A 144,179-nucleotide genomic window follows, 5' to 3' on the forward strand; every position below is an offset into this window, starting at 1 on the left:
GAGAGAAGGAAATGGGGAACAGGCCATTTGCTCACCACTCAAGACTGTTTCATACTTAAGGTATTTAATAATTAGCTTGGTTCAGACCACTTTTCCCAAGACAACCAGCTAAGTTGGGTCATCTACTCTGCCTGCAAGTCAGAAGGGATCCATTCAATAAAATGTCAGGGCTGAGAAGGTCCTTAAGAGGTCATCTGGTGGTGAAAGTCAAATAAAATACTAATTGAAAAGCACTTACACAGTGCCTAGCACATCACAAGTGCTATATAAATGTTATTTATTTATTATTATTATTAATTATTACTATCTAGTCCAAACACTTGGACTTGGGGTAGCTTGGGGAGGGGAAGGATCTTGGCCAAGATTACAAAATTAAGTCAATAGTAGAACTGGGACTAGAACCCAAGTTTCTCAATTCTCATTCTTTGCACTACGCCAAAGTGGGCCAACTTGGACCGTAAGGAATGACTCCAAAAATGCTCTAGATTTTTGCTTTATGAGTAGGTGGATAATTATAAAAGTTTATAGAGTTAATAGAGATGGAGACTGGAAAAGAGTGAGAGGGCTGAAAGACAGGGTGTTCAAGTGAGATGGGAGACCAGGGCCAGTAACTAAGTGATCCTGGACAATTCCCTTGCCTCCCCCTCCCCAGTCCTCAGTATCCCTTTCTGTAAAATGAGGGGGGTTGGACTAGATGAATTCTAGAGGCCCTTCCATCTCTCAGAAGTTAAGGAGGGGGTTGGGGAAGATGGAGGAGAATTGAATTAGACATTCCAGTATGTGTGGGTAAAGGGAACTTGAGGCTGCTGTCTGTGTGGGAAGGGTATGCAAGCTAGAAGGGAGATGCCTGAATCAGTTTGCTGCCTTAACTACCCCAGAGGCCACAGAAACAAGGATGGAAAAGCTTTTTTTTTCTGGGAAGACCTCTCAGGGATTTGATTTTTTCTAAGACACACAGATAAACAGGCTCACTTGATTGTCAGAGACCTCCAAAAGCCAGTCCCTTTGGGACCAAAGGCTTTGCTTTCAAAGGAGTATTCTTTTTCTCTTCTCTGACTCCATGGCCTTTGAGTCCCAAGAAAGACAAGAGCTGGCTTGGGACATTTAGAAGTGGCACCCTCCCCCAAACAGAAATCAAGGGTGGTTGCGTAACCTGAGCTCTGTTTACTTAGCAAGTAAAGGATTGAGGGGAGAGAAAAAGGCAGCAGAGGAATGGTTATGGCCTGTAGTTTAGACCTAGAATGAAACCCCTTGAGCTGAGTTGGACTGGGGCTGAACTGGACTGTTTCCACCCTTGCCTCATTCATCAGGAACTTCCATTCATTAGAGACTTATAAGGAGACCGCAAAGACTGATATATATATTTCTTGTTCATTAAATAAATAAAAAGTTGGGGGGCATTTACACCCCTATTTCTGGAGAGGTAAATTCTATCCATAAAATTCTATTTATATGCAAACTTGGGTCAACTCTTCCCTCTTTCAGGCTTTTGTCCAGGAGTCTTGGCAGCTATCTGGTTAACGGGGGAAGGAAGAAACCTCAAGCAAACCATTTCCCCTCTTTAAGCCTCAATTTTTTCTTTGTAAAATGAGGAGATTGGGCTAAATCAGGAATTTTTGATCAGGATGGATGAATTTTAAGGGGACTGTCTATGACAGTCCGTCAATGCGAAAAGCTTATATCTTTACTTTTACTAGCCTCTAAGTGAAATTTATCATTTCCTTTAATTATTTAAAAGATTGGTTCTGAAATGTAGAGGTGTAAAAAGATTTCCAAAAAGGTCCACACACACAGACACACAGACACACACATACTGGATTAAGTACCTCTGGAGATAGTACCTGATACTTCTAGTTCTGCCATTTTAGGATTCAAAGTTGGAAGTGTGAAAGGAACTCATGTTCTGGAGGAGATGTAGTGTTTGATCACCTTTATCCAACCCTGAGAGTCTGTTTCATTTGGGGGGGAAAAAAAAGACCCAAACATTTACTAAATTCTAGCATTGTGTGCAGAACAGCAGATTGAACTCAAATTCTGATACACAATGTAGGGAAGCTATCTTCTCTACCATTGTGGAGCTTAAAAATAACAGTTTAAAACACACAGAGAGATAATTATGAGCTAAAATTATGTTGTATGATTAATTAAAAATGAAATTATTTCAATACTGCAGAATGTCCTTTGGGCACATATCCATTGTTTAAAAAGAATTAGGTACAGATATTGAAGTAATACAATATGTTTCTCATAACAATCCTGTGAAGGAAACAAGACAAATACAATTTTTTAAATGAACAAAACTTTATTTTTCTTCCTTTTTCCTTCCCCCACTGGGAGGAAGAAAAGAAAAACAAAACTTTTATGACTAATAGTCACAGTTAAGCAAAATAAATTTCTTCATTGGCCATGACATTTATTAAATGTCTCATTCAAAATCTTGAATCCATCACTCGTCTATTAGGAGGTGGGTATCAGAAAGTGAGACCCACCATTGGGTCCCTTGGAATCATGGTCAATCATTGCATTGAGTAGAATTCTGAAGTCATTCATAGCTGTTGGTTTTTACACCACTCTGGTTATTGAAAAGTTACTTTGCTTTCCTGATTCTGTCCACTTCACTCTGCATCAGTTTGTCCGAGTCTTCCCAGGTTTCTCCAGAACAATTTCTTTTGTTATTTATTACAGTATAATGATGTTCCATTACATTCCCAGGCCATAATTTGTTCAGCCATTCTCTAATAGATTGGACACCCTCTTGATTTCCAGTTCTTTGTCACTATTCAAAAAGTTACTGTAAACAATTTTGTACAGAGGGTCCTTTTCCTCAGACAGGACCATTTTACAGATCAGAACACCAGAGTCTAGAGATATTAGGTGACCCAACTTCACAAAGGCAGGTTTAGATCCAAATCTACTGCTTTTTTTTTTTTTTTTTAATATAGCTTTTTATTTACAAGTTGCATGCTTGGGTAATTTTTCAGCATTGACAGTTGCCAAACCTTTTGTTCCAATTTTTCCCTTCTTTCCCCCCACCCCCTCCCCCAGATGGCAGGTTGACCAATACATGTTAAATATGTTAAAGTATATGTTAAATACAATATATGTATACATGTTCATAGTTATTTTGCTGTACAAAAAGAATCTACTGCCTTGTTAAACCCTCATTACAGTGCCTTCCATATTATACTTTTAGGTGCAAAAGATTTCATATTTACTTTTTTTCATTACTGTGACTGTCGGCTACTTTTATGAACTTCAAAGACAGAAAAACTTAAATCTTTTATAGCAAAACTCTGTATTTCCTGCAGTGCCTTGCCTGGGCTTTGTATATAGCAAGCTTTTAATAAATGTCTATTGAATTAACTACTGAACTAACTTGGTGGAGACCCTCATCTGTCAGTAGCATACCTGGCCTAGCACCAAACTACCTTGCTTTTAGGATTGATGTGCTTGCCATTCTGCTCCTTGGGAGCTGGGAGGCTGGGGAAATGGGTAGGAACACAGATCCATCTTGGATTCCCAGGTTCTGCTGTTAAAGGACAAGGCTGAGGGATATTTGGGAGGAAGACAAAATATCTATAAACCTTCAAAAGTCCTTTCAGGTCACTTTGATAATCATTTGACCATTTGGAGATTCAGGTTGAATGAGAGAAGGCAGATGGTCCGATGAGAAGGCAGGTTGATAAGGCCAGAGGGGAAATGATAACTTCATTTTTCCTGGTCTCCCATCAGCCATCCACCCTCCTCTTTGACCCTGTCAACACCCTGGGGAGAGTCTTGTAGCATTAAGCAAAAGATCCACAATTTCTGCTAAACCGTTTTCAGTCTGCCCTGGAAGGACTGAAGCATGGAGAAACCAAGAGGACTAACAGAAGAGGCGTGATAAAAGGAGTCAGAGCTCTCCACCTACACAGAAGCCTCCTGTTTTGTCCCCAGGAAACTTTTCTGCCATTACCATTTATACCCTGGAGCCTGTTTCTATTTAGGTCAGAAAGTTTTAACTTTTCAGGGTTGGATTTAGAGCCCTGGGGGAGCTAAGTAATGCAGTAGGTACTGTGTAAATAAGTGCCAAACTTAGAGTCAGGAATATTCCCTTTTCTGAGTTCAAATTTGGCCTCAGACACTTACTATCTATATGAGCCTGGGTGAGTCACTTAACCCTGTTTACCTCAGTTTCCTCATCTGTAAAATGAACCAGAGAGGGAAATGGCAAATGGCTCCAATATCTTTACCAAGAAAACCTCAAATGGGATCCCAAAGAGTCGGACAGGACTGAAAATGAATGAACACAATTTAGAATCCTAGCTTTGCTACTTGTATGTTCTAGGGCATGTTCACAATCTCTCTGGGCTCAGGAAAGAAGGAAAGGAAATATGAACTTATTGAGAGTCTACTGCAGTGGTTCTCAAAGTATGGTCTAGAGAAACCTGGGGATCTCTGAAACCCTTTTTGAGGGTCCACAAATTAAAAAATAGTTTTTATTTCCAATATAGTAAATGTCTATAAATATAATCCAGATAAACAAAAACACTTTGGAGAGATCCTCATTAATTTTTAATAGGATAAAGATACTGAAAACAAAAGTTTGAGAACCACTGGTACTACATGCCATGCACTCTGCTAAGCCCTTTATAATTGTTAAATAATTCCACACCCCTGGGAGGTAGATGCTAGTATTATTATTCTGATTTTACCATTGAGGAACCTAAAACAGACAGAAGTTAAGTGATCTATTCAGAATCACCGTTGTTCAGGATATCTAGTCCTGTCTGACTCTTCTGCAGCCTCATTGGGGATTTCTTGGCAGGGATACTGGAAAAATCTACCATTTTCTTCTCCTGCTCATTTTACAGATGAGAAAATTGAGGCAAATAGGATGAAGTGACTTGCCCAGAGTTTACAACTAGTGTCTGAGGGCAGATTCGGATTCTGGTCTTGATTCTAAGTCCAGCACTGTATCTACAGAGCAGTTAGGAAGAAACCTTTGATTCCCTATCTGTTAAATGCATGGACTAGATGAAATCTCAGAGTCATTTCCATCCTTGACTTTGTGTGGTTATTTCAGGATAATGATGATGATGCTGGCTAACATTTCTATAGTACCTGCTGTGTACCCGGCACTGTGCTGAGAGCTTTATAGACATTTTCTCATTTGATCCTACCTCCTATGGTAGACGTTATTATTCCCTTTTATAGACGAGAATATTGAGGCTGAGAGCTTGATTTGCTGAGAGTAAGTCTCTGCCACTGGAATTGAACTCAGGTCTTCTTACTCCAAGCTTGGAGCTCGAGCCACTTAGTGCCTCCCTATTACATTGTTCGTGGTGCATTTCAGAAGGGTTTGTTTTAAAAGCCCCGGCAGAGATGACCAGATTTGTCCCCGATGAGGACGATGCCTTTTTTCTAGGGAAGGGAAAGGAAGGACTGTGGGAGTAGAATGCTGCTTAAACCGATGCAGAGTTGTTGGGTTTGGTTTTTTTTTTTTTTTAACTTTTTCTTTGTTGTAAGAGAAATTTAATAGGGTGGGAGTAGGAGTAAACGTATTTTAGGGGAAATTATTATGGTGTGAAGAATAAAGGGCATCTATCTGTAAAGGTTTAAATAAAAATAAACACACATGTCACATCATTGGTGGCTAAGAGAATATAAGGAACCGACAGATCTTCTTGTATCTCAGTGGATGGAGCTGGACCTGCAGTAAGGAAGATCCTGCCTCAGATATTTATTAGCTGTGTGATCCTCTAATTGCCTCGGTTGCCTCATCTCTAATATGGGAATAGCAATAGTATTTCCCTCTCTGGGTTGTTGAGGTTCAAATGAGATAACATTTATTAAGTAGGTGCCTTAATAAACATTTGTTTATTAAATGTCTTTTCTTCCTGAAGACAGCAAGATGAAGTGACCTTAAGCCAAAATTTCAGTTAAGTATCAGAGAGAAGATTCTGAGTTGGATTCTAGAACCTGTAACCTAATTCTACTGTATCACACTGTCCCTCTGTCTCTAGAGGTATATAGACAGTTTCCTATTTGTCAAATTTTAAGTTCAAGTTCAAGCCCTCTACCTGAGCCAACTTCTCCCCTACTTCATTTTATATTGAGCCCAAGAGGGCAAAAAATAAAAAGAAAAGGTTAACGTGGATGCAGAAGAGATCCAGGTTTTCTGTTGCTGAGAAGCTCCTCTCATTACTTTCTGTCTTTCTCCGATGCAATTCAGGTACCTTAAAATGGATCCAAAATTTAGAAAGATCCCTATAATGTCCAAATCTGGATAGAGAAAATACATCTTCTTCCCCACCTTGCAGAGATGGGGACTGTGGAGATGAAATATTAAATCTGCAGTCTGATGCAGTTAATGTGTTAAGTGGACTATTTTTCTTTTTTTGTTTATATTTTTTGGTTACAAGAGATGGCCTGGAATGGGAGGGAGAGCGGAGGAAGGTGACATAAAGTATAAGATCTCACTAAACATTTTTTAAAAAGACATCTAGCAATGATTGTTTTAGATCCACCTGTTGTTGGACAGGAATTCGCAGACAACCTCATGACTGGAGACCTGATTGACACACTTAAGGACCAGGGTCTCCCCTTGTGGAGATCCTGCCTTAGAAACCCTGCTCCTGGACCAATGCGTCTCTTCCCTGTGCTGCAGTTCTGCTTGGGAAGCTGAAGAAATAGGAACCCCAAATTTCTCCTGCTGAATCCGCATCAGGCTCCTCCCTTCTCCCCCAGCTCCTGACAGGCCTTCAGCTCTAGAGACTCATTGAAAGCCACCAAATTGCTGAAAGCTAATTCCGGTTGCAGAGGGTGGCGGCTCCCACCCCCAAATGCTTCAGGACTAAGGCATCTCCTCATTTCTTCCCTTTTGTCTTGATGGCAGTTAGTCAGCAAAGCATTATTCTTCGCCTGCCTCTCTTTTCTGCCTCTAGCCTGCTTAGGCTACTGCATCCCAATCGGATCCAGCTGGAGTTAGAATCACAATGATTTCTGTGGGAGGGCAGTTGCCTCCACACAAGAGTTTGACTCAGGAGGCAACCCTTCTTTCTTTCCCAGGCTATCACCCCAAGACTAGCTATCCACTTCTCCCTTATCTTCACCCTTTGGTGAACCTTCAACTCCATATTGGCCTGGGCTTTCCAATCCCTTATCTCCTTACCTTATCACTGGTCCTGCCAAACCACAGCATTGGATCACTCCCATTTTGCTGCCTTTTCTCCTATTCATGTGCTGCTAAACGCAATTGGAGAAAACCATAAAACCATAAAGTGCTGAATGTGCACTACAATTTGTGATATGATCTCAACTGGGCTCTCTCTGATGCAAAGCAATCCTTGTATCCCTCCCTAATTGACCTAATATTCCATTTGCCATCTCTTAGCTTCTCTGATTTCCCCACCACCACTTCCTCTGCTGAGAAACATGCTCATTTTTTTAAATTTTGATTTTTTTTAATTTTGTTGCTTTCTCCTTCCTTTTGCTCTTTCCCTCTCCCACCAAATAAGAAGACAATAATAAATATGATACTCATTATATGTCTGAAATCATCTTACCTCGTGTTGCAACAAAAAATTAGAGGCCATTCACATAGGCCTCCCTCTTCTTCCTTTCCACATGTTCTCTGACTCCAAATCTAACTAACTACTGTGCTGTTATATATTGGATTTTTGTTAAGCAGTGGATCTCTACAGAGTCCTATGATAACCCATTTCAATATAAACTTGTAAGTACTTCATTTCCAATCTTTTTTTCCTTCAATAATATTTTATTTTTCCAATTACATTTAAAAATACTTTTCACCATTCATTTTTGAGTTCCAAATTTTTTCCCTCTCTCTTTTACCTTCCCCTTCCCCAAGAAAGGAAGCAGTCCTACATAGGTTATATATGTACAATCATTTAAAACATATATCCATATTAATCATGTTGGAAAAGAAAAATCAGAACAAAAGGGGAACCCTACAAGAAAGAAAAAGCAAAGAAACAAAAAAAAGGGTAAAAAATAGTTTCATTACCAATCTTTACTCACACCTAAAACAAATGTCTGACAAGCTACAGTTAATTCATAACACAGGAGTTAGTTAGTCTGATCTCCAGTATAAAGATTATAAAAAGGTCTCACAGGCTTAGAACTCAGCCTAAGTGGCAGGAACTATAAGACTTGAAATGACTTTGTCAGCTACAAGGTGAAATCCAAATGCTGCCCTATTGGCAGCCCTCGGGTCCATGCAGAAACTATACTGAGCTGCACGCTGACATCTGGATGCCTTTTTGGGTTTTTTTCCCCCATTTCAGGACAAAATGTTCAGCCCAAATCTGGTGTCTGTCCAACTGAAATAGGCATACCCATATGGAAGCCTGGGTTGGTGCCCACAAACCCTACATACATGCAAGAACTGGGCAATAACTTCTGCATCAGGGCCAAATACCCAACCATAGATAGCCCTGGTGTGGGAGTTGGTAAGTGCAGATCCATGTGCCCAGATGCCAGCGTGGTGGGGGTTTGGAGGAACAACCTTAGTTGTTGGAATGACTTTATAATGATACCTTCCCAGGGTCCAAGGAGACTGTATGGCCAGTGGCAGTTTGGGGGAGAATTTCCAGTTTCTGAAAATGAGAGAGGGGTTTGAGAGAGATGGAGCTCAGTGACTAGCAAACCTTCTCATTCCTTTTCTTTGCTCTTGAATATTCCCACATCTTGGTCTCTTGGTTTTGCTTGGAATTTATTTGTAAATTGATTATCTGGAGTCTTTGCTAGTTGGAAAGATGGTTTTGTTCTTTGCTCAGCATCTTCCACTTCTTCCTTATGCCCTCTGATGAGAGAAGAGATAGCGTTACTCCTTTCTAAGGCAAACCTTGAAACCTAGATCCTTGATCCTTTTCTTTCCTGCCTTCTCCAAGAGCATTCACTGTGTGTGTATGTGTGTCTGTCTGTCTGTCTGTCTTTCTTGTCTTTCTCTGTGTGTGTGTCTTCTCTCTGTTTCTCTATCTCTGTCTCTGTCTCTCTCTGTCTTTCTGTGTGTGTGTGTATGTGTGTCTGTCTGTCTGTCTCTGTCTCTCTCTCTCCCCCATTGGTTCTTTCCAACCCATCTACAAATATATTGAAGTCTCCTCAATTCCTTAAAAAAAAAGAAAAGAATAGAAAAAGATTTTGACCTTGTTGACCACTCTCCCTTTCTACAAGGCATTCTCTCTCCCCTGGGCATTAGATATTTCACTGTCCTGTTTCATCTTCTAAATAGACATTAGATTGATGGATAGAAAGATACAGCATTTTTAAGTTTACCATGCACCAGACTAAGTGCCAGGGATAACAATACAAGCAAATAAGACAGTTCTTGCTTTCAAAGAACTTATATTCTATTTGGGAAGGACAATGCACAGAAGGTAACTGGAAGAGAGGAAGGGTTGGGGAAGAAATTCCAGGCTAGAGACTCAAGAATCAAGAAAATGAACCCAAGATCAGAGCGGAGAGGTACCCCCAGGGTGTGCAGGCTGCTAGTGAAAGTGTGGAGAAGTCAGAAATTGAACAGAATTCCCTACCAAGTCCTTCTTTCTCTATTATCTTCCCCTTCTAATGTATCCTTCATACTGTTATCAAAATTTTCTCTTGACATTTCATTCCTCTGCTTATATAATGCCAGAAAAACTGAGGCTAGATAGAGATTAGAGAGTTTTTAATATTTTATTTGGATTTCTGAGAGGGAGAGATTGTGCTGGGGGCATGTTGCCCCCAGGGCTGATATCCAAGGCATCCAGCAGCAAATGTGACTTCTCAATGATATATTTATAGCTCCTAGCTCAGGTAGCTAGACAAAGGCAGAGGGTAGAGTTCAAATTCTGATGATCTGGAATCTCCAGGCAGGGACCATAAATCTAGTTCTGACAGATTGGGGGGGTAGGACCATAAATTCTTCAGGAGTTGGGAGCCAGGAAGTCTGAACTCCCCCTTATCTTGATTTTACATATTTACAACTTATAACCTTAGAGCTACTAGTCTTGAGTTATATCAGTCCTAATGAACCAGAGTGGGGAAGAGGGGAAGGGGAGAGATGTTGCAACTAAGGGGATTGAGGTAGAACAATTAAGGGAAGCAGAAGCAGAACAATTAGGGAAACTGAGTCAGGACAATAAAAGGGAATTGTGGCACAATATTTAGAAACTTTCAATAATTTCCTATTGCCTATAGAATAAAACTCAAACTTCTTTCCCTGGTATCTGAAGCTCTTCAAAGTCAGTGCTAACACACTGACCTATAGCCATAGCTAGGGACTATACTAGTCTCTGAATAATTATCTATGTTTTTTTGTTTGTTTGTTTGTTTTTTACTGGACTATAACCTACATAAGGGCAGGGACTATGTTTTGTCTAAATTTTGTATTTTACTCAGTGCCTCAAATAATGCTCTGCATAAAATAGGCACTTAATTTATTGAATTACTTGTTGAATCAGTCAAGTAAATTTCCCACTGGTTGAATGAGCAGATTCTCCACTGGTTGGTTAGTGGGCAGTTGTATTCTCACTGGCCAAGTGATCATTTGGATTCTACAATGATTGATACTACATTGGCTAGTTGTGAAGGTTTTCATGTCCAGGTGCAGTGGTCAGTCCCTAGCTCCTGCTCAGTAAATGCTGCTGATTACTAGAATGGATGGAACTGTCCAAAGAGAAAAGGCAAGACAATTCAACTCAACAAGAGGTTATTGAACAACAACTAGGTAACCATTATGGGTGCTAGGCATTGTGACAGATCAGTCAATTAATTAATCAGCAAACATCTATGAAGCACCTATTATGTGCCAGACACTGTGAATATAAAAAGAGGTTCTTAAAGAGCTCACAGTATAATGGGAGGAGACAATAACAACAGCAAAAAACCATATACACAAACAAGTTATATACAGGATAAATTTTAAAATAATTAATAGAGGGAAGAATTAAGAGGGTTGGGAAAAGTTTCCTGTAAAAGATGGGATTTTTGTTGGAATTTAAAGGAAGCCAATAGGAAGAGATGAGGAGGAAGATCATTCTAGATATGGGAGAAAACCCAAGAAAATGTCCAGAACCCAAGAGATAGAACATCTATTTCTGAAACAGTCAAGAGAACAATGGATCAAAGAGTACTTGGTGAGGAGAAAGGTATAAGAAGACTGGAAAGGTAAGGATGAAAAGTTAGGTTATGGTTTCCATTTGTATGGAAATACAAAAATAGGATTTTGTATTTGATTTTGGAGGAAGTCACTGGAGTTTATTGAGTAGGGAAGTGACATGGTCAAATCTATGCTTTTAGAAAATCACTTTAGTGGCTGAAGGGAAGAAGAATTGGAGCAGGGAGATACTTAAGATAGGCAGACTATCTTATCTGAGATTCATCAGATAACCAGCAAGTTATTGCATCAGTCCTGGCATGAGATGAAAAGGGCCTGCTCTAGAGTAGTGCTAGTGTCAGGAGAGAAAAGGGCAAATTTAAGCAGCATTGCAAAAATGAAAGCTTTGGCAAAAGATTGCATACAGAAGGTGAGGGATAGTGAAGAATCTGAGCGTGTGGGAGGATGCTGGCCCACTTTATAGTAACAGGGAAAGTAGGTAGTGGGAAGAATTTAGGGGGAAAGATAATTATTTTAATTCTGAACATGTTGAATTTAAGATGTCTATTGAACATCCAGTTCAAAATGTTTGAAAGACAGTTGGAGAAATGAAAAGTTGGCGTAGAATAGACAAATTTAAGAATTGTTAGCATAGAAATGATAATTAGATCCATGGGAACTGATGAGTTCACCAAGTAAAGTAGTAAAGGAGGAGGAGAGAAGAAGGTCTAAGATAGAACTCTATGGAAAATTTCTGGTTAGATGTGAATGATGATTCAGCAAAGGAGGGACTGATAGAAGAATCAGGAACGAATTGTGTCCCAAAAATCTAAAAAGAAGAGCGTATCAAGAATGAGAGAGTGGTCGGCAGTATCAGAGACTGCATAGTGGCCAAGGAGAATGAGGATTGAGAAATGGTCATTGGACCTGACAATTAAGAAATCATTAGTGACTTTGGAGAGAGCAGTTTTGGTGGAATGAGGCTGAAACCAGATTGTAAGGGACTAAGAAGAGAGAGGAAAGAAAATGGATGCACCCGTTGTAGTTGGGCTTTTTGAGCTACAAAGACCAAAGGAAATATAAGATGATAGTGGGGATGGAAGGATAAAGTGTAAGTTTTTTGAGGATAGATGGGGAAGACATGGACATGTTTATAGGGAGGAAGAAAGGTGACAGTAGATAAGGAGAAACTGAAAATAGAGTGGTGATGACAGAGGGAGCAGTCTGTTGGAAAAGACAGATGAGAATCTGTTCCCTGGAGCAGATAGAGAGGTGAAGAAAGAAATGGTGGCAGAAAGGAGATAAGGAAGAGAGGAAAAGGAGGAACTTATGGTGAATGGCTTTATTTTTTCCTGTAAAATATAAAGTAAAATTCTCAACTGAGAAAGGAGGAAGGGCTGCTATAGAAGGCTTGAAGAGGGTTGAAAATTAGAGAGTGAGTTAATTAGAAAGATTATATAGGTATAGAAGGATTCCTAGTAGCAGGAAATGTTGGGTTGAGATTTATAACATTAATTTGTAGCTGACCCCGTCAGAATGGTTGTGTGATATTTTTTCTCTACCTTTGTTCAGAAGCATATATAAGAGCCAAGTTGGTGAATGGTGGGAGTGATCCAAGACTGAGACTTGACAGGGTGTAATGGTAAAATGAGAGAGGACTGGGGATTCAAGAGAAGACAGTGTCCAGGGTAGAGTTGAGTTGGTTCACTTAGGGATTAAGATGGGAAATGAGAAGATCATGACTTAGTTCAATTTTTGCCACCAAGAAATTAAGTCTAATAGAGAAGTTAAGAGAACACTTCCAGATAAGTATAAGCTAAATGGTCTGACCTTTTAAGTGCTGTGGGATTCTCAAGGCAAGAGAGTCTGGTAAAGACTGGAAATCAGCAGGACCTGCTTCACAGAAGAGGTGGAACTTGATATGAACCTAGAAGGATAGATGGATAGAATTTAAAAAGAAAAAAAAAAAAAAAAAGGAGGTGAATGTTTAGCTTATGAGGAAGGAGGAGAGCCTATGGAACCAAAGGCAAAGATATTGTCTTGGATGAATGGATTGGGGTCGATTAAAAGACCAGTTTTTATGGGTTCAAACTGGGGATAGTGGGAATTTGAGATTCAGATAAGCAGACAAGTTAAATATATCTCCAAATGCCAGTGAGCATACAGAAGTGTTCCCTGTCCTTCCTAGTTCTTGGGGAGGAGAAGAATTATCTCTCATTGGTCTGATGAGCCCTTTGAACATTTTTCATTTTACCTTCTGCCCTAAACATCTTTTCTGGGGTTTGGGCAACACCTGGCTGGCTCTACCCACGCCCTGAGCTGGAACAAAAAGGAAACCCCAAAGCTACAAAGCTACCAGATGTTAGCAATTTTCATAAAGGGTTCTTTGAATGGAGCAGTCAGGTAGTAGAGAACTTCCTTGCCTGAAGGCTTTAGTGTTAGCCTAAGAGCTTCCTTCCCAGGTGAAAAACCAGATGTAATTATGGATTTTGGCAAAGTAGAAGTGGTGGGGGGCAAGTTGAAGAACCTCTCTGACCAAGCCCAAATCCTTTTATCATCTCTATTTTGCTAAGGAATGTGAGATCCTATGCCTCTTAGCTGGACCCCTCCTCCTTTACCCCCCAGGATTGGTGCGAAATAGGCGTGTCTTCTCTGTATTCTGTTCTTATGGGGAGAAGCCATGTAGGTACCCATAGCTATCACAGTACAGTCTGTGTTATCTAGAGCCCAGCTTCCCGAACTGTGGAGCACGACCCCATGGGGGTCTTGTAACTGAATGTGGGGGTCAAGAAATTATGACTTATTATCAGTAAATGTTTGAGTTATATACCTCTTTTATATATTTATATACCCAAGAGCACATAAAAATTTCTCAGGTGAAAAGGGGTCATGAGTAGAAGCCCTGATCTAGAGAGCATTGTATAAGACATGATGTAAGAGGAGAGGGTTGTGCTAGATAATCTGGAATCCATGAACCTTTTTTTATGCTGATTTAGTTTTTCCTTTTATTTCTTTTATATATATATAAAGCTTTTTATTCTCAAAACACATGCATAGTTTTCAACATTTATCCATACAAAACTCTGTGTACCAATTTTTTTTTCTCCCCTTGATGGCAAGTAATCTATGTTAAACATGAATTCTTCTAGACATATTTCTACAATCATCATGCTGCACAAGAAAAATCAGATCAAAAGGGGGGGGGGGGGAATGAGAAAAAACAAAATGCAAACAAACAACAAAAAAAAAGTGAAGATATAATGTTGTGATTCACATTCAGTTCCCACAGGCCTCTCTCTGGGTGCTGATGGCTTTCTTCATCACAAAACCATTGGAACCAACCTGAATCACCTCAGTGTTGAAAAGAGCCACACATGAACCTTTTTTTCTTTTTCTAATTTGCTTATAATATCACTCTTTATGTCTAAATCATGAACCTATTTAGATCTTATCTTGGTTATGTTTGTAGTGTTAGGTGTGGGTCAAGTCCTAATTTCTTCCCCACTAGTTCCCAGTTTTCCCAGCAGTTTTTGTAAATAGTGTTCTGATCCCAAAAGCTGGGGTCTTTGGGTTTGTCAAACACTAGATTGCTATAGTTATTGACTATTTTGTCCTGTGAACTTCACCTATTCCACTGATCATTCAATTTCTTAGTCAGTATCAAATGGTTTTGATGACTGCTGCTTTATAATATGGTTTTAGGTCTGGCATATCTAAGCCACCTTCATTAGCCTTTTTTTTTTTTCATTAATTCCCTTGAAATTCTTGACCTTTTGTTCTTCCAGATGAATTTTGTTACTATTTTTTTCTAGATCTATAAAATAATTTCTTGGGAGTTTGAGTGGTATAGCACTAAATAAGTAGATTAATTTAGGTAGTTATTGTCATTTTTATTATATTCACTCTGCCTTCCCAGGAATACTTGATATTCTTCCAACTGATTAGATTTGACTTGTGTGGAAAGTGTTTTGTGTTCCTATAGTTGGACTTTCCCTTGGCAGATAGATTCCCAAATATATTATACTATCAGCAGTTATTTTGAATGGAATTTCTTTTTGTATTTCTTGCTGCTGGACTTTGTTGGTTATATATAAAAATGCTGATGATTTATGTGGGTTTATTTTGCATCCTGCAACTTTTGATAAAATTGTGGATTATTTCTAGTAGTTTTTTTTAATTGATTCTCTAAGTATACCATCATATCATCTGCAAAGAGAAATATTTGGTTTCCTCATTACCTACACTAATTCCTTTAATCTCTTTTTCTTGTCTTATTGCCAGAGCTAACATTCCTACTATAATATTGAATAGTAATAGTGATTGTGGGCAGCCTTGTTTCACCCCCTGATCTTATTGGGAATGGTTCTACTTTGTCCCCATTACATATGATGCTTGCTGCTGCTGAACCTTTTTTTTTTTTTAAAAGATATTTTGAGTTATAAAACTGTGCATACCCTTTGATCCAGCAGTGTTACTACTGGGCTTATATCCCAAAGAGATTATAAAGAAGGGAAAGGGATCTGTATGTGCACGAATGTTTGTGGCAGCCCTTTTTGTAGTGGCTAGAAACTGGAAACTGAATGGATGTCCATCAGTTGGAGAATGGCTGAATAAATTGTGGTATATGAAAATTATGGAATATTACTGTTCTGTAAGAAATGACCAACAGGATGATTTCAGAAAGGCCTGGAGAGACTTACACGAACTGATGCTGAGTGAAATGAGCAGGACCAGGAGATCATTATATACTTCAACAACAATACTATATGATGACCAGTTCTGATGGACCAGGCCATCCTCAGCAACGAGATCAACCAAATCATTTCTAATGGAGCAGTAATGAACTGAACTAGCTATGCCCAGAAAAAGAACTCTGGGAGATGACTAAAAACCATTACATTGAATTCCCAATCCCTATATTTATGCACACCTGCATTTTTGATTTCCTTCACAAGCTAATTGTACAATATTTCAGAGTCTGATTCTTTTTGTACAGCAAAATAACGGTTTGGTCATGTATACTTATTGTGTATCTAATTTATATTTTAATGTATTTAACATCTACTGGTCATCCTGCCATCTAGGGGAGGGGGTGGGGGGTAAGAGGTGAAAAATTGGAACAAGAGGTTTGCCAATTATTAACGCTGTAAAGTTACTCATGCATATAACCTGTAAATAAAAGGCTATTAAATAAAAAAAAAAGAAGAAGATATTAAAAAATTTTTTAAAAAAAGATATTTTGATAACTGAACAAATATAATTTCAACATAATTGAAATTCAATTCAATACCTTTTTTAAAAATAATTTAGGTATTTCATCTTATGCATTTAAAAATATTATCCTGAAAAGGGGTCCACAACAGACTGCCCAAAGGATCTAGGACACCAAAAAATGTCCCTGTAGAAAATCTGTTCTTGTTCCAAATCCTTAGGATTAGATGATTTCTAAGTGGAAAGATCATTGAATTGGGAGGGAAGGTGATCTGTCTGGCTTTTATTCTTAAGCCTTTTGCTCATTTTCTATGTGATTTTAGTTGTCACTTATTTCTGCCTGTGCCTCAGTTTCCTTATCTGTAAAAAAAAAAGGTTCAGCTAAATTAGCTTTAAGGTCTAAAAACTCTTTGATCTTTGTTAAGATGTCAGATTTTTAGAAAGTATACACATAGATATTAGTATCTGTGTATAAATATATATATATATATATCTTTATATATGACCTATGATCTGTAAAGAAGGAATATCTTGAGATGATGTTTTTAGAAAATTAAATTTTCAAGATTTTCTTTGCCTTTTATAGAAAGAAAAGAGTGCTTTATTAGCCCTTTTCCTTCTTTTTCTCTCTCTGCATGAGTATATGCAAACTTCTCCTTCCCTTGACACTCTTAAAGTCATAGATTTAAAAATGGAAGAGATCTTCTAGACAACTGAGTCTAATCCACTCATTTTTTAGATAAAGAAACTGAAGCTCAGAGAGATAAAGTGGTTTTTCCAAGGTCATTCACGTAATTGGGGTCAGAGGTAGGTTTTGAAATCAGGTCTTCTTCCTAAATGCTATTCTGGCTCAATGCCTTTAGAGTCTCAGTTTCAGTCTCTCTCTATCCCTCTACCCCCTCTTTCCCTACCTCTCTCCCTTTTCTCTGTTTCTATCTCTGTCTTTGTCTCTCTCTGTCTCTGTATGTCTTTTTCTGTCACTTCTGTGTGAGAGAGAGAGAAAAAGGAAAAGAGAGAAAAATTAAGAGAAAGAGAAGGAAAAGAAAAGAAAGAGAGAAAAGGTATAATAGCATTCTTTATTAAAAACCTTAATTAGCAAAAAAAGTCACTTGTCTTTAACTCAGAAAATCCATAGATCTACATATAATGCAATAAATCTGACTTCCCATTTTCAAAGAATTAAGACATCACTCTGAACAGAAATGGGATTTGGAAGTACCAGCATTTTCTGCTCAAGTTCAAATTGTAATAAACAGAGCTTCTTTCCTGGATTAGTTAATATTTTTAGCTGACCTGCATTTTTTATGCAATTTTTTTTCCTTCTTTACTGTAACACATATCACTTTTCTCCCACAGTGGAAATAACTAATCAGACCAATAAACCTTGTCATAAATGTTCCTGGGGTGCTAATTTTCTCAGAATGTTTACATTTTGAGATCAGCCTTTAGATATGGCACAGTAGACTCTGGAGTCAGGGTTGGAGAATATTGGATTCAATCTCTAACACATTTTGAATCTAAGACCTGCTTTTTGATACTTGGTCTTCCAGCTATCCATCTCTGATTCTGTAAGCTCTTTATGGTAACTGCACTACTGCTACTACTACTAATAGATATAAATTTTGCAGAACATTTTATATATGCTAATAAATATCTAAGGCAGAATTTGAACACAGGTCTTTTTGACTTCAAGTCCAACATTGTCTTCGAGTTGCTTTGCAAAGTAACAATAAATACTCCAGAGGTATTGTGGAATGGTAAAAAGTAAAACTTGAGTTGACATCTTATTTCTGACACTTAGTAAGCTAAAAATATTAACTTAGGAAAACAGCTTATTACAGTATGAACCTGAAAAGAAGATGCTACAATCTTTGCTTCCTGTTTCTCCTGAGCTATGACAATGGACAAGTCACTTTTGTCAAATAGGATATTTTCATCATCTGTCTCACAGGGTTGTGGGGAGGGGTGTGCTTTGCTAAACCCCCAAACCTTATAGTTCTGTGAGCTATGTGATTATTCTCATCCTCTCCCCCAAACTGGTGGCCAATTTTAGCGGTCTACCTTCTTCATCTTCCTTATTACTACTCCCTTATATTTGACTTTGTGTTTTAGCCTTCTGTTGCCCCGTCACAATTCATTATCTAGGTCAAAAGCTTGAGGACAATGGGCCTCCTGCTAAAGGAGACATGCTCCCTGGTGGGGTGCCCACAACATGAGACAGGTTGTCTCCAAGGGTCCTGGGAACCTTGGCTCTTAAACTGCCCTGCCCAGTGACCTTGATCATTGTGGCCTCTGACTTTCCAGGGCCTCAGTACACAAGTGGGATAAACAGCACACATATTCCTCCTCAGCATGTGGCCCAGAGAGATTCATTATGGACAGAGCACTCCAAACAATTCTGAGTCTGTCTGTCCATGACAGTGGAAACCCTGACTGTGACCTGTATTATTTATTACATGGGCAGTGGGCTACTGAAAAGTTGCGTGTAAATTAAGTGTCTACAAAATGATGGCTTTTTAGGGGGCTATCCACATGATTTCACAGGTATGGAGAAGTCCCCATAAGGAAATTCGCCTAACAATCCCTACTCTGCTGTTTAGTCAAACACTTTTGTATAGGGCTGAGGTCTTAAGGAAACATGAATTTAGATCTAGCTTCAGACACTTATTAGTCATATGACCCTGTGGAAGTCACTTAATCCGTTTGTTTCAGTTTCCCCATCTGTAAAATGGAAATAACAATAGCACCCACCTCCCAGAGTTGTTATGAGGGTCAAATAAGATAATTGTAATGCACTTATCACAGTGCTTAGCACATTTTGTTCAGTCGTTTTTCAGGAGTATCCAACTCTACATGATCCCATTTGGGGTTTTCTTGGCAAAAATAATGAAATGTTTTGCCATTTCCTTCTTTAGCTCATTTTATAGATGAGGAAACTGAAGTAAAAAGGGTTAAGTGACTTGCCCAGGGTCACACAGCTAGTCGGTACCTAAGGCAGGATTTGAACTCAGGTCTTCCTGACTCCAAGCCCAGTGCTTCACCCACTGTGTGAGCTACCTAGCTGCCCCCAGTCTGGCACAAAGTAGTTCTATATTTAGCCACAGTTAGCTATGACTATTAGGAAAGCATCATGTAGAAAGTTGTGCTTCATGGATAACTGATATACTGATTGCCTTCTCAATAAGTATGGGAGGGGGTGAGAGGAACAAGAGAATTTGGAAATAAAAATTTTTTAAAAAAAAATTTAAGTGCTATGGGGGGAAAATGTTATGTTTAAGTTGAGTTTTGAAGGGAGCTAGGGATTCTCAAAAGCATTCCAGGCATGAGAAATAGCCAGGACAAAGGCATGGAGATGGGAGGTGGAGAGCTGTGTGAGAAGAACAGCAAAAAACCCAGGGCAGTAACATAGAATGACAGGAGAAGGACAAGTTGGAGCCAGATTTCAAAGGGCTTTGAATGCCAAACAGAGGAGCCAGTATCTGATCTCAGAGTCAACAGGGAGAAGCTGTAGTTTACTGAGTAGGGGAGTGACATAGACTTTTAAGGAAAGAAAACTCTCCTTGACAGATAGAGAATGAAGTAGAGAGGGAACAGGCTAATGAGGAGGTGCTGCAGCAGTCCGGATGAGAGGATGCTAAGGTTCTGAGCTAGGATGGTAACCCTGTGAGCATAAAGAGAAGGGGCTAGGAAGGCATTCAACTGCATTGTAAGTGCATGAATGACCAGCAGGCTGGGTTTAGGAGAGTATGGAAACTTGCATGAAGGAATGCAGAGTGAATGAGCAAAGCCAAGAGAACGTTGTATACAGTAGCAACAATGTTGTTTGAAGAGTAACTGTGAATGACTAAGGTATTCTGAGTAACATAAGTTTCAAGTTAACTATGAAGGAAGACAATATCCACCTCTGGAGAAAGACCTGATACATGGAAGTATGTATTATATAGTTCCACAGATATATAATATATATACATATATACATATGTAAGATGTGTATATGCATGTATATATTGTCTTGTAAGTATGTAGCATGTATGTATATGTGTATGTGTTTCCTATACGTGTTTATGCATATATATGTATGTGTATAAATAGCTGTGTATTTAAACATGTATGTATATATGTATGTGTATATGTATCTCTGTGTATATATCAATATGTATGTATGTATGTTTATTATGTCTATACACATATAATCATACATATATATCTATATAATATTGGTCTTTGCTAATGTGAAGTAGGGAGGGAAGGAGACAACTCAGAACTCAAAATGTAACTCAAAAAAAAATTGTTTAAGAGAGATGAAGCTGAATGGAAAAGATGTCATGATAGTAGAATTGGTTGGATTTGACAACTAATTAAACGTGTGGGGAGAGAAAGAATGAAGATGACTAGTATACGTATATGTATATATGCATATATGTGTGTACATATGTTTATTTGTGTGTTTGTATATATGTGTATATATAAATAAAATATATGTGTGTACACACACATATATCTATCTGTGCCTTCTCTAATGTAGGGTAGGGAGGGAGGGAATTCAAAATTCAAAATATAACTCCAAAAAAAATTTTTTTAAAGAGAGATGAGGTTGAAAAGATGAGGTAAAAGATGTCATGTGGTAGAATTGACAGGATTTGACCACTGTTTAAATATGTGGCACAACTCTGTTGGGCTGACCACATCTTTTGGTCAAATGTATGTTTGCCAAAAATACTATTTTATGGAAAAACACACAGGGAAAGTGCTCATATGTTGGTCAGAAAAAGTGATACAAGGACTCTCTCAAAGCCTCTCTTAAGAGCATCGGAATTAACTTGTGGGACACCAGCATAGGACCACCCAGCATAGGGTACCCTCATCAAAGAAGGCCCTGTGCTCTGTGAGCAATGCAGAATTGAAGTAGCTCAAAAGAAATGAGAGATACACAAATTTAGAGAATCCACCCCAAATATTACATGATATTCACTCTCTGTGCTCAACCTCTGGTAGAGCCTTCCAAGCTTGTATTGGTCTGATCAGCCACAGTTGAACACACTCTAACATAGCAATGCCATTTTGGTTTTCTTCAAGTATGAAGGACAACCAACCAAGTATATGAGGAAAAAATGAAGTTTAAATAGAAAAATTAAAATGCCTTTCAAAAAATTAGGGAATTTTGGGGTGGGGAGTAAGTTTGGTGGGAAAGATGAATTTACTTTTCAAAAGACATGTTGAGTGTGAAATGCTTATATGTCATTTAGTTCAAAATGTCTAATAGGCAATTGGTGATATTGGACTGAACCTTAAAGTTATCTGTATGGAGATGGTAACTGAACCTCTATGGGAGAGAGAATAAGCACAGAGAGAGGAGAAGAGCACCAGGGACAAAGCTTCGGGAATATATATATGGGTACAGGACATGTTGTGGGTAATACTTTATCAAAGAAAGTGAGGAAGAAGTGGAAAAACAAATGGGTGGATGCCCACAAGCAAAAACAAAACAAAACAAAACAAAACCCTGAGTGGGGAGAATATTTAGGAGGAGAGAGTATCAAAAGTATCAGATGTGACTGCTTTTGTGCTTTGACCTTTGGTCTTGAAGAGGATAATGACATCATGATTTACAAGTGAACTAAATGTTAAGTGAGAAAGGGCTGTTCAAAGTCACCAGCTTCACTCTCTCTGCTGGAGCCACCTGGGTTCAGTGGCAAGATACAGATCAAGACAACTGGAGATGGTCCTGGATGCAAAGGGAGAGTGTGGCCTTCTTAAGTTAAGATCTTTCTCAGGCAGGTCTCAGTTTGTGTGAAGCAAAACACCTATTCAGTGATTAAGTGATAAGAAATGAAGCAAAGAATGGCTTTTTTTACATAGTCAAAAACAAAACAAACAAAATCATTATGGGAGAGGAAGATTGCCATGGTCTTCTTGGAGAATGAAAGACAAACAAAGACCTGTGAGCAATAGTATCTGCCCTACTAAGGAGCTAGTTCCATTTGAGGGATGAACTTTTTCCTTTCTTTTCTCCCTTCCTCCCTCCCTCCCTTCCTCATTCCATTCCTTACTTCCTCCCTCCCTTCTTTCCTTCTTCCTTCCTTCTTTGCTTCCCTCTCTCTGTTCTTTCTTAACTTCTTTCTTCCTTACCTTCCTTCCTCCCTCACTCCGTTCCTTCCTTATTCCATTCCTCCCTCTCTCTCTTCCCCCTCATTCCTTCCCTTCCTTCCTCCCTTTTTTCCTTCCTTCCTTCCTTCTTCCTTTCCTTCTTTCCCTCCTTCCTCCTTCTCTCCTCTCCCTTTTTCTTCTTCCTCCCTTTTCTCCCTCTTTCCACATAGAGACACACACTCTTATCTGCCCAAAAGAATACAAATTTTAATCACTAAAACCTCACAAGATATTTTAAGGTTTATAGATAGGTTTCTTTTTTAAGAACCATGCCTTAAACCCATATCACTTTGTTCCTCACTGATTGGCCAACCACAGCTCAAGTCTCACTGAGTCATTGTTTAGGTTCTGATAGCTCACCTTGAATGTAAATAGCAAGTCAGATATGGTAGAGAGGTCAAGAAGGAGGATTGATTAAAAAAAAAAATCAGATTGTAAGTAAGATATTATCAGTCATTTAGGAGAGAGCAGTTTCGTTTGAGTGCAAAAGATTGAGAAGTGACAGACAAGAAAGGAAATATAAGCAACAGTGGCAAACAGCTTTTTTCAAAGTGTTTGGCTGTAAAATTAGGAAAAGATATAAAGATACTAACTTGAGAAATGGTAGTCAAATGACTTTTTAATAGGAAAAGCCTGGTCATGTTTTTAGACAGAAGACAAGAAATTCGTACACAGGGAGAAACTGAAAATTAGAAAGATTGAGGATAATACTAGGGGTCATTTGATGGGGAAAATAGGAGAGGATAGACTCAACTGTACAAAGACCATGGTTTTGACTTGGAAAGGAGAAGGGAGTAGACAATGGGAATTTGATTTGCTTGACCATGAATACTTGTTACAAAGGTTTTATTTAGGTTTTTTATCTTTCCACTAGGGGAAAAATAGGAGGAGTAAAAATAAATGTTTGATAATTGGGAAAAAAAAAAAGGAAAGAAAGAAAAGTTATATTACTTTAAAAAGCAAAGAGAAGGGTCACATCTTTGTCAAAGACTGGAATAAAAGAAGAGAAAACAGTGGTGATATCAAAGAATTTTGAGCTTGTAGAAAAGAGGAGAAAGAAGGAACATGAGGCAGGTATTCTCTGGATTGTTGTTGGGGCTTTTTTTAAAGTAAGCCTTAAAACAAGATCCTCAAATGAGAAAATGGGGGGATCTCAGTGGCATGGGAAGCCTGAAAAGAGAAGAGAAGGTCTGGAGAGCTCAATGGAGCTCTATTTAGGAAGGAATAAAAGATGCCTTATTGCAGGAAAGGTCCAGTTGAGATCAGATAACATAAATTTGTAGTGTTTCCAATCATCAGGGTTATTATTCAGTAGCAGAAGCAGAGGAGGCAGATAGAAGATGAGAATGATTCAGGTTGGGGTTTGTCAAGCAATAGATTCACAAATAGACAATGGTGTAATGTTGAACTGGCTAGGTTTAGGGAAGGAGAGGGAGCTGGAGTGCATTTCAGGAGGAGGAAATCAATGGACAAAGAAAGGTAAGAGGCAGGAATAAGCCTGGCCCCTTTGAAGGTCAGTAAGGACTCATGCATGACATATAGGTTGCAAAAGTAGGTTGGACTCAGATTGAAGAGGGCCCCATAATGTCAAGCTAAAGATTATGGGGTCAAAGCTCTACAATCTGAAGAGACCTCAAAGGTCATCTAGTCTAGCTCCTCTATTTTATGGGGAGGAAACTAAAGCTCAGAGAGATTTAGCTAATTTGCCCAAAGTAACCAAGGCTATCTGATGAGACTTGTTATCTTTCAACTTTCAATAAGCACGTACTAAGTAAACACTTATTTCATGCAAATCTCTGTTAGACACTGGAATGTAGGAGTTGTTCTAGGTAATAATAATGTTATTAATAAAACTTTCATTTACATAGTGCATGATTATGACAGGTCCCCTAAGGAATACTTCACTTTTGCAACTCATTGATTAAAATGACATCTCAATTTTCTGTATTCCCTTTATGTACAAAAGCATCTTTCTTTTTTTTTTTTTTTTTTTTTATTTAATAGCCTTTAATTTACAGGATATATACATGGGTAACTTTACAGCATTAACAATTGCCAAACCTCTTGTTCCAATTTTTCACCTCTACCTCTCCCTAAATGGCAGGATGACCAGTAGATTTAAATATATTAAAATAGAACTTAGATACACAATAAGTATACATGACCAAAACATTATTTTGCTGTACAAAAAGAATCAGACTCTGAATTATTGTACAATTAGCTTGTGAAGGAAATCAAAGATGCAGGTGTGCATAAATATAGGGACTGGGAATTCAATGTAATGGTTTTTAGTCATCTCCCAGAGTTCTTTTTCTGGGTATAGTTAGTTCAGTTCATTACTGCTCCATTAGAAATGATTTGGTTGATCTCGATGCTGAGGATGGCCTGATCCATCAGGACTAGTCATCATCTAGTATTGTTGTTGAAGTATATAATGATCTCCTGGTCCTGCTCATTTCACTCAGCATCAGTTCGTGTAAGTCTCTCCAGGCCTTTCTGAAATCATCCTGTTGGTCATTTCTTACAGAACAGTAATATTCCATAATTTTCATATACCACAATTTATTCAGCCATTCTCCAACTGATGGACATCCATTCAGTTTCCAGTTTCTAGCCACTACAAAAGGGCTGCACAAACATTCTGTGCACATACAGGTCCCTTTCCTTCTTTATAATCTCTTTGGGATATAATCCCAGTAGTAACACTGCTGGATCAAAGGGTATGCACAGTTTGATAACTTTTTGAGCATAGTTCCAAACTACTCTCCAAAATGGTTGGATTCGTTCACAACTCCACCAACAATGAATCAATGTCCCAGCAAAAGCATCTTTCTTAGGGACAGTTAGGGGCAGTGGATAGAATACTGGCCCTGGAGTAAGGAGCACCTGAGTTCAAATCCAGCTTCTAGCCTCAGACATTTAACACTTCCTGGACAAGTCATTTAACCCCAATTGCCTCACCAAATGAATAACAAAAGCATTTTCCTCCCATCAATCCTGTGAGGTTGGTAGCTGAAGTGTATTTATGAGTCCCATTTTACAGTGAGAATACTGAGATCCAGCAACATCAATACTTAGGAAAAAATTTTGGCAAAAGTAGCAGATGAGTTTATTTAGAAGTGTCATAATTTTCATATCACTTATCTCATCTAATGATAATACAGTTGAATTTAAGCAGTTTATCAAAGTTCATAATAGCTGTTAAATAGCAAAGCCAGATCTCAAATCCAAGTCTTCTGTCAGAGCATTTACTCTATGCCATTATACGTCTTGAGTCTTGAGCGCAGGCCAGATGCCTTATTCAAATTTATATCCCTCCTTCCTCAGTCTAATAAAAAGTTTTTGCATATAACTGGTACTCAACCAATATTCTTGAATGATTATTTACTCTTCACATCCTTTGTGGATTGGGATTGCAACTCTGCCTTTTTTTGAGTCCCTCCAAGTTTTAGGGCTTATAAAATCACTATACAAAGCCATTCCCCCAATTTATAAATGGTCAAAGGACATGAACTGGCTTCTTTCAGAAAAAGAAATCCAAATTATCAATAGCTATATGAAAAAAAATGCTCTGAATCACTAATATAGATAATTGCAAATTAAAGCCACTTGAGGTTCTGCCTCACAACCAGCATTCTGGCAAAGTTGACAAAAAGGAAGATGCAAATGCTGGATGGGGCTATGAAGAAATAGGTATATTAATGCACTGTTGGTGAATCTGTAAATTGGTTCAGCCATTCTGGAAAGCAACTTGGAAACAACCCTGAAAACTCACTAATTATATATTGTAAAGACAATGTTGAAAGGCTTAGGAACTCCAACTGACACAGTGACTAAACATGGTTCTAATAGATTCCATCTCCCGATAAGAAACAATGATCTCAGAGCACAGATTGAGGTAGACATGACCAATGTAAGAATTTGTTTGTTCAACTATATTGTCATTCAGCCATTTCAGTTTTGACCTACTCTTCATGATTCTACTTGGGGTTTTCTTGGCAAAGGTACTGGAGTGGTTTGCCATTTCCTTTTTCAGTTCATTTTACAGATAAGGAAACTGAGGCAAATGGGGTTAAGTAACTTGCCCACAGTCACAGTGCTATTAAGTGTCTGAGGCCAGATTTAAACTCAAGAGGATGAGCCTTACTGACTCCAAGCTAGGCATTCTTATCTATATACCACCTAGCTGTCCATGATTCCTTGACTATACATGTCTACAAATAGGGGTTTTGTTTTTCTTACTTTCTTAATGGGAATGAGGGAAAATGTCAGAAAAAGAAGGCAAAATTTCAATAATTGCCCCCCAAAAAGATTTATCTTTTTGAAAATAAAATAATAGAAGTAAAATAACTATATGTTGAAGCAAATTCAGTGTATGAGACCATTTTCTGTCAGCTTTCCCAACTCTAATTAAACTGTAGCCCAGCAGGATGTGGAAGCGGATGTCTACACATCCCCAGACTTTGGGGAAGTCTCAGTCACTAGAGCTTCCTTCCTTACACCACATACAGTGTGTGAGACTGTGATTCCAGAGAGCTCATAGTCCAGAAGAACATGAGAAGAGACTGGCCCCAATTGGAGCCATAGAAGTTCTAAAGAAACTTCTTGAACGTGAATTACTTTCATCATGGCTCATAGCTCAAAATTCACATTTCAACAGTGCTTTCAGATTTCAAACGTTTTCAATCAACTAATAAATAAACATTTATCAAGCACCTGCACTATGCCAATGTGTTCTAAGTGCTAGAATAACATGCAAACAACTATGTGTAAATGAGCAATATAGAGGGTAAATTGGAAATAATTAACAGAGAGAAGGCACTAGAATGAGGGATTATAATGGAAAGGCTTCCTATAGGAGGTGGGATTTAAGCTCATACTTAAAAAGAAGCCTGGAAAGCCAAGAAACTGAAATGAGGAGGGAGAGCATTCCAGACATAGGAAAGAGCCAGTGAAAATGCCCATTGAATATCTTGTCCTCCTGGCAGAGCAAGGGGATCATTGTCATTGGATTTAGGTACATGGTGCAAATTAGATGACTTTTGAGACTGGGCTTACCTCTGGAGTTTCTATCAATTTATGAGTTTAAATCTTTAACAAAATTGCTAATTCTTCAAGGATCAAGATTAAGTAGAATCTTATCTTTGTTGACTGATAAAGAATAGATTACATATGAGGAAGCTAACATGCAATTTCATGTGATATTTCAATCCTGGCTAACTCTTTGTGACCCGATTTGGGGTTTTCTTGGCAAAGATACTGGAATGGTTTGCCATTTCCTTCTCCAGTTAACGTTACAGATGAGGAAACTGAGGCAAACAAGGAGAAGTGACTTACCCCAGGTCACACAGCAAGTAAGTGCCTGAAGTTGGACAAACTCAGGAAAATGAATCTTCCTAATTTCAGTCCTGGCATTCTAACCACTGCACCACCTAGTTTCCCCAAAATGGTTTTGTACAAATAGTTCCTTTTCCTTTAATCTCTTTGAGATGCAGACTCAAGGTCTCATAGCTAAATTAGTAACACAGAATTGAAGTATCCTACCTTCTAATGCATGGTCCTTTCTATTATTCCACCCTCAACATAGGGATTGGTCCTTGGCTTAGCTATAATGCAAGTGATTGGTTTAACTCAAGCAAAAGAACATTAGTCACTGTAATCAGCAAAGACTTCATGTGGGTAATAATAACTAGCATTTATATAGTGCTTTAAGATTTGCAAAATGCTTTATTTATTTTAACTCTTATGAAGACATGCCTCCCATACCTTGTCAGAAAAATAATGGACAGAAATCCAGGATGAAATGTACTTTTTTCAGACATGGCTAGTGCGTGGATTTGTTCTCTTTGACTATATTCATTTGCTGCAAGGGAGGGATTATATTTGGAGATGGGAGAGTGAGTTAGTGGATTGTGTTTATTTGGACCAAACCTGTAATTTCTTTGGATCAATGAGAAAATCTCTCTATTAATGCAGATGGATATTGTGTCCTGCTTTCTAGAAACCCCAAGTTGGGGTGACAAAATGTAATGACTGTGCTTTCTAGAGCCCCCACATCAGGGTGATTAAAATATACTGTCTTAATTTGGAACCATGCTCAAAAAGTTATCAGATTGTGCATACCTTTGACCCAGCAGTGTTACTACTGGGATTATATCCCAAAGAGATCTTAAAGAAGGGAAAGGGACCTGTATGTACAAGAATGTTTGTGGCAGCCCTCTTTGTAGTGGCCAGAAACTGGAAAATGACTGGATGCCAATCAATCGGAGAATGGCTGAATAAATTGTGGTATATGAATATTATGGAATATTATTGTTCGGTAAGAAATGACCAGCAGGATGAATACAGAGAGGCCTGGAGAGACTTACATGAACTGATGCTGAGTGAAATGAGCAGGACCAGGAGATCATTATATACTTCAACAACAATACTATATGATGATCGATTCTGATGGACGTGGCCCTCTTCAACAATGAGATGAACCAAATCAGTTCCAATAGAGCAGTAATGAATTGAACCAGCTACACCCAGTGAAAGAACTCTGGGAAATGAGTATGAACCACTACATAGAATTCCCAATCCCTCTATTTTTGTCTGCCTGCATTTTTTATTTCCTTTACAGGTTAATTGTACACTATTTCAAAGTCCAACTCTTTTTGTACAGCAAAATAACTGTATGGACATGTAAACATATATTATACTTAACTTATACTTTAACATATTTAACATGTATTGGTCAACCTGCCATCTGGGGGAGGGGAAGAGGGAGGAGGGGAAAAATTGGAACAAAAGGTTTTGCAATTGTCAATGCTGAAAAACTACCTATGCATATAACCTTGTAAATAAAAAGCTATAATTTATATATATACTGTCTTAGTGGAGAAGTGATGAGGCAGAACTCCTGAGGATAGTGGAAATGTGGAGTCCATTTATTACAAAGTGTTTCTCCCTTTTATATCCTCATATCCTTGTGTAACAAAAACACTGTACATGCATTAAATATATATTGAGCCCGTGGGACTACATAAAAACTTGCTATTATACATAGTTTGCCACCTGGTATCAATCTGCCTCAATCACAACACAGGTTGTCACTGCCCCCTGACTTCTCAGGAAGGCCGAGAGCCCTTCGGGGAAATGGGGAGCCAAATTAGACATTGTTAGCAGGTTCCCTCTAGGCTAAAGGGTCTTATCCTTACCCAGAGTTCCCCCACTGTCTATGACCCTATACAGGTGGGCACCTATTCATCAACTTACTCAAGTTCCAGAGAATTCCGGGGGTTATTTAAAGATGAAATAATCTAGTCTGGATCAACCAGGACCCAGATCTTCCTCCCCAGTGAGGCTGGCTTTTTATCTGTCTTGCTTACACAATGCCTCTTTGTGGGAAAGTGATTGAATTATAGAGGAATAGGAAGGGGAATTAATAAAATATTTTAAAATACACCTAAAGCAATAAAAATAGATTTATCATGAGACAAAAGTAGGATAATTTTGTAACTACTGTGATAAATTTGTTTTCTACTTTTAAAAAACTTTACACAACAGTTTTGTGTCATATATCATATTTGTTTAATAATGAAACATTTCTTTGATCCAGATATAACACTAGATCTATATCCCAAAGAAATCAAAGAAAAGGGGAAAAGGCCCACATATACAGAAATATTTTTAGCAGCTCTTTTTGTGGTGTTAAAGAATTGGAAATTGAGGGGATGCCCATCAATTGGGAAATGGCTGAACAAATTGTGGTATATGATTGTAATGGAATACCATCTGGGGTGTTTGGGGAGGACTAACACCTCTGGTATGAGGGCTTGCTGAGCCCTTTTGAGAGCTGCCTGTCCACCTTTGCTATCTACCTGTCTATCAACTTTCACTTGTGGTTCCAAGACTGTAGCATGTATAGTGACCATACTCCAGTAAATCAGATTGAGGATAATGACAGACCTCAAAGCCATTGATGAGATAGGGAGATTTTTACTTCAAGCATGTGAAGACTTCCCCTAGTAGAATGAACAGATAAGAACAATTTGTTCCAACGGCCATGGAGCGCTTAGAGCTCTGTCAGACATCAAAGATGGGAAGGTCATCCTGGGCCATCTCCAATCACTTGACTTTTGTCTTGCCACTGAACTTTGATGACTCTGGACAAGCGATTGAGAAGTTTAGTACTTTGTGCAACTCTTCCTTACTTAAATCCAATTCATGTGCAAGTCATCACTCCATGATGTCATTGATCCTATTCAAAAATGTAGGACAAACAACTACAACAACTAGAAATGACAGGTTAATTTCAGAAAAACCTGGGAAGACTTCCATGAATTCATGCAAAGTGAAGTGAACAGAACTAGGAGAACTTTATACATAGTAAGAGCAACATTGTAACCAAGATCAACTGTGAATAGAATAATTCTAGAATTAAAAAAATTCTATTCTATTCTTATCTGTCCTAGAGAATAGAATCTCTCTTCTGAGAAATACAATGAAACAAGAGAATTCCAAAAGAAAATGTGAAAAATGCTCTCTACATCCAGAGAGAGAACTAATGGAATCTGAGGGCAGATTAATACATGTTTTTTAAAATCGTTTAATTGTTTAAGATTATACATGTACATTAAATTTTTTAAAAACATGTCTCCATGTAAGTCATGTTGGGAGAAAAAAATCAGAACAAAAGGAAAAAATCATGATTAAAAAAAAAGAAAAAGGAGAAAAAAATGAAAATATGAAATATTTTAAAAATATTCTTGTTTCTTGCTTTTTATTGTTGTTTTTGCAACTTGGCTAATATTGAAATATGTTTTGCATGCTTCCACAAGTATAATTGATATCATATTGCTTGCCTTTTTTAAGGTAAAGGAGGAGCGAGAAGGAGAGTGAAAATTGAGAACTCAAAATTTTTAAAAGAATATTACAAAGAAAAAAATGAAATTCTGTGTTTGTTGGTGATTAAATTAATATTTTTAAAAAATCCTCTTAAGAAAAGACTTCATGAAGACATGGGGTTTTAACGGAGTCTTAAGGTTGGTAGGTTTTAGGTAGAGACAGAGGAAAAAAGAAGATGGTCTAGGCAGAATGTCTATGAAAGGTTTGAGGCAAAGGGAGGTATCTGAGATCTTTGCAGTCTGTCTACAGAGCAGAGGGTCAGGGTTGAGCAATTATAGGAGATATATCTGGACAGATAACGTATGGCTTAAAAACCAAGCTTAGGAATTTGGACTTGATAAAAATAGCTGACTTTACATATATTGTCATTTAATCTTTGAAATTACCTTGTTTGGTAGGTACTATTATTATCTCCATTTTACTTATGAAGAAACTGAGATTGAGAATACTTATTCACTATACCATATAGGTATTTGGGAACCTATGACAGGCTCCTGAGCATGGCAATAGAAAACTGAAGACAAATCCAAAAGGGGATCAGCCTGAAGGCTTGCCCTTGGTGAAACTGAAATCTGGGTCAGCCCTAGGATACTTGACCCAAGTTGGGTTTATTAACATCAAGTACAAATAGAGGCCCAGGAACCCAGAGCTTAGAGCCGGAATTCAGTTCAAGTACTAGGTCACAAAAGAGCAGATGTCTTCATACTTTCTCCTATGGAGCCAATGAGAAGACCTGCTGACTAAGGAGGGCTGAGGCTCAAGTCAGTCTTCATGTAGTCAGGTCAGGACCAGGGAGAGTGGGTGTGGTGAGTGGAGGCTGTGCCACAGGATGCTTTCTAGGCAACTTCTTAAACTGTGGGTCGTGACTCCATACGCTGCCTTGTAATTGAATGTGAGGGTTGTGAAATTATGACTTATCAGTAAATGTTTGATTTATATTTGTATCTATTTTATCTACCTGTATACCCAGAGTCATGTAAAAATTTCTCAAGCAAAAGGCATTGAAAGTGAAAAAAATTTAAGACGCTCTGATGTAGGGAACTCCCAGAGGGGAAAACTTCCTCCATCAATGCACGTCAGCATCTTCTCTGCAATTTAGAGTGTTAGAGCAATGGTTCTCAAAGTCAAAACTATTTTCATGATAATAATATATAGAGTGTAGGTTGCACCAGAGAATACAATATATGTGAGTCAATCTTTTAAGGAGGCTTCTCCTAAGTGGGAGCTACATAATCACATACTGGTTATTCTGGAAACAGAGCTCTCTCATTTAACATTTAGATTTGAGGGGCAACTGATTTTACGTGAAGTATAAATGAAATACAGAATATAAATATATGAAAAATAAATGTGAATTTTAGACAACCAGTCAACATATTAGATATAAATGTTATATAGCATATTAAACATGTGTAGAAATATATTCTATATACTTTTATATTCATATTATTTTATATTTGAAGTTTGAATTTCAGATATAAATTATATATATGAATTGTGTAGATGTATACATATGTGTATTGTATACATATGTGTGTATGCATATATACATAGGTGTGTATATGTGAGTATGTATGTGTATGTGTATGTGTGTGTATATTCGAGTACATATATTGATATGTATATGTGGATGCATGTAGATATATGTGTGCATATGTTCATGGGTGTATGATATGGATATACATGCATGTGTATATACATACATGTACATATAATATGATTTCTACTCTAACTCAGCTTAAGCCCTAATGTAAAGTAGGCAAAGGGTGATCTTCTGTAGAAAAAAATAAATTTTTTTCCTTTAGAAATCCCTTGCAGCTCCCAACCCCAAGAATAGGCCAAATATATGCTTATTGATTGATTACAGACCAGAAAACTGAGGCCCAGAGAGATTAACAAAGCATTCTACATTTATTCTCTCATTTGATGTCAGGGATACGCTGGAAGCCAGCTCTAGCTTTTGAGGGCCCATTATTAAATTTCCAGTGAGATTATTAATCAGAGAAATACAAATTAAGACAATTCTGAGATACCACTATACACCTCCAAAGATCTTGTGATGAAGAGAGCCACCTACACCCAGAGAGAGGACTGTGGTGACTGAATGTGGATCACAACATAACATTCTCACTCTTTTTGTTGTTGTTCACTTGCATTTTGTTTTCTTACTCATTTTCTTTCCTTTTTGATCTGATTTTTCTTGTGCAACAAGAGACTTGTATGTTTACCCATATTGGATTTAACATGTATCTTAACATGTATAACATATATTGCATTGCTTGCCATCTAGGGGAGGGGGCGGGGGAAGGAGGGGAAAATCTGAAAAACAAGGTTATGCAAGGGTCGATTTGAAAAATTATACATGTATATATTTTGAAAATAAAAAGCTTTTTAAAAAATTAATGTTCAGTGTGAGTATTTAATACTTTAGAAGTTAGCAACTGCTATAAATCAGGACCTGATTTATTGTTTCATTGACTGTCTAGAAAGTATTAATGCAGATTGAAATTAAAAATGTCTTGTATACATTTTGGAGAGTTGGGTTTTTAAACATTTACCAACATATATAAATATTGCTTGATCTCAGCAGAAGTAAAGTAGAAGGCTCAAGAAATGAGGTCATCATCAGATTGGACACCTAGTGACTGCAGGCTAATAATAGTAATAGTAATAATAAGCTTTTACATAGTACTTTCTAATTTGCAGAGGGTTTTAAATTCATTATCTCATTTGTCCAACACTTTTTTTTTTTTATCCTAACAACACAATCTTGTGAGTTGCTGTTCAGTTACATTCAGCTCCTTCTAATCCCCTTTGGGTTTTGTTTTTTTGTTTGTTTTTTGGCAGAGATACTGGAGTAGTTTGCCATTTCCTTTGCCAGATCATTCTACAGATAAGGAAATTGAGGCAGAGTTAAGTGACTTGATGAGGATCACCCAGCTAGAGTCTAGGTCACATTTAAATTCAGGTCTCCCTGACACCAGGCCCAGCACTTTATCCACTGTGCCATTTAGCTGCCCCAACCTAGTGAAGTAGGTGCTATTATCATACCCATTTTACAGATGAAGAAACTGAGGCTGAAAGGCTCAGGGTTACACAGCTAGTCAGTACCTACGGTAGGATCTAAGCTCAGGTTTTCCTGGCTCCTGGCTCAGAAGCATCTGCTATGGTCACCTCTACTCCAACTTGGGGGGCGGTAGGGATCATCCATCCAGTTTGTAGTAATAGCAGACCTAAAGCTAGCTCCCAAGCACAGGACCTCCTCAGTGCCTCTGATTTATTCCTCCTACCTACCTCCTACCCCCACCCGATTCCCTCCTGTCGCGTTTTCCCCTCCCCCTCATTCACCCCCCACCACTGCCTTTTCACTGTCGGGGCAGAGGATCGGGCTACAGATAGTCAGATAACAGTTTCCTGATTCCGGGGCCAGGGTTATTTCCACTGCCACGCCCTGTCTCCCGGGCTCTGGGGATGATCGGTGTTACATTTTATTGGTTTAACTCATAAGAAGCCAGAAAGAGTAACTCTAGTAGAGCAAATGAGATGGTAAGAGGCAATGGGAGCGCCCCTGTCTGCGGGCCAGGCCCCGGGCTGAGCCCAGACATCGTCAGCAACAAAGGGCCCCTCTTCCCCACTCTCCCCAGGAGGGTTTCATGGGTGATTGCCCCATAGATCGTGGCCTGAGACTGCCTCCCACACTTATCTCCCGTTCCAGATGGGCAGCGGCATTGTCCCTGCTGAAAAGGGCCTATTTGTCCAAGCCCAGAAGTAGCTCTTCACGTGGCAGACACTCCTACTCCCCCAGCAGGCACTGCTTCCTTCCCTCTCCTCTCCCCCCCTCCCCACTGCCCACTCCCCGCTCGCGGCCAGTCCAGCTGCCCGCCACTCACACAGCTGGTCTGAGAGTGTAAGCCTGAGGTCTGACTCCTCCCAGCCCTTCCTCGCGGGTCCCCGCTTTTTGCTTGCCTAAGCGTAGCAGGATCCAGTCTCAGTCCTGCCACTAACTCATTATGGGACCTTTAGCAAATCACTTTCCTGTCTGGGCCAGTTTCCAAATCAAATCACTTCCCCTCTCTGGGACGGTTTCCTTCTCTATAAAACGAGAGGTGTGGATGGGGTCATCTCGGACATCCCTTCTGTGGTTGTATACTGAGAAACACCAGCAGTTGGAGGCAAAAGGGTACACGCATATGGGCCGAAGACAGGAAAACACACACCTTTCCGTGTGTGCACCTTTGACAGTGGACAGGCTGTCTACTTTGTTAGAAGAATATTAGCTTCTAACTTACTGTGTATACATACTATATGTTTTGTAATTACTGCAAGTACTGTTTTCACCTCACCGATCTTGTAAGGTAGATGAAATTATCATACCCATTTTTCAGATGAAGAAATTGAGATCAAGGGAGGTTAAGGATATTGCCAGGGCTGTGAATGTAAACTCCTCAAAAGACAGAGACTTTTTTTAAAAATCCCTAATGGCTAATTTATAAGGTGGAGATAGAGACTAGAACTGTAATATGGAGAACTCGCACATATATTGGATTTAACACATATGTTTTAGCGTGTTTAACCTATATTGGATTACTTGCCATCTAGGAGATGGGTAAGGAAATGGGGGGAGGGGAAATTGGAACACAAGGGTTTGCAAGTGTTAATGTTGAAAAATTATCCATGTGGGGCAGTTGGGTGGTGAAGTGGATAGAACATCAACTCCGAAGTCAGAAGGACCTGAATTCAAATTTGGTCTCAGATATTTAGCACTTCCTAGGCAAGCCACTTAACTCCAATTGCCTCAGCAAAAAGAAAAAGAAAGAAAAAGTATCCATCCATATGTTTTGAAAATAAAAAGCTTTAATAAAAAAGTAAAAAAGAGAACTCTCAGAGGAAGAAACTCCTTCTGCCATGCCAATTAACCCCTTCTCTGAAACTTATAATTTAAAACAGTGGTTCTAAAAGTCAAAACTAATTTTATAATAATATTAAAGGTATATTATTTCTAAAAATGAAAATGTTGGTAGATATAATTCACATAAACAAAAGTTTTAGGGGGCTTCTCAGTAATTTTTAAGAGCAAAAATAATTCAAAGACCAAAAAGTTTGAGAACCACTGATTTAGAGAGTTGTGGGAGCCCAACCAGATTAAAATGTAATTGGGAAATATTTAACAAAATGAATGAAAATACATTAGAACATAATGTGGTTTTCTAAGTTAATATGCAGCTCATGTAAGTTTAGTCGCCTCCATTTCTTTAGTCAAATGACTTTGGCCCAAGATCATAGAAGTCAATTTATGATTTGAACCCAGATCTTCCTGGCTATTAATAGCTCTCAATCCAGTATACCACAATGCCTCTTATCTAGCACATAATGATTGAATTAGGAATGATTTTATAATGTAGAAAGAACACAGAGGGGATGTAAGCTAGAAGACAGTCTAGTCCAGAGGAAAAAGTGTGAACTCAGTTACAAAACCTAAGTGTGAATACTGACTCAGCTACTTACTACCTTTGTTTGTATTGTTCCGTCATTTTGTGATCTCATTTAGGATTTATTTTGCAAAGATACTGGAGCGATTTTCTATTTTCTTCTCCAGCACATTTTTACAGAGAAGGAAACTGAGGCAAACAGACCTGCCTAGGGTCACACAACTAGCAAGTATTTGAGGGGAGATTTGAACTCAGAAAAATGAGTCTTCCTGATTCCATCCAATCCGAGTGTTAGCACTCCTAAAAAACACCACCTAGCTGAACCTGTGGATAAGTTTCATTTGACTGTAGTTAACAGAAGCTCAAAGCTTCTGTTAACTACAGTCAAATGAAAGGATTAGCAGTTATATCCTCTAAAATCTTTTCTATCTCTCATCTAACTCAAGCTTTTTATTTTACATAATTGGAAACCAAGGCCCAGAAATGGGAAATATCTTGCCTATATTTGTGATAGAAATAGGAGAATTTAAAGTTGTGGGACTGCCAAACTCCAATGTGACCTTTTTGGAATATTTTGGCTTACATTTTCCTGGCTGGAAAGATGAAGTGTAATTAATCTCTAGGGAAGGAGAATAGACATTCTGAACTGTGAAATCTTCTAGATCAGGTACTAATTTTTCTTCTGTCATGGACCCCATGACAGTTTGGTGAAACCTAGGGACCCCTTCTCAGATGAATGTTTTTTAATCTCAATACTATTTTATTTTTTCAAATATACATAGTTTCTAATGTTAATTTTTATAAGATTTGGTGTTCCAAATTTTTCTTCCTTCCTCCCTGAAACAGCAAGCAATCCAATATAGATTAAATATATACAATCCTTTTAAACATATTTCCATATTTGTCATGTTGTACAAGAAAAATCAGACCAAAAGGGAAAAAAAACACAAGAAAGAAAAAAGAAACAAAAATGGTGTAAATATTACTCTTCGATCCACATACAGTTTTCCTATTTCTTTCTCTGGATGCAGATGGCAGTTTCTATCCCATCATGTTGTTAAGAAGAGTCACTTGATCATCACATGATCAGAAGAATTTTTTAAAGAGCATAAAATAAATTACATAAGATTATGAAGGAAACCAATTACATTGAAATAGTCATAAAATATTTTAAAATCAAAGTTTTGATTTCAGCTTAAGAACACAAACTTAATTTGATAAAAATCCAACATCCATTCCTATTAAAAACATTAGAGAGTACAGGAATAAATGGACTTTTCCTTAAAATAGTTTGCATCTATTTAACCAAGCTTTTAATTTTACATAATTTGGAATACAAGCCTAGAAATGGGAAATATCTCCTAATATTGGTGATAGAAATGGACACTTAAAGTTGTGGGACTCAAACCAATGTGACCTTTTGAATATTTTGGCTTAATTTCTGGCTGGAAAGATAAGTTAATTAATCTCTAGGGAAGGAACAAATTACTTTTGAATGAAATTTCTAGATAGGTAACTAATTTTACTTCTTGTACATGGACCCCATGACAGTTTGTGAAACCAGGGACCCATTTTCAGATGAATGTTTTGTAACTCAATACTATTTTATTTTTTTCAAATATACCGTTTTAATGTTAAGTTTTATACTGATTATATCCCAAAATTTTTCTTCCTCCCTGAAAGCACAAGCAATCCAATAAGATTAAATATAGACAACCCTTTTAAACATATTTCCATATTTGTCATTTGTAAAGAAAAATCAGACCAAAGTAAAAAACACAAGAAATGAAAAAAGAAAAAAATGGAATATTACTTTAATGATCCAACATAGATGTTTCCTAAATTTTTCCTGGATGCAGATGAGCAATTTCTATCCATAAATAGTTGTTACAGAGTCACTTTGATCACAACAATAAGAATTCAGTCAAAATAAAGCCTACATAAGATGAAGGAAACCAATTACATTGAAATAGTCATAAAATATTTTAAAATCAAAGTTTTGATTTCAGCTTAAGAACACAAACTTAATTTGATAAAAATCCAACATCCATTCCTATTAAAAACATTAGAGAGTACAGGAATAAATGGACTTTTCCTTAAAATAGTTAGTAGCATCTATTTTAAACCATTAGCAAGCATCATATGTAATGGGGATAAACTAGAACCATTCTCAATAAGATCGGGGTGAACAAGGTTGACCACTATCACCATTACTGTTCAATATTGTATTAGAAATGCTAGTTTTGGCAATAGGAGAAGAAAAAGAGATTAAAGGAATTAGAGTATGTAACGAGGAAACCAAATTATTTCTTTTTGCAGATGATATGATGGTATACTTAGAGAATCAACTAAAAAAATTACTTAGAAATAATCCACAATTTTATCAAAGTTGCAGGATACAAAATAAACCCACATAAATCATCAGCATTTTTATATATCACTAACAAAGTCCAACAGCAAGAGATACAAAGAGAAATTCCATTTAAAATAACTGTTGATAGTATAAAATATTTGGGAGTTTTTTTGCCCAGAGCAAAACTACTTTCCATACAAATAAAGCCAGATCTAAACAATTGGAAAAATATTAAGAGCTCTTGGATAGGTCAAGCAAATATAATAAAGATGATAATACTACCTAAACTAATCTATTTATTTAGTGCTATACCAATCAAACTCCCAAGAAACTATTTTCCTCACCTAGAAAAAATAACAACAAAATTCATCTGGAAGAACAAAATGTCAAGAATTTCAAAGGAATTAATGAAAAAAAAATCAAATGAAGGTAGCTTAGCTGTACCAGATTTAACACTATTTTAAAGCAGCAGTCATCAAAATCATTTGGTACTGGCTAAGAAATAGAGTAGTCTATCAATGGAATAGGTGAAGAGGTTCACAGGGCAAAATAATCAATGACTATAGTAATATAGTGTTTAATAAATCCCCAAACCTCAGCTTTTGGAATAAGGATATATTATTTGACAAAAACTTCTAGGAAAATTGGAAACTAGTATGGCAGAAACTAGGCATTGACACCTAACACTGTATACCCAGATAAAGTCAAAATGGGTTCATGATTTAGACATAAAGAGTGTTATTATAAACAAACTAGAAGAACATAGGATAGTTTATCTCTCAGATCTGTGGAGGAAAGAATTTGTGATCAAAGAAGAACTGGAGATCATTACTGATCACAAAATAGATAATTTTGATTATGTTAAATTAAAAAATTTTGTAGAAACAAAACCAATGCAGACAAGATTAAAAAGGAAGCAATAAACTGGGAAAACATTTTTACATTCAAAGGTTCTGATAAAGGCCTCATTTCTAAAATATATAGAGAACTGACTCAAATTTATAAGAATTCAAGCCATTCTCTAATGGTCAAAGGCCATTCTCTAATGGTCAAAGGATATGAACAGACAATTTTCAGCTGAAGAAATAGAAACTATTTGTAGTCATATGAAAAGGTGTTCCAAATCACTACTGATCAGAGAAATGCAAATTAAGACAACTCTGAGATTCCACTACACACCTCTCAGATTGGCTAAGATGACAAAAAAAAAAATAATGATGAATTTTGGAGGGGATGTGGGAAAACTGGGACACTAATACATTGTTGGTGGATCTGTAAACAGATCCAGCTATTCTGGAGAACAGTTTGGAACTATGCTCAAAAAGTTGTCAAACTGTGATCCAGTCCTTTGATCCAACAGTGTTACTCCTGGGCTAGTATCCCAAAGAGATCTTAAAAGAAGAAGGGACCCACATGTCCAAAAATGTTTGTGGCAGCCCTCTTTGTAGTAGCTAGAAACTGGAAACTGAATGGATGCCTATCAGTTGGAGAATGGCTGAATAAATTGTGGTACAAACTGAAATTTATGTGTAAATATTTTTATTCAGCTTTGAAAAGAATATTTGTGTGTATTTATATATGTGCATCTATAGGTATATGATGATATATGTTGGGTTTTGATTAAATATTATTTTCTTTCTGCAAGCAAAAAAAAATAAATTGTGGTATATGAATGTTATCGAATATTATTGTTCTGTAAGAAATGATCAGCAAGTTGATTTCAAAGAGGTCTGGAGAGACTTACATGAACTGATACTAAGTGAAATGAGCAGAACCAGGAGATCATTGTACACAGCAACAACAAGAATATACGATGATCAATTCTGATGGACATGGCTCTCTTCAACAATGAGATGAACCAAATCAGTTCCAATTGTTCAGTGATAAAGAGAGCAATAATGAAGAGAGAAGACTGTGGGAACTGAGTATGGTTCACAACATAGCATTCTCACTTTTTTTATTTGCAAGCAACAAAAAGCTTGCATTTTATTTTGCTTCTCTCATTTTTTCCTGATTTGATTTTTCTTGTGCAACAAGATAATTGTATAAATATGTATGTATATTTTGGATTTAATATATATTTCTATCATATTTAACATATATTGGACTACTTGCCATCTAGGAGAAGATGTACAGGAAGGGGGGAGGATGGGAACGCAGGGTTTTGCAAGGGCTAATGTTGAAAAATATGTTTTGAAAAATAAAAAGCTTTTTTTAAAAAATTATACAATTAAAAAAAAAGATTGCAAGCTTACTGGCTCCTTGTGTGTGTGTGTGTGTGTGTGTGTGTGTGTGTAGTGTGTATATATATATATATATATATATATGAATGTCCTAGCATAAGCACATGATTATTTATGTGCTTTTTGTACATAGACCTATATCCTACATCGGAAGTAATGCCTATTAGCACTTCTCCTATGATTTATTGTATTAGGACTGAGGGAAGGGGCAAGATGTCACATTCCACAAACTCCTCCCAGCTTTTTAGCCACGATGAAGGTCAGGCAGTGAAAGACAGAGAAAGGTTCATTTTGGCAACTCCACACAGCATTTTGGGGACAAAAGGCCCTTTCAGAGAGAGGTGAATTATGGCCCCAGATGACTCCTGTTCTTGGGAAGGAGGAGGATTTTCAGGCTGATCATGGATAGGGATGTCTTCTCTAGAAATTTGTGCTTGCCTCCTTTTCACTCCACCCACAAACACAGTGGGAGCTCCTTCTCTGCCACCATTTATGTGTGGGTGTGTGGGGGGAGGTAGGAGGCAATGAAAATCTTCTGTCAGCATAAGGAGCCCCTTCCTGTGGGAATAATAATAATAATACCAACAGCTTACATTTGAGAGATAAGATGGCCCACTAGGAACAGTGCTGGATTTGTAACCAGAAGGTCTGGGGTTTGAACTAAGTGAAGCTTAATAGGTTAGTACTGGATTTGGAGTCTGGAAGTTGTTCAATCTGTATCTGACTCTTTGTAACCTCATTTCCTTGTAAATTGCCATTTCCTTCTCCAGCTCATTTTACAAATGAGGAAACTGAGGCAGAGTGAAATGACTTGTCCTGGGTCACCAGCTAATAAATGTCTGAGGTCACATTTGAAGTTAAATATTCCTGCCTCCAGGCCCTATAGGGATAGACTATAGTCTATCCAATGTGCCACTTAGCTGCTCAGAGTCAGGAAGATCAGGGTTTAAATATCTGCCTCGACACTAGCTTACTTGTGTAAGTTTAATGCCTTAGTTTTAAAATAGAGTTAATATGGGCAGCTAGGTGGTGCAGTGGATAGATAAAGCACCAGCCCTGAAGTCAGGAGGATCTGAATTCAAATTTGATCTCAGATACTTAACACTTCCTAGCTGTGTGACCCTGGGCAAGTCACTTAATCCCAATTGCCTCAGGGAAAAAAAATAATAATAAAATAAGAGGTAATAATATAACTCCTATCTACCAACAGGGCTATTGTGAGACCAAATAAAACAATCTGTGCAAAATTATTTTTAAGATTTTAAATTAATCTGTATAAACGCCAGCTATCATTACCACTTATCACCTGTGTGATCTTTCTGAGTGGGCTTCAAAAGGAGAGTGCCAGACTAGATGAAATCTAAAAAGGGGTTTTAGAGACAGAAGGAAAACTATTTATATCTAAGGGTAAAACAGTCCTGATTGGTTGACCTCACAATGAGGAAGTGGGATTAGTGTCACCATAGTTTCTTCCTATTACAGCATCTTTGAGAGATGAAGTAGTACTCAGAAGATAGGATTAGTCCTAGGGGATCTTGCCCTCTCCTAAGTGGTTGAGCCCAGTACCCAAAAGTTGAGCAAGGTTATGACATCTGGGTCCCTCAGAATGACAATGTCTGACTTTGCACAATTGTCTCACCTTCATTCCTTTAGTGCTTACACACTCACAGTGCAATGTTACAATCAAGCCCATATTGTTCTGTCTTAGCTGGATCATACTAATTTCTGCTGCTCTTGTCAAATCAGTTTGTGCAAGCATGAGTGGCTATAAACTAGGGGACTTAAATTTACAACAGGAAGGAAGTGTACTGTGGCTATGAGTATTATAAAAATCACAATCCCATGTTTCCTTCAGGGTGATAAATGTTAAGCAACAGATTCATAATCCCATATATGAGGGAGGTGGATGTTGCAATGGATAGACCCTCTACTTTTGGTTCTGATAAAAGCCTCATTTCCAAAATATATAGAGAATTAACTCTAATTTATAAGAAATCAAACCATTCTCCTATTGATAAATGGTCAAAGGATAGAACAGACAATTCTCAGATGAAGAAATTGAAACTATTTCTAGCGATATGAAAAGATGCACCAAGTCATTATTAATTAGAGAAATGCAAATTAAGACAACTCTGAGATATCACTACATACCTGTCAGACTGGCTAGAATGACAGGGAAAGATAATGCGGAATGCTAGAGGGGATATTGGAAAACAGGGACACTGATACATTGTTGGTGGAATTGTGAATACATCTAGCCATTCTGGAGATCAATTTGGAACTATGCTCAAAAAGTTATCAAACTGGACATATCCTTTGATCTAGTAGTGTTTTTACTGGGCTTATATCCCAAAGAGATCTTAAAGAAGGAAAAGAGCCTGTGTGTGCACGAATGTTTGTGGCAGCCCTCTTTGTAGTGGCCAGAAACTGGAAACTGAGTGGATACTCATCAATTGGAGAATGGCTGAATAAATTGTGGTATATGAATGTTATGGAATATTATTGTTCTGTAAGAAATGACCAGCAGGATGATTTCAGAGGCTTGGAGAAACTTACATGAACTAATGCTGAGTGAAATGAGCAGAACCAGGCGATCATTATATACTTCAACAGCAATACTATATGATGATCAGTTCTGATGGATGTGTTCATCTCCAGCAATGAGATGAACCAAATCAGTTCCAATAGAGCAGTAATGAACTGAACCAGCTACACCCAATGAGAGAACTCTGGGAGATGACTATGAACCACTACATAGAATTCCCAATCCCTCTATTTTTGTCCACGTGCATTTTTTATTTCCTTCACAGGCTAATTGCACACTGTTAGAATCTTTACAAACTGTTAAGCCATTAGAGTTGATAGAGACAATAATTATCTAATTTAGCATGGCTCAATATGATTGATTTGATCTTAGAAGGAGATATTTTGGGCCAGAACTTGAAACAAGGTACTAAGTCAACTGATAAAAATGATGCTTGTGTTCACACCTTTAGAGAGCTCATAAGTATTTAAGTACTCATTGGAGTTCACATGTTTGGGAGATTTCAGAGTTTAGAAAGAGATATCTGAATTCATACCTCCCTCAATATAGCCTGGTTAGCTCAGAGGCCTATCTCTCTGCTTGGTTCTAAGAGCTCTTGCAGCTTTGTCCTTGGCTTCTGCCTCTGCTTTCTTCAGCCTCCAGCCAACACCAAGGTGGAAGATGCAATGAATCTCTCTTGCCTTGGAGAGAGGGCTTGTAGGCTTCCTCCCAGAGTGCTCTGTGTCTGTCCCAGAGTGCTCCTCTCCAACCCCTGGGAATGTTCCCAAGTAACTCTCTCGAGTGGCTCACTGGAATTGTATTTATGCTGAGTGTAAAAGGCTGACTCTGCCTTCTGGAGGCAGGGATTAAGGGACATATGAATTCGGATATCTCATACTAAACTGTGTGAACTCCAATGAGTACTTAAATATTTCTTGCTTCTATGAGGTCTCTAAAGGTATGACTACAAGCATTATTGTCTATCAGTATTAGCAACCCATCATCCTGCAAGGATTTGCTCTAAGGTGTGAACCAACAAGCACTGTATCAATTCTATTGAGTTAACACCAGGACCCTGACATCACTCTTGAGTTTTTACCTTGTTTCAAGTTGAGTTGACACTAGGATTCCAACAGTACACTATTTCAAAGTCAATTCTTTTTGTACAATAAAATAACTGTTTGGACATGTATACATATATTGTATTTAATTTATACTTTAACATATTAAACATGTATTGATCAACCTGCCATCTAGGGGAGGGGATGAGGGAAGGAGGGGAAAAGTTGGAACAAAAGGTTTTGCGATTGTCAATGCTGAAAAATTACACATGGATATATCTTGTAAATAAAAAGCTATAATAAAAAAAAGAATATATATTTTTCTTTTTCTCAGTGGCAAAGTGAGGGAGTACAGGGGTGAAATGTTACATATATCATTAGAAGAAGTTGTTTCATTGTTTATTTTTCTTTGTAATGAGGAAGGTTCCTTAGGGGTGGACATTAGGAAATGATTCACTTAAAAAAAAAACAAAAGCCATCAAAATTATTTTCAAAGAATGTGGGAGATCCCATTCCACATTTTACACATAACAAACCTCAGAGGAGTTAAATGGTCACACGACCAGTCTGAGTCTAAACTAGAATTAGGCTTCAGATCTGCTGTTTCCCAAGTCCCATGCTCTTTCTACCTACCACATGGCCTTGTGGACAAATACAATAATGGAAGTTCTGGCTCTTTGAATGACTTAAAGATATAGGAAGGATGAGATCGATTTTGGGACAAGTGGTCTAACCACAAGTTCATCTGATCTTCTGAATGTTTCAGCACACACCTGGTTATCATTAGACTCATAATTCAGTATTTCAAAGGAGCCATGACCTCATTTCCATGGGTATTCTTACCACTGGCACAGAAGGGAATCGAATTCATGCTGTCTCCTCCTGTCACCATCCATTTTCTCCCATAAATCTTTTTTTTTCTCTAGCTTTATTTATTTTTTTGTTATAGCTTTTTATTGACAAAACATATGCATGGGTAATTTTTCAACATTGACCCTTGCAAAACCTTCTGTTCCAACTTTTCCCTTCCCTCTCTCCACCCCCTCTCCTAGATGGCAGGCAGTCTCATAAAAATGTTAAAGTATATGTTAAATACAATATATGTATACATATTTATACAGTTATCTTGCTGCACAAGAAAAATCGGATTTAGAAAGAAGGTAAAAATAACCTGTCTCCCATAAATTCTTCTAGGATGCTGTAAGTTTTTTTTCTTTTTATACAGCTTTTGGGTACCATCAACTAGGCAGATGACCAGCTGTTATCCTTCCTTCTTAGTATGCAACCAGCTCCCCTTCTTTTCTAGTCAGATATTTCCTGGATAATGTATATCCCTTATACTAATACTTACAATGCACTGTGGTTCACCATTTCAAAAATATAGCACCCTTCTCAAGATTCACAACCCTGCGACCTCACTGGTTAAAAACATAAGTCTGAGACATTTAACTGCTAATTATATTCAAAGCACAGTACCATCAACTAGTACCCAGCTTCTTAAACTGTGATTTGCGACTCCATATAGGGTCTTGTAACTGAATGCGGAGGTCACTGATTTACTATCAGTAGATATTTGATTCGTATATCTATTTTATGTACCTATATACCCCCCAAATTTCCTGGGTGACAAGGAATCATGAGTGGAAAGTGTTTAATGAGCCCTGAATCTAGCGTACTACCTTCTTCCAATTCAGTTCTAGGACCAAGCACCCGGGAAGTATGACTAGGGATATGCTAATTTAATGGACTGACAATCCAATGTTTGTCATCTTCATCAGTGTTCAATCGTTTTAGTCACGTCTGAGTGCGATCCCACTTTTTTTGGCAGAGATACTGGAACGATTTTGCCTTCTCGTTCTCCAGGTCATTTTTTCAGATGGGAAAATTAAGCAAACTTGCCTGGGGTCAAACAGTTAATAAAAATTCAAATTCAGGTCCTCCTGCCTGCAGGGCCAGCATTTTATTCACTAAGTCACCTAGCTGCCCCCAGCGTTTGTTACAGGCGGGGCAAAATTTTTCGTTTTTGGTTTTTCCTGTAAACATTATTTCTTTGATCTTTTTTATTTCTTTTTCATTTTTTTCACTTTTTAAATTTTTTTTATTCTAGCTTTTTATTTATAAGTTATATGCATGGGTAATTTTACAGCATTGACAATTGCCAAACCTTTTGTTCCAATTTTTCCCCTCCTTCCTCCCATCACCTCTCCCAGATGGCAGGTTGACCAATACATGTTAAATATGTTAAAGTATAAATTAAATACAATATAAGTATACATGTCCAAACAGTTATTTTGCTCTACAAAAAAAAATCGAACTCTGAAATATTGTACAATTAGCCTGTGAAGGAAATCAAAAATGCAGGCGGACAAAAATAGAGAGATTGGGAATTCTATGTAGTGGTTCATAGTCATCTCCCAGAGTTCTTTCACCGGGTGTAGCTGGTTCAGTTTATTACTGCTCTAATGGAATTGATTTGGTTCATCTCATTGCTGGAGATGGCCACGTGTTTGATTTTTTTTAAATGGTCATGGGATTTCACTTATGAAGCCTTGTAATATGGGACTTGATACAATCAATAATCAATTAACAAGCATTAATTAAGAACCTCATCTGTGCCTGGCACTGTACTAGACATAGGCGATACAAATATAAACAAGATTTACTGACAGGGACCATATACAGTTAATTCTAAAAAGCTTAGTGCATTTTCAAGCTTTAATAACTTAAGAAGTTGAAATGCTACAAACTTACAAAAAACAAGGTTTTAGAGGTCAATTACTTACATCTTAAATATACTAGGATGTCTCTTAATTAAATTAAACCATTTAAAACCACTTAAACCATCAAATTCAAACATAATCACTGTCTTTGCTCTAGTTAGTTTTTGAACTTTGTAAAAAGTTTCATCAGCTGCTGCTGCTCCATAACTGAAAGGACTGGATTTGCAATACTAGCCTATCAATCATCCAGAGAAAGAGGCTTTGATACATACATGACAGTTTTGACATAATCCCATAATAAAAATTCTGATGGAGATAGAATAGTTGACCAAAGTAACCTCATCTATTAATTCACCAATCTGTGCAAGAAACTGTTGCACACACAGACAGCATTTCTGTCTTGATAAAATTAAAATTTATCATTCATAATTAACAGAACTAAATAGTGTAAAAGATATTTAAATGAATTTCCAAATAATTTTTTAAGTTTATAGTAATTATACTTCTGAAATTTTAAAAGCTAAAAACTGCACTAAGAATTTGGGGCATCTTGTGTCAAAATGGAGATAATCACGACTATATCTAAGTATATACAGAAATTATATGGTAATATTCATAAATGAGAATATCTAGAAAACCTGACCATTTATATTTAATTCCTTTCTCACTTGGATTCTGCTTGGGACATCCTCCATGATGGTACCAGGTTTGTCAAGCATACAGCTAACTTTGTTTGGTATTAAGAACAGAAATATGAAAAAAAGATATTTCTGTAGTTGCACTTATTAAAGATTTTTTGTGTAATCTTAACATAGACATTTCAGAGCAGTTAAAGGCTGTCTTTTGCTCTATCATTTAAAGGCTTTTTTGGAATCAATGGATAATAATAATAGTTGGCATTTATGTAATGCCATGAGTAAGCAAAGCATTGTATAAATATTATCTCATGTGGTTAGTATCCCTATTTGATACATGAGAAAACTAAGTTTAAAAGATGGTTAATGGTGTCCTGAGAGTCGTGCAGCTGGTAAATATCTGAGGTAGGATGTTAACTTACATCTTCTTGACTTCTTATTCAAGAGTCAAATCATGATATAGCCAACAAATAATGAACTCATTCTGTTCTTTTTAGTAGTTATATAACTGAAGATGGGGACTTCTTTGTGATGATAATAATAATCATTATTAATAATGACTGAGATTTAATGTTTGGAAATCATTTAAAATACAGTATCTCTTAAGTCTTACAATAGTCCTAGGAGGTAGGCAATGTAGGTGGTTTTTATCTCCATTTAACAGACAGAAAAAAATGATAGAAAAATAATTTGTGGAAAAGACTGACTGTTCCCTTCTTATGTTTGTTTGTTTTATCGATGATACCCTCAATATATATGTAGATCATTTTCATAAAGATTTTATAAAAATGAAAAAGTATGAATATGGGTCAGTCATGATATATCAGTTGCCTTTGGAGGATGGAAATGTTGTGCAATTCTTTTCTTCTGTTTCTGAAACTATCTTGTAAAGTAATCTTCAAATATTTTCAAGTTTTTTTACTAAATATAGATTTAATAATTCCTTCTTTTTTCTTGAAGTTTTTTATTTTCAAAACATATGCAAAGATAATTTTTCAATATTGACCCTTGTGAAATGTTGTGTTCCAATTTCCCCCTTCCCCTACCCCTTCCTCTAGATGGCAAGGAATCTAATATATGTTAAACATGGTAAAAATATATATAATTCCCTTCTTAAGCACCATCTCTACTTTCTCATATAGGAAGCAGGAGGAACTGAAGTATTAAGACTCCAAACATGGTGGTAACTCTGTCATCAATGATAAAAAATTGACAGAGTTACCACCATTACATTAATTATTACATTACATTAATAATTACATTACAATTACAAATATTACATTAATAATAATGATTAACTTCATAATTAATAATTATTAATATATAATAATAACTAATATTTTATATAGTGCTTGCACTATATTCCATGCACTGTGCTTAGTGCTTTATAATTATCTCATTTGATCTTCACAACTATAAGATAAGTGTTATTATTATCCCCATTTTAAAGATGGGGAAATTAAAGCAAACTTGCCCAAAGTCACAGAGCTAGTAGATATCCAAAGTCAAATTTGAATTCTTGTCTTCCAGCCACTCTATCCACTAATAGCCACTGCTCTATCATAATAATTTAGGTTTCTTCTCTGGTACAAAAGGACGGTCAAAAAATTTTATGTGGATTTTCCAGATCATGGGGCACCACAACTCTAACCCCTGAAATGTGGAAGAGATAACTGTATAAAGGCCATTCAACCAGTTCTTACTGGAGTCAGGAAAATCTGAATTCAAATCCAGCCTCACACACTTACTGGCAGTATTAATCAGGACAAGTAGCATATATTCTCTCAACTTCAGCAGGGATACATATAGCATTTGTAATCTAAATATGTTGTTGCTATTGTTCAGTTGTGTCTGAGTCTTCATGATTTCAAAATGACTTCTCTTTAATCTGATTTTTCAACTACCTTTTACTTTCTGCTCTAGTCAGGTTAATGCCCTGTCTCCATCTCCTATAAACCACTCCAGTAATGAACTAATATTGTCTTTGTTCATGCTTTCCCTTTATTCTCCTCTATTTTTTTCCTCTTACCTAAATCCTACACATCTTTCAAAGCCCAGCTTTCCCCTGAAACCTTCCCTGACTATTCCAATCTCTATGTAGTTCTTTTTCCTAATTTTCTTCAGTAATGATCTGCCTGATACCATTTAGCACTGAATTATGTTAAAATGCTGTTTGTTGGTGGAATTGTGAACTGATCCAACCGTTCTTGAGAGCAATTTGGAACTATACCCAAAGGGCTATCAAACTGTGCATACGCTTTGATCCAGCAGTGCTTGTATCCCAAAGAGATCTTAAAGAACAGAAAGGAAAATATGTGCAAAAATGTTTGCAGCAGCCCTCTTTGTAGTGGCAAGGAACTGGAAACTGAGTTGATGCCCATCAGTTGGAGAATGGCTGAATAAATTATGGTATAAGGAATATTATTGTTCTGTAACAAATGATGAACAGGATGATTTCAGAAAGGCCTGGGGAGACTTACATGGACTGATGCTGAGTGAAGTGAGCAGAACCAGGAGAATATTGTACACGGCAATAGCAAGATTATGTGATGATCAATTCTGATGGACGTGAGTCTTTCCAACAATGAAATGATTCAGGCCAGTTCCAATGGACTTGTGATAAAGAGAGCCGTCTGCATCCAGAGAGAGGACTGTGGGAACTGAGTGTGAATCACAATATAGTATTTAACTTTTTTGTTGTTGTTTGCTTGCATTTTTTTTCTCATTTTTTTCCTTTTTGGTCTGATTTTTTTTTTTTTCTGCAGCATGATAATTGTGAAGATATGTATAGAATAATTGCACATGTTTAACATTTAAAAAAATTATTTCATGTCATATCTTGTTCACTGAATTTAGCATAAACTATCTGAGGGCAGGGTCTGTGCCTTATACTTCTCTAAATTTTCTTCCAAAGTGTATATGCATCTAGGGCCATAGTTGATGCTCAAGAAATGTCTTTTAGATTTATCAATGTACTGAGTGAATGCCCATCAATTGGAGAATGGCTGAATAAATTGTGGTATATGAATATTATGGAATATTATTGTTCAGTAAGAAATGACCAACAGAATGATTTCAGAAAGGCCTGGAGAGACTTACACGAACTGATGGTAAGGGAAGTGAGCAGGGTCAGGAGATCATTATATACTTCAACAACAATACTATATGATGACCAATTCTGATGGACCTGGCCATCCTCAGCAATGAGATGAACCAAATCAGTTCCAATGGAGCAGTAATGAACTGAACCAGCTACACCCAGCAAAAGAATTCTGGGAGATGACTAAGAACCATTACATTGAATTCCCAATCCCTCTATTTTTGTCTGCCTGCATTTTTGATTTCCTTCACAGGCTATTTTTCAGAGTCCAATTCTTTTTGTACAGCAAAATAAGAGTTTGGTCATGTATACTTATTGTGTATCTAATTTATATTTTAATATATTTAACATCTACTGGTCATCCTGCCATCTGGGGGAGGGGGTGAGGGGAAGGAGGGGAAAAATTGGAACAAGAGGTTTGGTAATTGTCAATGCTGTAAAGTTACCCATACATATAACCTGTAAATAAAAGTCTATTAAAATTAAAAAAAAATAGATTTGTCAATGTAAAAACCTCTGATTGCTTAATTATATCCATCTTCTCTCCCTACCTGATTTGTAAATACTTTGAGGGCAAGAACTTATAGCAATGTTAAGTAAGACTGATGGTCAGGAAAAACTTCATGGTTCTGGCTCCTCTTTTTTTTTAAAGAGACTCCTGATTTAGACCATCATGATCTGTTTATTTAAGAGAAGCTGGCCAACCAAACTGTGCATATCCTTTGATCTAGTAACAACACTACTAGATATGTATCCCAAAGAGATCCTTAAAAAGGAGAAAAGATTTATATATGAGAAAATATTTATGGCAGCTCTTTATGTGGAACCAATTGGGGAATGGCTGAAAAAGTTGTGCTATGTGAATACAATGTGGTACTATTGTGCTATAAGAAATGATGAGTAGACGGATTTCAGAAAAACTTGGAAAGACTTAGATCAACTGATGCTGAATGAAGTAAACAGAACCAGGAAAACATTGTACATAGTAACAGCAACATTATGAGGATGATAGATTTTGAGAGATTTTGTTCTTCTCAGCAGCACAATGATCCAAGACAAATCCAAAAGACTCATGATAGACAATACTATATCCACATCCAGAGAAAAAACTATGGAGTTCAAATGCAGATCAAAGCATATTATTTTCACCTTTTTGCTGCTTTTTGAGTTTTGGGGGGATTTAAAGGCTTTTCCCTTTTATTTTCTTTCTTTTTTTCCACAGCATGACTAATATGAAAATGTTTACATAATTGCATATGTTTAACTTATGGTAGATTGCTTGCCATGTTGGGGAGGAGAGAAGGACAGAAGAGAGGAAGAAAAAATGTAGAACTCAAAATTTTATAAAAAATTAATATTATGTATATTTAACATCTACTGGTCATCCTGCCATCTAGGGGAGGGGGTGGGGGGGTAAGAGGTGAAAAATTGGAACAAGAAATTTGGCAATTGTTAATACTGTAAAGTTACCCATGCATATATCCTGTAAATAAAAGGCTATTAAAAAATTAATATTATGGAGCAACTTAATAGTGTAGTGAATAGAGCACTAAAGTCAGGGGGACCTGAGTTCAAATCCAGCCTCAGACACTTAATGCCTATTGTGGTGACCCTGGGCAAGTCACTTAACCACAATTACCTCACCCCCCCCCAAAAAAAAAAGAATATTGAAAACTATCTTACATGTAATTGGAAAAAAAATAAAATATTACTTTTTTTTAAAAAGGAGCCAGCTCTAAGGAAGTTGGAATGCTTTGCTCTGAGGCTGCTGTATAGTCAAGACAATATAATAATTTGTAGTAAGAATTTAGTAATAAAGTAGATTTACAGTCTTCTGAGGAAGAACCAAATGAAAAGCCCCAACAAGCCATCAGCTGTGAAAGGAGTAATAAAGGATCCTCAGGCTCACAAAATGACCTGAAGGGAAAGAGTCCCCACATCATTTGAAAGCTCTTACTATCTGAGAAAAAGACTTGTAGGAGAGGGGAGATCCTGCAAGTGAGCAGGGAAGGAGAGAGAGTTTTTCAGCTACTCAAAGGGGAAAGAAGGGGGGAGATATTACAATTTCTAGAGCACCGGTTAAAGGAGAGAACATCTGTAGACACAATAAGCCAGATAAAAACTTGTTTGGGATGTTTAGAAAGTCTGAGGAGCTGATAAAGGCTGGCTCTATGGTTTCTGGCAGCTCTAGACATCTCCAAATCACAAAGGATCCCTGGCACATCAAAGAGCTCTGAGCCTCAGAAATCCTTCTAATTGACTGATTATTGTTTGACTCCACTGTCCTGCTCCCCTGTGAAGAAGGGAAGTTCCAAAACATAGTATAGTCATCACAGAGTTCACGAAAGCAAAGGAAATCATAGCTATGGGATGACCAAAGGTCTACATTCAGACACGTATAATATGAGAACTGGAAAATGGTTTGGTAATCAGCTAATTTAGCTAACATTTTACAGAGGAGGAAAATGAGTAGTAACTTATTCTAACAGCAAGTAACTTATTCCAGCTTGCTAGGATCAGACTTCAGCTTTCCTAACATAGCATTTATAATCTAAATATGTTGTTATTGTTCAGTCATGTCTGAGATTTCAAAATGACTTCTCTTTAATCTGATTTCTTACAACTACCTTGACGGGTATTCTTTCCACTGCATCATTTTTCTTTGTGGTATGTTATTATTTTCTTCACCTGTCCAATTCATGTCTCCCCAGCTAGACTGACTTAGGGCAGGAACATGTCTGAGAAGTCCTGCTATCCCCTAGGTTTACACAGAAAGGTGGTTGGTAAATCTGTGTGATGAATTAATTGGTGAGCTTTAGGAATAGAGTCTGGAAGATTCCCTTCAGACTAGACCTGCCTAAGCCAGCCAAGGGTTCCTTTTGGCTGGTCTCTCCTTTACTTAGCACTGCCCAAAAGTACAGAATGATTCTCTCAATTCTCCTTTTATAAAGGAGATTTGCGCTTTCAGTTCTAATTACATAGTGGCCTAGTTTACATCAAAAGGTCGTCCCAGATTGCTTCAGGGAAAGCCTGTCTTTACAGGTTAGTCTCTCTTTTAACACTGTGGCTTTTGGCTGACTTCTTTTCAAGGAGGATACATGTACCTGCGCCTAAACCCAAAGTATGTGTCTTTCTATGGAGGCACTCCTCTGGGGTAGCTTCCAAAGTCACTCTGAGGTAGCTAGACACATGGCAAGACCAATCATTGTCTCGTGTTTGGAGAATCTCAGGTTTGAGCTCCAATAGGAGGGATCGCAGAAAGGCTTGTGTCCTTAGATGACAAAAGAAGACAAACTGAAACATTGTCCAAGACAAAAGGGAAGGCATTGAAGGGGATGGGATAAAAAGTTTCCATTCACTTCTGGGTTTTCTTACATGAGATGCTCATAAGGGCTTATAAGGGCAGCAAAGTAGAACCTCATTTACACTCCACTCAGGGACTCGGGGACTGAGGGAGGAATGAGAAAGCGAGGGGAAGGTGGAGCGTTTTTGGAGGGGCAGGAAATGCCTGGCCAGGGAGTGGGGGGACAAGCACAGTGTCCAAGGGACAATTAGAACTCTTTGGATAGATCAATAACTGGGAATGTAGATAGACAGCAGGGATTTGTACTTGTTTTTACTATTGACAGATACGCATAATAAAGGAATGTGGGACAGGAAGATGGAAGACGATAACCTTGTCCTCTTAGTCCTTCCTTGTGCTTCCTCAAAGGAGACACTCCATCTCTCAGCTCTCCCATGACTGCAGTGTTCTCCCTCTTCACCTCTGCTACCCGGCTTCCTTCAAGTCCCAGCTAAAATCACACGTTCTACAGGGAGCCTTTCCCAACTCCTCTTTATTGTAGTGTCTTCCCTCTATTTATTATCTCTAATTTATCCCAGATGTAGCTTGTTTGTACTAGTTATTTGCATGTCGTCTCCTCTACTAGATTATATGTTCCTTCAGGGCAGGGACTGTCTCTTGCCTTTCTTGGTGCCCCTCAATGACTGGATCATAGTAGGTGCTTAAGTGTTTATTGACTGACCCACCTAAGGCTTATAGATTGACAGGTCAGATCGATTTGCCCTCCAATCTTGAGGAGATCTTGAGAGCAAAGTGATTGAGCTTTCTAATCCTAACCCCAAGGTCCAATGGAGTTTATTTGGTAGTCATTTGAAAAGATTTTGGGAGAACATAGAATCTCCTTAAGAAGTCAAACAGTAGTTAAGTAGTGCCACCCCCATCTCCCCAACCTTTTCTAACTCTAAGTCACTTAGGAACTTGGAGAAAAGACTTTGAACCTGCTAGCCAGAGGAAGTACGTTTCAAAAAAAGCTTTTGACTGACTAACCTGTTTTCCAAAAGAGCCAAGCCCTTGAAACTAAGATTTAGGAGATGAAAGCTGTCTTTCTATTTGAAAAGTTACTTTTCTCTAGCTAGGTGGCACAGTAGCTAGAACACCCATCAAATCTGGCTGCAGACATTTACTACCTGTGTGACTCTGGGGAACCATCTTTGCCTTGGTTTCTTCATTTGTAAAATTAGCTGGAGAAGGAAATGGCACAAACCACTGTAGTATCTTTTTAAAAATTATTATTATAGCTTTTTATTTATAAGATATATGCATGGGTAACTTTTCAGCACTGACAATTGCAAAACCTTTTGTTTCAGTTTTTCCCCTCCTTTCCCCCACCCCTTCCCCCAGATGGAGGTAGCTCAATACATGTTAAATATATTAAAGTAGAAGTTAAATACAATATATGTATACATGCCCATATAGTTATTTTGCTGCACAAGAATCAGACTTTGAAATAGTGTACAATTAACCTGCGAGGGAAATCAAAAGTGCAGAAAGACAAAAATAGAGGGATTGGGAATTTTATGTAGTGGTTCATACTCATTTCCCAGAGTTCTTTCACTGGGAGTCGCTGGTTCAGTTCATTATTGAACAAATGGAACTGGTTTTCATTGTTGAAGAGGGCCACGTCCATCAGAATTAATCCTCATATAGTATTGTTGTTGAAGTATATAATGATCTCCTGGTTCTGCTCATTTCACTCAGCATCAGTTCATGTAAGTGTCTCTAGGCCTTTCTGAAATCATCCTGCTGGTCATTTCTTATAGAACATTAATATTTCATAACATTCATATACCACAACTTATTCAGCCATTCTCCAACTGATAGGTATCCATTAAGTTTCCAGCTTCCAGCCACTACAAACAGGGCTGCCACAAACATTTTGGCACATACCAGGTCCCTTTCCTTTCTTTAGTATCTCTTTGAGGTATAAGCCCAGTAGTAACACTGCTGGATCAAAGGGTATGCACAGTTCGATAACTTTTTGAGCATCGTTCCAAATTGCTCTCCAGAATGGCTGGATATATTCACAATTCCACCAACAATGTATCAGTGTCCACTATAGTATCTTTACTAAGAAAACTCCAATTTCCAGAAAGGAACAGAACCAACAGAGACTGGAATTGATAGAGACAATGCTTATGTACTTAGTTCACACTTTTAGAGTTCACACCTTTAAGAAAGCATATAAGGAGGAGCCCACTAGAGACTTCAGGAGATTCACAAGTCAGGATTCAGTTGAGAGATTCACAAGTCCACGAGATTCACAAGTCAGAAGGACAAGCCCACTAGAGAAGAAGCCCATGAGAGGAGGAGCCCACTAGAGGAGGCAAGACAGATTCATTCCATCTTCCACCTTTGTGCTGACTGGGGGCTTTGGATTCAGAGGGAGCTAGAGGCAGAAGCTGGCAGAGACAAAGGACTAGTGGCAAGAGCTCTCGGAACCAAGGAGATGAAGGCTTCTTTCTTAACTTTTTTTTTTAATTTATTTAATAAGGTTGGATTTAAAGGATATATACATTGGTAACTTACATTATTAACATTGCCAAACCTCTTTTCAAGGTTCCCTCTTAACCCCAACCTCCCTAAATCCCAGGATGATTCATAGATTTTAAATATATTAACAGATAACCTAGATGACAATAAGTATACATGACAAAACATTTATTTAATGCCCTATTAAGAATCAGACTCTGAATTATTGTACAATTAACCATGAAGAATCAAGATTCAGGTGTGCATAAATATAGGATGGGAATTGCAATGTAATGGTTTTATCACTCAGAGTTCATACAGGTATAGCTAGTTCAGTTCATTACTGCTCCATTAAATATTTGGATTGATCCTTGCTGAGGATGCCTGATCCATCAGGCTTGTCATCATCTCAATATTTTGTTAGCCTCATGATTGATCTCTGTCCCTTCATTGCAATAGCATCAGCTTCTGTAAGTCTCTCTGCCTAAGTAAAGAACTTTTGGTAAACTTACTGACATAATATTCCATAATTTTCATATATCAATTTATTCAGCCATTCTCCAACCTTAATTGACATCCATTCAGTTCCCAGTTTCTAGCCAATACTAAAGGCTGCCACTGACATAAAGTCACATACAAGTCCTTTCCTTTTTAATAAGTCTTGGGAAATATATAAGTAAAACTCTGGATCAAAGTGGTATCCAGTTTGATAACCCTTTTGCATAGTTCAAACTACTCTCAAAATTGCTTTGGATTACTTTCTAACTTCCCAACAATGAATCAATGTCCCAGTTTTTCCACATGCCTTCAACAATCACCATTAATTTTTACCTGTCATCTTAGCTCAATCTACTGGTGTGTTAGTATCTTGGGGTTGTCTTAATTTGCATTTGAGAGATGGGCTTCTAAGAAAACTAACCTGGCTATTTTGAAGGAGACAATAAAGGATCTGGACTTTAACAGCTGGCTGCATTTGAAGTGATTATTATTCTGAACGGAAACTAAGGTTGCCTCCAGAAGCTTCCCAAGAAACCTGTTCCCAGAGAATGATTATATTTTAGAGAAGAGAACATTACAGACCTGGTATGACTTCAGAAGTAGGATAGATAATAAGCATTTATTAAGCACCTATTATGTACCAGATACTTTGCTGAGTGCTCACAACAACCATAAGAGGTAGTTGCTCTTATCATCTCCATTTTATAGATGAGGAAATTGAGGCAAATAGGTTAAGTTACTAGCCTAAGGTCACACAGATAGGAAGTGTCAGGGTTAGATATGACTCCAAGACCTGGACTCTATCCACCCATTGTACCATCCAGTTGCCTCTCCACTCATGTATCTTGACTACATATTCAATATGTATGCCCTCCATGTTTATTCTTCCCATTGATGGAATAATTGAAGGAAAGCTGCTGTCAGGACCTCATTATCTTTCCCGTAAGATAAAGAACTTTTTCGTAAAGAACTATTGATATCAATTAGCCTGATAATTCCCTAGGTATTTCCCTGAGCCCCAGTCCCCAAACCTTAACCTTCAAAGCCAATCATCCCAAACTCACCAATGTCTAATCTTGCTAGAATGATCCACATAACAGTCCTCCAAAAATCCATTGGCTTTTAACAGTTTGGAAACCCTATTATATGAGAAGAACAAGTTGAAATGATTGGTTCCATCTTCCCTGACTGCCCCCTTGTACCGTATTCCCATTCAGTAAAGCTTGCTTTCTTTACTTTCTTCTAGTTCCCAATTTGTGCTGTTTTCTGTTTTGTAGTGCTCTGACCTGTCCTTCAACCATACCCCAGAATTACAAAACTCTCTCAAACTGTTACATTAAGAAAATGTCCCAGGTATAAGGGGAATTCTAGTGCTACTTTGCCATTTTATTTAATGCCTTTGCTTTGCAACTAATTATATTCTCTGGCTAACTAATAAAAAAGTAAATATATCTGTGGGGGCTCATTAGCTATGTTTTTGAATGAATTGGATACCGTAAAATGCTTTGAAACTAGAGTAGCTTCTCTAGGAGCTGTTATGTATAAGAGGGTGCTCCAGTGCTCAAGAAATATTTTACAGAACACAAGGGACCAAATTAGCTAAACTTTCCCTGTTCATCTAGTCTAGAACCTTCACTTTCTCACTTTAGTTTTTCATCACTCTAATGAATTTATTATGTAATATTGTATACTATAGTTATCTCTGCTTGTATCCTGTCTCCCATTAGACTGAAAGCTCCATGAGGGCAGAAACTCCATTACCCCTAATGCCTAGCACGGTGCTTTGTGCATAGTAGAAACTGCTGACTGAGTGACTGACCTCTGAGTGGTGTCCCTTTTCTTCTTCCGCATCCCTTCTCCCCAGCTTTACCCTCTAATAACTTTACCCTCTCAGCTTCACTGGTGCTATACTTCTAACTGCTGTGCAACCTTCAGCATGGTTCAGGGCATAAATTCCTCTGCCCTTCAATGATATCTTATGGTTCTGCCCCTAGCTAGGTTCTCCCTCTCTTTTATACTCTTCTCTGGGTCAAGCATTAGGGCAGATTCCCCTGCCTTCCCTGAGAAACTTGTTATATCATATATTTAAATCTGGAAAAAAATCTCAGAAGTTATCTCTATCAACCTATAGCTGCATCATGAATCCTTTCTATAATATGCCTGATAAGTAGATTCTAACCCCCTCTTAAAGACCTTCAGTAATGGAAAGTTCATTGCCTCCTAAGTGAGTCTGTTCCACTTTAGAATGGATCCAGTTGTTAGAAAATCTTTGCTTATATGGAGCAGAAGTTTGATTCTAAACAACTTCCAGCCATTATACCAAATTCTGCTCTCTAGGACCAAGAACAAGCCAATCCTTTTTCCACAATCCTTGTTTCACATGACAATCTTTCTCATATTCCAAGTCAGTTCAATTTGAAAAGCACTTATGTAGTGCCTGTTCTGTACAAGGCACAGAAATATTATTATGCTGTATAGCCTCCCCTATAAGCTTCCAGGAGTAATAAGATAAGTTCCTAGGGAAAGAGAGTCTTCTATCCTGGATGCATGAAATTTGAATCAGGAGGAGATGGGATCTGGTAACAGGACAAAGTTTGGGGGCACCAAGAAATGAATGGTGAGAGACAACAGATTGCACTGGAGGTCGATGGAGCTCAGAAACCAGAAAGAGAGGAATCCTGCCAATAATGTGAAGAAAAATTCCAATATTTTGTGTTTGTGTCCCCTATTGCAGAGAACTACACATCACAAATCTCTGGAAGTTTTTCAGTGTGGCTACAATTCTAACAAAGGGACATATGAGGAATTTAGAGATACATGTGGAGACTTGTCTAAACTGATCCAGCATGACTTATGCAGAACCAGAGGGAAAATGTGCACATGATCTATAATAATATAAATAAAAAGAATACTAAAAATAGAGGCTGCTCCAATAATGGCTAATCCTAGCTAAGAGAAGAGAGAAGGAAATCTCTAGCATCCTTTCTTCTGAGAGATAAGAAGACCATGACATCAGAAAAGTGATGCCTTTTCATAAAGTGAATTGGATTTAAATGAGGGAGGGCTCTCACTTTCTCCTCCAGAACCACCTAGGTCCAATGGCCAGATATAGATCAGGATGATTGGAGATAGCCTTGGATACATAGTAAGACTTTGGCCTTTTTTAACTAAGGTTTTTAACGATCTCAGTTTGACTGATCAGTGATTGAGGGTAAGCAAGAAATAAAGCAGAGAATGACCTCTTACATAGTCAAAAAAAAAATTAATAATACTCAGGGGAGGGAGGAAAGGGGAAAACCTTCAGGAGTTCTAGCTAAAATAGCAATTGCTATACAAATGCTGGGGATTTGTTTTGTTTTGTTTTGCTGAGGCAATTGGGGTTAAGTGACTTGCCCAGGGTCACACTGCTAGGCAGTATTAAGTGTCTGAGGGCAGATTTGAACTCAGGTCCTCCTGACTTCAGGGCAGATGCTCTATCCACTGCACCACCTAGCTGCCCTTATATGCTGTTTTGATTAACTATTTTTCTTTATTATAAAGGGAAGTTTCACTATGGGAAAGGGGAGGGAGAAGTGCAAGTGTATAATGTCAAAATGATTCTGATGTAAAAACAAAAGGCATCTTTAAAGACCAAGATAAAATAGTCTCTTCCCTCAAAGAATTGACATCAGCAGGGAGATGTATGGGGTTGGGGGGAGAGGGAAGGGGAATACAACACTTAAATAGATAAGTATAATACAAATTAATTTGAGGAGAGAGTATTAGGTGTTTGAAAACATCTATCATCCCATGCCCTCTTTTCCCCCAGTGTCCCGATTTCTTCTTTGGACATACTCATCATTCTGACCACCATAGAAGACAGCATGATGTATTGTAGAGAGTGGTCCCCTCTGTCACATGCTGTTTCAGTCATCTTGGACAAGTTTTTTAACTTCTGAACCTCAATTTCCTTACCTGTGAAAGAAGAATTGAAACAGATGAGTTCTGAGATGCTTCCCAGCTCTAAATCAATATTCTCATGAGCCTCTCAACCCTCTCCTGCTTCTCAATGTTCTTCTAAAATGTAACCCCCAGAACTGAACATACAACTCCAGATACAGTCTGATCTGGGCAGTATGTAGTGGGAATATTATCTCCTTCTTTCTGTTATTGTATCATATCGCTCTTTGTAATGTGACACTCCTCCTTGCCTGGCATTTCTGTCCAACGGAAGAATTGGCACTTCTGGGGGCAGCATTTTCCTTGTATTTGGTTGTGTTACCCTCATAAGCCTTAAATTGTAGCTGCTCTGAGCTTCCAAAATCTGGGGGATTTTTTGGGATAAAGTTACACTACCCTTCAACCCCTTCCTAGGCTGTCTAGACCCCATTCTCCCTATTGTTTTTTTGGATAAACTCTTCCTTCCTCCCATCCAAGTCTCATGTATTAAGATCTGATTTGAATTGAGTAGTGCTTTTGCAGACCACGGGGAATCCTTTCCTAAGATCTAGGCAAAGGAAACCCATCAAGAAACCCATAATAGGAAATTCAATCCTCCCAGCCCAGCTCAGCCTGAGTCTAAGTTTTACAAAGGGCAGAGAAATGACAGAAGGAATTTTGTAGTCTACATTGAATAAAATAGAAAGAGGAACACATGGGATATTCGTGTATACACACCTGCATAAAAACACACAAATATTTATACATGAGATCCATGTGTTCATATACAAACATCTGTAGACATGAGTGTGTGCACACATTCTAGTAATTTCCCTTAACAGGAGGGAAAGCTAAAAACAGAATTTTTTCAGTGTCTGTGTTGGAGTGGGAATGGGAGGGAAGGCACGGTGGCAAAATGGAGATAAGAGATGGGCATATGAAACCGAAGGCCTGAAAGTCAGTGTAGGATTTGTCTTGAAATGGGAGAGATCCTTTTATAATAAACTAGACAGAAACAACAATAACAACCTAGATTTTAGACTGTTAGAAGTTGGAAGCAATTTTAGAGCTCATGGAGTCTAATCCCCTTCTTTCACTGAGGCCAGAATGCAGGAAGCAAGCTTGTAGCAGCAGAGCTTGGGCAGGCTGGGGGGTGCCGGATGGGGGAAGAAGACGTAACAGCTCCCCCTTTTCCAGTCTCCACCAGGACCTCCTTACAGTCTCCCATCTCCAGATTGGGGCATTGAATTAGGGATTGAAACACAGAGCTTCTTTCTTTGTTTCCCTCAGGAAAAAAAAAATACAGAAGTTACAGGTTATTCCAGATTCTGAGCAAACAAAACTCAGCACAAACTAGAAGGGGGCCCTCAGCTCTATGACTGCTCCTGTTTCTTCCACTCCAAAGGGAAAGGCACACCTGCAAGAGGGTGGATCTCTCTAAAAAGAAAGGTTGAACAGCTGTTGGTGAAAGGATGACAGTTCAATCCACAAAACTGTGAGGTGCCCAGCTGTGGGTAATGCAAGGAGGGTGTGGTCGGGTATGGGATGTGGGAGTGTGCCCATCTCCTGACTAGATCACTAGCTGTGGATGGGAAGGAAGATGTACTTTTGGTCATTGGAACTAGGCTTGGGTACACACCTCCTGTTCTTTCTTTGTTTTTGTGCTTTATAAAAAAAGAAAAACCCAAATCTTTTCCAAATTGGGGTGGAGTAAGGAGAGGGGGGGAGGAGGGAAAAAGAGAAAGAGAAAGACAGAGACAGAGAGAGAGAGAGAGAGAGAGAGAGAGAGAGAGACAGAGAGAGACAGAGACAGAGAGAGAGAAGAGAGAGAGTAAGAGACAGGCAGAGAGAGACAGAGACAGAAAGTAAGCGGGGGAAGGGAGAGGGAGAGAGATAGAGAAGGGAGACAGATAAAGAGAGACAGAGAGAGGGAGGGAGAGAGAGGGGGATTAGAGAGGGAGAGAGACAGAGACAGAGACAAACAGGGAGTGTGAGAAACAGAGAGAAAGAGGGAAGGAGAGAGAGAAACAGAAACATACAGAAACGAGACAGAGGGAGAAAGAAACAGAGAAACATACAGAAAGGAGACAGAGAGAAAGAAAGAAAGAGGGAGAGGGAGGGGGAAGGGAGGGAGAGGAGGGAAGAGAGGGATAGCCTTTTCTTTGTTGTGAAAGGAGCTTCTTTACAGATTGATATTCCCATAATGCTTTAGGATCAAGGAGTTGTGTTTCTGGAAAGATCAGTATGAACTACATATCCCATGGTTCTTTGGGATCCAAGAGACTCATTGAGAGAAGGCCTTGAGAGGGTGGAGAAGTGACAATGTTTAAAAAATAAAATAAAATAAAAGACGACAGGCCTGCAGAAGGGGATGGGAAAGGAAAAGCCGAGAGAGGTGTCTCCTTTCGATTCCTCTTCCCCCATCAGAAATGGAGACATTTACCGGGAGCAGTGGAATCCAGGTTGCAGTTGGAGAAAGCTAGAGTGGCAGAGGGGGCGGCGGGGCGGCGGATTCAGAGGCTCAGAGGCCGCCGGGCGGAGCTGTCAAAGTTTCCTCCAATAACCACCGAGCCGGTCTTGGAGGTCCCCACACCCCTAAAACTGCGGTCAGAAAAACAGCCTCCGAAAAGAGTGGGGAACCATGTTTCTGTGCAGTATTTTAGGGTTTCCAAACGATTAGAACCGCGTGACGTCCTCATTCTGGGATGAGAAAACGGACGTTAGGCCATGTTAAGTGCTTGTATCAAAGGCCGCAAGGCTCGCAAACGTCAGACCTCGCATCTTCTGCCTTTGACAGGTGCCTTGGCCGCAGCCGGGAGGCCCTGCCCCCGCCCCCCCTGCCCTGCCCCGCCCCAGCTCCCCTCCGCGTCCCCGCTCCCCCCTCTCCAGCCCCCCTCTGCCTCAGCTCCCCTCTGCCCACAGAGGCCGGCGTGATTCTGGAACCAGACCTGGAGTTCGCTTTCAGACGGTGTTTGGTCGTGGAGCAGGCTTTGCAGAGGCTTGGGCAACTTTGCCCTTTGATCCCTAGAGGACTGACTGGGTAGTCCTGAAGGAATCTGGAGCGGGACTGAGAAATAGCCCCTCACCCTTCATGTGGTAACCAGGGGTGCCCCAGGCGGGTTCTTTGTCAGCAGCGCAAAGAACAAGTGGGACTTTGGGGAAGACGAAGAAACACATGAAATAAGGGCTCATCCCACTCCCGGGGTGGACTAGGCCAAGCCTGCCCTTCGAGTATCAAGGCAAGACTGGAGCGGTCTTCCCATCGGTGAGGATGCGTCTTCCCATCGGTGAGGATGCGTCTTCCCACCGGTGAGGATGCGTCTTCCCACCGGTGAGGATGCGTCTTCCCACCGGTGAGGATGCGTCTTCCCTCACCTTGAAGCCCCAATAAGCCACAGGCTAGAATTAGAGGTTTATGCTTCAATAGGACCAGAAACAGTGCCTTCTCTCTGCCCAAATTAGTCTTTGTATATCCAGTCCTCTTCTCCTGTTCCCAAGGTTTATTCCCCATATATGTTCATGTTCAATTGTTTTCAGAATTGTCTGACTCTTGGTGGCCCCATTTGGAGTTTTCTTGGCAAAGATGCTAGAGTGGCTTGCCATTTCCTTCTCCAGCCCATTTTACAGATGAGAAAATTAAAGCAAATAGAGTTAAATGACTTGCTCAGGGCTATACACATAGTATCTAAAGCTAGATTTGAATTCCAGGTCTAGTACTCCATCTGAATGCACCACTTAACTGCTCTAAGTATGCTCACCAAATGTTGCGAATGAATTCTCAATAAATGTATATGCAAGTATGCATACCTACATATATATTTGTTAATTTTCTATATATAATTCTATAATATAATAATGTATAATTCTATAGAGCACCAGCCATGAAGTCAGGAGGACCTGAGTTTAAATCTGGCTTCAGACAATTAACACTTCTTTTTTTTTTATTACAGTTTTTTATTGACATTACATATGCCAGGGTAATTTTTTATAACATTATCCCTTGCACTCACTTCTGTTCCAACTTTTCCCTTCCCTCCCTCCACCCTCTCCCCTAGATGGCAGGCAGTCTTATACATGTTAAATATGTTATAGTGTATCCTAGATCCAATATATATATATATGTGTGCAGAACTGTTCAGTTCTCTTGTTGTACAAGAAGAGTTGGATTCAGAAGGTAAAAATAACCTGGGAAGAAAAACAAAAGTGCAAGTAGTCCACACTCATTTCCCAGTGTCCCTTCTCTGGGTGTAACTGATTCTGTCCATCACTGATCAATTGGAGCGGAATTAGATCTTCTCATTGCTGAAGATAACTACTTCCATCAGAATACGTCCTCATGCAGTATAGTTGTTGAAGTGTATAATGATCTCCTGGTTCTGTTCATTTCACTCAACATCATTTCATGTAGGTCTCTCCAAGTCTCTCTGAAATCCTCCTGTTGGTCATTTCTTACAGAACAATAATATTCCATAATATTCATATACCACAATTTACCCAACCATTCTCCAATTCATGGGCATCCATTCATTTTCCAGCTTCTAGCCACTATAAACAGGGCTGCCACAAACATTTTGGCACATGCAGGTCCCTTTCCCTTCTTTATGATCTCTTTGGGATATAAACACAGTAGTAACATCGCTGGATCAAAGGGTATGCACAGTTTGATAACTTTTGGGGCATCAATTAACACTTTTTGGCTGTGTGACCCTGGGCAAGGCACTTACCCCCAATTGTCTCAGCAAAAAATAATAATAATAATAATTCTATGATATTCTCAACAAATGTTGAATATTAATTCTCAACAAACATTAAGTATAAATTCTCTCTCCCTATGTACATATATATGCATGTATATGTATATATGTACACATATGTACATATCTATATATAAGATACAGCACTAGAAAATGGAGATATAAGGGTGGAAGAAAAAAAATAGTCCAATATAGTCCCTGCCCTGAAGGAATTTACCTTCATAATAATAAGATGAAACATCATTATTATCCTATAATGCAAAGTGGAGTATGATTAAGGTAGAAAAGAGGTCAAACATTGACCTGAGAAAAGACTCACTTCCAATGAGGGAGATCAGAAAAGGCTTCATGGAGGAGGAGCCAACTGGGTTGAAACTTGAAGGAAGAGAAGGATGTAGAAATTGAAATTCTGGGCTGCCACTCCCAGGGATGTTGTGTGTTGGGAGATCTATAGTAACAAGACAGGGACTGGATGTGTAATTTCACTAATATAGGCTATTCGTGGATGAGGAAAGTCTTTCTACCAATAAAGAGACCTTCTCTGCCACATATTGTCTTAGAGAGCAATGAATAGTCACCTAGAATACAAACAACTTGTCCAAGGTGGAACAGCTAATATGTGTTAGTAATGGGTCTTGGTCTTAATAACTTCATACTAGTACTCTATCCAGTACACCAGTGGTATCAAATTCTAATAAAATGGGGGACACTAAACCCTTTGGATTTTTGTAGACAGAATACTGATTTGGAAAGCTACACATTAAACAAATATCTTTGTTCTACTGTATTTTTATTTATTTTGTCAAATATTTATTTCTAAATTACATTTTAATCTAGTTCTGGCTATAGCAGCAATGTGACCCTTGGGCAGTATGTTTGATACCTTTTGGAGTATACCATTCAATCTTGTTATTTCTCTGTTTTCACAAACCAAGGTGACTAGCCAGTCACATAGTAAACATTTATTAAAATCCTGCTAGGTGGCAGGTACTAACTATGCTAAATGGGAATACAAAGACAGATAATTGTCAGTCCTTGGAAAAATAAAATACTATTTCAAAAAAAGAAAATCATCAGTTTAGAGATGATTGCTGAATTTATGGGGAGCTGATAAGACCACTAAGTGACATGATATAGAGGGAGAACAGAAGTGGGACACTCATAGTTCGTAGGCAGGATCTGGATAAAGATCCAGAAAAGGAGACTGAGAAATGGGTTAGGGAAGTGAGAGGAGGATCTGGAGAGAATGGTGTACTGAAACTATAGCACAGAATATCAAGGAGAAACTAGTGAATAAATTTAGACAAGTTTCCTTCCTTTCTACCAACTCTCCCTAATCAAGATTAGCCCCTCTCTGAATTCAGAATTCCAGAAAACCCTCACCCCAATTCTGGAGGAATTTTGGGAAGTCAGATTAAATTGGAAGGTGAGTCAAACTTTACCTCAGCCCACTATCTCTAGTGAGCCCCAAGATTTTTTATCCTATCCATCCATATAACCATCATCCATCCACCCATGCATCAGGATGTCATAATAATAAGGCCTAACTAGCTTTGCATCTTTCCCCTCTGCCCTGCTGGAAATCCATCCTCCTGCCCTAAACATACCCATATCCCCTTCTACCTCTTGCTCAAGAAACAACAATCCAATCAATACTAATATTGTTACTGAAAAGAAAGTACTCTACCTTATTGCTTTATTCAGAATCTTTGTGATAGTCAGATCAAAGCTCCTCCAGGCTACCACTTCTTGTTGGTGCTTGTTGTACCCACCACTTACCTCCAGACTGTGCAGGGAAAATGAATTATTTTTGTGTTGGGGCCTTTTTGGCAATCCCCCAAAGCCTACAGACCATTCCTGAAAGTGTTTTAAAAATGCATGAAATAAAATACAGAGGATTACAAAGGAAGTCAAAGGTTAGTAAGAACAAAAATGTCATTTTTTTTCCATCCACATTCTGAAATTTATCCCCAGTCTGTGAATCCTAGATGAAGAACAGCTGCAAGCTCTCTGAAATAAGGGACTGCTTCATTTTTCTATCTGTGTCCTCAGTGCCCAGGGCAGTACCTAGCCCGTGACTGGCACTCAATAAATGTTTATAGTTAATTGATCAATTGATTTTCCTCTCAAACTTCCTCCTTTGTAAAATTAGGAATCTGAATTAAGGTCCTCGCCAGCTCTTAAAATCCATCGCACCTATTCATTGAGCACCCACAGAATGTAAAACCATAGGACTCCTATGGAAGGTAGAAGGACTTGAATCCCTACCCACCAACTGTGATGAAGGCTGAGGCTCCTCCCACCCCATGTCTCTTTTTGGCCTGCTCTTTGGAACAGTCTGTGGGAAAAACAAAGAAAGACACTGTGAACAGCATTGTCAGGATGAATTTGCTTGGGACACTGGCCAGCTCCTGAGTCATTGCCTGCTTCCTGCCAGCATGGGGGTGCTCCTGATACCATGCAGACAAAATAGTTGGGAGCAGTGACCCAGAGCCCTATTATTGTCTTTCAGGGGTCTCCCTTCTCAGCAAAGGGAGAACTGAACTTTGCCTCAAGATCACTTGTCACCCCAAGATTTTTCTGTAGAACTCAGTCCTTAATCTTTCAATCTCTCTATATCTATTTCCTCTCTCTGTCTGTCTCTCTCTCCTCTGTCTTTGTCTCTGTCTCTCTCTGTCTGTCTGTCTTTGTCTATGTCTCTCTCTGTGTCTCCCCTCCCCTTTTTTCCTGTCAGTCTCCTCCTTCCTCCTTGTTCTTTCCCTCTTACCCCTCTCCCTCTTCTCATGCAGGTGCATCCTCACTTCCTCACATCTGCTCTATTCCACAACTGGAATGCCTCTTGCTCTTCCAATCTATCCATATTCTAGCTATCCAAAACTTAAGTTCCTTCTCCTTTAAACAGAACCTACAGGGACTATTTTAGCTCATCATGAGCTTTTCTTTTTCTAAAGTCTCATAGCATTCATTGACTATACTATTTTATTTTGCTATTTAATCCTTTATATCTACATAATGATTTTCATTCTTTTCAAAGAAATATTAGGTTTTTTTTTAAATCCTCATAATCCTGGGAGATGTGGGCAGCTGGATGGTACAAGTGGATAGAGTGATGAGCCTAGAGTTAGGAAGACTCATCTTCCTAAGTTCAAATCTGGGCTCACATACTTATTAGCTGTGTGAACCTGGACAAGTCACTTAACCCTGTTTACCTCAGTTTCTTATCTGTAAAATGTGCTAGAGAAGGAAATGGCATACATACTCTCTTATTTTTGCTAAGAAAATCCCAAATGGGGTCATGAAGTGTCAGACATGACTGAAAACAACTGAACAACGAAAACTCCAGAAAAGAAGTAGGACAAGTTTTGCTTATTCTTATTTAATATGGAGGGAAACTGAGGCTCAGAAAAATCGTTTCAGTGGCCAAGGCAACAGAGCATGTTGAAGATTCTGTTTTGCCATCCCAAGGACATTGCAAGAACACATGGACATCTGAAATATGAATGGCCTTTGAGGGCAGATGGAGAAAAGGAGCACCTGGAAGAGGAAGTGAAAATTTTCTATCTTCACCAGAAGAGCAGAGGATACCCTCTTCTTGCCACTGAACCCCAAGAGTCAGCCAGTCTGTTCTCTGCTTTCCCTCAGGAGTTGGGGCACTGGAAACTTAGAAAGAAACCCCACTTATTCTTACACTGTGTAAACTGATACATGTCTGAGACTTCCTAAATTAGGAACTTCAGAATAGCTTATGGACTAGAGACAGGAATCAGAGTGTGGATAATGATACTGTTACCCACTCCCCAGAACATCCAGATGCTGCTACCCGAACTGCCTTCCTTCCTTTCCTGCCCAAAGCAGCTGCCAAGGGGAACTCCCACATCAAAAAAAAAAAAAAAGCTATTTTGAGGGACAGACTCTCCCCCTCTTCATCCTCCATCTTCTTGTCATTGTCTGAGCTTAACAATAGGAGCAAAGGAGTTCCCCCTGGGGTCTCCAGAGGCTTGATTCCAAATTCAAGCAAATGTTCACAATGACAGGAAGAGTTCTCTTCCTTCCAGAGGTCACAGCTGTACCTGGAGCCTGACCTCAGACACTCTTCCTCCCCTGTCTTTCCTATGCACTGTTGGACCCTTCTCCCAAAGTTGAGGTACATGGGTGAGTTTGACCTGGTTTTTCTTTTTAAATTCTTTCTGCTAAAGGAGAGAAGGCACAGGGAGTTTCCTTGCAGGGTGTGATGGAGCAAGTTTGAACCAGTTCTTAAGAACTGATTGTTAAATTTTCAGTGTGAGATTTTATAACTTGAAAATATGTAAACCTATGAAACAGGGCTTGGTTTATTGTTTTGTTGATTGTCTAGACTTAAGAAAACGATGGAGAGAATATTAATATGACAGATTAAACTTTAAAAATCTCATGCAAACATTTATTTTCTCAGAGTTGGTTACTGAACATTTACCAGTATACTCTCTGCCTTTCTTCTTCCCATCTCCACACATCCTAAGACTAGACCTGTTACCATATTGACCACAATCCTTCCACCTTTCCAATTCTATGTCTCAGCAAAAAGAATTATGAACAATAATTAATATGTGTAATGTAACATTTAGATAACTCAAAGCAGTTCCAATAGACTTGTGATGGAAAAAGCCATCCACATCCAGAAAGAGAACTATGGAAACTGATTATAGATCAAAGCATAGTATTTTCACCTTTCTTTTAGCGGTGGTGATGTTGGTTTGCTTGGATTTTTTCCTTTCTTATTTTTCTTTTTTTCTTTTTTGATCTGATTTTTCTTGTCCAGCATAACAAATATGAAATTATGTTTAGAAGAAATGTGCTTATTTAACCTATAGTGGACTGCTTGCTGTCTAAGGGAAGAGAGGGGAGGGAGGGAGAAAAAATTGGAACACGAGATCTAGCTAAAGTGAATGTTGAAAACTATCTTTGTATGTATTTGGAAAAATAAAAAGTTATTATTTTAAAAAAAATAAACAAAATGAAAAACGATACACTCATTTAACACACAATATTAGACCATTTCCAGGCTCACAATGTGTTTTTCTTCCCCATCTGGGGAAATTTACTTGCCCCAAAATAACACATCTAATTAATGTCAGAGGTAGGATAATTTACTTATCAGATCTTTGGAGAAGGGAGGAATTTATGACCAAAGAAGAACTAGAGAACTGAAATGCAAAGTGGACAACTTTGATTATATTAAATTAAAAAAGGTTTTGCATAAACAAAACCAACACAAACAAGATTAAAAGGAAAGTACAAAGCTGGGAAAGAATTTTTACAGTCAGTGTTTTTGATAAAGGTCTCTCAACTGGGTCAAATTTCTAAGAATATAAGAATTGATAAATGGTCAGAGGATATGGACAATTTTCATCATTTGATGAAATTAAATCCATTCATAGTTATATAAAAATGCTCCTATTCTGAGGTACCACCTCACACATCTCAGATTAGCTAAAATGATAGGAAAAGACAATGATAAATGCTGGAGAAGATGTGAGAAGACTGGGACGGTAATACATTGTTAATGGAGTTGTGAAATGATGCAACCATTCTGGAGAGCAATTTGTACCTATGCCCAAAGGACACAAACTATGCATACCCTTTAACCCAACAATACCATTACAAGGTCTGTATTCCAAGGTAATCATAAAGGAGGGAAAAGGACCTACCTGTGCAAAAATATTGGTAGCAACTCTTTTTGTGGTAGCAAAGAATTGGAAAATGAGTAGATGCCCATCAATTGGGGAATGGCTGAATAAATTGTGGCATATGAAGATAATAGAATATTGTTGTTCTTTTAAAAAATGATGAACAACCTGATTTTAAAAAGGCCTGGAAAAATTTACACGAACTGATGTGTTTTTTTTTTTTAAGTATTTTAAGTATTAAGTATCAAAGAAATTTATTTTGCAAAATAAAAATCACCACCACCATCATAATCATCAACATTATCATAGCCAAAGCTTTGGCCAAAAAACCCTGTATAATTCTCAAAGTGAAGAGATTACTCAGTTATGATTTCTAGTCCTATTTCTGACACTAATTGCATTATCTTGAGGACATCATCTTGAGGAAGTCACTTCTATTTTCTAGGTTTCATTTTCTTCATATAAATCATGAGAAAACTGAACTATTTGATCCCTAAGGTACGTAGCTAGTTCTAATTTTCTATATACAGTCAAGCTAAAAAAAAAAAAAATCTTAGAAGGGAGCTCGGGAGAATCTAGTTAGATTGCCTAATTTTTTTTTTTTATTTATAGCGTTTTATTTACAAGTAATATGCATGGGTAATTTTACAGTATTGACAATTGCCAAACCTTTTGCTCCAATTTTTCCCCTCCTTTCCCCCATCCTCTCCCCCCAATGGCAGGTTGACCAATACATGTTAAATATGTTAAAGTATAAAGTAAATACACAATAAGTATACATGTCCTAACAGTTATTTTGCTGTACAAAAAGAATCAGACTTTGAAATAGTGTACTATTAGCCTGTGAAGGAAATCCAAAATGCAGGCAGACAAAAATAGAGGGATTGGGAATTCTATGTAATGGTTCATAGTCATCTTCCAGAGTTCTTTCTCTGGGTGTAGCTGGTTCAGTTCATCAGTGCTCTGTTGGAACTGATTTGGTTGATCTCATTGCTGAGGGTGGCCAGGTCCATCAGAATTGATCCTCATATAGTATTGTTGTTGAAGTATATAATGATCTCCTGGTCCTGCTCATTTCACTCGGCATCAGTTCGTGTAAATCTCTCCAGGCCTTTTTGAAATCATCCTGTTGGTCATTTCTTACAGAACAATAATATTGCATAATATTCATATACCACAATTTATTCAGCCATTCTCCAATTGATGGGCATCCACTCAGTTTCCAGTTTCTTGCCTCTACAAAAAGGGCTGCCACAAACATTTTTGCACTTGTGGGTCCCTTTCCCTTCTTTAGTATCTCTTTGGGGTATAAGCCCAGTAGAAATACTGCTGGGTCAAAGGGTATGCACATTTTGATAACTTTTTGAGCATAGTTCCAAACTACTCTCCAGAATGGCTAGATGTATTCACAATTCCATCAGCAATGTATCAGTGTCCCTGTTTTCTCACATCCCCTCCAACATTCCGCATTATCTTTCCCTGTCATTCTAGCCAGTCTGACAGGTGTGTGATGGTATCTCAGAGTTGTCTTAATTTGCATTTCTCTAATTAATAATGACTTGGAGCATCTTTTCATATGGCTAGAAATAGTTTCAATTTCTTAGTCTGAGAATTGTCTATTCATATCCTTTGATACACGAACTGATGTTGAGCAAAACAAGCAGAACCAGGAATACATTGTACATTATAACAGCAAGAATGAGTTATGATCATCATGAGTTATGAAAAACTTGGCTCTTCTCAGTGGTTCACTGATCCAAGGCAATCCCAATAGACTTTGGACAGAAAATGCCATCTGCATCCAGAGAGAGAACTATGGAATCTGAATATAAATCAACACATGGCTATCTTCATTTCTTTTTTCTCTTTCTCCTATGGTTTTACCCTTTTTTTCCTGATTTTTCTCTCCAAAATGATTTATGAAGAAATGTGAACTTAAAAAGTTAATACATGTATAACTAGAAAAAACATAAATTTTTTTTAATGTCAGAGGCAGGATCTGATCCCAGATTTCCCAATTTCTCTACCACAAATAGCTAGATTGGTTTTCCCCTTTCCTTTCCTCACTATAGGCATGACTTCCTGTGCTGAAGACACCACTCTCAGCTCCAATACTCACTTGCTTTCTTATAATTCTTAGTATTTTTTTACAAGTTTATATTACATAACTTCTATAGAAGTACAGAAGACACAAATTTTGCCCTATCACTCTCTAGTTGTGTGATTGAGACATATGAAGCAATAGCAAATTCTATAGGACTGAATATAGTTAAATACCAAAATGAATGGTACATATACGTTGTTCGAACTCTTTCCCTTTAGAAATCGCTATATCTACCGCCCCTCCAAAAGAATGTAAACCTTTTGAAGGCAGAGACTTGCATTTTTGTTTTTGCTTTCAAGCAGGTTATAACAGCTCATAACAGTCACTCAATGACTCAGTTTGTCAATTTGAATTAAGTGCTGAAGGACATCAAGGATGCCTGGGATGGTTAAGGAAGTCTTCCTGGAAGCAGCAGGATGTGAGCTGGGCTTTGAAGGTTAGATAGAATTTAGATAACTGGAATAGGAATCAGCATGAGGTGGCTGATTCAGTGAGCAGCATTGAGCAGTAGCCTTGGGGACTGGAGGGATGCCAGGCACAAGATGGGTGGTTCCCCATCAGGGCAATAAGAAAATAAATGTTAGCCTTGGGTTGGCAGGGACACAATGAACCCACCCAGCAAGTCAGCAGAATCCATCTGCTGCTTTCTTCTGTCACTCTTGCTATCTCTCCAGGAAGCTCCCATTTCTCAAGGGACCCTGGCTCCAAGCCAGACCAGTTACAACAGAAGCAGGGGTGGAGTTCAAGGATTGGATTGAGGAACCCTCATGGCTATGGCCAACAGTCATAGCTCACTGGGCTCAAATAAAATCAAAAAGCAAATTCTTGGTTATTCATATGAAATGTACAATGCTGGAATAGCAATGAGAATTTTTATAGTGCTTCATGATTGACAAAGCTTTCTTTATAACTGTCTTTTGAGATAAGAAAGGCTGGAATCTTTAGTGTTTTTACAGATAAGGAATTTGGGTTCACAGAGGCTTGTCCAAGGTCATGGATAATGAAGGGAGGAGCGCAGGTGTCTGGCTTTCAGGATTTTTTCATGCTATTCTTTCACTCCTATCAGTGAAGGGGATGCGTGATCCCGAGAAATTTCAAACAATGAATGGTCATTAAAATTTTGTTAGACAGGCAGATTTCAGCAAAACCTGGAAAGACTTACATGAACTGATTCTGAGTGATGGAAGCAAAACTGGGAGGACCAGTAACAGCACCATTGTAAAATGATCAACCATGATGGGTTTAGCTCTCCTCAGCAATGTATGGATGATAAAAGACAATTCTGAAATTCCCATGGTATCTATAGCCACAGGAAGAACTATGGAGTCTGAATGCAGATCCAAGCATGCTATTTTTACTTTTTTGTTGTTTTTTCTTACTCAGGGTTTTTTCCTTTTGTTCTGATTCTTCCTTCACAACATGACTAATGTGGAAATATGTTTTATAGGATGTATTATCTGTAAATGTATAATCTATATCAGATTTCTCACCCTCTTGGGGAAGAGGGAGGGAGGGGAGAGGAGAGAAAAAAAATATGGAATTCAAAATCTTATAAAAGTAAATGTTGTGGATCCACTAGGTGGCGTAATGGATAGAGCACTAGCCCTAAAGTCAGGAAACCTGAATTCAAATTTGATCTCAGATTTAACACTGTCTTGGCTGTGTGATCCTGAGTGAGTCATTTAACTCCAATTGCCTCCGCCAAAAATAAATAAATAAATAAATGTTGAAAATTATCTTTATATGTCATTGAAAAAATTAAATTCTATAAAAATGAAAAAAAAATTGCTAGATATAAAGGTTCTTAATCTGGAGCTAATTGTATTTGAATATAATTGATTTGCTTTGTAATCCTACACATTTTCTTCAGTGCATTAAAAAAAAAAATCCCACAATAATTCTAAGAAGGATTCATAGCTTTTACCAGACTTCCAAGGGGATCCATAACACCAAAGAGTTAATGTTGATGCTGTTGATGAGGAGAGAGAGGTGGGTTAAAATGATTGACCTTTATTTTTATTTCCTGAGCTTATTCTTAGAAGAGAGAGATGCTAGGATTGGCCACAGAAATAGCCTGATGGCAAAATCTTGCTTCAGACCCTTAATGCTTACTAGCTGGGAAAACCACTTAACTTCAATTTGCCTGACCAAAACAAAACAAAACTAGCCTAGAAGTGTATAATAGAAAGTTAACTAGTGTGACTGATTCATGATCCCTAGTCGTTTACACAGGAAGGAAAAAAGGGAGGGAAAAAAAGGAAAGGAAGCTGGATTTGAACTCAGGTCTTCCTGCCTCCAGGTCCAGTGCTCTATTCACTGTGCCATCTTGCTGTCTATTCTAAGGATACCCAGATGAAAAACAGGCAGTGTTTTCACATTGCCCTAGTGGTGTTGAATACATTTGTGCTTTTAGGAATGGGGGAAAAAAAGAAATGTATATGATAATTTTGTTGTATATTTGGAGGGAAATACCAAGATGTATATGGTAAATTGGCAGTTTCATGTGCAATCATCATTTTTATTATATTGTATTATGGAAATGCTTGTTTCCTTCTATGAATTGCGAAAGAAAGAAAGAAAGAAAAGAAGGAGGGAAGGAAGGAAGGAAGGAAAGAAAGAAAGAGAAGGAAAGAAAGAAAGATGAGGGGGAAGGAAAGAAAGAAAAGAAAGAAAGAAAGAAAGAAAGAAGAAAGAAAGAAAGAAAGAAAGAAAGAAAGAAAGAAAGAAAGAAAGAAAGAAAGAAAGAAAGAAAGAAAGAAAGAAAGAAAGAAAGAAAGAAAGAAAGAAAAAGAAAGAAGGAAAGAAAGAAAGAATGAAAGAAAGGAAAGAAAGACAGCAAGAACGAAAGAAAGACAGGAAGAACGAAAGAAAGGAAAGAAAGACAGCAAGAATGAAAGAAAGGAAAGAAAGACAGGAAGAAGGATGAGGGAGGAGGAGGGAAGGACTAGAGCATTGTACACTTGTACTGGTCCCTTCTTATGTCCTTATAAAACTTCATTCCCTGATCCTCAGTCCTCCCTCCTCCTCAGCATCTTCACCTCATGTGCACTTTTTCTCAGAAAGGATGTTTCTTGGTTGAAAACAGTGATGGGGGGTGAGGGAGACTGACTTACTCAGGTAACAATGTTTTAGGCCAATGCTAGGGCCTGCCAGGTGGCCAGGACAGCCTTAAATAACAAACCAGGTGAGAGGAACAGGAAGAGAGGAATTAGAGACAAAACAGGTTAATAATCTGACAGAAAGGGAAGAAGGGGTTGGGGACCAGCCAGCAGTTCTAAACCTGAGAAAATGCCACTTCATCAGCATGGGGTGGTGAAAAGAACAGGGTGGTTGTGGGGAGAAAAGCTCTGCACTAGAAGCTGAGTGATTTGGGTTTGAATCCTATCTTTGTCACTAACCTGAAATGTGACCTTGAACAAGTCCCTATGCTTATCTGGAAAATGATGACTTGATATTTTTCACTTTTAAAATGCATTCAAATTTGCTATGCCCATCTTACTTTAGGGAAATTGCCTCCATCAATCAATCAATCAACAAGTATTTTATTATTAGGCATAGACCCACACTTAACACTATATATCAAGATAAGATCAAAATGGGTCCATGATTTAGGCATAAAGAATGAGATTGTAAATAAATCAGAGGAGCATAGGATAGTTTATCTCTCAGACTTGTGGAGGAGGAAGAAATTTGTGACCAAAGACGAACTAGAGACCATTACTGATCACAAAATAGAAAATTTTGATTACATCAAATTAAAAAGCCTTTGTACAAACAAAACTAATGTAAACAAGATTAAAAGGGAAACAACAAACTGGGAAAACATCTTCACAGTTAAAGGTTCTGATAAAGGCCTCATTTCCAAAATATATAGAGAATTGACTCTAATTTATAAGAAATCAAGCCATTCTCCAATTGACAAATGGTCAAAGGATATGAACAGACAATTTTCAGATGATGAAATTGAAACTATTTCCACTCATATGAGTGTTCCAAATCACTATTGATCAGAGAAATGCAAATTAAGACAACTCTGAGATACTACTACACACCTGTCAGATTGGCTAAGATGATAGGAAAAAATAATGATGAGTGTTGAATGATGAAAGAAAGAAAGAAAGAAAGAAAGAAAGAAAGAAAGAAAGAAAGAAAGAAAAACAAAGAAAGAAATGCGGGAGGGGAATGCAGGGAAAACTGGGACACTGATGCATTGTTGGTGGAGTTGTGAATGAATCCAACCATTCTGGAGAGCAATCTGGAATTATGCCCAAAAAGTTATCAAACTGTGCATACCCTTTGATCCAGCAGTGCTACTACTGGGCTTATACCCCAAGGAGATACTAAAGAAGGGAAAGAGACCTGTATGTGCCAAAATGTTTGTGGCAGCCCCATTTGTAGTGGCTAGAAACTGGAAAATGAATTGGAGAATGGTTGGGTAAATTGTGGTATATGAATGTTATGGAATATTATTGTTTGGTAAGAAATGACCAGCAGGATGAATATAGAGAAGCTTGGAGAGACTTACATGAAGCTAAGTGAAATGAACAGAACAAAGGAGATCATTATATACCTCAACAACGATGCTGTATGAGGATGTATTCTGATGGAAGGGGATTTCTTCAACAAAGAGAAGATCTAACTCAGTTTCAATTGATCAAGGATGGACAGAAGCAGCTACACCCAAAGAAAGAACACTAGGAAATGAATGTAAACTGCTTGCATTTTTGTTCTTCTTCCCGGGTTATTTATACCTTCTTAATCCAATTCTCCCTGTGCAACAAGAGAACTGTTTGGTTCTGCACACATATATTGTATCTAGGACATACTGTAACCTATTTAACATGTATAAGACTGCCTGCCATCTGGGGGAGAGGGTGGAGGGAGAGAGGGGAAAAATCGAAACAGAAGTGAGTGCAAGGGACAATGTAAAAAATTACCTTGGCATGGGCTCTGTCAATAAAAAGTTATAATTATTTTAAAAGAGAGAGAGAGAGAGAGAGAGAGAGAGAGAACTATGAGGTTGGCTAAAGTGAAATAAAGGTGTTGGACATAAAAAAAAAAAAAACAACAACATAGAATCTAAAAAAAAAAAAAAGTATTTTATTAAGCCCGTCCTCTGAGCTGGAGGAGGAAATGGCAAAGCATTATGTATCTTTGCCAAGAAAACCCCAAATGGGATCACAAAAAGTCAGACATGACTTAAACAAGTTAGCAAACTAAGCACTGAGGCTACCAAAAAGAAAAAGAAAAAAAAAAAAAAAGATGAAACAGTCCTTGTCCTCAAGAGGCTTCCATTCTGTTAGGAATGTATCTACTTTGGTATATATCAAATAAATATCAGAACATTTCCGTGAGGGAGGCACTGGCAGCTAGAAGAACAAGAAAGATTTTATGTAGGAGGTGGTATTTAAAAAAAGCTTTGAAGGAAACTGAGAGATGGAGGTGAGAAAACTCATTGCAGGCATGAGGGACTGACTGCAAAGGCAGAGTTGGGAGACATTCTGTATGTGAATTATATAGTAAGAAGGCTAATTTGGTTGGAGCATGCAATTCCTAAGGGAAGCAATGTATAATAAACCTGGAACGCTAGACTGAAGCCAGGGTGGGGAGCAGGTTAAATGCTAAATGCAGATATTTACATTTGATCCTAGTGACAATAGGGAGCTATAAAAGTCTGTGGAGGAAGAGCATGACATGGTCAAACCTGTGTTTTAAGAATATCCTGTGTGGAAGACAAAGAAGGGGAGAAATTAGAGGCAAGGAGACCAAATGGGAAGGTGCTGAAATAATTTAAGTGAGTGAATTAGGGTTGTTGCCAAATAGGTGAAGAGGAAGAGAAGAATGCAAGAAATTGGATTGGATATGGGATTGATGGGGACAGAAGAGGTGAGGATAGAGGTCCGGGGTGACTAGCAGAACAATGGGTATTCTTAGAAACATGTCACGTTCTCCTGCAGATTCCAAAAGGGCAAGGACCAAGATGTCCCAGCACACATGTACACATCATGTCACATAATGATGAGGAGTCTCTAAGTGGTACCGTAGTGCATAGAGCACTGGGCTAGGAACCAGAAAGACTGACTCATCTCCATGAGTTCAAATCTGGTCTCAGATACTGTGTTACCCTGGGCAAGTCACTTAATCCTGTTTGCCTCAGTTTCCTCATCTGTAAAGCAAGCTGGAGAAGAAACAACAAACCCTTATCTCTGCTAGAAGAGCTGAAGGTATCAATAACTTCTCATTGAACAAGGGTTTTTTGTTTGTTTTTTTGAAATCAAACACCCACTGTGGGCCAAACATGATACTAGAAACTGGAGATACAAAATGAAAAAAAAAGCAGAAGCAATTCTTGTCTTCATGAAATTTACATTCTATCAGGAAGTATGGATATATATATATATATATATATATATATATATAAGCAGAGATGTACTGGTAAATACTTAACAACTGACTCTCCAAAAAATTGACATGTACAACACATTTTAAGTTTAATCTGCATTTTTAATATTTGGTCCAATACCTTCTTAAATCTAACAATAACAAGAATAAATCAGGCTTTGATTTTCAGTTTGTCAGTTTCTGGAGATGTAAATACTCGTGCTAACAATTTAATAACCGGCTCTCCCTGGTAGTTCAGATTGGGTATAGCGCATCTCTGTATATTCAGAATCTGGGGATGGGGCCAGATCTGTGATTTCACTAGTATAAGGAATTTCTTATTCCTTATGAGTGAGGAAAGTCCCTTTAACAGCACAGATGAACATCACATATACAGCTGATGATCATAGAGAGTTGCCTAGAGATTAAGATTAAGCTTGAACAATCATCCATTATCTATTAGCAAGCGTTTAGTGTTTACTGTGTGCCAGAAGGTGTGCTAAATGTCTTTTATTACAGACAGTACTTGAACTCAGATCTGCATTCACAGACTTGCTCACTCCTTTTCCACATACGCTTCTCATACAAAATAAATACAAAATACTTATTGTGTATCTAATTTATATTTTAATATATTTAACATCTACTGGTCATCCTGCCATCTAGGGGAGGGGGTGGGGGGGTAAGAGGTGAAAAATTGGAACAAGAGGTTTGGCAATTGTTAATGCTGTAAAGTTACCCATGCATATATCCTGTAAATAAAAGGCTATTAAATAAAAAAATAAAATAAAATAATAAAAAAAAATAAATACAAAAACACAAAGTCACTTCGGGGGGAGACACTAGGTGGAGGTGGTCACTTTTCTCCTACAAGGCAGACAGCAGGTCATCTTGGATAAATCCTATTCTCCCGAAATACCAAAGGACATCCTGTGGACAGAGAAACAACCTGAGATATCCACTAAAGAAAACAAGCAAACTTTTCCTCCTCTGCTCTCCTTCCTTCCCCTACCCCTCCCATCCCCTTTCTATTCTTAAAGGGCCCAACCCAGGGTGGACAGGTAACGCTTTCAACCCAGATCCCATTTTTGGACCACACTGAGACTCCTGGATTGCCTGCCTCAATAGTGCCACCCGGTGTCCAGTCTGGGTATCTCAGCAGCAACATTCTACTTAGGCCCTCCTCCAGTTAGAAGATGGCACTTCTCGAGATCCAGCTCCAGCTGATCCGTCTCCTGCCTTGTGAACTGGGATATTGCTACAATGAGACTGGATCTAGCCCACCTTATCTGCAAAAGCTTATAGTGAGCAGCAATGCAGTTTAGTATATAGAAAGATAGATGAATAAGTGAATGAATGAAGGAAAATAAACAAACAAACAAATAAAGGCCCAATCTCCATCAATGAGATGAACCAAATCAGTTCTAATAGAGCAGTAATGAACTAAACCAGCTACGCCCAGTGAAAGAACTCTGGGAGATGACTAAAAAACATTACATTGAATTCCCAATCCCTATATTTTTGCCCACCTGCATTTTTGATTTCCTTCACAAGCTAATTGTACAATAATTCAGAGTCTGATTCTTTTTGTACAGCAAAATAACTGTTTGGTCATGTATACTTATTGTGTATCTAATTTATAATTTAACATATTTAACATGAATTGGTCATCCTGCCATCTGGGGGAGGGGGTGCGGGTAGGAGGGGAAAAATTGGAACAAAAGGTTTGGCAATTGTCAATGCTGAAAAATTACCCATGCATATAACTTGTAAATAAAAAGCTATAATTAAAAAATATATAAAGGCCCAAACATTGCTTCTATATGTGTTCAATTTTTATAAATATGATCTCATTTGATCCTGAAAACAGCTGGGAAATAGGGGCTGTTATTACATCCATTTTACAGTTGTGGGAGCTGAGAATGAGTGATTGGCCCATGCCTTGGAAGCAAAGACAGTGAGATTCAGTGGAAAGCACTGGCCTTGAGGTCAGCTGGCCTGAAATGTGGTCCCTGCTAAACCTCTCAATTGCTATAGGACCTCAGGTAAATTATTTCTCCTAGTGCCTTAGTTCCTCATTCCAGAAAATGATCACACTGGACTATCTAAGGATGTGTTTCCAACCTCGAGCCTTTTATGTTCTTGGTTCTAGAGTCCCTGAAGCTCTAACATCTCACGTGCTAAGGTCTCTCTCAGCTTTGCACACTCTGTTCTAGGTTCTTAGATTCTTTCCTGTCCCATCCTGACAATGCTGGTTACCAGCACTAATGTTCTGTGTTCTGTATTTTAAGGCTTATTCCAGCTCTGAAATCCAAAGGGACACCATGGCCATCATAAAGGCCCTAAGATTCCTTTACTCCCTTGCTGCCTGTTTTTGTCTAGAAAGTGAAAAAATTCAGGATTGAAGGGAGGAGGGAGATGGTTGTTAGGTGAACATGAGCTTCAGTGAATACAAATGTAATTGGGAGAAGATAAAAGATATTGATAAAACTGGGGAATTGGGCCAATGGCACTGGACCATATCTATCCAAATTCAAGCAACTTGAGTTGCATAATGTCACTGACCGGATTTTTGAGAAGATGGGCAATCTTGAAACAGTTCCATTATTCCATGAAATATTTAGGCATTTCTAAAGAACGGAAATGCCCTCATTCTCATTTATTGATCACCTGCCTTTAAAAGGGCATTGTGCTAGTCATCCTGCAGGACCGAAAGAATCTCTACCGTTAGCAAGTCTTATTAAAAAGGGTAGTAAAAGAGGGCCCACAATTAGTTTGGACCAATTTTTCTCAATATCACATTCCCTCTACTATTCTAGCTCAAGGCTCTCATAGGCCAGCTAATCCATTTCCCTTATTTCACAGCTGAGAAAACTGAGGTTGAAAGATGTATGTGACCTGCCTAAGTTCACAAGACAGTCAAATCTTATAATTATCTGGAGTTCTAATATCTTAAAAGAACTGCTTAGTCACATAGTGTACATCAGAAGCAAAACTTGAATCCAACTTCTCCTGGATTAGCTCTTTATCTATATACCTTTCAGGAAAACTGGATATTTATAAGAAAATGGATCTCAAAAAGCCGAGACAGTATTTGGCAAATGCCAAGAAAAGCAGAAATAATCAGATTAGAGGAATTCAGAGAAGGGAGTGTTGACCAAATTCCCTGAGGCTTGGGACTGACCAATGAAGAAATCTCCTGGAGGAAAAATGACCAGAGCTGGACACTGAAGAATGTATAGGATCCCATTCTGGGATAGTGGAGATCATATGGCATAAGCACAGAGAAGGAGGGAAGACAAGGATCTGTTCAGGATTTTCCTCTCCTATTAATTTGTCAAAAGGGCAAACCCTTCAGCATCTTATATAAAGAGGAGTCAGAGAAGGCTTCCAGGAGGAGGAAATGATTTCTTGTAGTGCCAAGGAATGTCAGGCTCTTTAGGAACATGTCTTATTTGGGTCCATCTCCCCAGTGGGACCCCTCCTATACTTAGAAAGAATCTTAGTTCTCCTCCACCAGGCTGACTTCTTAAACTTCCAGGGTATCACACAAGGGCCTGAGAAGCTTCCCCTTCTACTAAAGAAACACAAGTACTTTATATTGATTGTGGCATTTCAGGGGTCAAGGCTGGCTTGGCTTGTTTTACTAGTCCCAGGCACTGAATTATACAGGTTTGGAGTAGAGTCACAACTTGGGTGAGGCAGGTGGGGCTTTGACCCAATGCACTGAAATTTAAAGGGGGTGGAGACAACCCTGTCAGTCCTGTAGCAGCATAGAAACAATTTACTAGCCTTGCTAGCAAGAGTGGACTGGAACTATAATTTCATTGGAAGAGGGAACGAGTGAGGAAACTCCCTCCATTAAAGCAGATGAGCACTTACCTAGCCAGTTAAATACTTAGATAGTTGCCCAGGGCTATTGAGAGGTCATGAGGATCACCTTGCCATTACTTAGATATCAAAGACAAGAGTTGAACCCTGACTCAGAGGCCAGTTCTCTATTCATTTCTCCTTTGCTAGGTCTTGCAACAAGAAAATTTAATTAAAATTGGAATCTACCAGATGGCTCCTTCCTCCTCCTCCTTCCTTCTTCCCCTAAAGTTGCCACATACAAGTTGAGATCCTCCTCTGCCCCACCCTGCTCTCGGTTCCTTACTCTTCCTCCACTGGTCTCTAGCTCTCTGACCTATTCCAATATCTTCTCCAACTCCCCTCTTTGTCCTTAAATTGGTTTAGTGCTGCTTGCCCTCAGTACAAAAATTGCTAGTTAAAACTTCGGTGGGCAACACCCACCCAGGAGGTGACCCAATGAATAGAGAACTGGCCTTGAAATGGGAGGTTTTGAGTTCAAACTGATGAGTTTCTCAGTAACTAGGTGGGACAGGCAGAGAACGACTGAAATGTCGATGGAATTGCTCCCTGAGGCAAGAAGGGCACGGTGGAGATCATTTTAACCTAAAGCCCTACCCTCTGTAGAGGTCATTCAGTCAGGAATCCAAGTAATATCAAACCCCTAAGGTTAAATTTCCCCTATAAATCTGTCCATAGCTCACAAGATCTTTGCTGAGTTAAGCCTACCATGGCACTCTGCCCCATATTATTTCTCCTCCCACCTCCCCATCATGCCTCCTGGTGTCTTTCTAGGGGCATACTCCAACCTCATGGGGTGTTCCCTTTCTTCTGGTTAATTGTGAGTTTCACTAGGGAACTTGTCTTTTCCATCATTAATTATTAAAACCCTTTCCTTGCTAACTCTCTCAACCCTATTTCATGTTTGCCATTCCTGATGTCTATTGTATCCCTTCATTTTGTCTGTAACCTCTTGTCCTAAATAAACCTGCCTTTCCCAAAGAGAATGACCATTGTGAATTCTTCACATGACCGAACACCAACATTTGATGTCTACATCAATCTCATCATTTGGTGCTAATTCCCAAACACACCATTTGGAACTAGAAATTGTTCACCTAAATTACATCAAAATCCTGCTTCAGATACTTATTAGCTGTATGACCCTGAACAAATTACTTAACACTAATTACCTCAAAAAAAAAAAAAAAAAACACCCAACCTTTTAATCTTCATTCTGAGAGCTTGAAGGTAGGGTATTTGATTCTGGCCTGCATCACTCTATATTCCTCTGACCTTGAATTCTTGAACATAACAGAGTCAGGTTTGCTTAAGACAAACAAGGGAAACTAAGGCAGTTAGGTGATACAGTCGACAAAGTACTGAGCCTAGAATTAGAAGACCTGATTTCAAATACAGCCTCAGATACTTATATGGGCATTTATCAGTTTCCTCATCAGTAAAAATAGCATCTTCCTCCTAAGGTTATTGTGAGGATCAAATAAGATGATATTTGTAAATTGCTTAGCATAATGCCTGGTGCACAATAGGTGCTAGATATTATTATTTTTACTGTTTAAAATCCCCAAAGTTGTTTTACAACATCCTTGTTATAGAATTTTTTCCTGGTTCTGGTTATTTTACTCTGCATCATTTTTGTACAAAGTTTCTCTGAAATAACTCCATTCTTTCTTATGGCATGATAGCCTGTTAATTGAAAAATAATAATAATAAAATCTCCCAATCCTGGCCATTTAGAGTTAAAGGTACCATTCTTAGCACAGCCCACTCTGCACTGGCTTCCCCTCCTGGGTGCTGAAAATAGTCTGGGAGTCCACAGGTGAGTAGATTGACTGAATAAATCACTTCCCTCCCCTGCCCAGCTTGACAAAGGGTAATCAGCTCTCCTGGTTGGCAAGTATGAGATTATGTGACCATGACCCCCAAGGAAGAGAGCATAAGAAATCTAGAGCTGGCAGTGTCTGGGTGGGTGGAAGGTCCATAGCTCCAGGCAATACTACTGAGATTGGAAAGGCTTGTGTGGGGTGTGCAGACAGTAAAGGATCTGGAAATAAAAGAGTAGGGGGTAGAGTGCGAGAAACAGTAGAATAATAGACTTGATTCAGAACTAGCCTTTGAAACAGGCTAGCTGGTCCAGCCCAGGAGACAGGAAATAGGCTAGCCAGCCAGACCTCCTGACCTTTATTCTCTGAATTCCTTCAAGAACGTCGTGACCCTCAACCTTTGTCTAAAAATAAAGGAGAAAGATGCTTGAGAGCTTATCCTTTGAAAATGTTACAATGTGAGATGCGGAAACCCCCAAAAATAATCTAACCCACTTACTTTATACTTCCTCACTTTACAAAAGGGGAAACTGAGTAAAAGAAAGGCAAAAGCAGTCCTTGCCTCCAAGGAGCATGGGTTAAATGACTTGGCCAATTTCATTCAGGACACATCTATATTCAGTCGTGCTCTGATCTCTGATGAGGAAACTGAAACCCAAGGAGATTAAATGATTTACTAGTCAAAGACTAGTTCCTTCCAGAATACTTTCCAGTTTCCTCAGCTTATCAATTAACCATATTTGATTGCTTTGGGATTTTGTATATCTAATTAGTTCCACTGATCATCTTTTTTTACTTATTAAATAATGCAAAATTGTTTTCATAATGACTGCTTTGCTGTATAATTTGAAATAAGTTATTGCCACACCTTCCTATTTATTACTTTTTTTCCCTTAATGGATGTGGTGTTCTCTTCTTTAAAATATAATGGTTCTCTCTGGGAGCAGGTTTCTTGGGGAGGTTTTCTGGAGGCAACCTTAGTTTCAGTTCAGAGTAATAATTACTTTAAATACAGCCAGCTGATAAAATCCAAACGTTTATTTTCTCCTTCCTTGATTCCAAGAGCTCTTGCAGCTTGTCCTTTGCCTCTGCTTTCTTCAGCCTCCAACCAGCACAAAGGTGGAAGATGGAATGAATCTGACTTCACTTCCGAGAGTGGACTTGTGGGCTTCTGTATCTCCCAGAGTGCTCTTTGGCCCTGAGAGCTTCTTGCTTATATGCTGTTTGCTCTCTAGCTAGGTGGTGCAGTGAATAGAGTACTGTTCTTGGAGTCAGGAGGACCTGAGTTCAAATTGACTTCAGACACATAGCTGTGTGACCCTGGGCAAGTCACTTAATCCTGATTTGCCTCCAACAAAAAAAATGATATTGTTTTGTTTTAGAGAGCACCAGCAATAGAAATGTCATCTCTATACATGGAGCCCTATATTATATTTATCTGTGTATCTGTAGTTTCTCCCCAGTAGAATGTAAATTCCTTGAGGACAGGGACTACTTGGTGTTTGGAGATGGTTGAGAGGTATTGTGGGGGCAGCTAGGGGCCACAGTGGATAGAGCACCAACCCTGAAGTCAGGAGGACCTGAGTTCAAATCTGACTTCAAACATGTACTCATTCTGTGATTCTAAACCAGTCACCTAACCTTGTTTGTCTGTTACCTCATCTGTAAACTGAGCTAGAGAAGGAAAGGGCAAACTACTCCAATGTGTTTGTCAAGAAAACACGAAATGGGGCCACAAAGAATCAGACACAAATGAAAATGATAAATTAAATGCTAGGACCTAGCGTAGTAGATGCTTAATACAATTTTGTGGAATATATAGGATGAAATAATCAACCAATCGAGTGATAAAGAAAACATAGGAGAGGCAACACGGTGCCCTGGAAAGCGCATTGCATTGTTTGTAGTTGGGCCAGGTTTAGAATCCCAGTTTTGTTCCAAATCACTGTTGATCAGAGAAATGAAAATTAAGACAACTCTGAGATACCACTACACACCTGTCAGATTGGCCAGAATGACAGAGAAAGATACTGCGGAATGTTGGAGGGGATGTGGGAAAACTGGGACACTAATGCACTATTGGTGGAATTGTGAATACATCCAGCCATTCTGGACAGTAGTTTGGAACTATGCTCAAAAAGTTATCAAGCTGTGCATACCCTTTAACCCAGCAGTGTTTCTACTGGGCTTATATCCCAAAGATACTAAAGAAGGGAAAGGGACCTGCATATGCCAAAATGTTTGTGGCAGCCCTGTTTGTAGTGGCTAGAAACTGGAAAATGAATGGATGCCCATCAGTTGGAGAATGGTTGGAGAAATTGTGGTATATGAATGTTATAGAATATTATTGTTCTGTAAGAAATGACCAGCAAGATGAATACAGAGAGGCTTGGAGAGACTTACAGGAACTGATGCTGAGTGAAATGAGCAGAACCAGGAGATCATTATATACCTCAACAATGATACTGTATAAGGATGTATTCTGATGGAAGTGGATTTCTTCGACAAAGAGAAGATCTAACTCAGTTTCAATTGATCAATGATAGACAGGAGCAGCTACACCCAAAGAAAAAACACTGGGAAATGAATGTAAACTGTTTGCATTTTTGTTTTTCTTCCCGGGTTATTTTTACCTTCTGAATCCAATTTTTCCTGAGCAACAAGAAAACTGTTCGGTTCTGCACACATATATTGTACCTAGGATATACTGTGACATTTAACATGTATAGGATTGCTTGCCATCTGGGAGAGGGGGTGAAGGGAGGGAGGGGAAAAGTTGGAACAGAAGTAAGTGCAAGGGATAATGTTGTAAAAAAAAAAAAAAAAATTACCCAGGCATGGGTTCTGGCAATAAAAAGTTATAATTTAAAAAAAAAAAAAAAAGAATCCCAGTTTTGTTACTTTTTACTCAAAGGACCTTCTGTATCTCACTTTACAGAGGTTACACCTCTGTGGGCCTCCATTTCCTGCCTGTAAAACAAAGGAATTGAATTAAATGATCTTTAAGATCTCCTAAATCTCTATCCCAAAAAAGGAGACCTGAATTTACAATAAGTCTCTAAGAAGATGATTTTAGGGAGATAGAATTATTCCAGGAAGGCTAAAAATGCACTTTTCCCTCCATTGAGGTTGCTAATTACTTAAATATGTCACAATGGCTCATTTGGGATGGAAAGAATAGCCAGGAGTCAGAAAGGAAAGGGAGAGAGCTCTCTAAGATACTCTCTTCCCATTCCACATCTGGAGAGCCTTCTTGGAACTTTCCCATCATCTTTTTTTCCTTTTCTTCTCCTAACTAATAAAGGAGAATGCTCTTGAGAAATCCCTAAATATCAAGAATTCCTGAACTACTCCAGGCCAGGCAGCCTTTACAGGATCTCCTGGGACCATCACCTCACTCCTCCCCACAAGAAACCTGGACATGACCCAGACCTCTAACAGCACTTCCAGCTGTGTCAGGCCCAGCTGTCATGCATAACCCTCCCCTTTCCCGTTCCTCCTTAAGTATGGCACGGGAGACACTGGCACGGGACCGCCCAGCACAGCGTGCCCTCATCTGAGAAGGCGCTGGGCTCTACGAGCAAAGCAGGACTGCAGTAACCTGAAAGAAACGCGAGACTGCAAAGTTAGAGAGGCCATCCTCCATGTTCATATGGACTATTTGTGTCCCCCTTTTGGCAGAGCACTCCGAGCTCATATTGGTCTGACCAGTCCCAGTCAGACACAATATAACTCGACTCCAACATAGTAATGTTACCGGTCCTCCTTAAGTTATCTCTCCCCAACAGAACGTAAGCTCCCTGAGGTCAGAGACTGTCTTGTTTGTATTTGCATCCCCAAAGCTTAGCACAATGCCTCTCTCTCTCTCTCTCTCTCTCTCTCTCTCTCTCTCTCTCTCTCTCTCTCTCTTTCTCTCTCTCTCTCTCCCTTCCTCTTTCTCCCCCTCTCCCCATCTCTCCTTTCCCCCCTCTACCATCTCTCTCTCTGTATCTCTTTTTTCTTCCTCTCTTCCTTTCTTTCTCTCCATCTCTCTTCCTTTCCCTTCTCTAATTCTTCCTTGCTTCCTTTCTATTCTTCTTTTCTTTCTCTCTTTTTATTTTTTCTCTTTCCTTCTTTCTTTCTTCTTTCTTTTTTCTTTCTTTTTCTTCCTTCCTTCCTTCCTTTCTTCCTCCGCTCCTTTATTCCTTTCTTTCCTTCTTTCCTTCCTTCCTCTCCCCTTCCCTTCTTCCTTCTTTCCTCTCCCCTTCCCTTCTTTCTTTCTTTCTTTCTCTACTTCCATTTCCCACTTTCATCATTCCCTCTTCCTCCCTTCTCTCTCTTTTCTTTTTTCTCCCCCTTCTCTCTCTCCATCTCTTTCTTCCTCCCTCCCTTTCTTTTCTTTCTCTATCTTCTCTTGATGAGTTCAAATCTGGCCTCAGACACTTATTAATTGTATGATTCCCTGTTAGCCTCAGTTTCCTCCTCTGTAAAAGGAAGTGGAACAGGAAATGGCAAATCACACCAGTATCTTTGCCAATTCCCCACCTGCCCTTCCCCCCCAAAAAAAAACCCAAACGGGGTCACAAAGAATCAGACATGAATATACAACAACATAATACATTTATTATTTTGATTACAGGTATGTGCTAGAACTAGCTTAAATTGACTTGTGAAAAACAATTGTTAAATTTTTATCTTGAGTGCTCGTACCTGAGAAGTCAGCAAACCACTATAAATCAGGCTTCATTTGTTATTTTGTTTGTCTAGATTTTAGAAAATGAGGGGGAAAATGTTAATGACAAAGATTAAATTTGTTCTACTTATATTTTCTTTTCTGGAGAGCTAGTTGTTAAATATTTACCACTACCTATATCTCTGATTATTCTCTCATGAAAATCCTATAAAGTAAATGCTATTTTTATCCATATTATTATTCTATAAAAAATGATGAACAAGCTGATTATGGAAAGACCTGGAAAGATTTACCTGAACTGATGCTGAGCAAAATAAGTAGAACCAGGAATACATCGTACACAATAACAACAAGAATGTGTGATGATCAGCTATGAAAGTCTGGGCTCTTCTCAGTGGTTCAGTGATCCAAAACAATCTCAAAAGACTTTGAACAGAAAATGCCATCTGCATCCAGAAAAAGATCTAAGAAGACTGAATGTAAATCAGCCATGCTATGTTCATTTCCTTTTTTCTGTTCTTTTTTTTTTTTTAATCTCTCCCATGTTTTTTCCTTTTTGTTCTGATTTTTCTCTCCCAACATGATTCATAAAGCAATGTGTATTAAAAATTAACTACAATTCTTGCAAAAGAAAAAGAAAGGCATTAGAGACTTGGAAGGCATTATGATTTAGAAGGAGGAGCACTGATTCTGAAATCAGAGTACTTAGATTCATATCCCTCATCTGTTCGAAGGTTGTGAAACCTTGCACACATTTTCCAGGGCCTCAGTTTCCTCACCTTTAAGTGAAAAAGGTCCTTTATAGACGTAGAGCTGTAATTCTTCCATTATTTCAGACATTGGCCTGTAGAGGGAGTGATCCTAGCAAAAACTTCTCTAGATATAACCAGAAAGAGAAGATGGTAGACCTTGAAGGAACCTTATAAACATTATAGTTAAATCACCTCACTTTACTGGTGAGAAAATGAAGCCCACATTGCTTAAAGCAACTGCATGCTGAAGTCAGTCAGAAATCAGCAATGACTACAGATCAGGGATTGACTTATTATTTTGTTGATTATTTAGACTCAAGTGATGGAGAAAATGGTAATGAAGTTAAATGTAAAAGTGGCTTATGTTCACATTCAGAGAACCCATTCTTTAATATTTGCCAGCACCCACTTACTCAGGGGATTTGAACCCAAACCCAGAAACAGCATGCTTTCTAGGATACCTAAATTACTAAAACAGGATGCCTGACTGGGAAAGGTTATGAGAAGCTATGAGAGCAAAACAATACCTGTCCCTCTGAACTGATCATTATATCCTAGTCACCCATGTCACAAGGAAAGCTATAAAAACACTGCCCAGCCCTGACCTAAGTTTCTGCCTCAGGCTCAGGCTCAGATTAGAGAGAGTTATGCAGACGTTTACTCTGCAATCCTCAACCCCAGCTCTAAAAAGTCTGTTAAGAAAGGGGCAAAGGGGCAGTTAAGTGGTACAGAGGAGAGAGCACCAGCCCTGAAGTCAGAAGGACCTGAGTTCAAATGTGATCAAATCTTAACACTTCCTAGTTATGTGACCCTGGGCAAATCACTGAACCCCAATTGCCTCAGCAAAAAAGAAGAAAGAAAGGAAGAAAGGAAGGAACGAAGGAAGGAAGCAAAGTCTGCATTGAAAGAAAGAAAAGGAAGAAAGAAAGAAAAAGCAAAGCCTGCATTGAAAGAAAGAAAGAGCAAAGCCTGCATTGCCTGGGGCAGCCCAGCTTTTAATGGAGAAAACACTTTTTCAGAATCACAAACATGACAGACACACACCTTTACAAGAAGTCAGGATTTTCTTAAAACTAGGGGTATGAGATAATCAACTATGAAAGACTGGTTCTTCTCAGTGGTTCAGTGATCCAAGATAGTCCTGTCTGGGGCAATTGCACCTACCCATACTGACTACTCAGGAGTCACTCCAAATGATGCACAGAAAGAATTTATTAGAATCTCGAGAAGCGGACCGTCCTGCACTGTGGGCCCAAAAGGACAGCAAGGATACCCACAGGAGGAGAGTCTTTCACTTGAAGATGCTTACAGCTTTTATACATTTCAGACAAAGAACCCCCCAAATCCCACCCTCTATACGTTGTGATTGGTCACATAAACCTTTATCTCCCTATTTGGTCAGTGGAATGCAGTGGAAAAAGGTGATATACAGCTTCAGCCGTAATTCCTTCTTTGGACAATGGAATGCAGTCTAGGTCTCATCTAAAATCACGTGACTGGGGCCTATAGACCTGAGCTACTTTAGTGAACAATCTCTGATCAATATGTGCTTAATCTGTAAGTTCTTCACCTTTCCACACAGTCCCAATAGACTTTGGGCAGAAAACGCCATCTGCATTCAGACAGAGATCTATGGAGATTGAATGTAAATCAACACATGCTATGTTCACGTCTTTTTTCTGTTTTTTTTCCTCTTGTGTTTTTTTCCTTTTGTTCTGATTTTTTTCTCCCAACATGATTCATAAAGCAATGTGTATTTTTAAAAGTTAATACACATGTATAACCAGAAAAAAAAAAACACATTTTTAAAAATTTAAAAACAAACAAACTAGGGATGTAATAGAGTTGGTGCTAAACTAGAAGTCAGGAAAACTGTAATTCAAGTCCTGCCTCAGACATTTACTAGCTTTATAACCCTAGACAAGTTACTTAATCTCTGCCTCAGTTTCTTCATCTATAAAAAATGAGTATAATAAGCAGTATAATAAGTATAATAATCTTCTAAGGATAAAATTAGATAATATCTTTGAAAGTTTATTTTTTAAAAAAAAGAAAGCTTATTTTTCAAAAATAGCTCACATTTATACAGCTCTTTAAGATTTACAAAGCATATTGATCCTTATAACTGTGAATTTTGTACTTTTTTTTTTTAAGTAATTAGGGTTAAGTGACTTACTCAGGGTCACACAGATACTAAGTATCTGAGGTCATATTTGAACTCAGGTGCTCCTGACTCCAAAGCCCATGCTCTATCCAGCACACTACCTAGCTAACTGTACTATTTTCTGCATTACTGGTAGAAGGGCCCACAGATCATCCTAAAACCCTCTTGATAGTAGCATTCTTAGCTTCTTCCCTTCTTTCCTAAAATTTTAACCAGAGAAATTAGAAGGGTCTATATGGCTAATTTTTTTCCTCCTGATGAGACTCACTCACAGGTAGGAAACTGCCGGTCACTCTCCCTCCCTCCTCACCCACAGGTTGTTTTTTTGTTTTTTAAAAACTGGTTCTATCTATCTCACCCAACCTTACATGATCATCAGCTACTTGTGGGCCAGATTCCTCTCTGGTCTGAGAGGAAATTTTGACTTTTGACCTGCTCTGTTTTCCAACCAGAACTGGTTCATCCATCTTCAGGTAACCCCATTTATTTGGGCTCACCCTATTAATGCTGAACTTAGTGTAAACACTAGCCCACTGCAACTCCCAGTTCCTAAGCTCAGAGATCTGCCAGCCTCAGCCTTCCCAGCATCAGGCGGCACTGAGGTGGGCAGTGGGTCCACCACACCCAGGTCTTCACTCCCGGTTTGAGATTCACTCACAGGCTAAGGGAGGAGGCTGACTCACAAAGGGCTGGCAAGCTGGGAGTGTCCACAGGCCTCTAATCTGGTCAGTGATGCTAATTCCTAGGAAGGATCATGAAGCCCTCTCTCCCCGCTTTCGAATTTAGCCCATAAAATTCTGGGAGGAGATCCTCATCAGGGAAAAAGGGAAGGCCAGGGATCACTTTAACAAGATGACTAGAAGGTGATGGATCTGCAGATGAAGAGGGGCCTAGATTTAAAGCTGGAAGGGAACTTTAGTTAGAAGTCACCTATTCCAGCTCTCTCACTTTGCACTTGAAGAAACTGGGGCCCAGAGACAGATTCAACTTTGTTGAATCAAATTGAATTATATATATATATATATATAATATACAAATATGTACACATAAAACATGCATACACATGTGTATATACTTGTATGTGGGTACATATGCACACATACACATACATACATGCAGAAGGGTCAGTAATATGTCATGGTGATAAAAAGGACTAGACCAGAAGCCAGGAACTCTGGATTCTAATCCTTGCTTTGCTACTAAATCACTTAAGCCAGTTATTTCTTCTCTCTGAGTTCTGTCTCTCCCCACTTCCCGCTTCCCCTCTGCTCTAATTCAGTAAATAAAGAAATCACTAGGTGATTTCTAAGATCCCTTCCAGATATATATTCTATTCATGCCTTTGGCTTCCTATGCCATTTCTTGCAAACCACCTTAACAAATTATGGTGCTACTGTAGTGGAAAGAATGCTGAATTTGGTACCAGAAGCTAGTTATGTTTGAATCCTAGTTCTAGCACTTATTAGTATTACTATTACTAGTAGTAGGAATAGTATTTCAATATGGAATGAAATTGGATTTGAACTCAGATGATTTTTATTTAAATCACACTTCTGCCATGTCACATGAACACTATATGCCTCAGTTTCCTAATTCATAAGGTAATAATAACATCCCACTTCCTCGTGTTTTTGGTTTTTTTTTTTTTTTTTTTTTTTTTTTTTTGAGGATCAAATGAGATAATAATTATAAAATGCTTAGCAATCCGGCACAACATAACTTCTATATAAATGTTAGCAATAGTAGGAGGAGTAATAATTGTAATAGTTATGGTAATAGTAGTAGTGGTATATTAATGTTAGCTATTATTATTATTACTACTACAATCTAGCAGAAGACTCCAGGGAGCTAACTGAACTCAGAAGGATTTGTGACCTCATCATTTGAAGTATTCCCTTCAGACTGAAGCCATTCATGTCACACGGTGGCTCTTCTCCATGCCCTCCATAAGTTAGCCCTAGAACTCAACATTCTTGGAGACTTCCTCAGTTTCTGTTGACTGTACAAGGGACCCAACCAAGCTCAAGGGCTATCCATCCATCCCTCGTTCTGGGTCTGTTACATGAAACATTAACACACTGTAAGATTAGCTACTTGACATCTCGCAGCTAAATGCATCTAGGTACTGTCACAGCCAATGAAGAATTGGCTCTCTTCCACTAAGCAGACATCAGGTGTTCTGAGAAAGATTTTGCCAAGTTCTAGCCCTCCACCAGCTGGGGATGCTTTGGCTTTTTCATTTGAGGAAAGGGGCGTGTTCCTTCCATCAAGCAAAGTCATCCAGTCCAAATATGGAGGTCGATTGAGTTCCAGAGAAACGCAGGCTTGGATCCAATGCTTAATCACCATGCATAAGTGTCCCTTTATTATCTCCATGCTTTGCTGTATGTTTCCCCCACCTGGAATGCCCCCCTTTCTTACTTTTTCCTTTTGGAATCCTTTGCTTCCTTCAAAGCTCAATTCAAACCCCACTGTGCCTGAGTCCCCCAGATATTCGTGTCTGCCTCCTAATACTTTATATGTACTCTAACTATTTTTTATATGTAATTTTATGTTTCCATGTTATCTCCTTTTATAAAATGTAAGGTCCTTGAGACAAGGGCCATTTCATTTTTTGTTTACTTATCTCTAGCACCTAGCACAGTGCCTGGCACATTTTGCTATCTTTTAGTCGTTGTTCAATCATGTCTGACTCTTTATGACCCCCGTTTGGGGTTTTCTTGGCAGATACTGGAATGGTTTGCCATATCCTTCTCCAGCACATTTTACAGATGTGGAAATTGAGGTTAACAGGGTTAAGTGACTTGCTTAGGGTCATACAGCTAATATTTGAACTCAGGGAGATGAGGCTTCCTGACTCCAGGCCCAGTACTCTAGCTGCTGTCTGACTAATAAATCCTCAATGTTTGATTGCCATGGAAGCTGTAGGCTTTCCCACACTATTCATCTCCTTCTTCCATCCTCTGCCACCTTCATCTTCTTCCTGCTTCTCTTCTCATTGAAAGACCAACAGGACTAACTTCCATATCTGTGACTGATGGAAAAAAGCTCTTCCCTGATAGGGTGGAGCTGGGACAGCAGCAAGGCACTTGCCAAAAGCCCAAAGTGACCTGGTTTATTTAGATTTCCTCTTCCCGGCCTCCTCCTTTAGCCCTGGCAACTGCACACAGACCAGCCCCAGGAATCTTTTTCTTCCGATTCATCCCTCCCTTAATGTGTCACTGGAGGTTGCTGGCTGCCTGCCTGGACTGCCCTGCCCTGAGTAAGTGAGTGAGTGAGTGAGTGAGTGAGGGTGTGTTTTTACAGCTGTGAAGAAGGGACAGACACCATATAAGTCAACACCCTGCCTTACTCCAGCCTGCAACGCCCAATTCTGCAGCTCCTTTTGCAGACAGCAGAGTGGAGGGGGAAGTAGAGGAAGAACAGGGCAGTCACACTGAGGGGTTTTTGAGGTTCCAGGAATTTCGCTGAATCACCTCAAAGCTTGGACAGATACCATATATGTCAAAACCCTGCTTTATTCTAGTCTGCAGCGTATAATTCCGGAGCTCTCTTGCAGAGATGGCAGAGTAAGGTAGGGGGTCAGTGGAGCAAGGGGGTAGGGGACGTGAGAGTTATCAGGTCTTAGGAATTTTGCTGAATCACCTTTTGTTATCTTGGCTTGAGCAGCTTTAGTCTCTTTAGCCCAGACCTTCCTTGTCTGCTAAATGAAATGCAATTACAGGCTCACTCTCTGATGAGACCTGTCAACTGGAGCCTTGGGTCCGGCTCTACTGCAAAGGGATGCCCTGTATCAATCATCTCCCCTGCCCCCCAACCCAGCTCTGGAATACTCCACCATCGGCCACCCTGGACCTGTACTATCTAGAGACCTGATTTTCCTGTAAGCCTGCTCAGCGATTCTCCTTGGCTGCCAAGAATTGTCTGCCGCTCACTAGGCTCTATCTCTCTCAGGACAGCAGGGCCTGGCCAGATTGAGGAAGCCTGGGGAGGTTGCAGGTTTGGAAAACAGAACCAAAGGCAAGCTCAAAAGCCGCCAAGGAACAGAGAGTTTAGGAACCTCAGAAGGGTTTTGGAAGGGAAACTACACTGTTCCTCTTTCTTCTGGGTAGTTCCTCATGCCTGAATTAGGCTCCCCCCCTTTTTTTTCTTGCCTCTCTATGGTAGTTGACTTTCATGTACTGCTTTAAAATTTGCAAAGCACTCTGTTACCACTATCTCCAGAGAGCAGGGATTTTTAACCTGCAGTCTGAATTTTTTTTTTTTTAGTAATTATATTTAAATGTAATTGGTTTCCTTTGAAATCGTAGGTATTTTGTTTTATGCATTTAAAAAACTAATTCTAAAAAGGGGACTGCCAAAAGTATACAATGACCCAAAAAATATACTGTTATATTCATTTTACAGATGACAAAATTGAAGCCCACAGGAACAAATTTGTCCTCAGATAGTTACTCTGAGAGTGGGGTTTTCAATCCACTTCTTGACTCTAAAGGTTAGTTCTCTAACCCTTCTCTGCCATGTTACCCCTGTCATTCATTCTCCTTCTCCATGAGGTTGTCCCTGAAATCCCATAGAAATTAGCATATGTATCTCCCATTTTGGCATTTGATCCTATCCTGTCGGATGTACTTTGTTCCAAGCACATGCATTTTATTCTCCCTCCTTAGCCAAATTTTAAGCTATTCAAGGGCAGGACCCCTGTCTCAGGACTTACTGCAGCCCTTAGCACAGTGTCTCATATCTAGCAGATACTCAATAAATATTTATTAGTTGAGTTGTATGGTTTTTCTCCCTCAAAATATTACCTCATATAGCTTCCATCATCCATACCAGACAGCTCCAGGGCTATGATCCAGGGCTATGAGCCCACAATCCCTTCCTGTAGTTGGACTGACATTGCTCATATCTCTCCTCACAAGAGCTGGCAGGAGACATATGCCTATTACAAGAAGACTACTCAGAATCGTCAAAGATCACCAGAGCAACCCTAGGAAAAAAATATCGTGGGCTCTTTTATCTTTGGCTTATCATAACTCTGGAGCTGATCAGCTAGGATGCTAGAGAACCTTTTGGAAATGCATTCCAAGAGAGCTGCAAAACGTGCACTGAGCCCTCTGACCATCGTCGTGTTTACTGTTCTGCCCAATGTGTCCTAGGGAAAGAAAATCCATATGTTGCAGGGAAAGTTGGTTGGAACACAAAACAGAGAGGGAAAGAAGTTGGGAATAGTGAGTTGAGTGGACACTCTGTTAATATGGCACCTATCTGGCTGAAGCTACAAAATACCAAAGGAACTGTGGTCATTTCAAACCCAATTGTCTGAAATTTCACGTAGTGAAGAATCACAATCAAATTTGTGACTCCCGTGGCTCATATACAATACATTATAAACACATCCAATGAGTTGGAATATCCCCTGTCATCTAAATAAAGTTTTTATATATTTAGAGTCTGTGGAGTAGGTGTATTATCTAAGTATGAGAATCTATATGTTTCTTCCAAATTTCTATATATAGGCACAGGTTTAGCAGAGCCTTACCTAGAATCTTCACAATTAGGGGAGGTTTTTATATGCACAAAAAGCACCCAGATATTGATGCAAATAGGTAGATAACCTGAAACATAGAAAATTTATTCTACCATGGGATGAGCCCACCTGAGATATAGTAACTGGGGAGAAGAAACATGTATGCCATCTGTTAGTTTCTTATTTTAATGATTTTTGCTAATCAAATGCTAAATTCAGTAGTTTCCCCACTGCTGGAGTTAAAGTACTGGCAGAACCAGCTAAATTTCAGCACCTTGAGGCAAAGCCCTGTCACCTTGGCCTAGTAACAGCTCTGATTTGTAAGCTTCTCTTGTTCAATTAATTTCGTGGGTCAGCATACCTTCTGGTGAGGTCAAGGTAATAGAATTGTTCCACCTTAGCCCAATTAGCATCTTCCAGATCCATGACTACATAGGTAAAAGAATTGTCCCACCTTAGCCTAATTAGCATCTTCCAGATCCATAGCTTTTTTTGTACAGCTTTGTAAGTAAGTAAGGTTACACCAATTAAGAAAACTCTTAGCTGGAGTCTGAGGACAAAGATTCAAATGTTGTCTGTGATGTTACCTCCTTGATTCTCAGTTAGTCATCTGTTGGACTAGATGGTCCCTATGGCTCAATTCTAGATCTATGATGCAGTGAGAATATGGAGGGGGGGTGCAATGTCAAACCATTCTCATTTCTGGAGAAATTACTTAAAGTATAAGTTCCATTGGTATGTCAGAAGATTTGTCTTGGAGGGCACTTTCACTTGAAATGCTGGCTGATATCATGGAGTAAATAAGGTTAGATCTCTTCATATTTTCCTCAAAGTCTTATTCCTAATCTGTGGTTGGAAACACCCATCTCCTAGAGAGTTTGGAATGGCCTGTCCATCTGTCTGAAAAGGCTAACTCAGGGTTCTTCTTCCCTCACAACGACCCAAGCTTCCCTACCCCTACTTCTAAAATTACTTTTAACCTCCTGACTCTTTCCTGTTCTCAATGTATGATCAGAACAATTTCCTAAATATTTCTCAGCTTGGAGTATTAACTTATTGGGACCCAATGAAAGAGGATTTTTTGACTATATCCTAAGGGAACAGAAGACCTAACAATACTATATTTCATTGAATATTCCCAGAATCAGAATTATTGCACAGATAACATAATAGATTAGTTTACTGGATTAAGGAGAGGAGAATATAAGCTGGAAATGACTTTAGAATTTTAAGCTGGAAAGGACTTTAGAACATGGGTATACTAGTAAATATTTAACAATCAATTCTTTCAAAAAAAGGTACAAAAGTGACACACTTTTAAGTTTTAGCTAAATTATTAACATTTTCTCCAAAATTTAAAAAAATCTAGACAATCAACAACAATAAAGCAAGGCTTGTTTTATGGCATTTGCTTTCTGAGGTGCAAATGTTCACACTAAAAATTTAGCAGCTGTCTCTATCAAGGTGAGCTTTTTCCAGAGAACCCCAATTTAGAGATTATTCTTGTCCAAGTCCATTTCAATGAGTGAGAAAACCAAGGCCCAAAGAAAACCAGTGATTTGCCCAGAAACAATAAAGTAGCTGAGCAGAGATTTGAACCTGGAACCTTCTCAAACTAAGACTAACACTCTTTTTAAGAGACCACATTACCTTTTTAGGGTAGGCAAGAAAAATGGGATTTGTTTAAGCAGAGGATTTATAATATAGCATAGGTGACATTGCCCAAAGAGACCTTTTGGGATTGGCTTTAAAAAATCAGGGATAGTGGGACTATAGGAGAAAGGGCAAGCTAGACTATAAATTCCATGATTTTTGCTTTGTTCATGGGATTTCCCTTCCCTTTAAAATGCTTCTCCTCTCTGCCCTGAAAATTTTAGCAATCCTTCAAGACCTGACAGAAATCCTATCCGAGGGCCTATATAAAAATCCATGCAGCCACTCCAGTCTATGTCTTCTTTAAAATTTTATCGCATAAAGTCAGTCCTCTATCAATATTTGTTGATTGATTGGTCATAACTGTTAAATTTGTTCTGCAGATTGCCTAGTAGGGCAGTAGTCACAGAAAGACCCTCAGTCCATGACCTACTTCTAAGGTCTCTTCTAACTCTAATATTCTGTGAACTTTACCATTCTGATTGTGACTAGTAAAGTGCCTTCCCTAGATCCCTCCCCATAAAAATAAAATAAAAATAAAAATCCAGCTACAGTAGTCTAGGGCCCAGCTTCTTAAACTGTGGTTTATGAGCCTATATGGGGTCTCTTCACTGAATGTTGTTGTTCCAAAATTATGATTTATTATCAATAAATTTTTTATTTGTATACCTATTTTAGATATCTAAATATCCAAGGTCATGTAAAAATTTTTCTGGCTAAAAAGAGTCATGAGTGGAAGAAGTTTAAAAAACCCTGGTCTAGAGGTAGATTGGGGATGAGAAGACAAAGGGGATTGCAGCAGGAGGGGGTGGGGCTAGGCAGAAAGCTCTGGGCTTGTTTTCTTCTCTTAATAAGGGCCTGGGAAGGAAGTCAGATTGTGAGAGACAGAAAGAAGAGGAACAAAATATTGAGCTGTGTGCAGGAAGAAACAGCAATCCTCTGCCCCACCCCTAGTCCCCATAACCACATTAAAATACTGAATTCACCCTAGTTTCTCAGGGAGTTGAAGATAAAACTGTAAGAAATAAAATAAAACTCAATCAATAAATTAACTTAAATAAATAAATTTCTTTTCCTCTCCCACAAATATCTTGCCCTTGATTCTAAGTGCACATTCAGGAACTGCCAACAAAGGAGGTGAAGGAAAGAAGTAAGATCTTTTCAAAACTACTCCACAAGAGTAGATTTGAGAAAATATACCTTCTGCCTCTCTTTGCAGACGAGAAAGATTGTGTATCTAGAATATTGCATGCATTGTCAGATTTAGTAGATGTATTTGTGAGTTTTACTGAATTTCTTTTTTATTCTCAGAAATAGCTTATAAGACCTTCCTATCTAGGGAGAGGAAGGGAAAAGCTGTATGTACTTGGAAATGAGGGCTATGTAAAAATGAAAAATATCAATTAAAAATATGATTTTTTTTGGAAAAAAAAAACAGTTGAAAAAAACATCCTAAAAGAAATGACACACCATCACGCTCTCCCCTGGTCATTTTCTAATGGGAGAAATGGGTTTTCCCCCTTGGGCATCTTATCTTAGGTTATGGTTTCTCTCAATAAATCTCTATTGACGTTCTTCTCCCCCAGAGGAATTGAATAGATAAATCTCCCCGTGGTAAGTACCAAGGTCTGATAGGGGCTTTTTAGCAGCTGGGTGCCCCAGCAGAGAATGCAATCAGGGGAAGCCTTTTCCAGGATGGAAAGGTTTGTAGCACACGGAGGGGGATGGGAAAGTACCTTACTGGAGGGAGAAAGCTGTCCTTTGCTGTCAGGGTTAAAACAGAAAAAGGAAACTCAGCAAGGACTGGAACAGAACTGGGCAGGCTCAGCCTCTTTAACAGGACCTGTTCCAGACTGGCTCTAGGGAGAAAGGGTGTTTGCCAAGAGGATGTCACAGCTAGCTAGACCAAAGGGTCTGTCTGTTCTTAAGATAACACGGGAAAGCCTTAAATTAAAGTAGGAACTAACACATGGCTGGTTATTAGCAATTGGCTTAGATTACATAACTTATAAGGGAATGTTTACTGGAAAGTGTCACAACAAAAGGCATCAATAAATTTATTTATTTATTTTTAAATTAAAGCTTTTTATTTACACAACATATGCATGGGTGATTTTTCAACAATGACCCTTGCAAAACCTTTTGTTCCAAATTCTCCCCTCCTCACCCCATCCCCTCCCCTAGCTGGCAGATATTCCAATATATGTTAGATATGTTAAAATATATGTTAAATCCAATATATGTATACATATTTATACAGTTGACTTGCTGCACAAGAAAAATCAGATCAAGAAGGAAGAAAAAAAACTGAGAAAAAACAAAATGCAAGCAAATAACAGAAAGAGTGAGAATGCTATATTGTGCTCCACACTCTGTTCCCATGGTGTAGGTCTCCTTTCTATGTGTAGCTGATTCTCTTCATCACTGAACAATTGGAACTGATTTGGTTCATCTCATTGTTGAAGAGAGCCACATCTATCAGAATTGCTCATCATGTAATATTGTTGTTGTGTACGATGATCTCCTGGTTCTGCTCATTTCACTCAGCATCAGTTCATGTAAGTCTCCCCAAGCCTCTCTGTATTCATCCTGCTGATAATTTCTTACAGAACAATAATATTCCATAACATTCATATACTATAACTTATTTACCCACTGTCCAATTGATGAGCATCCACTCAGTTTCCAGTTTCTTGCCACCACAAAAAAGGATGCCACAAACATTTTTGCACATGTGGGTCCCTTTCCCTCCTTTGGGAAAGATCTCTTTGCGATATTAGCCCAGGAGAAACATAGACATCAATACATTAAAACAAACAAACAAACAAACAAACAACAACAACTAGCTTCTCTGGGAACCACGGTAGTATAATAAAAAACAAAAGAGAACAATGATTTGATATCAGAGAATCTAGGTTGGAATCTCAGCTCTACCATTTAGTACCAGAGGGACCTTAGACAAGATAGTTTGTGCCTCAGTACCAAAATCTGTAAGATGACCAGGTTAGATTAGATATCTCAACAAAATCGCAAGATATAATTCTATTTAATATATTTTATTTTCCCAGTTACATATAAAATAATTTTTTACATTTAAAAAAATACTTTGAGTTCCAGATTCTCTCCCTTCCTCCCCATTCCTACCTCCCTTTAAGAATGCATATGTAAAGTTATGCAAAACATTATCATAAAAGTCATGTTGTGAAAGAAAATATAGATCTCCCCCTATCAAAAAAAAATAAACCTCTCAAGAAAAATAAAATTAAAAAAACAAAGAGGATGCTTCAATCTGTATTCAGACACAATCAATTCTTTCTCTGGGTATGAATAGCTCAATCTATAATTCTATGTTCTAAAGACTTAGACATATAAAATCATGAGTGGAACTGGGAAGTGACCTTGGGAGCCAGGGGTAAGCAGACCTATGTCCAGAAAGTTGAAATCCTCCTGTGGGTTTAGACAGAAGTTCCTTGAGAGAAATAATCATCTTACTTTCACATTTATATCCCCAGCATCTAACATAGAACTTGCACACAGTAAATAATAAAATGGTTATTGATTGATATCTCTAGAGTTTAGGGAAGGGAAATCTAGCAAATCTAAGAAGTGCAGTAGCATAAGGGTAGATAGAATATCAGACCTGAAATCAGCAAGATTCACCTTTCTGCGTTCAAATTTGGCCTCAGATACTTACTAATCTGTGTGTATGTGATCCTGGGCAAATCATTTAACTCTGCCTCGGTTTCCTCATCTGTAAAATGACCTGGGAAAGGAATCGCAAACCACTCCAGTATCTGATAAAAAACCCCAAATAGGGTCACAAAGAGTCAAAAATGACTGAATAACAACAATGTAGTATGAGATTTTTTTTCTTCTTTTTGATCTGATTTTACTTGTGCGGCATGATAAATGTGGAAATATATTTAAAAGAATTGTACTTGTTTAACCTATATTGTATTATTTGCTGTCTAGGGGAGGAAGGAGGTAGGGAGAGAAAAAAATAAATTCAACATATCCTAAAAAACAACAATATAATATGAAATCTAAAGGTCAAGAAGCCAGGAGTTATCATAGGATTATAGAGATAAAGCCAGAAGGTCATATAATCTACAGATGAGGAAATGAAGGCCCAGGAGGATTAAGGTTCTTGTCATACAGAGCATAAGTGGCAAGGATGGTTTTGAACTGAGATTTCCTACAGCCAGTAAATTTTCTCCTAGATTCACCATATTCTCTGTCTGGATTTTTTTTTAATTTCCTTTTACTGGGGAGTAAGATCCCTGAAGCCAGGGGTCCCATCTTTGCTTCTGGAACCCCAACAAGGTCCTCCATAAGGCAAGCACAAGGCAGACTTGTTAGTCAAGCATCCTGGTCTCTGACCAGAGAGGGGCCGAAGGAAGAACACCCCACTAGAGGGAGCCTTCGAGGCACAGATCCCCCCGGCCTCCTTACACTAGAGACCCGGCCTGCTTTGGCCAAGCCTGGCCTTCCTCACCCATCTGCTTCCCCTCAGGCTCAGCTATGAATGGTATGCTCTCCTTTCATTTCTGAGTCCGTGGATCCCTCTCTTTCTTTCCCCCTTTTTGTCCCCTTATCCCTCTCTTTGAATCTTCTGATCTTTCTTCTCTCCCTCACTTTCTCTTTCTCCCAATCTTCTTCCTCTTCTTTTTTCATAGAAAATGACAAAATGTTAGAATTAGAAGGGACCTTAGAAGAGACTTTTCCTTTTGCAGAGAATAAGGAGGCCCCAAGAGGGGAAGATCCAAGCACTAGGACCCATTTTTTGACCCTCTAGCGAGTGTTCCTTCTCCAATGAGAGTGCTTGTATTGGAACCAAGAACACTGGAATTCAGCTCCACTTCTGATTTTTACTTAAACTTTCTAAGACTCAGTTTCCTGTTCTATAAAATGAGGAGATCTCTAAAGCCTCTGCCAGGCTTGCATCTACAATCTTTTCATTATCTTCTCTCCTTTCTCCTCCTTCCCCCTCCCCTCTCCTGAATAACCCCCTTCACTTTTCCATCCAGACAAGTCAACTACATTTAGCACAGCCATTTGTAGATGTTCCTGGAGGGTTAATTCTCAAGTAACCCACTCTTCAGCATCTGACCCAGAGAAATATTCTGGCCTGAAGGAAGTGGGGAGAGACAAAGTCAGTCCATCTGCCCTCAGTATGAATAGCCTGTGTTTGTGGTCCCCAGTCAGATGAAGTTACAAGAGGATCAGTCACTGCCCAGCAATTTGGTGCCTCAAGGCCTAAGTGCTTTTGGAAGCAGTTAATTCATTAGGAGCCATTCCAGAGTCTAGGGGGTGGGGAGATGGAGTGGCGCTTTTGGGAGTCTGCTCAGTTTTTACAGATTTTAAGTGGCTTTTGGGGCCGGAGGCCTGATATGCAATCATGCAGGAGGAGAGGGTGTTTCCAAGGGCTTTTCCTGTCCTACTACATATGATGCCTCTCCCTCTGATACTCACAGATATGGCCTTTTCAGTGATGAGAGAGAATAGGTAAGGAATGGAGGGTATCTCCCTGCTTTTTTTGGTAGGCAGCTGACAGATTCAGCAATCATATCACAGATTTCTTTTTGCTGAATGATGATGTAGGAAGCAACTTGTCACCTCTGAAAGTTGGGAAGCAAGAGAAGGTCTGAGTTTCCTTCCCTAGAAAGAGACCAACTGACTCCTGAAAACAGCCTGCCTGGAAGCTGGGGAATGATTTTCCTGTGATTCTTCCTAAGCCTAACGAGGCTTCTGTGCTTAATAATTTGTGCTTAATAAGTACTCGATGAACTCTTTGTTGTTATTTTTAATTAAAGCTTTTTATTTTCAAAATATATGCATGAATAATTTTTCAACATTAACCCCTGCAAAATCTTGTGTTCCAATTCCCCTATCCTTCTCCCTATCCCTTCTCCTAGATGGCAAGTTATCCAAAATATGTTAAACATGGTAAAAAAATATATATTAAACACAATATATGCATACTCAATGAATTCTTGTGATAAAATAGGATCAATAAATATTTGATTCCATCAGTAATCATCATCATAATAAAGCTAGTTATGGTATGTGAATGAAATAGAATACTATTTTGTTGTAAGAAATGATGAAAGGATTGATTTCAGAGAAACCTGGGAAGATTTTGCATAAATAGATACAGACTGAAGTGAGCAGAACAAAGAAAACAATTTATACAATAACAATATAAAGACAAATAACTTTGAAAGACATGAGATTAGTGCATGATCAACAATAACTTCAGAGAACTGATGGTGAAAAGATTTAGGATTCAGAATGAGACATATTTTTTGGACATGGCCAATGTGAAAATTTGTTTTGTTAACTATGTATATGTGTTAAAGGAATTTTGTTTTATTTTTTTTCAAAGGAAAAGGGAGGTGGGAGGAAGAGAAAATGGATTCTTGTTCCTTGAAAATATGTATATTTATTTATTTTAAGAATGTAAGCTCTTTGAGAACAGGAACTGGATTTTAGTGTTTCTTTGTATCCTAGCACTTAGTAACATAGGAAGTATGTAATAAATGCTTGTTGACTTGAAAAAAATAAATTGAAGAACTGAATCCCTCAGATTGGCCTCTGCCTCTTTCAAAGAGACAGATAACGAGAAAAAAGCATGAGAAAGAACAGAACGTATAAAAACAGGATTAAAAAAGAGAAGACCCTGGGAGGAGCCTGAGAGAGTAGTGAAAAGGGCGTGTCATAGAAAGGAGAAGGAGCTTGATGAAGTCCTCTGTAACAAGCTTTCTCACCTGATTTAACCCCAACTAGAGGGACTGGAAGCTGGGGAAAACTGGCTGGCCCCATTAGTCAGTAAGTAATACAAGCCTTTCCTTTTAAAAGATGAGAGCCCAGAAAGAAAAGCCACCATCCAGACCACTTTCTGTGGGGGTTATTTGGGCAGTGAACTGGGGACTCTCTTAGCTTACATACTCTCCTCTAACTCTGGAGAAGCCCAGGAAAAGCAAATCCTAGTTAAAAGAAGGGCCTGGAAACCTCAAATCCCAAGTAAATTTTTTTTTTCCCCTTAGAATGAACCTGTCTCCTTTTCCAACATTATGTCTGAACAGGGATTCGTCATATCATTTGAGATTTGAGTCATTTATTGTTCATTTCCCAAGCACTATCACCCCTCTTCTTCCTTACCCTCCCCATATATACTATGACCCATACTATGGCTACACTGTGGCCATACCTGATCATCCCTGACCAAATGTCCAAGACTCCAAATTTGTCTCATCCAGACCTGATTACTATAACCATCATAATACAATAACTGTCACATAGTAGGCACTTTGTAAATGCTTGTTGATTTGTTGGTTGTATGGTAGAAACAGCCCAAAGATTAACAGTCAAAATTTTATGTCTGAGTCCCAATTTTATGATGACTCCACTATTCAGAAGCTGTGTGGACTTTGGGCTAGTTATTTGATACCTCTAGAATTTGGGTTTCTTTTTCCAATACATGAAAGAATTAGATTTAGATAATCTTAAAGGTCACTCCTACTCCATTATTCTATGGGTCTAAGCTTCTTGAAGCTCATTTGCTGAGAAGACTAAATAATCCTGGACTTGGATTTGGGCATTTAATTTAATGATCAAATTGACTCAGTCTTCCCCGTCAGGAAATCAAGAATTTCACTACGTTTTCTCTTTGGGGTCCCCTAAAATTCTATGCCCTATTTATGTCTTTCATCTTCACCTCTCTGGGTGCTGCAATCAAGAGTCCTTAAGGAGCAAGTAGTGGTGAGGAGCAGGATGAAGTTATAGATAGTCGATACTTTATGGAACAGGATGAAGATGTCAGTAGGGAAGTCCCAAATACAGCCAAACGGAGGAACCCAATTGGGCATGTTTCAGTAAAGGATTGTGGAAAGTAAACGAAGGGACAAACCTCCTAGACTGAGACGATTCTCCTGCATCCCCCTCATTTCCACTCTTTAGCACACGTGCTTCAGGAAAACCTTCTTCCAAGCCAATTCCTGACTAAGCTCTTTTCCTCAGGGCAGCCAGCTCCTTTTCTCCCCCTACCCCCCGCCTAACCTTCCATTCCCCTAGAGAAGAATCTCAGACATCCTTCCCTTTCTTGGTCCCCTCCGAACTGTCCCAATTCGGGAGCCTAGAGCTAAGCAAAAAGTTGAAACTAACAAACAAATTGGGGTGGGGGCTGGAGGGGGGGGGAAGCCTTTTGCGAAACTGCCGAGCATTTCGAAAGAATTGGGCCCACACTTCTGAGGCTGCCCCTTCTCCTCCCCATCTCTTCCCCCCTCCCCCCTCCGAAAACGGGAAGTTCTGCGAGGAAATTGCTGCTGACCGAGCTGAGCTGCTGGGGCTGGCGGACGGGGGATGACTAAGTTTGGCAGTGCTACCTGCCGGCTGTTTTTCCTTTTATGGAGGATTTTTGAGAGCCGGGCTGGGGAGGCGCGGGGCAGAAGCGAAAGGGATCCACCCTGACTTTATATGACAGGAACTGAAGTCCGAGGGTGTCTGTTCAAGGACAAGGCAGAAAGAGAGCAAGGGAGGGGAGGGGGCAAGAGGACAGAGAGGGGAGGAGGGGGAGGGACCAAGGGGAGTGGTCTCCCGAGGGAGCGGTGGCCCAGAGAATGAATGAACTTTCTGAAGAAAGTCGGGGTGTGAGCGGGGGCGCGTGCGAGTGCTGGGGTGCACGCGTGGGGGGCGGGGGGCGAACGTGTGCGGACAAGGCTCCTGTGAGGAGATAGCAGTGTGTATCATCCTGCATCACCCAGGGCTGCCGGCCCCGTGGGAGTGGGAACAGTTTGACAAAGGCTGCCTTGGTTTCTGCACCCAGGACCCGGCGCCCCCACATTCCTGAGCCCTGTCGAGTTTCCATTTGTGTATCTTTCTGAATGCCTCTGCGGAGAGGGCTGGTTTCACATGACCTCCATTTGTAATTTTCCCTTTCCCTTTTGGGGAGGTGCCACTGGGACCAATGGCCCTGGCTTCCGTGCTCCACTGTTGGCCGATCATATGGGGAGGGGGGGAGAGAGAGGGGGCAGCTCTTCTTTGCCCCTGTCCCAGTTCCGACTGAGAAACTCTTACCTGAGTTCACCCCACCCTCTCATTCTCCCTTCCCTCAGGTAACAGATGTGGGGGAAGGTTGAAACCAGTTGCATTGGGATAGCGGATATTTATTCCCTCTAAACTGACTCTCTATGGTCTCCTCCACCCACTCAGTTTTACCACCCACCTTGGCCCCTAGCTGCTGGCAAATTAATCTATACCATCTTTTTCTTCAGCGGAGTCTGTCTTTGACTTCTGACCCAGTGAAATAGCAACCATCAAATCAATTCGCCACCTGAAGTCATCATAAGACAGTGACCAGAGATCATCTAAGCCAAATCCTTATTTTACATATGAAAAAACTGAGGTATTGGAGATGTCAAGCGACTTTCTCATTAGGATCAAGATAATGTCACAAGCTTGGTGATGGCTAGATGGTACAGGAAAGCATCAGACCTGGAATCAGGAAGATCTGAGTTCAAATTTGAACTCAGATATTTACTATCTGTGTGATCTTATTGATTCCTATTTGCCTCAGTTCCTCATTTGTAAAATGGAGACTCCCTTGGAGAAGGAAATAGCAAACAGCTTCAATATCCAGGGGTTGACCAAAAAATCAGGTACAACTGAATGACAACAAGAGTGTCAGAGGCAAGATTTAAATTTGGGTCTTTTGACTCCAAATCCAACATGTTTTCCATTATACCACTAATCTAACTGCTTTCTGAGCCAGAGAGCAATCTGTGTGAACTATCTGATTCCCTTTGTTTGAACTATTTTGAAATGGTAGACATTTAGTACTCTAGACCTTAAGCTAATAATCCATTCTGAATATAATATAGACACATCATGACAAATCCTTTCTACAATGACCTTCTTATTCGAAATAGGCCACAGTGATAGTGTGTGTGTGTGTGTGTGTATGTAAGTTCTGCAACCAACAATTCTGTCTAATTTTTTGAACAAGTCACTTAAGTGATCTAGGCCTTAGTTTTTCATACAAAAAATGGGGGCCAAATAAATCCTCATTTTGTATATCTAATTCCAGGACTATTAGAAAAGTAAATAAAACAATAAATGACAAAGTGTTTCCAGATCTTGATAAAAACACCATGATGCTAATCTAAAACATTACCTCTTTTAATAACAAGGAGTCAGTTCTCCTAGTCAAGGTTAAAGCATGGGTTCATTAACTCAAGGAGCTCTGGGCAGTGGTCTCAGCTCTGATCAAAATTGCTTTTCTTATGTGTTTATGTACCTTACTTTCCATTGCCATCCATCCACATCTACCCTCTTTTTGTCAGTCCATACTGTAGGTAAGCCCCACATGAAAGGTGTTCGTTCAATAAGAAGAGACAAGTTTTTCTTTAACTATCTCTAAGGCCTTCTATTGACATCCTGGAAAAATTGATTGAAGGGGAGAGGTGCCTTTGGTGGACACAATCATATTTCCCAAGACCCCATTGCTGCCTCAATTCATTTTTATTCTCCTTTCTGGCAGGGAAAGTTTGCTAATCAGTGACAGAGTTCAATTAGTTCTTCCCCCTTCTATTACCAAGTTCCCTCTCCCCTCCCTTTTCTTATACCAACTTTATCCTGGAGAACAAAGGGTAAAGGGTAGTCTTGAAGACAGATAAGAATGAACAAGTGAGGGACAGGGTGTTGATTAAGTGACCTGTGAGGCAGGAAGGGATGGTTAGGGCTCTGCCAAACTCTCTCCTTGACACACCCAGGGAGGAGACCTCAGGTAGATTACTCCCAGACAGTTCTTTAATGGGCATCAGGCTATCTACCTCATAGACAAAGTAAGAGAATGAATAAGAAGTAGTCTAGGTCATTCCAAGGATACTGCTTTCTTTATTCACTTGGGGATGGTGCACCCCATTTGTGTGTAGCAAAGAGAGGCCATCCATTTGTTTAATTTCCCTGTCTTTCTCTTTCTACCCATGGGGACTTGAAAACTGTACAAAGTGTGTGTGTGTGTGTGGTGAAGATTGATAATTTTAGAATTCAGAGAAATGGTAGAAATAGAGGTCTTTATATAGATTTCTATTTTTCTATACATATATTTCTATCTCTGTGTACAGTAGCATACAGGTATCAGTAAATGTAACTGTGACTGAATATTGGGACTTAATTTATGTATCTATGTCTTGTTAGTAACTGTCTCCATCTATCTATCTATATTTTTTTCTTTTGTCATCTGGGCCCCTTGAATTAGAGTTTGGGTATTTGTTATTGAATCTATGTAACTGAGGTGGGGGGAATATCTGTAAATGAAATGGGGTAGGAACCAGTGATAAGGTAGAGGAGGAATCAGAATTACTATGGGGGTTTTATAGAAAGGATGGAAAGTCCCTGAGAGATAAGATTTGAGGAAAAAAGAGAAATGAAAGGATTGTCAAGGGTTAGGCATTTTCACTAAGAATGCAGGAATAGAAGAAAAAAAAAAAAGAAACTTACAATATGAATAGAGATATCCCACCCAACCTAAGCTAGAATCTATTGAGAAATGGTGGGTGAGAGTGTGTGTGAAAGTGGAGGTCAGGGTTCCTTTCATTCCCACTTCTCTAAATGCTCGTGTCTTCCCCTCCCCCTCTTCTGTTTCAATCTCTCTTCTCCCCCATTTCTTTCCTCCCCTGTCTCCTTTCCCCTTTTTCTTTTCCCCTTTCCCCCTTCTTCCTCCCCAGTAGGGCCAACAGATTCGAACAGCACTGCTCCCATCAGGCTCTGCATTCCTTACATTCTCCTTCCTCTCCCCCTCCCCCTTTCCCCCTCCCATCGGAGCTGGCTCTCTAGAACCTCACCATTTATGGAGAGGAAGTCAGGTCAGATGGGCAGAGGAGTCAGAGGCAGGAAGGCAGCCTGGGGTGGGAGGGAGGGCAGGTGTCAGAGGAGGAAAATCATTGGTCCTTCAGCCTTTTCCTGGTTCTCCCAGCTGGGGTTTGGGGGAGGACTGCGGGCACAAAGTCCCCAAGTGGACTGCCCGAGCGTCCAAGGCAATCCAAGCGTCCAGCAATCAATCAGATATCACCGGCAGGCTCCTCCCCGCACTGGCCCCATGTGAAATCTGCTGCCATCCTTGTGAAGCTGACTCTGTTCCTGAGAAGGCCAGATAAGAATTTCAACAACAGCATCACAGGACTGCAATGTGGCCAGGAGGGAGTAGGTTCCCTCCCCCGGAATTTAAGGACTCCAAAGAGAGGCAATAGGTTAACTGGGAAAGGTTGCATGGTTTATTTGTTTGTTTTTGATCATTAATTAAGAGTACTGTGTGCCAGGCACTATGCTAAGCACTTTCAACAAATATTATCTCATTTTATCTTTACAACAACTCTGAAAGGGAGGTATTATCATTATTCCCATTTTACAGCTTAGGACATCGAGGCAGACAAAAGTTCCATGACTTGACCAGAGTTATACAGCTAGGAAGTGTGTAAAACCACATTTGAACTCAGGTCTTCTTAACTCCAGATCCAATTAAATAGCCACTTTTCCGTCTACCTGGTTGCACTGAAAATAAACAACAACAAAAAACGAAACACCACAAGCAGAGATGGCATTTCCTTCTCTTCCATCCAGAAAATGACATTTCCCACATTCCCTGTCTTCCTCGGCCCTTTTCCTAGCATCTCAGCCCTGATTTTGAGATTGATTCTGCTACTGATTGATCCCCAAGTGAGTCTCAGTTTTCCCATCTCTAAAATGAGAAGACTGAAGAATGAATGATCTCAAAGGTCCCTTCCACATGCAACATTCTATAATGAAAGATTTAGAGATAGGAAGGTCATTATAGATCAGCTAGTCCAAATCACTCCTTTTATAGAGCCCTAAACTTAGGCCCAGAGAGGCTGGGACTGTTGAACAAAGTTCATACAGGTAATAAATAGCAGAGTGGAGATTCATACTCGAGACTTCCGACGCCAAATCCAACATTTTTACCTTGCCTCACTCTGGAACATGCATTCTTTCAGTAGCAGAGGATGAATAATCTGTTAACTAAGACAGGCCCTTGGGCAAAAATAGGAAATTGGACAAAACAGGTCTCCAGTACACAGGCTCTCCCTTTCAGTTACCTTCTGAACTACTTGGTAACATCAAATTTTCCTAATTGCCCAGGGGCCTTGGCTGTGCTCCTCCTCTTAGATGTCCCGTCCTCTATCATATCTCTATTAACAATATATCTTCCTCTGGGGATCTAGAGTTCCCTTGAGGAATATTCTCTGTTTTTCAATGAAATAGCTGTCTAATAAGATAAATTAACCCAACCAGTGAATTCTTTTTTGTTAGTGGGAGAGGATTAGCGCTTCCCTACCTTCCTGGTACTCCATGTGCATTTCAGCAGGGACCTCTGCAGACAATGCCCTCACTCAAAGGAGTAACTACAAGAATGGGAATTCCAGGTACTTACTTGGGTGCCTAGTGAGGGAAGGGCTGTTTTGGCGCCAGTTATATTGTGGTATCACTGACTTAATAGTAATTTTTATAGGGTGCTTTACAAAGGACTTTCTTTGCAACAACCACAGGAGGTAGGCAGGGAAGGTATTTAGCTCCAACAAGCATCTACTAAGTGCTTCCTGGGTGTAGGGCACTCTACTAGACACATGAAACATAAATTCTCCCCTTGTGGAATTCCCATTCTCACAGAAAGGATGGGACATACACAAATAATCAGGACACAAAATAACAGACAATAAATGCAGAGGAAGGCCATATTCAAGATGTAAGTGGGCAAATAATTCTACTGATATGGGGGACAGGAAGGCATAACAATACTGTTGGGCTCAGAAAGACTGGGTTACCCATCCTCTTCCTCCATTACAAAGGCTCCAGGAAGAGATGATATTTAATTTGTACATGTCAGGAACAGATGTAAGAATCTCCCCATTTTCAATGGAGAACTGAAGGATTACACATGGATCCACATGTTGTCAGACACAGTTGCTCAGTTAGGTAGTTGTGATGAATTGTTTTTCTTGGTTACAAAGAGTTCACTCATTGAGAGGGATCAGACAGGTCAATGGTTCCCTTATTGGCTGGATCCCTTCAATGGTTCTCTTATTGTTGCTATCAGGAAATGACATAACTATGATGTAAGAATAAGACATCAATAAGACATTATTTCCCAACATAAAATAATGGATTCCATTGGGGAGAGAGAGGCAATAAGACCAATTATCAAAACAATCTATGTGGCTGGTACTGGAAGCCTGGTGTAAAGGAATGGCAAGAGAAATAGGTGATAGATGGGAAAGACATTGTGGAGGCTCAGTAGGACCTGACAATGATTGGGTGAGGAGATTTAAAGGAAGAGGAAAAAAAAAAAAAACTAAAGGCTTCCAACAGGAGAGATTAAGTGAAGAATGATACCACTGAAAGAATTAGGAAGATAAATTTGAGGGAAGGATGAAAAATTTGAATTTTGGGGAAGTGGTAAGTAAGGAACTGGGGGGGAGCATTTATTAAGTACCTACTATATACCAGACACTATACTAAGTGCTTGGTAAATATCTTGTTTGTTTCTCATAACCACCCTGACAGATGTTATTATTATTCTCATTTTACAGTTGAGGAACCTGAGATAAAGATGAGTGATTTGTCCATAGTCACACATTTAGAAAGTGTCTGAGGTTGGATTTGAACTCTGATTTTCCTGAGTTTAAGCCCACTGTCCACTTAGACACCTATTTGCCTCTAGTTGGTCGAACTTCCAAATGGAAGTAATCTGCAGGAATAAGTCTGAAAGAATGGACAGAGATGAAGACATTGATTTTGGAGTTATCCCTACAGAAATGGTGGTTGAAACTGAGCTTAACAAGAAAGACAGGCAGAGAGAGAAGAAAATCAAGGTGACCATCTCAGGGAACATTATTAAGAGGTTCAGGAAAAAGACAATGATTATTATCAAAATGTTTGATTGAAGAGATCCATATTAGACCACATAAATAGTATATGTGAAACTTTGGGGTTCAACCTAGTTCTTCCAACTTAAAGCTTTCCACTATCCCAAAGAGCCATGTCCTCTGGTCACATTATAGGGTTGACTACTTTAGAAATCAGAGGAGAATTCAGACTATTCTCATTGAGTTCAGACTTGACTAGTCTTAATGCCTCTTTTTGCCCCAAATTTCAAAGAAGAGAAGCCAATTACCTCTCCATCTTTGAACTACACAGCCTTTCAGAGCTAGCCAGAGAGAAGGGTAAGCCTAAAACTAGTAAGGTTAAAACAAGAATAACAACAACAAAATGGTTCACAGAGCATTGACACACCCAGGGCAAGGTGTATAAGTATCTTTTAGTTATCATGGATTTTATACATTCTCTTAATGCTCCTAAAACAATAAACATCAGCATTATTGCTCCCATCCTGTCTCCTTTCCCCCATAAAACCCCAAAGGACTTGAAGTTTGGCCAGAGTCCATCTGACACCTTGGGGAGAATCAGAGCACTTTTTGTCATCAATCAGTTAGTTAACAAACATTTATTAAACCCCTACTCTGTGCCAGGCCCCCTTCCTGATGATACAAAGAGAAAAGAGCAAACAGTTCCAGCTTCAAAGAACCTGACATTCTGGACAGAGGATGCAACTTGTTTATATAGAAGGATTTACAAAATAAATACAAAGTGATTTGGGGAGAAGATACAGAAATGTGCTCCTCTTCAACTCTTTTTTTTTTTTTTAATCTTTCATGATTCATATTTCAAACTGGATTTGCCTAGTAGGTATCTAACTTCCAAATGGAAGTAATCTGATGGAATCAAGTCATTGAAAGAATGGACAAGATAAGACATTGATTTTGAGTTATCCCTACAGAAATAGGTGGTTGAAACTGAGCTTAACAAGAAAGATCAGGCAGTGAGAGAAGAATCAAGGTGACATCTAGAACATATTAAGAGGTTAGGAAAATGACAATGATTATTACAAAATGTTTGATTAAGAGATCATATTAGACCACATAAATAGGTATATTGAAACTTTGGGGTTCAACCTAGTTCTTCACAACTTAAAGCTTTCCCTATCCCAAAGAGCCATGATCCTCTGGTCACATTATAGGTTGACTACTTTAGAAATCAGAGGAGAATTCTAGACTATTCTCATTGAGTTCAGACTTGACTAGTCTAATCCTTTGCCAAATTTCAAAGAAGAGAAGCATACCTTCCATCTTTGAACTCACAGCCTTTCAGAGCTAAGATCAGACAAAGGGTCATCTTCAATGAGCTAGTAATGTAAACAAGAACTAACTATACAATGGTTCACAGAGATTGACAACCCAGGGAAGGATGTATAATACTTTAGTATCATGATTTATCATATCTCTTAATGCTCTAACAAACATCAGCATTATTGTCATCCTGTTCCTTTCCATAAAACCAAAGCTTTGAAGTTTGCCAAGTCATCTGACACCTGGGAGATCTAGATCATTTTGTCATCAATCAGATAAGTTACACAAACATTTATTAAACTTACTTGTCCAGGCCTTCTGATTTACAATAGAGAAAAGAGTCAACTAGTTCCAGCTCAAGGAACCTACATTCTGGAAGAGATGCAATTGTATATAGAAGGATTTAAAAATAGAACAAGAGTGTTTGGGGAAGATAAGAAATGTGCTCTTCAACTTTTTTTAATCTTCATGATATATTCAAACATGGTATTATGAAAGTAGTACCTAAAAATGCTTGTTGAACTGAATGGAAAAAGTACTAAAAGCTACAAGCTAAACTTAGATACACTAAAAAAAAAAAAAAAAAAGCCAGCTGTACAGAATAGAGATTTGTAGTTTTGTGTACATTAGTTTTGTGTACATCTTTTTTTTTATTATTATTATTCTACTGTGAAAAGGAAAAGGACATTTTATTTGGTGTTTGTTAAATTATGAATTAATTTTTTTTAATTTAAAAAGAACTGAATTGAATATGATTGGAGGGTATACTCAGACCTTACACACTTTGAATTTAACTCTTAAATTGCTTGATTTCAAGTCAAAGCAGATATCTATTGAGAAAGAGGCAGTGCTACCTATTGGAAGAAATGGGCTGGGGTGGGCCTATGTATAATAATACTATTTCCAGCTCTGATTTACCTTGTGATTTGGGGCAAGAAATTCAGTTTCTGTTCCATACTTTCCTCATCTCTAAAATAAAGAAATCAGACAAGATGGTCTCTGAGGCCCATTTTAGCTACAGGTCTGTGAGTTGTTCATAGTAACACATCGTACATGGTCCATCATATTGTGAGCTATTTGAAGGTAGGCACTGTCTTTTGCCTCTTTTTATATCTCCACTGCTTAGCCCAGTGCCTGGCATATTAGGCACCCAACAAATGTTTCTTAATTGATTGGTTGATTAAGAGGCATGATTCAAACCCAGGTGTCTTTTGATTATTAACTATCAAACCAAGCTGACATTGGATAATGGAGATAATACAGTTAATCAATCAATGAACATTTACTAGGCATGTGCATTGTGCCAGGTATTATTCTAAATACTGAGAGTACAAGCAAAAGATAGTTCCAGTTCTCAAGGAACTCACAGGTAGTGGAAGAGACAACATATATCTATGTACAAAAAAGCTATAGACAGGATATAATCAACAGAGACAAGGTAGTAGTCTTAAGGGTGGATTGAGAAATGCTTCTTATGGAAGGTGGAATTTTATCTGGGCTTGGAAGCTAAGTCCAAGCTTAGCTGGAAAGTAAGAGGCAGAGATGAGAAGGAAAAGATTTCCAGGCAGGGGGCAAGAAAGAAAATAAGAAAGACAGAAAGAAAGACAGAAAGAAAGAAAGAAAGAAAGAAAGAAAGAAAGAAAGAAAGAAAGAAAGAAAGAAAGAAAGAAAGAAAGAAAGAAAGAAAGAAAGAAAGAAAGAAAAGAAAAGAAAGAAGAGAGGGAGGCAGGGAAGGAGGGAAGGAAGGAGGGAAGGAAGGAAAGAAGGAAGGAAGGAAGGAAGGGAAAGAAGAAAAAGAAAGAAGGAAAAAGAAGGAAGGAAAGAAAGAAGGGAAGGAGGGAAGGAGAGAGAGGAAAAAAAAGAAAAAAGAAAGAAAGGAGGGAGGGAGACAATAAAGGAAAAGGGAAGGAAGGAAGGAAAAAAGAAAGGAAGAAAGAAAAAAGAAAGTTTTTGCTTATCATTTACTGTTATTTATACCCTTCCCATCTCCACCTTCAGGGCCAGAACTCCTGATGACATATACAGGAAGGGATGACTCTAAACTGACTTCAGAATTTAAAGGATTTCACCTCACTCTAATCTACTGGTCTCTGATTCATCCGGGCTGCCCATGGCAGGCAGACAATTTGGCATCTGTGCTGCTCTGCTCTTTACTGCCTGCTGTGACTTTTCCCTGTAGCCTGGGAAAAGCCATGGAGTTCTTTTTTTTTTTTTTTTTTAATTTAATAGCCTTTTATTTACAGGATATATACATGGGTAACTTTACAGCATTAATAATTGCCAAACCTCTTGTTCCGATTTTTCACCTCTTACCCCCCACCCTTTCCCTGAGATGGCAGGATGACCAGTAGATGTTAAATATATTAAAATATAACTTAGATACACAATAAGTATACATGACCAAAACATTATTTTGCTGTACAAAAAGAATCAGACTCTGAATTATTGTACAATTAGCTTGTGAAGGAAATCAAAAATGCATGTGTGCATAAATATAGGGATTGGGAATTTAATGTAATGGTTTTTAGTCATCTCCCAGAGTTCTTTTTCTGGGCATAGCTAGTTCAGTTCATTACTGCTCCATTAGAAATGATTTGGTTGATCTCGTTGCTGAGGATAAGCCATGGAGTTCTGAAAGATCATAGATCTTATGGATGGAATCTGCAAAACAGATAATGGATTTTGGATCCCATCTAAATTGTGATAGAACCATAGATTTTAAGAACGGAGCAGAGGCCATCTAGTTCAATCTTCCAAATGAAGAAACTAAGGCAGAAAAAGATCTGCAGAGTGGGGTAGGGGGGACAGGGAATCTTGTAAGGGAAAAAGTTGCCATGGTTCTTTAGAGAGAAATAATTCTTAAGAAAGCAGAAATGGGGGGTCTATTGTGAAACAACTGGGCTTCTTGGAAGTGCATGTGGGGAGACAGACGAAAGGAAATTTTTGATGTTTTCATCCAAACTAAGCACAGCTGCCGGAGTTCTAAATTTCAGCTGTTTGTGTCCTTCTCTCTCTTTCCCATAGATTCATCCTGTTTTTCTCTCCTATTAATCAATCAATAAACATCAGCCATAGCATTTTAGAGTGGAGAGGGCCCCTTGAGATCATCTAATTCAACACTTTGATTTGATAGAATAGGAAATAGACACAGAAATGGAATGTGACTTGATCAAGGTCATATAAATTAATGTGTGACAGAGCTAGGATTAGAAGGAACCAGGGATTAGTTTCCTAGGGATTAAAGAAGACTTCCTCCTCACCCCCAAATCCAGTTCTGTTCAGGGCTCCAGATCACACATTAATCAAAATTGTTTGGATGTGTCCAGCCTTTTTATTTTGTTCTAATTTTTCAATTAACAAACATTTGTTTTCTTTTCATCCTATCTCAGTTAAAAAGGGGGAAAAAAAGTGTTTGCCAAATACATGGAGCCAAGCAAAACAAATTCCCAGCATTATCCATGTCCAAAAATCTCATTTCCAGCACCATTATTTTAAAGATAGGGAACCTGAGAATCAGAGAAGTGAAATGTCTTGCCTGCAGTAAAATAGTGAATTAGTGGCCCAGATTCCTATACATCTTGGCTAAATTCCATTTGTGAGAATTGGCCAGTGACTACCAATGAATTAACTCATTTTCCCTTGAGAGGAATGATGATTAAGACATAGGACTGAGTCAGAAAGATTGGAGTTCTAGCCTCATCTCAGCCACTTTTTAGCTATGTGACCATTGGCAACTCATTTTTAATTTCTCTGTATCGCAGTTTCCTTATTCACAAAATGAGGTGTTGAACTACACTGTCCTTTCCTATGCTCCAATGTTTTTTCCAGCTCTAATCTATGATCCTACAAATCCTTTCCTAAGTAACATTACCGTAAAAGATAAAACAAGAAGTTGGAATGTGATACCTTTGGGAAATGATTCCTTTTGGATAATTGAGGCTTCATTCTTTCATGCACATTTGAAAATTTTTAAAATTAGCTTTTTATTTTCAAAATACATGCAAAAATAATTTTCACCATTCACTATTGCAAAACCTTGTGTTCCGAATTTTTCTCCCTTCCTTATCCTCATCCCCTCCTCTGGACAGCAAGTAATCCAATATAGGTTAAACTTGTGCAATTTTTTTTTTTTTATTTAATAGCCTTTTATTTACAGGATATATGCATGGTAACTTTACAGCATTAACAATTGCCAAACCTCTTGTTCCAATTTTTCACCTCTTACCCCCCACCCCTCCCCTAGATGGCAGGATGACAGTAGATGTTAAATATATTAAAATATAAATTAGATAAAATAAGTATAATCCAAAACGTTATTTTCTGCAAAAAGAATGACTCTGAAATATTGCAATTATTGTAAGAAACAAAATGCAAGGGTGATAAATATTGGGATTGGGAATTCTTAATGGTTTTACATTCCCCGAGTTCTTTTCTGGGATAGCTGGTTAGTTATTACCTCCATTGGAAATGATTTGGTTGATCTTCATGGTTATAGGGAACTAGTATCATATAGTATTGTTGTTGAAGTATATAATGACTTGGTCCTGCCTATTTCCCACATCAGTCGGGTAAGTCTCTCCAGGCCTTTCTGAAATCATTCTGTTGGTCATTTCTTACAGAACAGTAATATTCCATAATATTCATATACCACAATTTATTCAGCCATTCTCCAACTGATGGACATCCATTCAGTTTCCAGTTTTTAGCCACTACAAAAAGGGCTGCCACAAACATTCGTTTGTTCAATTCTTCTAAACATAGTTCCACACTTAACATGCTGTATAAGAAAAATCAGATCAAAAAGGGGAAAAAATGAGAAAGGAAAAAAAGGCAAGCAAATAACAAAAAAAGGTGAAAATATTACTATTTTGTGATCTACTTTCAGAACCCCTGGTCCTCCTTCTGGATGCAGATGGCTTTCTCCATCACGTTTATTGGAATTGTTGTGCAATGTTAAAAAAAAAAAAATTTGAACCCATTTAGATGGAAATCTTTTTAAGACACATCCTTATCTCCATAAACAGAAAACACTAAATATAATTTAAACTTTTCTATATGACTCAGAATTATCATTAGAAACAACCGTGATTAAACTATAATATAAATAATTATATGTTAATGGCTCTTTGAATGTATATAACCTTTTGCTGTAGCTCAAGTGATTTCAGGATGTTGTGCCATGAGATATGTTTCTATTTTTTATAATTATCTGACTCTTCCAATATCAAATTATCATTTCTAAATTCAATCAGTTTTGAAGGGTAATAGCGCCTCTCCTCCAATTCTAATCTTCCATAGTTTTTGGAATTGTATACAATTTGTTGGAACTGTATACAAAGTAAGAATAAATAGTGTTTGAGGAACCAAATGAGTAAATTTCAAGAACTTGAGTGAATGGATTATGGGACATCTATTTATCTTCTATTTCTCATCTCTCTTTTTTTTTTTAATTTAAAAAAATATTATTTTTTCTTTCCACTTCTTAGAGAAGTAGGTGTTTCCAGCTCAGTTCTGGAGAGGTGATCATATTTTGGCAGAGACCCTCTGGAGGAAGAGTATATTGCTTAAAAGAAGAGATTTAAGAAAAAAGAATAAGAATTTCATTGACCATAACAAATTAGTAGGTGACAAGTTATAATACCTCCAATCACAAGATATTTAACTATTGATTTTGGCTACCTGTGAGACATAAAACAATTTACAAGATGCAGTTACAAGAGAGAAACATCTACCAGTAGTGTATAAGTTGAGAGAAAAAGGGGAAGGAAAAAAGACAGAAGATCCATAGAGCTGCAGTTAAAATCAGGAATTCTATGTGTATAAAATAATGTATAAGCTGTCAGACCCTGCTGATATGTTTGAAGGTCCTGCTAATATCCCCCAAAAGCTCTGGTTTGGGGTCTGGTTGGGTAGGAAGAAGATTATTGCTAATCAGTTGTTTTTAATCAAATCCAACTCTTTGTGACCCATTTGGGGTGTTTTTGGCAAAGATGCTGGAGTGTTTTGCCATTTCCTTCTCAAACTCATTTTTACAGATGAGGAAACTGATGACTTGCCCACAGTAACACAGTATCTGAGGCTCTATTTGAATTTAGGTCTTCTTGACTCCAGCCCCCAAACTCTATCTATCATACCACTAAACTGCCTCCCTCCCCCCAGGAAGTAGGACATGCTGGTAAATTAATGTAATATAAAAAACAAAGATCATCAATAAAACAGTAAAAACAAAGACATACCCAGAACACAGTGCAAAGTCTCAAGGACCTCTGGGCAGCTTTATGCATAAGAGTATGCAAAGAGGGGAATTTGTGGCCCTGTCTGTTTGTGGTTTGTAAAGTTTTTTTGGGGGGATTGAACCTGTCACATCCAAAGGAGACTGAAAAAAATGAACAATTTAGGGACTTTTGGGGGAGTAGACACTTTTTTTAGGCAGAGTACAGCCAAGCTGTGATTTTTTTTTTTTCCTTTTGTCTCTGTGAAATTCCACCTCACCCAACAGACCCTTTTGGAGAATCAATGACTGGGAGGTTTCTAACTAGATTATTTTAAATCATATTGGGCCTCCAAGTATAGTATAAAAACTGTATAAGGGTGGGTCAAAGTCTGGGGAAAGAACCATTGTCAGAAAAAAGCAAGCCAAGATATACATAGAATCCTAAGATTATAGATTTATTTCTGGAAGAGACCTCAGAGGCCGTTTAGTCCAACCCTCTCATTTTACAGATGAGGAAACTAGAGTCCAGAGAGATTTTTTTAGTGTGTGGGTATGTATATATTTATATATGTGTGTGTATATATACACACACATATATTGTGGGTATGTATATATTTATATATGTGTGTGTATATATACACACACATATATAATATATATAATACACACACACATATATATACAGAGAGAAAATGTGTGTGTGTGTGTGTGTGTGTGTGTGAGAGAGAGAGACATAGGCTAATAAGATAATAAACCTAGGGTTAAAGGAACTTTAAAGCCCATTTAGTCCAATCCACTTTACAGGTAAGAAAACTGAGACCCAGAGAAATAACTTGCTCAAGATCATACAGTTGGTGCTAGAGATTTGGATTTTGAATTAATTCTTTCATATAATTACATTTTTATATTTATTTCACATATATACATATATACACATATATAAATATACCTACATATGTATATATGTGTAGTGTTTTATTTTTCTCCAAATTACACATAAAAGACAATTTTCAACATTCATTAAAAAACAATTTTGACTTGCAAATCTTTTCTTTCTCTCCATTATCTCCTCTTAAGACAGTATGCAATTTGATATGGATTTATATATGTACAATCAATCCAGTTCTTTCTAATGCTAAATACAGCGCTCTCTTCACTATGCCATGTGGGCAGCCAAGGAAACTGAAGGAAGGAAGACCTAGGAAACCCAGTGAAGGACCAGATGACAGGATTTTGCCCCTAAATGTAAACTTTCTCCACTTTACAACATTGCCTAGAAGCAGGTCCTGTAATTAGGAACTTTGGGGGAACATTGTTTTAAAAAAGAATTATCTTTGAATTCCCATTTTCCATGCTTTTCTTATGCCAATTAAGTTGGATCACTAGGAGCTGATCCTAGTGCACAGTCCAACCCACCCACAGTTTATGGAATGTGAGCATGAAGTATTCCCTTCCATGAAAGGATTGCAGGTAACACTTCCCAGGCCAGGGTGGAGCTGGGAGGAGCCGAACAGAAACCCTGGCTGGGCCTGGTGGGATAACCTCAGTCCCTGCCCTGTATTCAAGATTCAGGGCCTGAGATCTAAAAGCAGGGGAACAAGGTTAGGGGAGAGCTTCAGCTCTCAGTGAAATGTCAGCGCCAGCCTAGCTTCCTCTTCAGCTTTTCCTAACTTCGCCTCTGAGCCTGCAGTCGTGAATATTAGTACTAAGTCACCTCTTATGACCAGCTGTCGGAAGCCTATTGCAAATGGTTTAGCATCAGAAACTAATAAGATTTTGTCAGTAGAAATAACAGTGAAGGAGAATTGTTGCTGTAGCCTAAGAACTGTGGGAGCTTTTTAATCTGCACTTGACTTGCTGCTAAAATGCTATGTGTTGTCTCTCCTGTTAAATTGTGAATGGAGACTGCTTATACTCCCAGCACTTAACATAGGGTTTTGCACAAAGTAAGTACTTAATAAATGCTTTTTTCATTCATTTGTTTTACAGGTATGAGAGCAATGAATCTTTGAAAAGCTGTTTGTATCTATGAATATTTGTTACGAGGTCTTTGTTTTTCTTTTCCAATTTGCAACTGGGATGAGAGGGATGGTGGGGATAAGGATAAAAAAAAAAAAAAGAAAAAAGGATCATTTGTTTAATTCACAGAAGAGAATAAAAGAAAAGCTAGAAATAATCACAAATGAGCAGGACAGCTTTGAAAGTTACATGTTGAATTTATTATAAATTTATAAGAAAACCAAGCTGCACATAATCATGAGATGATGTCACACATCTGATTCTCCTCTTCTGTTTTACATAGCAAATGGAAATGCCCATTTTATTTAGTGTTTGTTAATTTTAGAATAAAAAACAAAAAAAAAATTAGAAAAAAAAAGAGAGTCTGAACCTCTAAAGTGAGAGGTCAGGAATAAATAAACTTTTTCATTTTGCAACATACTTTTTTAAAAGTAATATTTTATTTTTCCAAATACATACAAAGATAATTTTCAACTCTGACCTTTGTAAAACCTTGTGTTCCAATTTTTTTTCCCTCTCTCGCTCCCCTTCTAGAGCAAGCAATTGAATATAGCTTAAACATGTTGCAAAGTACTTTCAAGAACTTTGTCTTGGCCCTTAGGAGGCATCCATGAATAAGTAGTACAGGTATTTCTATCTCCATATTACCAAGTCTCAGAGAAGTCTAATGTTTTCTGTTCAGAACTGGTGCTGAGGAGGACCTCAGAAGCTATTTCATCCAATCCCGCCATTTTACTACTCTGAGAGGTACCCAGCAAATTAGGAGTAAAGCTTGGAACACAACTCTAGAGAATGGTGTGGTGAAAAAAGTGCTTGGGTTTGTAGACAAAGGAGCTGGGCCCAAATCTCAGCACTCTTTGGGTGATCTTAATCACTTAACTTCCCTGTGCTCATCTGTAAAATGAGGAGACTGGATTAAATGATCCTCCCAACTTTAAGCCTCTACTTTTGAGCTCCTATTTCTACTCCCAGGCTCCTTCAACCAGATGCCATGTCATTCACCTTCTATTTGCCTCTTGGTTTTTTTTTTTTTGTTGTTGTTGTTGTTTCTACTGACCTGAGTAGCTCTTGCTCTGTCAGAAACACCTGTGTGACCTTGAGCAAATCCTGTCACTTTTCTAAGAATCAATTTCCTCATCTTCAGTTTTTCTCATGATTCTAGGCCTTCTACCTTTTTTGCCTAAATAACATTTAGTCTCTTTGAACATTTAGAAAAGAAAGTATATGAATGTAATGGAATTTTATTCTATAAGAAATGATCAGCAGGTTGATTTCAGAAAAATCTAAAGAGACTTACATGAACCAATGCTAAGTGAAGTGAGTAGAACCAAGAGAACTTTGTACACAGCAACAAGATTAAGTGATGATCAATTGTGATGTAATAATATCTTTTCAACAATGAGGTGATTCAAGGCAAATACAATAGATTTGTAATGGAAAAGTGCCATTTGCATCCAGAAAGAGAACCATAGAGACTGAATGTGGATCAGAGCATAGTATTTTTACTTTTTTTGTCCTTGTTTGTTTACTTGCTTTTTTTTTTTTTTCTCATTTTTCCCCCTTTTGACCGGATTTTTCTTGTGCAACATGATATATGTGGAAATATGTTTGGAAGAATTGCATATGTTTAACCTATATTGGAATAACCTATATTGCTGTCCAGGGGATAAGGGAGGTGGGAAGTGAGGAAAAAAAATTTGGAACATGAGGTTTTGCAAGGTTGGATGTTGAAAACTATTTTTGGTCTGATTCTTTTTGTACAGTAAAATAACTGTATGGACATGTATACATATATTGTATTTAACTTATGTTTTAACATGTTTAACATGTATTGGTCAACCTGCCATCTGGGGGAGGGAGTGGAGGGAAGGAGGGGAAAAATTGGAACAAAGGGTTTTGCAATTGTCAATGCTGAAAAATTACCCATGCATATATCTTGTAAATAAAAAGCTATAATAAAAAAAGAAAACTATTTTTGCATATGTTTTGAAAATTAAAAGCTATTTTTTAAAAGAAAGAAAAGAGTTCAAAATATATAGAATCATAGAATTAGAAATGATTGGGCATCTCAAAGATCAGAATTCCAAAGATTCAAAGTTGGATGAGACCATCTATTCTAACCATTACAACTGAGGAAATCGAAGTTAAGTGGGTTGCTAAAAATCATACAGATTGTGAATAAAAAAGCTGGGATTTGAATCTAAATCCTCTGCTTGCCAATGGAGCATTCTTTTAATTATATCAAGCCAACTTTATGCCTGAGTCAATTACAGTTGAGTTCAGGAAAATCAATCATCCAAGGATCCCCAATAAAGGAATTAGTCAGAATCAGGGACTTTTTTCTATTCATTTCTAAGACAGGTCTTTACCTCCCTATCCCCAAAGAGTTTAAGCTCACAAGTGCAAGAAAGCTAGGAAATCCCAGCTTCAGTTTCTCAGGAAGACAAAGACCTGCCAAACTCCCAAGCAGGGTGTTTTCTTGGTTCAGAAATCACAGTGACGTAGAGTCTCTCTCCTTAGGACAGGGTTGGGTAACTTGAGAGAGAGAACAAACCAGCCAGAAAAATGAAAATGAATGTTAACCTGAACCAGCCTTGGGAACACACACACACACACACACACACACACACACACACACACACTACAAGGTAGAGGGAGAGGTCACCTTGCTTACCTCTATCTTCTCACCTTCACACTTCAACTACTCTAAAGAGACAAGAACCTTTCCTGCCAATAATACTAAATAACAACACAGTCCTGTAGGACTTTCAAGTTTATTATTGTTCTTTAATCATTTTTCAGTAAGGTCTGACTCTTTGTGATTCCATTTGAGGTTTTCTTGGCAGAGATTCTGGAATGACTTGACATTTTGTTCTCCAGCTCATTTTACAGATGAGGAAACTGAGGTACATAGGGTTAAGTGACTCACCCAGAATCACAAAACTAGTAAGTGTCTGAGATCATATTTGAACCCCAGAAAATGAGTCATTCTGACTCTGACTTCAGGAGTGATACTCTATCCACTGCACTACTTAGCATGTAAATATTCTGATCTCCATTTAAAAGAGGAATCAGAGAAAGATTTAATATTTACCTTTGTAAATATTAGTAGGTAAATATTTATAAATATTCTAGTAAGTGTTAGAGCTGGCCCTGGGACCCAGATCTCTTGTGTCCTCACAGATGTCCTGATCAATTCAATAACAAAAACAGCAGTAATAATAATCTTAGGAGTTAGCATTTTTCTATGTGCCTACTATATGCTAGGTACCATGTTAGGTGCCGTGCTAAACAGTGGAAATCCATAGAAAGATAATGTCCCTCAAGGAGCTTATAATCTAATAAAATATATAAATTATAAGTTGAGGATAGCCATAGAGAAAGGTACTGGCATTAAGGGGGAGGCTTGTGAAAGGCTTCATGCAGAAGGTGAGATTTTAGCTAAACACAGATTAGGTGAGCATTTGTCCAAGGATGTTGGGGAAGGGATCCTGGCATTGAGTGAGAGACTGGGTTTACTTTTCTCAAGTTCCTTCCATTTTTATATTAATTTAAGTCAATAAAGCAAGCCTTTATTTATTACATATCAATGCAAAAGGCACCCTGTAAAAGATGTCCTCTGTCCTCAAGAAGTTTGCCCTCTATTTGGGGAGATGAGATTTAACAACCATGAAACAGAACAGTTATGTGCTAAACTTGATAATAAACTAATAATAATAATAATAATAACAAATATATTATTATTTATTATTATTAAATATATCAAAACAATTATTGATATTTATTATAATATAGAACAATACTTACTATAATGTGTAAATATCATGAGTATTAATAATTTGTGTTATTAAATATTAAATATATTAAAATAATAAACTGGAAAGCATAATTCCTAAAATGAGGAAAGGTAATGAAGCTCAAGGGATGGCTTGCTGAACTCAGAAAGACAAGATCTGGATTCAAATTATACCTTAGAGGACAAAATCACTTCTCTCCACCTTAGTTTCTTTATGTATAAAATGGGGGACAATCATAACCATAGTGTATACTTCACAATGTTGTTATGAGATGTTGAGGTGATTATTGCAAGCACTTAAAATGGTGCATAAATGTTGTTTATTATTGGGGGGAATGAGAATCTCTGTAGTTTGGAGCCCCCATGGAATACTTGAGCTTGAACCTGGATGGATGATAGAGCAAGCCAATAAAGGGAGTTATAGGTATAACTTTAGTTAGAAAATAGTTCACATTTCTATGGCATTTTAAAGCGTACAAAGAGCTTTCTTTAAAACAATTACTTAATATTTTATTTCTTCCCATTTACATGTAAAAACAACTTTTAATATTTGTTTTTTAAACTTTGAGTTCCAGATTGTCTCTCTTACTCTTTACCTATCCCTGCCTTGTTGAGAAGATAAAACAATTTGATAAAGGTTATTCATGTGTAGTCATACAAACATTTCTACATTAATTATGTTATAAAAGAAAACATCTATCAAAGGGGATTGCCCTCTTTTATTTTTGTCAAGTGCCATGGATTTTTCCTTTCATATTGTCTTTACTCACTTGATGAAGTATTTGTCTTTAGTTTGATTGTCTTTGGTCTAAAAGAGATGGGCAAATGACTATTTTTTTTTATTTAATGACTTGTTTGCCTTGCTAATGATTAAACTACCCCAAAACTAAAAATATTATTAATTTTCTCAATCACTCAGCAAATTGATGGGAACTGTCTGGGTTGGAACAAGCTCGTTTTTTTCTAAGGGCAGGAAATATCTAGTGTGTCATTCCATAAAGAGCATCTCTCTATTAGGGATTCTGATCACAATTGCATTAGCAAAGGATTCAAGATAGTCTATCAATAGGTGGTCACCACTCATCCCATAGAACTTAATAAGGGCCCATATAGCCAACTCCCAGGTAGTGCTCATCAGCTATTTTTTTTTTAATAATTTTTTAATAAACTTAACCTTAATGGTCTCAGCAATCTCAATAAAACAAATATATAAGCCAAATAAGGAATGTCTGTAAATTCTGATCTGTTTGTAATTTACTAAGCAGAAATTTTCAAAAAAAAACAACAAAACTTTACCAAAATAATAATAATGACATCTTCTGTCTACTATTTCCCTTTCTGATTTCTTTCTGTCTGGGAACTTATCAGATTTTGTTGCAGGTAATTCTTTATTTGGTCCCAATCAGGGTGTGTAGTTGTCCTGATTCTTCTCTTTTGGTCTGCATCACTTCATATCAGTCTTTCCATCTTTCTTTGCTTGTTTCATATTTGTCATTTTTTGGTGTGATAACATTTCATTATACTGATGTAACAGGCTCCAGATCTGTTGATGTAACAGAGATTTTCAGACGTCCCCCAATGCCTGGAGATATAAGTTGTTTCTGGCTTTTCACTATTACAATTCCCAATGTGTAATTTTTGTATAGTGAAATCTGTTTTCCACCTTCTAATAACATCCTTGGAATACAGTCCCAGTAGTGAGATTACTGGGCTAAAGGGTATGATTGGTTTCCTAATTCTTATTGTGTATTACCAGATTGTTCTCCCAAAAGATTGCATCAGTTCTCAGGTTTATCACCAATACTATCATGTTCCAGTTTCTTCACAGCCCTATCACTAATTAATTTTGGCCATTTTAAACTTGATGGGAATGAGGAGGTCTTCAAAGTTGTTCAAAATTCATATCATTGATTGTAAGAAAGTTTAAATAATTCCTCAAATAGTTATTAAAACATTTGTCTTTCCTCCCTCAGAACTTATCTGCCCAAGCAAAATAGAAGAGTTAGCAGGGATAGGAAATAAGAGATATATACATGATTAGGAGTAAAATTTATTAGGAAAAAAAAGTAGGGGTAGTAATCATTTTTAAAAGATTCAAAGAAGAGAGAAATCTACATTATATGTCAACCATATTAATCTTGTACTCGATATATATGTATATGCTGGTATATATATATATATATGTATATGCCCATAGGTTTATAAATATGTATATATATATGCATGTATATGTGTGTATATACATATGTATATTATGGCACACACAAATATATCCATGTTTAACTGTAGCCTGCTTGTGGGGAGTGGAGGGAAGAAAAGAGAAAAAAGAACAAAGAAAGAAGTGCATAGCAGAGAACAACAAAAAAAAACCTACAGAGAAGCAAAGTCTTCTGTTATTATATATGCATTCTTGAAATGGAAATTTATTGTTACATATTTTGAATCCTCCCTGATGTTCTGTTGGACATGACAATATTTATTTTTTCTGTCTTTTTCTATTTTTTCTTATTTTTCATTTAAGTTTAGAATACATAAATACATTTTTAAAAAATTATTTGCCCCATTCTTTGTCCATTTATCCATAAGAGCATGACTCTTATAAATTTCTGTCTTTTTAAACTATGAAATTAAAGTATAAGGAACATAGCCTTCCTCTGGTGAACCAGTGATGCCTGTTACTATTACTGGATTTGTTGCAAGTAGTTTGGCTGGGGAAAAGGAATTACATTCAGGACTCCAGAGTCATAAATTCTAATCTCTGCTACAATCTGCCAACATACTATGTAACCTCTAGCAGATCCCTTGACTCCTCTGTGCTTCACATTTTGCATCTGTCCTATAGATTCTTCTTTCTACTCCCCAATATGAATGAGATAATGTTCATGCTATAACTATCCTTAGGGGCCATGCTATGAGACCTGCTTAGATAGAGCTATCTGACTCATCACAGGGTCTTGTACTTCAGTAACTAAGTTCCCTTCGATGGGATCTAAGATGCATAAGTCCACACAGTTTTTCTACACTAGAGTACTGACAGTATTTACAGGTGTGATTCTTGGGCCACTGTCAGTGATCTGTGATGTTCGTGTAGAACAGAAGAGGCATCTCAGGGTAAGAGAAGAGTAAATATCGAGAGAGAGAGAGAGAGAGAGAGAGAGAGAGAGAGAGAGAGAGAGAGAGAGAGAGAGATTTTGCAAGCTATACGCCAAGGAGTTTGACTTCGATTTCTGGGAAAATTCTAGAGTGTATTATTAAAGGGATGATTAGTGGACAGCTAGAAATGAAGCAGTGATCCTGAAGAGCCAGTGTGACTTCATCAAGAACAAGTCATACCAGATTAATATCATTTCCTTTTTTGAAAGGGTTAGTAGACTTGACAGATTAGAGGAATTCAGCAGATATGGTTTACCTAGATCTTAGCAAAGCATTTGAGTTGGGATACTTCTGTGTATAAGATGGAGATATGTAAGCTAGACAAAGGTTTCATTGGGTGGAGTTGGAGCTGGTTGCAAAGTCAGACTTAAAGAATTGTCCTTAGTGGGTGATTTCATTTTAACTTGGAAGGAGCTTTCTAATGGAGTGCCTTGGATATGTGCAGCCCAGATTAGCTTAGTACTATGCTGTTTAACCTGTTATCAATGACTTCAATAAAGACATAAACAATGCCCATCAAATTTTAGCTGACATCAAACTAGAAGAAGAGCTAACACATGAGATGACAGTCAGTAGCCAAAAAAGATTTTGATAAATAAGAATATTGGGCTGAATATAACAAAATGGAAATTACCCTTAGGTCCAAAATATAAATTTCATAACTTCTAGATTTAAAAAAAAGGCATGGCTAGACTGCAGTTTGTTTGAAGCTTTAGTGAGCAAAAACTTCAATGTGGCCAGGTAAATGTGATTTTAGGTTATATTAACTGGTACACTGTGTCCACCACTAGGGTGAAATAGGGAGACTTACTGTACTTTGCTCTGGTGAGACTACATCTGTAGTATTATGTTCTGTGAGTTGAACATTGATAAATTAGAGGACACTGATAAACTAGAAAGTGTCTGAAAGAAGATGGTGGAAGAACTTGAAATCATCACAAACTAGCCTGGGTTGAAGGTGCTGGCAATAACAGTCTGGAGAAGAAAAGATTTAGGGGACAAAGTGTAGTAGTCTTCCAGTGCTGGAAGGGATGTTATATTGAAGAGGGAAAAGACTTACTCTTCTTAGTCCTATAAGGCAGAACCGGGAGCAATGAATAGGTGAATGTTATAGAGAGGATAATTTAAACTTGATGTCAAGAAAAACTATCAATTTGTTACAATCATTTCAGTTTTGTCTGACTCTGCCTGACTCCATTTAAGATTTTCTTGGCAAAAATACTGGAGTGGTTTGGCATTTCATTCTCCAGTTCATTTTACAGATGAGGAAACGGAAGCAACCAGGATAAAGTGACTTGCCCAGGGTCACACAACTGTTAAGTGACTGAGATCATATTTGAACTCTGGAAGATGAGTCTTCCTGACTCCAAATCTGGCATTCTATCCATTTTGCCACCTAGCTACCCCATTTATCAATAAGAACTATCCAAAAGTGGAATGGTCTACCATGAAAGGTGGTAATTCCTTATTCACAAACAAAGGCTAGATAGCTACTTGTATGTTAATGAAAGGAATTTTTAGTTTGGTATGAGTTGGACAAGGACAAAGATTTTTTACTTTAGTTCCATAGATCCCCAAGAAATCTGTGGATAGATTTCAAGAGGTTCAAAAGCTTGTGTGAGAAAAAAAAAATATTGATTTTCATTAATTTTGATTTCCACTGAAATCCTTTATATTTTATTTTATGCATTTAAAAACACTATTCTGAGAATGGTTTTTAAGAAAGAGGCTTTACCAACCTGATAAAGTGATCCATGACCCAAAAAGGTTAAAACAATAGATGGTCCCCAAAGTTGTTTTCATCTTTTAATATTCTGTGATTCTCTGAAGTCTCATTTAATTTTATATTTATAATGGGAATGAAAAAAAGTGTTATAAAAACTGAAATGATCATTATCAGTAATTGTCTATTGGGAATTCTATCTTTTTTAAAAAATTAAATTAAAATTTCTAGTTTGAATCTCTTTCTCCTATCTCTTCTATCCAACTGAGAAAGCAACAAAAACAAAACCTTTTACAAACATATATCGTCAAGCCAAATTCCTGTACTGGCCATGTCCAAACAAAAGTAAAAACATGGACTTTAGTCTGTTCTCTGAGTCCATCAGTCTTCTATTTGGAGCCAAGCACCATGTTTCCTAGGGAGTCCTCTGGAATTGTCTGTTCACTGGTTGATTAGGAACTCTATCTTAAGCCTGTCCTTACCCTGACATTCCCAGAAGGTAGTGATTTCCTTTTTGAAGGATCCATGGTCTTCTTCTGGATCAGGGCTTTTAATGAAACTTTTTATCTTATGCTATCATCTGAATGGCATCTCGTTCCATCATCATAGAATTGTGGAATTCTGTAACATTAGAAGGCACTTTAATAAATAAACAAACAAAACAAATAATCTGGAATCATCTGGTCCCTGTCACTATAATGAAGAGAAAACTGAGAGTAAACAGGAGTAAAATCAAAGAACAGTGTGGTCTCATTCAGATAATAGGACTTGGTTTCATATCTCACCTCTGACTCTTATTGCCTCTGTGATATTAGGCAAATCACTATTCTTCCATGGGCCTCTTCTGTAAAGTAAGAATGTTAGACTTCAATGGTCTCTAAAGTTCCATCTAATCTTATGATCTCTGTGGTCACCTCTCTCTCAGGGCAGGGCTCTTTCTCATTTACCAAAAATCTTGCTAAGTATTAAACATCTGCTGATGAGCCTTGAGAGAACTGAATCAAATCAGCACAAACTCTCCAGGTTTGCAAGGGGCTTACAGAACAGAGGCCAACTCTGAAAAACTGAAAAACTCTGATCAACTGGTTTTTTTGCACAGCATGAAAAATGTGGAATTATGTTTAGAAGAATTGCACATGATTAACCTATATTGGATTACTTGCTGTCTAGAAAGGGAGAAGAGGAGGGAGCAAGGAGAAAAAATTGGAATGCAAGGTTTTGCAAGGGTGAATGTTGAAAAATATCTTTTCTTGTATTTAAAAAAAATAAAAAGCTATTTGGAACTATGCCTAGAAAGGCTACCAAACTGTGCATACCCTTTGATCCAGCAGTGTCACTACTGGGTCTGAATCCCAAAGAAATCATTAAAAAAGGGAAAACAATCCACATGTGAAAAAATGTTTGTAGCAGCCTTTTTTGTAGTGGCAAGGAACTGGAATCTGAATGGATGCCCACCATTTGGGGAATGGCTGAATAAGTTATGGTATGTGAATGTTCAAAGAAATTTTTAAAAAAGAATTCTGATCAATGCAATAGCTATAATTCCTAGGGATCCATGATCAAAGGCACTCCCCCACCTCTAACTTATAGAAGATGGACTCAAGTTAACAGCATTGACATATACATCTTAGATGATCAATATGGGAGTTTGTTTTGCTTAATTATGTGTATTAGCCACAAGAATTTTCTTTGTTTCAGTTTGGGGACTGGATAAGAGCAGGGAAAGGAGAAAATGGTTGTTAGTTAAAATATTTTTGTAATGCAAAAAAAAAAAAGCTCAAAGGCTAAATATCTTTAAAAACTGGTATCTTATTATAATAATTCAATTGTAATAGAAGAATCACCTGAATAAGGAATCAAAGAACATGCCTTCAGGTTCCAGTTCTTCTACTTACTAGCTATGTGAACTTGGATAAATAATTTCTTTAAGCCTCAGTTGTCTCTTCTACAAAATAAGGATAATGATACTCACCCTGATTACCCCCCAGGGTTGTTACTAGGATCAAATGAAATACTGAATGTGAAAGTACTTTGGAAACAGAATGCACAATGCAAATATAGGCTGTGATTATTATTATTATTATTATTTTAGTTTTGTTTTTCTCCTAGGACTTCTTCCCCCATCAAGGACTTTAGATCCCTTTTTTCCTGCTCTTGTGTCAGCATTTACTATTACCTGAAATGGCTTTGGTATCAAGCCTCGGGAGAATAGCTGGTGTAATAATACCAGTTCTTGAAGGCAAACTTCATTCTTCCCCAGTGTCTCCCCAGGAGCCTGGAAGATGAATTCAAATGACATATGATAACTATATGGCTATAGGTAAGTCACTTCCCTTCATTGAGGTTGTTTCCTTATCTGTAAAATGAGGGAGCCAGGCTATGTTATCTCTAAAGATCACCTCTAGCCAAGAATGTGCTGGAAAAAAGTTTAAAAACCAGTTGGGATGGGTGGAGTAGGGAATGTCTGCAGGATACCATTTTCCTATATAATCTTCACCATTTTCCTCCTCACTTTCTTAAATCTAGACAATCCAAAAAACAACAAAGTAAGCCTTGAAGTGTTTTGTTTTTTTTGGAGGGGGAGGTAGGAATGCTCACCCTGAAAATTTAACAATCAGCTGATTACTGATTGTTGATTACTCCTAGTTCTCAATACTATTAGCCTGTGATATCTCTGGAAGCCCTAACTTCCTCGTCAGTAAAATGGAGATAAAAATACTTGCCCAGAAACTGGAAACCGAATGGATGCCCATCAATTGGAGAATGGCCGAATAAATTGTAGTATATGAATGTTATGGAATATTATTGTTCTGTAAGAAATGATCAGCAGGATGATTTCAGAAAGGCTTGGAGAGACTTACATGAGCTGATGTTGAATGAAGTGAGCAGAAGCACCTCCGAAGGAGGTGAGGAAACCCCCTCAAACAATAAGAATCAGCTACAGCTGTTTAGGCGGTCTATGAATTCTTGAGGAAGTTAAGTGGATTGCTTAGAATCACTCAGCCAAAATATATTAGAGGTGAGAGTTTAACTAAGATCTTCCTCAATCTCCTGAAGGTCAAACTCACTCTGTCTACTTGACCAATTCCCTTTTCCTCATTTTTCCCCCCTTTGTGTTCTCCTTCTTGTTATATTACTGTACACACTGTTGCTACTAGAGCCACCAATGTATACTTTTTCAGGGTCAGCGCTGCAAGCCTAAAGTTAGCAGATTTCATCTCAGTGACTACTTCTTTGTAACACTGTTGTGAGAGATACCACCCACTGCAGACCTTATAAGGAAACTTTGTTTCAACTTTCACTACCTAGAGCAGCTTTTTTTTTTTTTTTTTTTTTTTTGAGAGGTGTGCTTTGACTAATACTAGTTTCATAATGGGGTGGAAGGGGGAAGTGAGGGGCCTGGGGAGAACCTAAAACATTTGGAAGCCACCTTTAAAAATTGAATTTAAAATGGACGGCCTCAAGCTCAAGTAACGAGCTTGCTGTCATATAGAAGTGTTCAAGTCCCACGATCTTGTTGTTAGGGGATTGGTAGCAGCAATTTCTGCACGAGAGAAGGTTTGAGTTAGATAACTTGTGGGGTACACTCTGCTCTAAGATCCTGTGATTCTTTGAGGACCTCAGAAGGAGAGGAGAAGCTATTAGGCAGTATCAAATCCCTCTTTTAATTTAAGCCAGTTTTCCTAGTCTATACTGATAAAACTCTGCCCTTTCTGGATCCAAGACTTTAGAAAGTCCTTGGCAACAGATCAGTCTCGACTGGAAATCTATCTTCTTCATAAGGTGCAGCCAGTCTGCTTTTAAGCAGGGAATAATTTTCACAGGGGCAAACTATGATAGACAAATTTTTCTTCTATATTGGCCATAGGGAAATGTCCTACTCCTGTAGCCAAGTACTTCAGGAGTGACCTTGGATGTTCTTTAATATTTTTCCATCTCATTACTTTTTCAAGGGAGAAACGTTTTATTGCATCTTTAGGTCAGATGGTACAGTCAACTGAGGTTCCTCCCAGCTATTATATGCCTAATTCTACAGGTCCCATTTCTTCCATATGGTACATACCAGTTTTGATTCGTTTACTCTCTATTCACTGCTTTGTATTCAAGGAGGTAGTGTGGTCCAGTGGATGATGGGCAGAATACTTAACCAGAGAATCAGATCTGTGGTGTTGTCCTGCCTCTGATTAACTGTATCAAACTAGGGGAGAGAGGGAATAAACATTTATTAAGTCTCTACTATGTTCCAGGCATTGTGTTAAGCACTTTACAAATCTCATAGCAACTCTATAAGGTAGGTGCTCTTATCTCCATTTAACTATTGAGGAAGAAGTTTAAATATCTAGGTCACAGTGTCTGAGACTGGTTTTAAATTCAGATCTTCCTAATTCAGAGGCCTAGTGTTCTATCTACTTTGCCATCTAGCTGCCTTTCCTTATACTTGGCCTCAGTTTCACAAAACAAGAGAATCTCATAGTTGGAAGGGACTTTAAAGGCCATTTTGTTCAGCTTCTTCCCCATTCTCACAGGTACAATGATTTTCTCTACAGTATCTCTGGCAAATGTTTAACCAACCTCTTCTTGAATATATCTATCAAGATATCTAGTGATGGGGAACTTGGTATGCCTTGAGGCAGCCCATTTCATTATTGGATAATTCTCACTGTAAGAAAATTGCTCCTTCCATGTAACCAAAATAAGCTGGAACCTGCTGGTCCTAACTCTCCCTCACTGGAACAACACAGAAAAAAAAAATCTATTATGTGACACTTTTGGTGATAGTTTTCTGGCTTTTCCTCCTCAAATCTTTTCCTTTGAAATATCCATTCTTATCCATATTTTTCTCCATACACATTGTCCCCAACTCATTTCACATATATGAACTTAGTTTCTTTCTCTATAAAATGAAGGAGATGGATGAACTCAGTGGTCCAACTCCCCCTGGACTCTGATATTCGAAGAGCATTTAGAGCAAAAATAAATCAATGAACTCTACTTGCAGATGAATATAAATCTATTCTTCTATACATGGAAATAAAAGAGCCATGTTGTTGTGGTATATTGGGAAGCTCACTGGATTTCGAATTGAGTAGATCGGGGTTCATATCTTACTTAATTAGACAATCCATTTAGTCCTCTTGAGCATCAGTTTACCCATTTTGTAATATGGGGATAATAATATCTGTAAACTCATAGAATTGTTTCAAGGCTGATATGAATGCTTGACATAGAACGTGCTTTGTAAACACTACATAACTATCAGTTTATTATGTTAATAAAATGGATAAGGTGATCTGAATACTCAAGTGGTCTCAGATCAGGGAGTACTTTCTCAGAGGCACAAATGGTTCTACTGTGCTTGGCACAGGGAGAAGAGAAAGATCACTCTTTGGGAGCTACTGGTCTCCTATTAGTCTATGCCCCAGCTTCTAAAACAGTGGTAATGACTCCATACAAGGTCTTCTCACTGAATGTGGGAAGTCATGAAATTATGAGTATAAGTAAATGCTTGATTTGTGTACCTTTTTAATATACCTATATATCTAGGGTCATGTAAAAATTTCTCAGGCAAAATGGGATCACGAAGAGAAAAAGTTTAAGAAACCCTGGTGATGCTACAGACAAATTAGAATTCCCATCTTTAGTCTTACCCTGCTCACATTGTGTCCCATTCTGTGCACCTGAGATATTCTCTCCGCTCTTATTTACCCACTTCTCACTGATTTCTTACCTATCCTTTGACCCGGATGTTTTCTTTATGAATCCTTCTTTACTATGTGGCCTTCCTAATGCCAGATGCTTCAGAGACCTTGCCTCTACCTTTGCCCAAACACTCCAGCTCCTGTCCTGTGATCCTGAATTTTTGATTGATGAGCTTTTACCCCGTCTAACTCAGTCCTACACTATCCTTACAACAAACTTTGGAAGGATACTCTTTCTCCTCTTCCTGTCTAAGTCTAGCTCTGAGCACATTAACAAAAATCAAAACTACCATTCCAGGAAATGGTCTGTCAATCAAATGCCTTATCAGTCCCATCACCAATCAGTATCCTAGTGACTTCTCTGACCAAAACATTCCTTTTGGGCCTTCATTGCCTTATATAGTTTATCTTCTTCTAAAAGAATGTAAACTCCTTGGGTGCAGGGATGTTCTGGCTTCCTATATTTAAATCCCCGGACTTAGCACAGTACCTGGCATGTGGTAAAGGCTTAATAAATATTTTTCCATTCATTTACTCATTCATTCACTAATCCCTTAAGGCTAGCAAAGATTTTCTCTCTCAGACCTCACAAGACACTGTTTTGCAACCATTGGATTTTTTCCTGTAGTTCCCCCTAGATGTCTAGTGCCTTTTCCTCCAAAGGTATGTTTTCCATCCCACTCTCTTCCTTCCTTTGAAGTATATTGGGCAAGAGTCAGGAAGACTTGATTTAAAATCTAGCCTTACATATTGTGACCTTGGGCAAGTAAAATAGTAAAAGAGGGGTAATAACAGCACCTACATTTGAAGGGTTGTTGTATCAATTTGTAAAATGCTCAGCATAGTGCCTGGCCCATGGTAGGCACTATATCAATATTTATCCTTTGCTGCCTGTATCTTGCATGTAACTCTCCCCTATTAGAATCCTGAGGAGTCCATGAGGTCAGGATTTTTTTTTTCTTTTTTCTTGAGTTTACTTAGCACATGGGCCTAACACTTGGTCAGGATTTACTAACTATATGTTGATTAACTTTAAAAAAAAAAAAAAAAAGACTCGTGATTTTATTGGAATAAGGAATTTCCTGGGTGGAAACTCCCTCTGCCTTTCAGATTAGCATCTACTGTGAAATTTGTAATTTTAGACAGGGGCCTAAAGCACTAAGAGATTAAGGGGTTTGCTGAGGGCCAGAAGTGGGACTTCAATCCAGGTCTTCCTCACTCTGAGATCAGCCCTATCTCCACTTGACCATACCTGGTCTTTCTATTCATTAGTGTGTATTCTGTTCTCCTTGTGTTGGCATCTTATCTCCCTGCTACAGTCAAGAGTCATCAATACAGGCACTCTGTCTTATTTAAACTTTGTACTTTTAGGAGGGGATTAATAAATACTTGGTGAATTGATATGAATTGATCAATTTGTAGTGAGAACAGGAGGAAGGTCACCATTCCCTGAAGAAGCCCAATCAAGAAGGTGCCACTGTCATATACTTGAACCCAGTAGAGAAGAAAGTTTCTAAGTTTCTAAGCTGACCCAGAACAGAGATTTCATAGGAATGGAAGAAGGCTGCCCACCTCTCTTAGCCTGGGAATGAGAGGGAAGAAAGAGGTGGTGGTGGAGAGAGAAACAGACAGAGACAGAGAGACAGTGACAAAAAGACACACACAGAGAGACAGAGACAGAAGTAAAGAAATAAAGGATTAACGATTCTGTTTGGCCTTTAAAGGAAAGGATGAAGACCCACGTGTCCAGGTTAGGGAGAAAGAGGAAAGGTAAGAAAGAAAAAGACAGAAACAGGCAAAAACAAAGAGAGATGGAGAGACAGAGATATAGAGAGAAACAGAGAGAGACACAGAAAAAGAGACTGTAAGAAACAGAGAGAGAAAGAAAGAAGGAAGGAAAGGATAAAATGATTTGTTTGGTTTTTAAAGGCAAGAAGGAAGATTCATCTGTCCTAGCCAAAGAGAAAGAGGAAAGGAAGGAGACAGACAAAAGGACAGAAACAGAGACACACACAAATAAAGGGACAGAGAGACAGAGACAGAAAAAGACACAAAGAAAGACAGAGATAGAGAGAAAAGGAAAGGATAAAATGCTCCTTTTAGCCTTTAAAGAAAAGGAAGAAGGCTGCCCATCTGTCCTAGCCAGGGAGAGGAAGAGGGAAGGAAGGGGGGAGAGAAGAGGAGAGAGAGAGAGAGAGAGAGAGAGAGAGAGAGAGAGAGAGACAAAATGTTCTTTTTAGCCTTTAAAGGAGAGTAGGAAGGCTGCCCTCCTGTCCTAACCAGGGAGAAAGAGGGAAAGAAGGAAGGCAAGAGAGAGAGAGGAGAGAGAGAGAGAGAGAGAGAGAGAGAGAGACAAAGACAGAAACAGAGATAGAAAGGGAGAAAGAAAGGAGAGACAGAGAAGGGGAAGGGAGAGAGAGAGAGAGAGAGAGAGAGAGAGAGAGAGGAGAGAGAGAAGGAAAGAAAGAAAGAAAGGAAGGAAGAGAGAAAGGAGGAAGGAAAGCAGTGACGAGGGTCTCCATTGTGAGGAGAGGGGAAGAGGAACAAAGCCCATCCTCCCCACCCCCACCCCCACCCCAGCTGTCAGACAGGGAGGGTAGGAGGCTCGACTGCCCCGGTGGTTTCCTGTTTCCGTTAACTCCTGCAGGGTCGGTGTCCGGCCCTGATTGGCTGAGCGGGCCTACCCCACAGTTTTGCCATTTAAGGCCGACAAGTTCTCGCAGCCCCACGGCCTGCAGCGGAGTTCCTGAGGAGGTGTGTCACTTGAGGATGCTTCCGACGCCCTGAAACCGAGCAGGCCGGGGGTGGGAAGTGATGGAGACAGTCAGACTCCTGCAGTTCTGTCTGCTCTGCCTAAAAGCCTCCCCCTCCAGCTGGTGTTTCTGGAGACAGACAACTCCCTGACCTTCTGTCTAAAAGCCTGCCCCTCCAGGGGCTTTCGCAGCTCCTTCCCTCTCTCAGCTGGGTAAAGGGAAGAAGTCACAGAGCAATCTGAGAACACTGATTCTGCTGTCCAGGAATGAATACCCCGTTGCTAACACTCTGCCTCAGTGGATCTGAGACAAAATATTCCCTCTGGCCTTTCGAACCCTTAACAACTGGCCCCCTTCTTACCTTTCCAGTCTTCTGACACTTGAGTTCTCCCCCTACCATGTATTCTATAATCTAGCCACAGGGACCTCCTGACTGTTCCTCATACCCCACTCATCCCTCCACACCTGCAAAGGGCTCCTTTAAGACTCAACTGAAATCCTACCTTCTGCAGGAAAAGGCCTTTCTAGTCCCCTCTCTCCCTAATCCACTGCTAATGTTTTCCATATAAAAGCACCTTCCATCCACCCATGCTTATGGGGGGATTCAAGGAAATGGCAAACCCTTCCAGTGTCCTTGCCAAGAAAACCTCCCAGACAGTACAGTCTACAGAATCATGAACAACTGAACAACATTCTGTATGTATCATGTACAAATACAGTTATTTGTATATTGTCTTCCTCTTTAGAATGGGATCTTGGAGATGGGAACTTTAAAAAAAATCTCTATAATCATTATACACGGCAACAACAAAATTATACGATGATCATTTCTCATGGATGTGGCTATTTTCAACAATGAGATGATTTCGGTCACTTCGAATCATCTTGTGATGAAGAGAACCTCTACACCCAGAGATAAAACTGTGGGAACTGAGTGTGGGTCACGACATAGTATTTTCACTCTTTATATTGTTGTTTATTTGCATTTTGTTTTCTTTCTCATTTTTTTCCCTTTTTGATCTAATTTTTCTTGTGCAGCAAGAAACTTGTATAAATATGTATGCATATATTGAATTTAACATTTATTTTGCCATGTTTAACATATATTGTATTATTTGCCATCTGGGGGAGGTGATAGAGGGGAGGGGGTCAAATTGGAACAAAAGATTTTGCAAGGGTCAATGTTGAAAAATTATCCATGCATATGTTTCAAAAATAAAAAGCTTTAATTAAAAAAAAGAAGAAAAACCTCTATATTTCCAGTTTACCACAATCCTGAGTACAAAACAATATTTGTGACTGAATGGATTTCTCTTGGGATACCCAGTTAAAAGCACACCATGAAATCCTTTGAGATCTTTCATCTGACAATCTTAAAGCCTCATTGGAATGAATAATTTGGGAGTAGGGACTATCTCATATCTATCTTTGTATCCCCAACTCTTAACATAGGATGTGACACAAGGTAGGTGTTTAATAAATTTTTTATTGACTGACGAAGGCAGTTCTTATTATGCAAATAGACTTAATATGGCATAGTGGATAAAGCTGGATTCTGAATCAATAAGAACTGGATTCAAATCCTGCCTCTGACACATAGGAGTGAGATGTCATTGGATAAATCACTTAACCTC

General features: G+C 38.5%; 1 long non-coding RNA gene across 3 annotated transcripts; it reads right to left on the minus strand.

Annotated features, from left to right (window-relative positions):
* Positions 1-7,926: 7,926 nt before the first annotated feature.
* Positions 7,927-64,472, minus strand: LOC116419628. 3 transcript variants are annotated; one of them, XR_004229885.1, is made up of 4 exons: positions 64,064-64,472; positions 61,537-61,656; positions 12,911-13,007; positions 7,927-8,806 (listed from the first exon to the last, which is right to left on the minus strand). It is a non-coding gene; the product is annotated as an uncharacterized LOC116419628 (long non-coding RNA). The 3 variants fall into 3 exon arrangements; XR_004229890.1 differs by lacking the exon at positions 12,911-13,007 and adding an exon at positions 58,767-58,841; XR_004229887.1 differs by lacking the exon at positions 12,911-13,007 and having other exon boundaries at positions 64,064-64,471.
* Between the last annotated feature and the right edge of the window lie 79,707 nt (positions 64,473-144,179).

This window comes from Sarcophilus harrisii, chromosome 1 (genome assembly GCF_902635505.1).
Source record: "Sarcophilus harrisii chromosome 1, mSarHar1.11, whole genome shotgun sequence".
Lineage (NCBI taxonomy): Eukaryota > Metazoa > Chordata > Mammalia > Dasyuromorphia > Dasyuridae > Sarcophilus > Sarcophilus harrisii.